We start from the raw sequence: 144,179 nt of genomic DNA, 5'->3' as shown, positions 1-144,179 counted from the left end.
TCTGAGCAGCGTAACTGGTACTCTACCTTGAAAAATGCCTTATGGGATTCCCGTGTAACACCCAAACCCTCTCTAAATACTTCACCATACTCCCTGGTCTATGGCAAAGAGGCCATCCTACCACTAAACATCTACTTTCTTGCACTTTAGTTGTCCCAAGAATCCCAAGGCAAGCCTTGTCTACTAGTTCAGTGTAGGATGGATACACTTCACAAACTACAGAAAGAAAGGATGAAAGCAAAAGAAAAATTTACACTCCACAAGAACCGTATCAAGATGGTTTGACAAGAAGTTTGTAGGAAATACTAACTTCGATGCTGGTGACTTAGCCTTGAAATGGGATAAACCCATGAAGACAAAGGCAAGCATATGAAGTTCCAGCCCCTGTGGATTGGTTCGTACATTGTACACGAGAAGCTTGGCCCACACACATACCATCTGCAATCACTTGACGGGAGTATTGATAATATTCCTGTCAACAACCAAGATCTCAAGCATTATTTTCAGTAAGTCGGGGCTGCGCCCCGCACTATGTACATAGCCTATTTACTTCTTATTGTTTTGATTTTTCACTTTGCTTGCTATTTCTGTTTTGTTTTGTTTTGTTTGTTTAGTATCCTCTTATTTTTGGTTTTTGTAAATAAGTGCTGTCCTTTACTAAGTTTTGGCTTTTGAATGACTATGTGGCTGAGATCTAAAGAGCCTTATGACACTGTAGCACTTGGTCTGTCCTGCATTCGTCTTCTTTGTTCTTGGTTGTAGGAATTCACAAGGTAAGTTCCTCAGATAGAACACCAAAGGACACCGCTCACAAATAAATCATAGATAAATACACCAATATTCTTGACGTGGTTACCTAACTCTACACTACACCAAGTTATACTTAACTATTTCCTATGTGTCGGAATATCCTAACATCCACCCTTAAGAACAACTTGCGATAGGATTGAAGGATGTACAAATATGACATAATAGGAGAAGGAAGGAGGCATTAGATCCTATCCCCCCTTAGTGACAACTTCCCGAACTCCAACCATAAATCGAAGTTTAGTAAACTTCACCTTTGTGAGAGCCTTTGTAAAGATGTCTGCAACTTGATCATCAGTTGAACAATATTACACTTTAAGAACATGGTCACGAATGAGCTTTCTGAGGAATTTCATGTGTAGTTCAATATGTTTGTTGCACTGACGTTGGATTGGATCTTTGCATAGTTGAATGTCACTTTGATTATCACACCAAAGTGTAGTCCGATGTTGCTTCTGAAAGCCAAACTCTAACAGGATCTGATGAAGCCGCAGGGCTTCCTTACTAGCTTTAATGACACCATGATACTCTACTTTTGCTGAAGAAAGAGAAATGGCACTTTGTTTCTTACAAGCCCATGTAATAGGTCCAGAACCAAGAGTGAACACATAACCAGAAATAGACTTCCGATCATCAGGGTCACCAACCCAATCGGAATCAGTGAAACCAACCAATAGAGGAGATGATTCTACACTGTAATGAATCCCTAACTGAATTGTACCTCAAACATAATGAAGTATTATTTTAGCTACTTTCCAATTAATTTCATGTGATTTTTTCATAAACCGAGCAATAAGGCCAACAACAAAGGAAAGTTCAGGACGGGTATGAGTCAGATACAAAAGTTTTCCTACAAGTTGATGGTATAAGGTAGCAACAACTCCAGGGGAAGTACAAGTGACTAAAAGTTTGACTCTAGACTAAAAGGGAGAAGGGGTTGGATTATAGTCTTCCATGTGAAAGTGGTGTAGAAGATCACAGGCATACTTGGACTGGGAAAGGGAAATACCTTCCTTGGATTGCAAGACTTGAAGACCAAGAAAATAATGCAAGTGTTCAAATTTTGTCATTTCAAAATGATTTTTAAGGTTGGACTTCACATGGTTTATAAGGATGGGATCACTACCATTAAGGATAAGATCATCAACATAAAGAACAAGAATGATAAGAGACTTACCCACTTTCTTGGTGTAGACAGTATTGTCAGAATGACACTTAGAAAATCCAGTATCTAAAAGAAAGCTATCCATTTTGGCATACCAAGCCTGAGGGGCTTGCTTGAGACCATAAAGGGATTTTTTAAGCTGACATACAAGGTTGGGGTCTGTTTGTATAAATCCAAGAGGCTGTTCCATATAGATTTATTCATGCAAGTCCCCATGCAAGAAGGCAGATTTAACATCCATCTGATGGACTTCCAATTTGAAAGAGGCAACAAGGGAAAGAACAAGGTGGATAGAGTTCATTTTGGCAATAGGGGAGAAGGTTTCAGTATAGTCAATGCCTTCAACTCGTGAAAAACCCTTAGCAATAAGATGAGCTTTATGTTTATCAACCTTTCCATCTGGTCCATACTTGGTTCTCTAAACCCATTTGCATCTAACAAGTTTTCATCCCTTTGGAAGAGGAACAATATCCCCTGTATCATTTGCCAATAATGAACGATATTCTTCATTCATAGTTGCGCCCAATCTGGATGACCTGAAGCTTTTGCAAAGGTATCAGGATCATAATTCATTGAAGCCTCAACCAGTAAAGAAGAGGCTCTATCGAACTAAGAACATGTACGTCGCTAATTTGTAGGATCACCTGCAAGAGCACCTGCTACATCCTGAGTAGCACAGACCCATTTTGGAAGCTAAGGAGTTGAAGGAGGATCCTGAGAAGGTGGGGGAGGATTTTCATCCTTGCTCTCATCATCTGAAGAACAAATATTTTCAGAAGTAGAAGGGATAAAGAGAGGTGGCACATCCGCTGAACTAGGCTTGTAGGCCGATATATTTTCAACAAACTTTACATCTCTTCTAATGATAACATTTTTGGACTTAAGTGGAATAAGTCTATATCCTTTGACATCTTCAGAATATACAACAAAGATACATTTCTCACTCTTAGGTTTTAAAGCTTTATGTTTCTCATCTGGAATATGGGCCCATGCTTCACTTCAAAAAACACGAAAGTGACTTACATCTTGTTTAATTGAGCTCCATGCTTCTCCTGAGTGATATTATTTAAAACCTTAGTAGGAGTGCGATTTACTATGTAATTTACGCAGTTAATTGCTTTTGCCCAAAAATTAAGACTAATTCCTTTAGATTGAAGCATACAATTAGCCATTTCCTTTAAGGTGCAATTCTTCCTTTCAATTACACCATTTTGTTGTGGAGTATATGGAACAATATGTTGCATTTGAATTCCATGCTCAGTGCAAAAGTTGATGAATTTGTTGTTAACATATTCTTCGCCATTATCAAATCTTAGCTTAAGAATTTGATGTCCAAATTGTTTCTTAACAAAGGCCTTAAAGGCCAAGACATTGTTAAATACTTCACTCTTGAGTTTTAAGAAGTATACCCAAGTGCGTCTAGAGAAATCATCAATGAAAGTTAAGAAATACTTGTAGCCAGAGAATGAAACAATTGGAAGTGGACCACATAAATCAATATGCACAAGTTGTAAAGGGGTTGAGGCGTGATAAGAGTTTTCAAAACTATCCTGATGATGTTTTCCAAGTACACATCTGGAACAAACACCATCTCTGCAAGATACCATAGGAAGACCTGTCACCATATTTTCTTTACATAGATTTTGAAGGGAGTGATAGTTTAAGTGACTAAATCGCTCATGCCAAAGTTTTCTCACTTCATCATTATGAGCAGCAAATATCGAGGGAAGAGTTGATGACCCAAAGTTGTTAAAATTATACAACCTTGTAGAATCATCAGCAATGCTAGTAGCTAAAATCTGTCTAGGATCTCTTAGGTCCTTAATTACAACATCATGAGGTAAAAATTCAACGGTTTTACCTTCACCTGAATGAGTTATCTGATATAGAGATAGAAGGTTGTAGGATAAGGTTGGAACACATAATACATCATTAAATTGACCATTGCCTAGATGAACAGTTCCAACCCATACAACACTAAGAGATCTATCATCACCAACATATATATTTTTGGTGTTACAATCATTTAAATAAGAAAACATGGCTTTGTTTTTGACCATGTGATAAGAAGCTTGAGAATCAATGAGCCACTCATGATAATGAGACGAAGAAGATACATTTAGTGCATAACCAGACTGAGATGCTTGACGACCACATGTAGAAAGTGTTATTCATGAAGATGAAGTTGAAGTTGAAGAGTGCTCCAAATGGATGTTATTCTTATTCATTGATGCTTCCAAGGCTTCCATCTTCTTAAGGAATTTGGATTCTAAGTGGCCATCTTGATTACAAAAGTTGCAATGTCTATCAATCTTATTCCCTTTGTTTTTATTTGCCTTATCATTTTGTTGAATTGATTTTTCATTTTGAGAATGAAATTGCGTAGGACCCTTGTTTGGTTTAGGAGCACTCTTTTTAGGATACCGCTTCTTAGGATTCTTTGAATTTGGTTGTTGCTGGGTGGCTAAGGCTTTCTTAGAAGAGTTTCCAAGATTAAGAAAACCAAGATGTAAGAGTTTTTCTTGTTCCCTTATTAAAGAATCACAAAAGGCATCAAAAGAGGGGGACTTGTAGTCTTGTCCTTGAGAAATGAAGGCTTCTCTAATAGAATGGAAGGTGGAAACAAACACAGAGTAGACTAGTCTCAACTTAGTAAGAATGGAATAGATAAGGCTACCATCTTCTTTCTTAACCTTAACACCTTCCAAAAGAAATCGAAGGGTCTTGATCATGGAAAAAAAATATTCAATGGAAGAAAAGTTATTGGAGTCCAACGTAAGCAACTCATTTTCGAGTTGATGGGATCTAATTTCATTTTTAATGCCAAAAACTTTAGTGAGCCGTTTCATTGCTTCATTAGGGGTATCAAGTTTTGCGATATGGAATCTAAGGTCTAGAGAAATAGACATCCCTATCAACCCACGTGCTTGATCTTTCCTATTTTCCCATTTGGCTACCTTATCTTCATCTTTGGGTTTAGTTTCTTAGCCTGAGGCTATTATGTAAATACGTTTGATTCTAAGTAAATCCAAAATGTAGTACCACCATTGGAAGTAGTTGGTGTTGTCAAGAATAACTTGGCATGAAATTTCCATATTAATAGGAACTGAAGCTATAGATGCTGAAAATAAGTATTCAAATGGAAATATCTCAAAAAATTAGGTCAATTAAAAAAAAATGGCTTTGAAAACGGCTTCCGGATGAATAAGTTATGGCTTTTTGAAGAAAAGTTGTTGAAGATGTCGACAAAGTGCATGAATGTGTGGAAGTGAATGATAATGTTATATTAAAAAAAAAAATTCCCCCCTTTCCAAAATTAATCTAATTAGCTCACTTTAAAAAAATATTTTATGTGACCCACTTTTATAAATAAGCGAACGTCACTTTTACAATGGTACTTTATGAGCTACCCACTAAATTGTAACTTAAATAAAAGATAAAGAGGCTTTAGAATTATAAGTGACTCACTTTATATAATGGGTGAGAACACTTTTACATAAAGTAACTTTAAAACATAAGTTACATGTGCTTTTTGAAAAAGTAACTCAACAAAAAGAAAGACTTGAGCTCAAGACCTCTATTCTCATAAAGCAACTTTGGACCAAGTAAGCTAGTTTAAAAGGTTAGTAATTTTTGGAAAAGAGGAAGGGGTTTCTTTTCTTTTTTAGTCATTGAAGCTTTGGGGTGCGTGCTTACTTGAAAAATCTCTTTTTTCCTACAAAACAAAAAACCACACAACCCAGTACGGACGTACAAAAAAAACCAAGCCTTATGGCTTGAAGTTAGATTTCACTAGAAACTAAATATTTTCCTCAATGTTTCTGATTTTCCTAGATCACACTAAGCCGTGGCGGAAAAGAGCATACGCATGAAACAGTAGATCTAGGAAATGATAGTCAGATGCAGTGGTACTGGCTTCCGATTTGGATCACCAACAGATGCGGCCCTCAAATAGCTATGATACCATGTAGGAATTTATAGGGTAAGTTCCTCAGATAGAACACCAAAGGACACCGCTCACAAACAAATCACAGATCAATACACTATTATTGTTGACGTGGTTAAAACCTTGAAAGAGGGAAACTGTCCATAGCCTGAGCCAACGCGACCACTTTAGGAAATTTATTAATGTAAAAGAAAGAAAATTTACAAAAGCTTCTCTCATGAATGGTCACCCTACAAATGATCCTCCATGCTTTTTAAATAGAGATCATGGACCAATTGGGTCTTAAGCCATGGATCAAGTGTCGGTAATACCAAGGACAGAATGAACCATCGGATCAATTAATGTCTAGAACATATCATGACCATCAGATTGTAAGTTACAAAAGTACATAGTAAAGAAACACACTTTACCTAACTCTACACTAGACCAAGTTATACTTAACTATTTCCTATGTGTCATAATATCTTAACATTGGTTGTAACCTTCGACCGATGAAGTCTTGGTAGAAAATATGAGCCAAGCCATTTGCAAGGGAAGCTTGGGTCCAACCATGAACCTGTGTTCACATTGGGAAACCCCATGTCTATACTCAACTTTATTCTCTGTGAGTTCAAGCTCATCCAACTAGTGGAAACGGAGAAGGGGAAATATAAACGAGCAAACCTATGTCAGAGGTCTTACATGCTTCTCTGAAGGAACAACCTCTTCTACTCTCAATAAGTCGAGATCCCTCTTCCACCCTAAAAATAAATAAGTGCATATTCACAGTCCTCTTAAAAAATACAAAGGCGAAAGAAGACAAAGGCTTCTTACACAGAGATATGAAGCATGCAACTCCATCAGGGTACTGACCAAGCTTGTTGGTAGTGGAGCAATGTGTGTGTTCCTGCTTGACTTTGCTGGGGTACTGTCCAGGCCTGCTGACATCAGAGCAACACCAAAGATGAAAACTTATACTCTGAATTTTTTTAACTCGCGAGCCAAACCACCCTTCCCGATTTCGAAACACTGTGATCAAAATGAAACTTGTTATTGTGTTTGACTGAGTTGGCAAAAGGTGAACTGTGTTTATCCATGGGGTAAGTGGGGAAGCCAAAGTAACCTGCACAACGATTCAATAATCCCTGAAAGAAGAATTCCCTGTGCTATTAATGGACCAAAACAAAGAATTTGGAGTTCAATCAATGTGTTGCCAAGTGTTGTAGCAATTGCAACACCCTCCAAAATTTTGGCCTGCATTCAATTTCAAAGCCTTCCTTGGGTTTTTCCTTGATATTTGCAAGCACTTGGGCTCATCCCATGAGCCCATGTTGAGCCTTTGCACCCTCCTCGCTTGACCATTCATCGAACATCTTTTTGCATGTTGATCACAATGTCATGCTTGTAGTCATGTTCTGGCCATGCACAAGGTCTGCCTTCATGTGTACAAGTTGTGTTTGCTATGTAAACATCCGTCACACTCACACACGAAGTTGTATGCACTGTTGTGCAAACGTCGTCGTGGTTGTTCAATGATCTATCACAAGTGTCGTGCTTGTCGCTCACACCGTCTGTCAGTCACAATAAGTATATGTTGTCTTGATGGGTTGAGTGTGTTTTCGTGAGGTCATGCATGTATGAAGTCACTTGTTCGACTAGTAGAAAACGATGAAATTAGTGACTAGGTGACTAAAAAAGTTGGTCACCGAAATAATTTCAAGTGAATTACAACTAAATTTGAGCAATTTTAAGCGACCAAACTAAAAATGACTAACTTAAATGACTAATTTAGTCTAGGGATAAAATATACGACTACATAATAAGTGACTAAAGTAAAAGTGACTAACTTAAATGACTACTTTAGTCTAGGATTAAAATATATGACTAGATAATAAGTGACAAAATTAATAATGATTAACGTAAATGACTATTATAGTACAAGAATAAAAATTTGACAAAATAACAAGTACAACAAGGATATCAATTAGTCATTTATGTTAGTAATTTTTAATATCACTCTAGAAATGAAAAATTGCAATTTTAATACTGAATTGTTACATTTCACTACAGGGGTCTCTGAATCCATATGCAGTGTCACAATTTAGAGACAAAGGAGTCTCTGAGTCCATTTGCAGTGTTAAAATTTAGAGACCCTCATCTACACTATTAAAATATTCAACGATCCCCTTAAAAGGTCCATGAATCCATCTATAATGCTAAGATTATAACACTTTTATACAATCACTTCTAACAAACGTAGAAATTTATATTAAAATAATTAACCATAGCACATATTAACACACTCAATATCTTTGTCATAAATAGAAAAAAGTAATATATATATATATATATATATATATATATATATATATATATATATATATATATTCTCAATGACTATCATGACCACCATATTTTCACTATAATTTAATTTTTAACAATTCAATATATAAATATATATAAAATGAGAAAATGTGTGTAGCAATGTGAAATAAACACTTGAATCTAAGAAATTGGTTATTTTTTACTATTAAACCTAAAAATTTGATTTTTTTTACTATTAACATATGGTATTAGTGAAACTATAACAAAACCTAACAATTCAATATATAAATATATATAAAATGAAAAAATGTGTGTAGCAATGTGAAATAAACACTTGAACCTAAGAAATTGGTTATTTTTTACTATTGAACCTAAAAATTTGGTTTTTTTTACTATTAACATATGGTATTAGTGAAACTATAACAAAACCTCTTTATTTCCCTCCCTCCATAATTTTTTTTATTTCCTTCCCTCCATAATTTTTTTTAGTAATCACAAATTTATTTTATTTCTCATTTTTAATTTCCCTCTGCACATTTACATTTATTTTTCATTTTAAATTTCCCTCTACACATGGGGGTTCACTGCCATCAAGCATTTGTTGGGTTGTTCGGACAATAGGGATAGACAAATATCTACACATGCTTTGTGGTACACATCGGAGGTCTACGCAGGTCACTGCCATCAAGTGTTTGTTGGGTTGGGATAGAAAAATATCTATACATGCTCTGTGGTACACATCAGAGGTCTGGGTAACGTGGCATTGAGATGGGAAACAAAGACCAGCAGGGCCGGACAGGGAAAGAAAGTAAACATAAGAACTGGAGGAGGACATAGACCATATGCTTTATCATATATTGTCATTGCAAAGATGCGTGTGTGTAAGGAGGTGTTACAGATCCATTTCGGCACATCACTCCCATCATCCAGATCAGTGTTTTGGGGCTCATCAAACCCTAATTTCAGTTATAACATGTCCTAAACAAGTCACCCTTTCGAATGCCTCCTTCCCAGACAGTTTCATGACTTGAAGACATCCTGAAATGACCTCTAAAGGGACTAGCGCAGGTAGGCCCATGTAAGGGTGCACTGCAGAGCAGTTGAGTCCATGCCAGGGTGCTCTGCAGAGCACTTAGGCCCTCTTTCACCTGCGCTAGGTGAGATTGAGCGAAATTCACATAGGGTTTGGGGAATATTCTTATCTCTTGGAGTCATCTAGAAGTTTCCCTCACTTATCAACTCCTATGAGCTCAAAAATGGATGAGGAATGAGTTAAGATGCATCCTATCCTCTCATCCCTTCCTCCATGGAACTAATTCTAAGTATGGAAGGCCATTCAATACCCCCATTTATGACATAACCTCCTTCATCTTCCTATAAATTGAACACTCATCTAAGTGATCAGGGGCTGGACTATGTTGAATTGTAAGGAGATAATGTTGCTATGAGAATTGACTTTGAGACAAGTATTGTTATGCTACAAGTTTTTCATGCTTTTGATGTGATGTGGATGGGATCCAAGCTGGAGGAGTGACTTCGAATCAGACTTGATGGTTGTAATTCCTTCTTCTATTCAATAAAGTATTTGAACCTTTTTCCCATATGCTTATCTTGTTATATGATGCTTATATGTGTGAATGTATCTGATTCCATTTACTTGTATTCAATAGATCTTTTGCTTTGATCGATTCTTTGTCTTCTGTTGATGTTTACAGGTACTTCTCAAGCATGTTAAGTACGGGAAGGAGCGACAGGATCGATACAAAGGAGACAAGAGGAAAGCAGAACTACAAGTAGGTCTTCTCATCTTCTTTGTCTTATCTATTTCTTATAGGAAAAGGCTAAAGTGCTTTAAACTGTTGTTCTAGATATGGCTACTTATCTAGGGAATTAATATTTATCCGTAGATACCAAATTCTCCAAAACAAATTGGCGACCATACTGGGGACAAATCATCCTTCCTAGTAGCTTATCCACCTCCTAGGACACTCTTGTAGACCCTACTTGTGTTCATTGATTGTATTTCAACTCTTTTGCATTGAATCTTGGTCAAACACTGTGTCAAATTGCCTCTTGAAATGGCTCACTGTCACCAGCGCAAGACTGTAAGGGACACAGTGTGCTGTAGAGCACCCTTGGCTTAGGGATAGTGCTTTGAAGTGCACTGTCTCCCATTCAAGGTTGCGTTGATCCTCCTAGGGTCAGTTTCCCACCTTTGGATTGAGTTTTTGCCAAATTTCCTCTATTTGATTGCTTGCTGATTGATCAATGAATGTCATGTATCATAAAACAAGTTTTTATCTCCTTTGCTAGCCCTACTTTGACTTGGTTGATCAATGTTTCTTAAATGTTTTCTTTTTCCTTATCCATCCATAGTTAAAGTTAGATTATAGTCGATTAATCTTTGTTCGAAATAAAGTGTCATAAAAGTATTATTTTCCTTCGAACAAAACTGTCATAAATTCTTCGTTCTTATTAAAGATTGATTGATTGTATGTGCATTAATTTCCTTTTGTTCATATTCACATTAAGGAAATTGAAAAGAAATACAAGCATTTTGCATTGAAAAGTTTGTGTGTGCTCATAGAAATAGTTTAGGGAAATTGCATTAGATTGTCTTCTTTACTCTCTGATTGAAATAAATTTGATTGCTCTATCCCTATTAGCTAAGATTTTCATTGTTAAATTGAATGGAAATAATGCTTATCATAATAGTTGCATTCCTAGGAATTTCAGAATACATCATGTGGTGAACTTGAAAGGAAAATTCCTAAGCAAGATCAACTTAAAATTAACATCAATTTACCTAATGGAGCATTGTCACCTAACGAAAAACATATAGTGGTTCTAGGCTGGAGACGTGTTCCAGCATCGTAAAACAAAGCAACTATCACTAACTTGTCTGCAATACATCCCGAGTGCGATACCTCATTCCACGTGCCTGAGTATATTGTAGATCGTCCACGTACCTTCGGGTATATAGGGCAGTGTTACAGTACGTAAAGTATATGGGAATGCTCTCACTGTAGGGTTTTGCATTAGACAATGCTTATATGAATTAGGCCTCCACGTACTTTCAGGGATATATGGGAGGACAAAACTAGGTTGCTATCCATCCTTAGGTAACCGAGTCAGCCGCCTTGTACACTGTGATACACTGAACACATCATTCGGGGAGATTGCCTGCCCATACTTCTTGGTTCGCTGGGAGATATTCTATAGTTCACAGTTGCTTGGTAAACCTTTTGCCTAGTTTACCCCTTTTTGTTTATTTCTTTTTTGTAATAAAATTAATTAACAATCATGGAGGAACATCAAACCTTACCCCGTAGTTCGCGGAGAACAGTGAGCAAACCGCATTTTCCACCCGAAGCTACACCTATTTGGTCAAAGCAGTCTCATTTAACTGAGTCAAGTACATCAAGAACTCCTGGTTCTTCATCTGAATTACTAGAATCATCCATTTCGGTAAGTACTGAGACTCCAGTTACTCCAACTATTTCTGGTACATCTGTTATTGAAGAAGAAGTTTCACAATTACCTGAGGACACTATAACTGATACTAGTGAAACAATAACTGAAGTTGTTCAACAACAAGTTGATCCTCAACTTGAAGTTGCTCAAAAAGAAGTTAATTCTGAATTTGAATAAGTTCAACCAGAAGTTAATCAAGAACCTATCATAGTTCAAACCGAAGATACTTCTGAACTTGAAGTTGTTCAGAAACCTTTCCTTGAAACTATTGTTCTTTTACCAAAACATCTGGACTTCAAATTTTAACATTTAGAAGTTGTTACTTTACCAAAAGACGATCAACCGATTAACCCTCAGAAATCATTAACTACTGAAACCTCCACTTCACCAACACCAAAAGTCTATTATGGACTTGACGGTGAAGTTCTTCCACCTGGTTTAATTGATGTTGAGGAAGAATTTGAAGAAGATACTACACCTAGAACCCCATTCCATTTTGGAACCAGGCTTTATCTTTACCCTTACACTCCTCTTTTTACTGCTCCTTTTGATCCTACTTCTTTTCAAGTACCCGTTGATTCTTTAGGACATCTATTGGGTCAGTTAACTATGGTTGAACAATCATCAACATCTCAGACCGTATCATCTGATGTAGCTGCAGTAGAATCTTCTGCCGCAACCTCTTTGATGTTTTCTACTACTCCTGAGTCACATCTGTATGGTGAATCCTCGGTCTTGGTTGGTTACCAATCTGTATCTGGATCCCACTCAGGGGTTGCTTCTACACCATGGTCATTGTTGTCACAAAACCAGACCCTGATAGGCTGCTGATCATGAAGACTTTGAGTAACTATTTCAAACCAAACTTTTGGCTGAGGCTTAGCCTCCTCAACCTGAGAGGGCTCTCTCACTGGGTTAAAGATTTTAATTTAAGGATTAGATGGCTAACTCTATGGAAAAATCAAACAAAAAGGTATAAATGGTTGAAATGTCAATCAACAAACATCCATTGGGCTATGGAGTCTGAGCATGTTTCAGTACAACAGAAAGATCAGCTTAACATGGAAGTCAGGGCATAAAGAGTCTTAATACATCAGCAAAACAGAGTCATAATGCAAGGAACACAGTTCATAAACACATGAAGGAAGTTAGAGAATTATCAATGAATTCTAAGTAACATGTGTTCATACCACTGCAAGTAGGTAGATAAAGAAATCCATGAGAAAATAAAACATTAAAACTCTCTCTGAATCCTGAGTAGTGAAGCCAATATCTCTGTATTAATATGAAAACATATAGTCTACTACAATAACACAATGTGCTTGTTTCTTTTGAAAATTTCCAACCCTGAGGCATTCCACCTCTTGTCCTTTATAGATTTTTTCATTACAATCTTGGATTCCCTGATCCAACATGAGAGGAATTCGAATTTCCTATCTTGACAACTATTCATTCCTAAAACAAACTATTAATTACAAGTAGCAGTTATCTAACAATTTTAGAGTCCTAATACAATTAGGAGTACAACTCCTTATTATGATGGTAACAACTTAAACTAGGAAATAAATTCGATTCTTGATAGCTGCTCCTCCTTAACTTCGACCTTGGTGATGTCCATAACCCTCCAGCTGGCCTTCAATAACTTCTCCTTCATCTGTCCTGAAAACTAGGAAACTGTCCCCTGCAGTGTAGTCTTGGTCTTCAATGGTGTTCTTCGAATCTCCTACTGACCAAACTAGCCCCTTTAATCATATAACACATGTTGAATTAGTCATAGAACCCTGCTCTTATACTTGTGCCAAAACTAAACTCCTTGAAGTTGCCTGAAGAAAGTCAAACTGGATGCGCTATGAAATAATTGTTGTTTTTGTAGCGCAAGGCTTAATTCTTGCATATATCCTTCATTCCTTGAGTTTTCTTTACTTAGGCTTTAAACATTTTCAAATGATATCCTTAAATTTCTGTAGTAGCATCCTTCTCCAAGAATAGCCCCTTCATTCCTTTGAAGATTAACCAAAAAGAACAAAACTGTACCTACAGCAGTTTCGTAGCGCGCTACGAAAATGCTGTGCATGTCACCTACAACGATTTCGTAGTGTGCTACAAAGCTACTGTGTGAATCAATTGACACAGTTTTTTCCCAAAAAATTTCCTTCTAAGGATTTTTCGTAGTTGTTTCCTTATGTAAATATGCCACATATACTTGAGATCACCCATCTATGAAACTACTTCAAAACGTAATATCTTTGTTTCAACCAAAATTGTACTAGGGTTTCATCACTTATTGCCCTTTTTATTTGTGTTGAGGCTAACCTCCAGACTTTTTTAGCTAAATTTCTAGGTCTTCCAGGTTTTCATCACCCTGATATTAGTTCTTAGTCTGTCATTTATCATTCTCATGTACCTTGCTTCCTTGATTGCAGGGATAGTGCAGGTGAAGTATTGAGCCTTTTCGCTAACTACTTCAGGTTTTGAAAATTTTCCATCTTCCCACATGGCCTTCATCCTTTTGAAATTGGCTTTTTCAATTGCATGTTTCCTTGCCCTTTTCTTAAGTTGGACAATCTCAAGATTGGCAAGCTTCAATTTCTTCTTGACTTCCTCAAAATTATTTTCTTCTTCTTGAGTATCAACTGCTCTGTTTCTATCATCTTCGTGCATGAGTGATGGTTGCACTACTGGAACTATGAGCTCTTCATAGAATCCTGATATCTCCCCTGTCTCACTTACCTCCGACTCTACCTCCTGTAACCTTTTGGACTGCCTAGTCATAGGCCTTCTGGGCTTAAACACAAATTCTGAAACCTGATCATCAAACTATAACTTTTTGGAGGATTTCATCTTTTTTGACTTGCTCTCACCTAATTCAATGAAGTCTGCTTGGATCAGAGGGGACTCCTCAATGTCAATAGCCTGAAGAAGATCATTCAAATTACCCTTTGAGGCTGGGCTTTCATCAATGACCACTATTTTACCCTTTTATTTGGCTATTTGACTTCTAGTTACCCTTCTCTGGACTGTTTCACCAATGGACTGCGTTTGTGCTGCTTCCTTAATTTGAGCTTTGTTCTTTTGTGAATGCTGAGGAGTATATTGAACAGTCAAAGGTGTTCTAGTTACTAGCTCCTTAAATTTCTTTCTGGCCTTTAGTTTAACAAACCTACTTGACCTTTCTTTTGCATGGTGACTAATCACTGGTGATGATATTTCCTTAGCCCTAGGGCTAAGTCCTGTTTCAGCTCTAAAACCAGACATAAAGAGAAATGAAGAGCACTCTCTATCTACCTTCTGAAGTTCATGCAAGACCATTAATTTAACTAAACCTGATGGAACAATGATGTTTCACATGCCTCTTTCTTCAACTGTATTTTATTAGACATCTTGCCTAAGCTCCGAAACAAAAGGAAAGGTAGATCTAGAGATAGTATGCCAGTGAAATGCAAAAGGAGTTTGAAATGGTAAGAATACACCTTGTGGTATCTTCCTTCACAGGTGAAATACCTTTGTATGCATGAGAGTAAGTTGGCAAATGAATCTTTGACATAACCCCTTGGCACTGCTTTAGTCAAATCTGTGTCTACAAACTCTGGCTTTAGGAATATCTTGCAGGGTGCCATTTCAAACTTGAAATTCTTAAACCACTTTTCCTAACCTCTAGGAATTTATGTGACTAAAGATATCACTTTAGGAGAAACTGGCAATTCTAACACCCCAATCTTTGTATGTAAACCTATGAAGTTAAGAGCAAATTCCTTAGTCACCTGGCTATGTCCTCCCTGTAGTTTTTCATAGAACCTCCAGCAACCTACTTTTTTGAAAGCTTCTTCCACTATTTTATCCTTTGTGAGAGCATCTAAGCCTTCAGGTTTAGTTCTCAAACATCAGCTTGACCTGTGATTCTTTCTTTCTTTCGACATTTCTCCTTTGAAATCCTTGCAAATAGAACAACCTGGAAGAAAATGCCTTGCTTAATTGAAGAGTTGCCTCGCTTGAAACCCGTGGAAGAATTCTAGTCTCTACTCACCCTGGGTTTGTTTACTTCGAACTTAAGAACAACAGCAAGTGTCTCTTGCATGAATATGACCAAGATCAACATAGATATGACTAGGATCAACTAACCCTTTCCTTTTTTGAAATTTGAAATGACTGCGGACAAATGACCCCTAACGAATCTAATGATGGATATGAATGGTTGCATGTGAGAGGTAAGGTTCATGGACTGACACCTGATGATGAAATTTTAATGGATTCTGGTGGATTTGACAGCTAGACATGATTGTTCATGAATCCCCAATTTCGTAGCACATCCAGTGTAATTTTGGGGTTTTGCGCTACGAAAATGCCTAACTATGAATCCCCGATTTCGTAGTGCATCCAGTGTAATTTCAAGACTTTGCGCTATGAAAACACCTAGATGGTTTTGGTAACGCGTTCAAATTTTTGAAATGACCAAACACATGAAACTTTAAACATGATATGGGATCCATAAGGGGCAAAACAAGGTCGTTGAACTTTATTTGATGATGGAAATGAGACTCTAACCCTATGACTTAGAATCTAAAAAAAACATAAAAATGACTTAACCCCTACCTATCACTATGACTTAGGAACAAATGTAAACTGTCCAAGTTTAGAGAACTTTTGCAGTGATAATAGTCATCACCCATGTCCTCAACCAGAATTTTACCTGGTTCTACATTTACGGGAACTCAATAGTTTGATCCTGCATATCAATATCAAACTAGAAAATCTAGTCAACAACGACCTATGTGTCCATTACATACTAGATTGCCACCATATGGAGAGAAATATGCTTGTTCACCTTATCCTCCATATTCTGGAGGACCATCATATGGTAGTATCCCATCGTATTCAGGTCAGCCTAGAATGTGAGTCTGTCAATGGCAACCAACAATGCCAGTTCAACCAAGGCTTGTGTATCCAACACAACCAATGCAAACTGTGTCATCTATTCCTACTACACCTATTGTTACCACTATACTGCAGTCACAAGTTCAAACGGTTGTATCTCAACTTGTACAAACTGGTCCTTCTACCCCGCAACCACAAGTTTTGAGTCAAGAAGTCCAAGTTTCTCAGGTCGTTGTACAACAACCGCTTGTGTCTGGGGTCTAACAACCTCAAGTTAGTGTACCTTTATCTGGAGTGACTTGGGCTTACACTGGTATAGTTTATTCACAACCTGGTCTACGTTACATTGCTGGGCAATAACAACTGTTGAATCAACAGTAGTTGTACCAACAATAACAACATTTGATTCAACAACCGTGGCAGCCATAATATCAATAGCCTCAATTCCAACAATTCCAACCCCAATTTGGACCTGCCCAACAAGCTTAACTTGGGTTTGGACAATATCAAGCCTACCAAGGTCTTGGTCAATAAGGCTTTGCTAGTTATGGACAACCGCAAATTCAACCTGGTTATCAACAACCACCTTATCAAGGATACCATATATAGATGCCCTATGTTGGTATGAAAAGACCTATTTCTCAGGCAATTCCATCATATCTTGGGTATGCTCAACCTGACTTGAATCGACAGTTTCCGTTTGTAGCAACTCTTTAATTACCATATTTGAACCAGCTCACTAATGATCCAATTTTATATGCACCTTGGTGGCCACTGATTTTGCATAAGTTACCTTCTGACATTCTGAAATTCAATGGAAATCCCGAAGAAGACCCATCAAATCATGTCATGAATTTTCATTTGTGGTGTTCATCAAACTCCTTAAATGATGACTCAGTTAGACTCCGTCTTTTCCAAAGAACACTTACTGGTCCGGCTACGAAGTGGTACATTGAGTTACCATGAGCTTCTTTCGACAACTTTATGACTTTATCCACCACATTTTTGACCCACTTCCAGTTACCTATCAAATACGAGACTGGAATGGAACTCCTAACCAACTTTAAACAGACTACTACTACTCATATATCAAATCATATTCATGAGCGGCAGCGTCGTCATCGAATGGTTAAGACTTATGTTCCTGATTATCTTTTGGCTGAGTGGTTTACAAAATCCTTGCTACCATCAATCACCAAGGATGTGGCGAAAGGTGGAGTTGTCACAGAAGAGCAAGTAATTGCTCATGCCCAATATTTGGATTTGATTTATACACAATTCGGCACGCTCTACGACAAGATTACGAATTCACCCCGACTAGCTTTCATTGTTCCTCCTCCACAATTGAGTAAGGACTCTCATGCCAACAATGGTGTGATTGGTTCTTTGAGCACGCAAATGGTAGGTAGACCATCTGGTCAGACACTTTCCATTTCCAATCAAACTTCCAATGCATCAGAAAACACTCTTGCTTCCGAAGTCAATATCGTGTCATCTGATAAAGGCAAGAATCAAAAGCAACCAGGAGTCAAGAAGAAGGGGAAAAACAAGAAGAAATAAGATAATCCCCCTCAAGGGAAATAATATAATTCCTCTACCTCGGTAAGGAAACCTTGTTATCCATGTCTAATCTGTAATGACGAGCATTTTACAAGAGATTGTCCACACCGCCCGGAATTCTCTAAGCTTTTAAAGACTTTTAACACATCTGCAGTGTTAACTGATCCGTTTCGAAACCCGGAGACACATTTGGTTGCAACAGACCATGCTTCCACATCCCAAGTACTTATGTTATACATTAAAAAGCCTTAAAACAAAGTTTTGGTGTCAAAACAAAATAAAGATTATGGAAATCCACTGTCATCATCGAATAATCAGGCCACTTATCAACCTAATACTTCGTCTTCGACTTCATCTGAAAATATTCCACTGCTTATTGCATCAGAATTGACAATAAAACCACCAAAGGGAGTTGTGCATAAATCGACATTTAACCCTTGATCTCGAGCAGCTCAGAATTATAACATAGTAGAAGACCCTTCTTAATCACCTTCTGCTATGTCGTGTTATGAAACCAGCTCAAGAAAAGATAGAAAAGATAGATCAACGCCTTAGAATTCAGCCTCTTCGAGGGGGAAACCTCCTTTACATTACATAAATGAACAATTCTTGGATGATTCAAATGACAAAACCTCCTTTCTATATATAGGAGTCTAAGGAGTCACAATATAACCCAGCCGACTTAACAATAATGTTATAAAGGCACAAAAATAACAATAGAGGGATTCTATGGGACACAATAATAACAATATGGGGGCAATAGGGGCACAACAATATTAATAAGGGGTATAACTACAATAGTAATGGGGTAATCACTAGTATTATAGGGACCCAACATGCCCCTCTCCTTCAAAAAAGTGTTGTCCTAAACGCTTGAGTAGTTCTGGATACTTCTGCATAAAATTCTCATCCTCCCATGTGGAATCTTCAGCGGATAAGTTCTTCCACTTGATAAGATACTCCGAAATTGATCGATTTCGTAGCTTTCGAGTTCTTGTTTCTATGATTGCTTCTGGTTCCAATATAATTTTTCCTTCGTCATCAAGTTCTGGAAATATTGTTTGAACTGGGAGCTTGTCGCCTATAACCTTCTTTAAACATGAAACATGGAAAACTAGGTGCAATCGAGAAGCTGCAGGAAGCTCCAATTTGTATGCCATAGTACCAATCTTTTGCAACACCTTGTATGGACCATAATACTTTAGTGATAATTTATTATCCTTCTTAGCTTGCTTGAGGGACATTTTCTTATATGGTTGTAGCCGTAGGAATACCTAATCACCTACATCAAAACTTCTTTCACTGCGATGTTTATCTGCCTGTTGTTTCATTCTATTCTATGCCAACATGAGGTTATCATTTAAGAGTTGGAGGACTTGTTGTTGATGTTCGATGTGATGTTCCACTGCCTGAAGCTTAGAATTTTCTCCTAAATATGATGTGATGGATGGTGGTTGATACCCATAAAGTGCCATAAATGGGGTCATTTTTGTTGTTGTATGGAAGGAAGTGTTATACCACCATTCAGCCAGAGGCAACCATTTGACCCATTGTGTCTGTTTATTAGATACAAAGCAACGAAGATATCCTTCCAAACATTTGTTTACTATCTCACTTTGCCCATCAGATTGAGGATGATAAGATGAGCTATGAGCTAACTGAGTACAAAGACAAGAAAATAATTCTGTCCAAAAATTTCCAGTGAAAATGGGATCTCTGTCACTTACAATAATCTTTGGGTTTCCATGTAGCTTTTGAATTGTTTCCATAAATGCAGTAGAGACTGTACTGGCTTTAAATGGATGTGATAATGCACAAAAGTGTGCATACTTGGTAAGTCTGTCAACTACCACCATGATGACACTCTTTCCCTCAGACTTGGGTAAACCTGTGATAAAATCCATTGATACCTCCTCCCAATGTTGGCTTGGAATGGATAAAGGTTGTAATAGACCCGGTGTCTTAATAGTTTCAACTTTATTTTGTTGGCAAACCAAACATTCTGCCACAAACTTTTGAATATCTGATTTAAGGCCATCCCAAAAAAATTCCTTCTTAACCCTGTGGTAAGTTTTTAAAAATCCTGAGTGCCCTCCTAAGGGAGAAGTGTGCAATTCCATAAGAATCTTTTGTTTTAGCTGGGAATTCTTACAGAGGTATAAGCAATCTTTGTACCATAACGAATCATTTTGCCAGCTAAATGTATCAGACATATTGGAATCTTGTTGTAACTTTCGAATAAGTGCCCACACTTCTTCATCATTCTTCCATTCCTCCCTTGCTTCGTTTATCCATTCTGGTTGGATAATAGAAATGGCACACAACAATGCTTCCACATCCTCATCCTTTCTTGAGAGTGCATCTGCCACCACTTTTTGCTTCCCTTTTTTTGTAGATGATTTCAAAGTCATAACCCAACATCTTTGTGACCCACTTTTGTTGCTCTTCAGAGGATAATCTTTGTTCTAAAAAGTATTTAAGGCTATCATGATCTGTTTTTACCTTGAAGTGTCTTCCCATTAGGTAGGGTCGCCATTTCTTACCAGCCTCTAGCATTTCGACAACCATATGTTCAATTTCACTCTTTTGGACATAGGGACATCTGTACGGCTTGATTTTTGGAGGAACACTTCCTGGAATCAGATGAATAGAATGATCATGATCACGCATAGGTGGGAGACCTTTGGGAGTCTCAAATACCTTGGAATGATTGTCTAGGACTTTTTGGAGATCTAGAGAAATAGATGATTCCAATGTGGAAACATCTAGCGAACATAATTGTGCAATTACACCTCTTTGCTCCTTTTTTAGAAGCTTTGTCATACCATTAGAGCTGATTATCTTTCCTGGCTTCCCTGCAATACCCCTTAATTCAACTTCCTTTCCTTCTGTAGAAAATTTGATGAAAAGTTCTTGAAAATTAAAAGTTATTGTACCCAAGGATTGTAGCCATTGGACTCCTAGTACAACATCAACACCTCCCATTGGAATGGAAAGCATTGGGCTAGTTAATACATATTCTCCCATGGATAGCTTGATATTATGGCACTTTCTAGAGCAATTTATTGTTCCTCCATTTGCAATCATCACTTGACACTCTGGTGCTGGATACAGGAAGCAATTCAATTCTTTTTCTACCTTACAAGGAATAAATTGTGGGTGCTTCCTGAATCAATCAACACTATTACCTTTTTCTTCTTGATTTTTCCTTCTATCTTGATGGTTTGAGGAGTGGTAATTCCCGCCAATGCATTACAATATATGGTCGGATTTATTTGTTCTTCATCTAGGCTATGTTCCTGGAGTATATACTCTTCTTTTGACTTTTCTTGCTCCTTTTCTTCTTCCTCTTCACAATCTATGTAGAATAATTTCTTCTCAGCACACTTATGACCTTTAGTGTATTTGCTATCACAACTGTAACAAAGCCCTTTTGCTCTTTTTTCTTCCAATTGTTGTGGTGTCAACCTTATAGGTTGTGGAAGACTAGGGGCAACAACACTTCCGTCTTTATAGTTGTGAGTGGTATGCTTCCTGGTTGCCATAATTTTGCTTTCCATTTTTCTTGCTAACCTGAATGCCTTCTCTAATGAATCAGGTTCCCAAAGGCGAACATCATGTTGGATATTATCCTTTAAAGACCCTATGAACACATCAATCCTATGCTCCTCTGGAATATCTTTTACCCTTATGTTCAATTTTTGGAACTCCTCAATGAGCTCCATTATTGAACCCTTTTGTTTGAGACTTATCAATTGACTAAAAAAAGTGTTTCTTTTTGTATCCTCATAATGTGCTATTAATTCTTCCGTAAAAATTGCCCAAGTGATAAATTGTTTACGAGAGCAAAGCCATTGATACCATACAAACTGATTTGGTTCCAAATATAAAGTTTCCATACGTACCTTTTGTGTGTTTTGCACATTATTGAGATTGAAGAATTGCTCCATCTGTAATATCCATGTGGCGGGATCCTTGCCATCAAAATTCCTCATATTGATTTTTGGAATATGGTGAGTCTTCAATCCAACATTAGAGTCTATGGAATCATGATTAACATTTCTTTTGTTCTCATCATGAGTTTCCTTTAGTACCCTTTCACCATTAGTGACCATTTCCTGTAGCAACTTATTCATATTTATCTTCAATTCTTCCATCTTATCATCCATGCCATCAATTTTAGCATCCATGCCATTCACCTTAGCTTCCATGCCATCCATCTTAGCTTCTACACCTTTCTTTAAACAATACATCTTAGCTTCTACACCTTTATTTAAAACATCCATCTTAGCTTCTACATCTTTCCTTAAACCATCCATATTAGATTCTGTTGCTTTTTGTGCAAGTGACACTTGTTACACTTGTTCTTGTTATTTTGATATATCATATAGCATTTCTTCTTCTTCTTCATGAGTCATGCCAGAGCTTTCATGTTCCTTACAAGGTGTTTTCATTTTCTTTCCTTGGGGCATCAGTTACCGATAATAATGCTCTACTAACCCTTTGAATTCCTTCAAAATAAATTTTCAAGCCACTCTTAAGCAAAAAATTTAAAAGAATCTACACACCTTTTTTTTCACTTTGTAGGAGCTCGATATTGCCTCTGATGTATCTCTGTATTTTCAGATCATCTAGTTCTGAAATTCAAACTTGTGGTAGCCCTCTGTGTCCTCTTTCCAATGCCACCAGTCTGATCCAATTTGGATTCTCCAAGGAAGAGTTATGTGAAATCTCCCACAGTGACCTGATTATAGACTAGTTCAGTAGAACAAACTTGTACGGCGTGCCATGAGTCACTGTTTCGTCCTTTGGCTCTGAAGAATATATATAAGAAACTACAATCCGTCCTCTTTCTGCACCTTCTTATGAAATTTCAATCCAATGCTCAGAGAAAAAGTTATTATGATTTTCCCCAGGTCACCTGTTTGGAATGTAATTCAGGAGTCTGCAAAAAGACCAACTTCCTCAGATCATATCTCCGCAAATATAGCACAAAAATATTTGAAATTTGGACCCGAGATTCAATGCGATGTCTTCTCAAATGGTTTTTTTAGCTTCTGAAATGTCGCAGAAAAAAAGTTATAGCAAAAATGCCACGATGACCTGTTTGGAGCAGCGAAACCCTAGAATCCAAAGCTCTGATACCAAATGTTATGAAACCAGCTCAAGAAAAGATAGAAAAGATAGATCAACGCCTTAGAATTCAGCCTCTTCGAGGGGGCAACCTCCTTTACATGACATAAATGAACAATTCTTGGATGATTCAAATGACAAAACCTCCTTTCTATATATAGGAGTCTAAGGAATCACAATATAACCCAGCCAACCTAACAATAATAATATAAAGACACAAAAATAACAATAGAGGGATTCTATGGGACACAGTAATAACAATATGGGGGCAATAGGGGCACAACAATATTAATAAGGGGTATAACTACAACAATATTAGTAATGGGGTAATTATTAGTATTATAGGGACCCAACATGTCGACACTCGAGGTGTTACAAAAACGTCCCTCCCAGAAGTAGGCTTTGTTGTCAGCAATTGGTGGAATAGACCCTACGGATTCCAATCTTGTGTTTTTTAACCATGTGGGATATACACCACAGTTACCGGCACAATTAGCTTTCCTAATTCAAGTTAAGGCTCTCAATAAAAATGTTAACCGAACTATTATTGACAAGGGGGAATCTACTTGCATTATGTCAATGAGATGTTGGAAAACACTTGGTTCTTCGCCATTGTCACAATCACCAACAACATTAAAATCTTTCGATGGACGAACATGTATGCCTTTTGGGATTTTGAGTAACTTGCGAATTGAGCTAGGGGGAAAAACAACTATTTTTGAAGTTGAGGTAATTGACGGACCCCTCGACTACAAAATTTTACTAGGAAGGCCATGGGTATATGCTATGGCTATTGTGGTTTCCACATACTTTCGTACGATTGCATTCCCTCATAAAGGTGGAATCACAGTTATCGATCAACTTGCCTTCTTTGCATCTAGTTCTCAGGCTACTAGAAGCATTCTGTTGGTACACGAACCCCCGCTATCACTTCAAAATGTTGGTGTAGGTCTCTTTAGAGATCCTTCCTTAATGGGTACTTTTATGCTACCGTCACCATCTGATTTGGTGGAAGTGGCAAGAGTAGAGATTTGCAACATGATTTCCTCCACCTCATCTGATTTAAGGAGGATTACCAACAATTCTGAAGTTGATAGTAATACTGAAGTTATGCCACTAAGCCCCATGCTTGCATAGCAATCCATTTTTCTGGCTTGTGCAAAAAACCCAAATCCATTTTCACCAATTGTCTGCAAAGACAGTTCGTTAGAATATGGTACTTCTTCAGATCCTTTTTTACGTATATTTTCTACGGATGAAGGAATCGTCCAATCAATGATGACAGGAGAAGAACCTTGGGAAGATTATCATCATTGTTCCCATCTTCCAGATGACATTGAAGATTATTCAAATGAACTTAACCACCCTTCAATTGTTGATTTCCTTTCGAATTCTATTTTCATAGATATGGTAGATTCCGAGAAAAACCTATCAAATATTGAAGAAACAATTTCTATTAATATTTCGACCAAACCTAATGTTGTAGAAAACATTCATGTCGGCAAATCTTGTTCTCCATCAGAACTTGATAATTACTGTACTCTCTTTGTGAATTTCAAGATATATTTGCATGGTCATACGAGGAGATGCCAGGTATAGACTCTAGTATTGTTGAACATGAAATCAAAATGTATCCTGATCTCAAACCAGTACAACAGCGGCTTCGACCTGTTCATCCAAAGAAAGCCACTACCATTAAAGTATAAGTTGAAAATATTTTTCATGCTAGTTTTATTTACCCTGTACCTATTACTGACTCGATTTCCAACATTGTTCCTGTCATGAAAAAAAAAGGGACAATTCGAGTGTGCATCGATTATAGGGATGTAAATTAGGCCTGTCCAAAAGATAATTATCCTACTCCTTTTATCGACCAGAGAATTGATGAATGTGCCAAATGTGAAATTTTCTCATTTATGGATGGTTTTTCCGGTTACAATCAAATCAATATCCGCCCATAGGACCAATATAAAACAACTTTTATTTGTCCATGGGGCACATTTGCTTATAGGAAACTCCCTTTCAATTCGAAAAACATAGGGGCTACATTCCAGAGGGCAATGAACTATGCCTTCCATGACATCAAGCACATTGTTCAACCTTACCTTGACGATTTACCTGCTCATTCACGAAAGCAGACTGATCACCCGCAACATTTGAGAGCAATATTTTTATGGTGACGACACTACAAGATACAAATCAATCCACACAAATGTGTGTTTTGTGTTGGTTCTAGTCAATTTCTTGGATTCGTAGTGTCTAGAGATGGAATTCAACTCAATCCATTAAAGGTTCAGGCAATTCTTGATTTGCCTCCACCTTCAAATCTTTTACAGTTACAGAGACTCCAAGGGAAGGCTAACTTTATAAGGAGGTTCATTCCCAATTACACTGAAATGGCTAAAGGTTTTACACGTATTTTGAAAAAGGGGATATGCTTCCATTAGCATCAGGTTGCGCAAGCTTCCTTTGATGCTCTTAAAGATATCTTGATTAGAGCGTCATAAATGTATTCTCCAAATTATCAAAACGACTATTACATGTATCTCGCCACTATAGATACAACTATTGGCATGGTTTTAGTCCAAGAAGAAGATGGGATTGAACATCTGATATATTATTTGAGCCGCAATATCAATGATTCCGAAAGTAAGTATTCTTATGTCGAAAAGTTAGCTTTGGTAGGTGTGCAAGTTGTTCAGAGATTTCGCCACTACATCCTGCTTCGAAGGACCACTATAGTTTCAGATTACAACCCTATGACATATATTTTGTCATGTCAATTTTTGGGGGGCAAATACTCAAAATGGATAGTCATTTTACAGGAATTTGATTTGGAATTTATCAAGTCAAAATCAAAGAAATCTCCCGTTTTTGCTGAGCTACTTTGTGACCTTCCCTCGACTTCCATTGATTCAACATCTGAACCATTGATTTTGGATGAGTCTCTGTTCCTAATATCATCAGCTGACCCATGCTATGGAGATATACTGATTTATCTCCAGATCCAAACTTTCCAGCCTGATACCTCTCACTCGCAACAACGACGTATTTGATACTAAGCCAAATATTATCTGATCATTGACGACATTCTTTACTGTCATGGTATCAATAAAATTTTACGGAGGTGCCTCACACACGAGGAAGCCGAGAAAGCATTGAATGATTTTGATTTAGGTGCTTGTGGTGGTCATTTATCTGGTTATGCTACTGTTCAGAGAATTCTTCGTGCTGGTTACTTCTGGCCTAGTATATTCAAAGATTGCATAATTGTCATTAGAAGTTGTCATGCATGCCAGATCTGTGACCATAAAGTTAGATTACCACCTGCACCATTGCATCCAGTCATTGCTGTTGGAACATTCACCAAATGGGGCATTGAATTCATGACATGTAATCCCACCTTGGCTGGGGAGCATGGGTATATTATAGTCAACGTTGACTATTTTACCAAATGGGTCGAGGTAATGCCAACATTAAACAACAGTGGCAAAATGACTGCTCTTTTATTTTTCAACCATGTGGTTGTCTAGTTTTGTGTACCATAGGCCATAGTTACAGATCATGGGTCACATTTTCACAATCACATGATGGTTGAGTTGACTGCTAAGTTAGGACTGTCACATGATAGTTCTACCCCTTATTACTTGTAAGCAAATGGACTAGTTGAGGCCATCAATAAAGTCCTTAAGTGAATGTTGCAAATAATGATAGTGGTTCATAAAAGAAATTGGCATTTAATCTTGTACTCTGCCTTGTGGGCATATCTAACCTCGGTGAAAAATGCAACTGGACTCACACCCTTTCTGTTGGTGTACGGTTTGGAAGTAATCTTACCAATACAATGTGAAATTTCATCTCTCAAACTCACGATTGACTTGTTACCTGACACTTCTGAAGAAGAAGCACATTTCTTGGAACTTATCCATGTGGATGAAACCCATCGTGATGCTGCATTGGCTAATGAAGCGCATAAGAAATGAATCGAGGTGCAATATGATAGAAATGTCAAGCCTTGTATCTTCTCAGAAGGACACCTGGTCTTGCTTTACGATCAGGAAGCTGATAAACTTGGAGCAGGGAAATTTGAACCGATGTGGATGGGTCCTTATATTTTCAAGCGTGTTTTCGAAAAAGGTGCCTATGAGTTAGTAGATTATGATGGGATTCCATTGTTGCAGCCCCAAAATGGGTTGTACCTCAAATGTTACTATGCTTAATTGAGTGTAGTAAAACTCACTGTATATATGCTTTCATTGCATATGTGTGTGTCAGTGTGTATCTTTTAGAGTTTTTTATCTAGTTAGTAATCCACTTTGCATTTGGTGTAGATGTCGGAATCTTCGGAACCATTTGTTGGTTATGCCAATGGTGCTAGTCATAGTACGCAGAACCTATCTTCTGTAGCATGGGCTATTTTCGCTCCAAGTGGCGAGTTAGTGAGTTTTCAAGGGATTTGTATTGGTTGTTCAATGAACAATATCGCTGAGTATAGCGCGTTGGTTGAAATTCTCTCTGATGCCATTTCACTTGTCATTCGCCATATCATCAATAGGCTCGATTCACAACTCATTGTACTACAACTTACAAGTGTGTATACTGTCCGAAATCCAACAATTCTTCATATGTTCATTAGACTTCGTATTTTGGAAAGGAATTTTGAATACATTCAATATCAACATATTTCTAGAAACTTTAACACATTAACTGATTCTCTAGCGAATTATGTCTTAAATAGACATTTGTGACACATGTAAAAGTAACGTTTTCAATTCACATCATTAGTTGAATAGGATTGCACATAACCATAGAAAACTTTGAAAGTAAAATAGATAGATGTTTTAAAAGTTTTTACAAAATTTATGTCCAAGACAAGTTTGGTCATTTGACCCAAAAACTCAAAATGCATGCAAAATATCCTAAGTAGACCTAGTGATGCTCATGATAACAGGTCACAACATGTGCTATCATGCGCAAAAGCCTCATCCAATGGCTAGGAACACCAATAGTGTGGTGCTGCAACCTCATAAGTAACTCCTTGATACAGACATCTAGAATACCAAGGGTTAATCCCTTTATGTGATCCTGAAACTCTGCCAAGCTCTCGGCCAAATGCAAGTCCTCGAGAACTGCTCTCCCAATGCTTCTCCGCGCTAGTCCACCTGCACCCTATTGGTGTCCCATAGGTCGAACAATACCCACATATGCATGCATGAGAATGATTTTATTCTAGTCTTGGAAACATTAAAAAACACAAAAACATGTAGAAACTTGAAAAATCAAAAACACTTTGGTCAAATAATTTACCTATAGCACCCCATTATGCTCCAACTGGTAGAATCAAGTCTGGATCTCCACGAAAATCCATCCCTGAATATGGATGCTCCTCGATGACAAGGTGTTGTCGATCGAGCCAACTGAAGAATGCAGTGGAAAAAATGAGTGTTTACTGACCCGCATGTCGAGCCTGTTAGTGTTAGTCTTTCCAGCCTTCCTCCAGTGATCAAACATGCTCTTACAAAGTGATTTTAAGGTGTCAAGGTCAAATTTTATCATTTCAGTGAGTCTTCAAGTAAAATTTGGTCACTAGGCATTAGGTCTAGGGTTTGCTTTCACTCCTTTCAAAGTTGTCCAAATGCCGGTCTATGTCACTATTCAGCTGAGTCTACCATCACTCAGAGGGTTGTCATCATCAAGTCAGGTTCCAATGGGTCATTTTACACCTTGTTCATGCTTCAGTTGTGCCTAGGCAAGGTTCATTTCCCTCTCCTAGGGTTTTGAAGGCAATTTCTCTTGGATGGTCAAATCATCGGAAAAACTTGTATCCTGATGTTCATACACATTCCCCTATCTATAATGTACCTTATTAAACACTTCCCATCACTGAGATCCCCCAAATTCCTCATTTTCGCTCAAACCCTAGTTTCTTGCTACAAACCCTATTTTATAGGCTAGGCCTGTGTTTTGCCCTTTTGGACCCCTTCCCCTCACTCAATTTCAGAGATTGCACTTTCCCCTAGTTCTTAACATCCCTCCCCACTTCAAAATTTTTTCTCAAGAATTTAGAAGCTCCCTATCCCCTTCATTTCATTTCATTTCGACAAATCTCTTGTTCCACACATCGGGGTAGGTTTTACTCAAATGATGTTTCTGAGCAATAAAAGATGAATTTGGAAAAATTGAGAGAGGCTTTTGTCCAAAATAAGCCAAGGAAGAAAAAAATCCTTCACTTTTTACACAGGTGTCATGGTTTTAGAGAAATGTCAAAAATACAATTGCCTCGGGAGAATTGATGCACCTCTGAAGTGACCTTGGGAAAATCAAGTTTTCTCCTAGATTGGTTGGCCAAATGACTTGCTTGATGAGTCACATGATAAGTAGACACAAATATATTTCCAATAAGCTATCATGAGCTCAATTTGGAGTTGAGGAAGGCATTCAAAAGTTGACTGTAACAACACTCTGCCTTTAGGCAGCCTCATTTGGCAAATTTTGACGAGTCTTGGGAGATTTGATTTTTGATAGGGAAAATGAACTCCAAATTGACAAATTATAGTTTTTTGGGAAAGTAGACTCAAATAAATTTCCAACAAGCTATCCGTCACCCAATTTGGACACCGGGAAGTCCTCCAAAATGCTCCTTCAAAAAGGCGCGACGCACTGGGGAGGCCGGCGCACTGGGAGACATTTTCCAGTGTAAATTTACACTGGCGCAACGCAATGGGCTAAAAGGCCTGAAATTCATTGAAATATTCCTCCAAATTGAAAATTATTCTTTCCACAAGTAGGTAGAGCCTCCATTTGTGTGTTTCATCCAAGTTTGTGCTAGGGTAGGGTGGTTGATGGATGGTAATGGTTAAAACAAAAACATCAAACCCTATCTTTTAAAATACCTCAAGGAAACTTGTTGCTAGGATTTCAAATCACTGTTTTGTCACCAAGTTCACTCCCTCATCTCATTTTTATTTTTATTTCATCATTCCCTAAGTTCCCCTATCTCCCTAAGTTCATCAATTCCTTCTCCTATATTTCCTTTGCCAAATTCTCAAACCCCACACCTCATACCCTATACAACAATTCCTAACCCTATTCATCAAATCCCTCAAAACCCTCCTACATTTCCCTAATTCTGATAGTCCCAATAGTCCCTAATCCCTCACTACTTTTCCCTCCCCTTCCTTATTTCATTATTTTTCCTTGGTGGCAGAGGTTGCACAATCATTAAGACAGTCCAACACAGTTTGACACATCAACGCCACAAGTTCAGGATAAATACAAAAGAGGCACAAAACACATGATCGGCTCCAAGTCTTGACCAAAGATTCTTTGACTGAGCATGTAACTTGATGGGGGACCTACAGCCCAAATTTCAAGAAATTTGGAGCAATTTTTGACATTTTGAATTTTTTTTGCACAAAAAACAGGGTTTTTCTCCCTGTGCGCTGCGCCACGTGGCGCGCGCTTTTGCTAGGGAGCTCCAAATTGTAAAAAGTTTACATCATTGGATTTGGAATGAAAAATAATGGCTGCTGGTTCATGGCCAAGAAGTTTTGGCAAGTTTTGAGTCCCCAGGAGGTCAAAAACACTCAAAAAATGACCTCACTGCCCCTATTTTGACACACAGGAATCAGTCTTGGGAGATTGAAGTTTTGGAGGGGAAAATGGGTACCAAATTCAAAAATTCCACTTGGGTTGGAAATTAGAGAGGTATGGATTTCCAACAAGTACACTTGGGCTCAATTTGGACTTCAGGAAGTGCCTCAAACTCAGCCTCAAAGTGGCGCAATGCACAGAGAAATTGGCGTGACGCACAGAGGAGTTTTGCTCAATGTTTCACCTTCCAGCTCAGAAATTCGGCCAGTTTTGACCAGTTTTTCTTCTTGGTGTTATTTCTAACCTTTCATGATGTAATTTGACAACCATGATGTAATATTGGCACATTTTTACTTGTTCTAGAAGATTCATTCAATAAAAAGTGAAAATTTAATGAATGAATTAGTTTCCTACCTTATAGAGGCAAGTTGTTTTGATTACCTAGATTTTAGTGCTTTGTTTAGAATTGGTTGAAAAAACTCCTAGAATGATGAGATTGACCCTTAGAGGCAAGGGAATGGGTTGGGCTAGTCTATATCATGCAATTCCTAAGTCATTTTCATGGTTGGACACTTGGGATTGCTTTGGCATATCATTGTACATTCTATCTCTGCATTTTTGGTGAAGGAAAGACCAGGGTTTTGCAGTACTGTTTGGGATCCATGTAGCTTTATGTTTTTATGGTGTGCTTCTCTAAGTAATTGTAAGTTCATTAGCGTTATGTGTATCATTTAAAGCATCAAAATGATTGCCTTCCTTGCCCCAATCAGAACTCTGTAGAAACTGTGCCTCATCCCCGAGCCCAATTTGCCTTTCCCTGTTTCCAACACAAAACCCCCAAAAAATCACAACAAACCCTTCTACTTAATACCTAGCCTAAGATTAGCTTTTATTACAGTAATCTCGAGCCCCATCGATTGTCTTTTGCTGAGATCGACCCGGAGAGAGCCCTCTCCTATCCTCATTGGGCTAGCTATGAGGCTGAGCGTGGTTTGATGTGGACCTAGAACCTTGTCTTTTCAGCCTGAGACAAATCTAGGCTCTAACATAGTGGCGACCATACTGGGGAAGAAAATGGTTTGCTTGTTGATGTCATTTGTTTTATAGCTACAGAGGGAGCCTGAATTTATACCAGGTAGCCTTTGAAACGCTTTTGCTTTGCATTAGCGGAAGTAGATAAACGCTGCTTCAGTCAATCTCCAGTCTAGCTTGTAAACGTGACATCTAACTTGTTAATTGCCCCAGTACATGAATCAAGTTCAGATTTGATTGTTGATGGTGGACAACGATCAAACACTGGAAAGGCTGAAATCATTCACCTGGCGATTCCAAATCATTTTTGAGATCAGATCCAAAGACTCCACTGGATGATGAACCTGGTGAGCAGAAACATGAAAGGACAATATGGACAGATCAGGTATTCAAGTTGGAGTTTCATCCAAGACATTTTGTTCTTTGTTCTAAATTATTTCTTCTCTTTTCCCGAGAATGTTAACAAGGCTTTGCAAAGTATACTGTATTTGAGAAGAGATCCTCGGCTTGCAGTTGATTCTTTCCCTTTGAAGATTGTGAATACCAAAGATTTTCATACATTTGAGCTTGATCAAGACCTTTCTTCTGAATCTTCTGATGACCCTCTTCAGAGTGATGAACCTAAAGAAAACAAAACTGATCCTGTAGCTCTTGTATATTCTCCTACACCTTTTATAGTCCCAAATAGGTATAAACCTCTTATTTTACCTTCTGTTCTTCATGCTTTCCCCAAAAGCTATGATCTATACTTGCCGAGGTTTGATGGTGAAAGTAAGAATGTCAACGTTGAGCAACATGTGCAGAATTTTGAGTCTTTTCTTGACCTTTTTGAAGTTGATGAAGAGGATGTTAGCATTAGGCTTTTTGCTCTTTCTTTGCAAGATAAAGTCAAGAGTTGGTTCAAAACCCTGCCTGATGCGAGCATCTCAGATTTCCAGCAGTTCATCAAAGTTTTTCTCAATATGTGGATGATTGGGCAGAACCTTTTCCTTATTATAAAAGAGTATAACTAGCTGAAAAGACTGCTAGGGGAGACAGTACAACAATTTTCTGCCATATTTAACCAAGTTTATTATTCGATGCTAGTTGATATAAGGCCTCCTCCTAGATCTGCTCTCTTGCACTATCCAGGTGCCTTTGATCCGGAAATGGAGTTTCAATTGAGAGAAAGTGACCTTGCAATGCTTGAAGTGATGCAGAACAGTGTAGTAAATGTAGAGGCTCACTTGCTGATCCAAAGGGCAAGGTTGAAGGAAGAAGAGATGAAAAACATAGATCTGGAGGAATCAACATCTCTATAGGTGAAGCTTGATATTTTGGTAAGTGCAGTGGAAAAGATGATGGACAAGATCAATGCAAGGAATGAGAATAGTGTTCAAGTCCATCGCTCGTTGATTGAAGAAGAACAAATGGCCGCTCCAAAACATTTTGTTTCTTATCCTAGTTTTCATAGATCTGATAATGATTGTTTTGTAGATCATCTTGGAGAAGAGATATCTGTTGATATGACATGTATGCTTGATGATTTGTTTTATACTGATGATTTGCCTCAGTTTGATCAGTATGATGATGATGATTATGTTCTCAAAATAGAAGCTAATCTTGCACACAAATCATTAGCTAGTTTGTGGGAGGAGGAAGTCCACTTTCAGCAGCTCGAATATAGTGATCAACCGATGCATATCACCTATGACAATGACGAGGAAAGTGCAGCAAATTTTGAAGTAAGTGAAGGATCTTTGCCTTTTTGTTTTGATTCATGTCAGTTCATCAGAGACAACTTCCATGCAATTAGAAATCAGCTATCAACAAGTCTTGATTTGGACCATCTTGAGGGCAATGAAAACCTTGTTCAAGAATTTTCATATCTAGATTTGTAGCCCCCGAATGCCATTGATTGTCAAGTTGCATATGAAGACTTGGAAGCTGGAAAATATGCTCAGATGATGCAAGATGATTCCATACCATTTTGTTTCGAATCATTTCAGTTTTTGAAGGGAAAATTACATAGTACATCTTCAGTGAAGAATGAGAAGCATGTAGGCAATCATGTAATCACATTGGAACCAATAGAAAATGGGTTGCAACAATCTTTTCAAGTTTTTCATGATCCACTAGCTGATATTTTGGATGAGGTTTGTAGTCAAAGTCCTTCTCCATTGACTACATGTGAGCCTGAAACGTATAAACTTGACCTGGCAGCTAGTTTCTTTGTCATTTTCAGTAGGAATCTCGTTATAGAGCTCAGATCAAATTTTGCATTCATGGTATGAGGAGAAGAGAAGTAATCCATTGGATGTGCTAAGTCCCAGTGTGCTTGAACTTCAAGATCCTTATGCAGTGCTTTTGGAGGTGGATAGAGAATCCATATCATTCAACGGATCTATTTCTAAGTTGTCATGGGAGTTGCCTTTCAGTAGTTCTCTCTTGTTGTTCATAAGTGAGCACTTGCGAAGAATTCAAACATCAGATGGAATACTTACTTGGTTGCATTGGTTGCTTCATTTCACTTGATCAGGTGATGAATGAAACTGTTAGAGTAGGTTGTGATGAATAAGCTCCACTTTGAGCATCATTTCCAGTTTGTCGGTTGTGTTTAATTATCGAGTCAGTTTTTAGTTGAGTGAGAGTCAGTTTGTGTTGTCAAGTCATCAGTTTTCAGTCATGCATGTCAGCTTGAGTTTTGACTCCATTGCCCAATGGATGAAGGAACTGGCCTGCTCTCCCAAAGATCTGCCATTCTTGGCACCTCCAAGGAGCTACCATCCCCATTGGAGCCAATGTTAATGTCAGTCTTTCTAGCCTTCCTCCAGTGATCAAACATGCTCTTAAAAAGTGATTTTAAGGTGTCAAGGTCAAATTTTATCATTTCAGTGAGTCGTCAAGTAAAATTTGGTCACTAGGCATTAGGTCTAGGGTTTGCTTTCACTCCTTTCAAAGTTGTCCAAATGTCAGTCTATGTCACTATTCAGCTGAGTCTACCATCATTCATAGGCTTTTCATCATCATGTTAGGTTCCAATGGGTCATTTTACACCTTGTTCATGCTTCAGTAGTGCCTAGGCTAGGTTCATTTCCCTCTCCTAGGGTTTTGAAGGCAATTTCTCTTGGATGGTCAAATCATCGTCAAAACTTGTATCCTAATGTTCATACACCTTCCCCTATCCATAATGTACCTTATTAAACACTTCCCATCACTGAGATCCCCCAAATTCCTCATTTTCACTCAAACCCTAGTTTCTTGCTACAAACCCTATTTTATAGGCTAGGCCTGTGTTTTGCCCTTTTGGACCCCTTCTCCTCACTCAATTTCAAAGATTAAACTTTCCCCTACTTCCTAACATTGCTCCAAACTTCCAAAAATTTTCTCAAGAATTTAGAAGCTCATTATCCCCTTCATTTCGCTTCATTTCGACAAATCTCTTGTTCCACACATTGGGGTAGGTTTTACTCAAATGATGTTTCTGAGCAATAAAAGATGAATTTGGAAAAATTGAGAGAGGTTTTTGTCCAAAACAAGCCAAGGAAGAAAAAAATCCTTCATTTTTTACACAGGTGTCATGGTTTTAGAGAAATGTCAAAAATACAATTGCCTCGGGAGAATTGATGCACCTCTGTAGTGACCTTGGGAAAATCAAGTTTTCTCCTAGATTGGTTGGCCAAATGACTTTCTTGATGAGTCACATAATAACTAGACATAAATATATTTCCAATAAGCTATCATGAGCTCAATTTGGATTTTAGGAAGGCATGAAAAAGCTGACTGTAACAGCACTCTACCTTTAGGCAGCCTCATTTGGCACATTTTGACGAGTCTTGGGAGATTTGAGTTTTGATAGGGAAAATGAACTCCAAATTGAAACATTCCCGTTGGGTTGGAAAGTAGACTCAAAGACCTTTCCAACGAGCTATCCTACACCCAATTTGGACACCGGGAAGGCCTCCAAAAGGCTCCTGAAAAAAGGCGCAACACACTGGGGAGGCGCGGCGCACTGGGAGAAATTTTCCAGTGTAAATTTACACTGGCGCGGCGCACTGGGGAGGCACGACGCACTGGGCTAAAAGGCCTAAAATTCATTGAAATATTCCTCCAAATTGAAAATTATTCTTTCCACAAGTAGGTAGAGCTTCCATTTGTGTGTTTCATCCAAGTTTGTGCTAGGGTAGGGTGGTTGATGGATGGTAATGGTTAAAACAAAAGCATCAAACCCTATCTTTTAAAATACCTCAAGGAAACTTGTTGCTAGGATTTCAAATCATTGTTTTGTCACCAAATTCACTCCCTCATCTCATTTTTGTTTTTATTTCATCATTCCCTAAGTTCCCCTATCTCCCTAAGTTCATCAATTCCTTCTCCTATATTCCCTTTCCCAAATTCTCAAACCCCACACCTCATACCCTACACAACAATTCCTAACCCTCTTCATCAAATCCCTCAAAACCCTCCTACATTTCCCTAATTCCGATAGTCCCAATAGTCCCTAATCCCTCACTACTTTTCCCTCCCCTTCCTTATTTCACTATTTTTCCTTGGTGGCAGAGGTTGCACAATCATTAAGACAGTCCAACACAGTTTGACACATCAACGCCACAGGTTCAGGATAAAGACAAAAGAGGCGCAAAACACATGATCAGCTCCAAGTCTTGACCAAAGCTTCTTTGATTGAGCATGGCACTTTATGGGGGGCCTACAGCCCAAATTTCAAGAAATTTGGAGCAATTTTTGACATTTTGAATTTTTTTGCACAAAAAACAGGGTTTTTCTCCCTGTGCATTGCACCACGTGGTGCACGTTTTTGCTAGGGAGCTCCAAATTGCAAAAAGTTTACATCATTATATTTTGCATGAAAAATCATGGCTTTTGGTGCATGGCCAAGAAGTTTGGGCACAAAAAATGACCTCACTGCCCCCATTTTGACACACAGGAAGCAGTCTTGGGAGATTGAAGTTTTGGAGGGGAAAATGGGCACAACATTCAAAAATTCCACTTGGGTTGGAAAGTAGACAGGAAGGGATTTCAAAAAATCACACTTGGGCTCAATTTGGACTTCAGAAAGTGCCTCAAACTCAGCTCAAAGTGGCACGACGCACATAGAAATTGGCGCGGCGCACAGAGGATTTTTGCTCAATTTTTCACCTTCCAGCTCAGAAATTCAGCCAGTTTTGACCATTTTTGCTTCTTGGTGTTATTTTTGACCTTTCATGATGTAATATTGGCACATTTTTACTTTTTCTAGAATATTTTTTCACTAAAAAGTGAAAATTTAATGAATGAATCAGTTTCCTACCTTATAGAGGCAAGTTGTTTTGATTACCTAGATTTTAGTGCTTTGTTTAGAATTGGTTGAAACAGCTCCTAGAATGATGAGCTCGACCCCTAGAGGCAAGGGAATGGGTTGGGCTAGTCTATATCATGTAATTCCTAAGTCATTTTCATGGTTGGACACTTGGGATTTCTTTGGCATATCATTGTACATTCTATCTCTGCATTTTTGGCTAAGGAAAGACCAAGGTTTTGCAGTACTGTTTGGGATCCATGTGGCTTGATGTTTTGATGGTGTGATTCTCTAAGTAATTGTAAGTTCATTAGTGTTATGTGTATCATTTTCCTCTCTTTTCTTCTGAATTTGAACAAATGAGTGATTAAGGTGGAATCCATTAACTGTTATTCTCTGCCTTTGAATTTGTTTAAATTTCCATGTTTTCATCTGTTTATGGAGAATTCTTGAGACTCTCTTGATATCCTTAGCTCCTCACCAGTCTGATCTATTCATTCACTCGATTTAAAGCATCAATATGATTGCCTTCCTTGCCCCAATCAGAACTCTGCAGAAACTGTGCCTCATCCCCGAGCCCAATTTGCCTTTCCTTTTTTCTAGCACAAAACCCCAAAAACTCACAACAAACCCTTGTACTTAATACCTAGCCTAAGATTAGCTTTTATTATAGTCATCTCGAGCCCCATCGATTTTATTTTGCTGAGATCGACCCAGAGAGAGCCCTCTCCTGTCCTCGTAGGGCTAGCTACAAGGCTGAGCGTGGTTTGATGTGGACCTAGAACCTTGTCTTTTCAGCCTGAGAAAAATCTAAGCTCTAATAAAGCCATCAATTTGACCCACCTCTGCATACATGGATACATGTTGCGGTTGCATCAATGGGATTCTCTCCAAGGTACAAGCAATTAAGATCGAACCATAGAAAAAATTCTTCATATTATGACTTTTTACCTTGGTCAATTGTTCTTTCAGTGAAGAAAGAACGACCTCACACTAGTTGAATACTTTTGGCTCTAGACACTCAAGTGCATACTGCATATATGATCTGTTCGCTAGATGAAGTGTCACACTGCCAGCCAATTTTGTGATTTTGAAGAAGATTATTCTCAAAGGAAAATCACCTACATCTTTGATGTTTATTTTCCCATCCTTTCTAGGCTGTGTACCTGGCCGACAAAATTTTCGAATGTAATCCCTCACCGATTCACCTCCACGGGAAAATCCAGAAAGTGAGATGGGGGCACCTCGCCTTAACAGTCTGGTAAGAAAGTAAATATCATCAATGGTAATAGGGACCACTTTGTCCCTTATGTGAAAAGTCTGATCTGTCAGATCCCATGCATGAACAAGGAACTGCAATAGTTCTATTTGTTGCCTTATTCCAGACAACTTGAAGTATTTTATTAACCCACAATTTTTGAGGGCCTCGACTGTACCCGGATTGTTTAGGGCAACCATGTATTTTTCTTCATGCTCTCTTTCTCGCCATGTAATCAACATTCTAATCCGATGAAAGCCTGAAATCCAATAATAAGATTAGTTAGGATCCTTTCCATGCAAAAAATAGGACAAATTTTGGAGCAAACAGCTAAACCTAGTTTGGGAAACTCGCCCAGCATAGCCTAGGCACAAAGATAGTGCACTGAAGAGTAGAAAGCCTTCTATTAGGGTGCTCTTTAGTGCAGTTTTCGATGTGAAATCTTGCGTTGATCCCAGGGCGAAAAAATCAAACCCCAGAGGCCCCAAAAAACCCTAAAACTTGCATGAAACAGTAAAAGAATGAGCTGAAAAGAAAGAGGAGGGGTAGATCTCCTACCTGGTCCAGATGGCACAAGAAATGGTCCAAAGAATCTCTCACAATCAACTGATGAAGTTCGAGGTAAAAAACTAGCCCAAATCACAAAACTGAATGGTAAGTATCAAATGGTAAAAATTTCTTGGTAAAAACTTGTTTATGTTTATTTCACGTTCATTAGTTGAGTAAACATTAGTATTTTCCTATTTTTACCTATGAAACAGGTATTTTTAATCCATTTGGTGGTGTTTTGAGTAGATTTTGCAGTTGACTTATAGAATTTGACATGCTCGATTGTAAATTGTACCTTTGACCACAGAGCATACTTTTATCTCTTTTTCGAGCTCTGTTAAATAACAAAAAAGGAACCCCCTTGGAGTCCTCTTTAAGCTCTTTTCAAACTCTCTAAACATGAAAATATTGCCGAGCGCTTATCCTTTTCAGCTCATTAACGGATTGGAAATGACATCTACTCAGTATAAGTTTAACCCTTTTTCAGGATGAGATAGATTAACTACAAAAAAGGAATACGTTGACGGAACATGGTCAATAGGTTCTCTCTCATATTTTTTATGCTTTTTCGGGCTTGAGAGACAAATTTATGAAAAAGAACTTGTGGAGTTTTCTCTTTGTCCATTTTCAAACTCTCTAAATATGAAAAGGACCGAGTTATCTTTGTCGTTAAACTCGTTAAAACATCAAATAGTGATACCGAGTTTCACCTTTGCTAGAATCATTAAAACATCACATAGCGATGGATTCACCTGAAGGGTGGAATTATACAACAAGCATATGTTATCCTCCTCAAGCTTGATAAAAAATAAAGAGGTACTGGTCAGAAATGACTGGGGAAAATGAGAGAAAGGGGAAAGCCACTTTATGGTAGGAGGTCTCTCTTAAACATGACACTTTCACTTCATCACCATGACTATTTGGGTTGGGTTATCAGCTTGATGGTTATCATACCATTGGTCTATCATACCATCCATCACTTTGTTTGGGTCAATGCTAACAATTCATTTTAGTGTCACCGACATGTTCAAGAGAAGTCATCCAGTTTAAATTCATCCTTTGTAATACCATAAACCTTCATTTTCATTACCACCATTCCTAAACCTTGCGTCCTTAGTCAAATTCCGTCTCCAAAATAATTACACCCATTTCGTGTCATTGATGTGGGATACATCAAGGCCCTCATGTGACAAATCGCTTCTTGTCGACATCAACACATTATCCAAGAAGTTGACTTAGAAACACCCTTCCAGTACCTTGAGGCTTACATACTTCAATGGCAAGTTTCTCACTTCCGATGATAAGTTGACATCAATGGCCTTTGACTGAAAGACTTTGTATGGTGTTTGACATCGAATCATCCATTCTCACCATGTAGAATGTACTGCAGTACCTTGAGGATCATTATCATTTTCGGTGATTTCTCTCGCGTCCGTTAACAACTTACATCATCGGCTGGTAATCAGACAGTGTCTTCCCACGTTCGACTTCAAATCACAAATTCACATAGTTATACTCATACTTGAGCAAGCGATTGAACAAGATAGAAGACCCCAGATCTAGTTTCATCCATCCGGGCTGCGATTTCAGGAGTACTAAATCATATGTAGAATGGCTTTACATTGATGGTCATTTCGATCATGGGTCTATATCTGTAGACGACTGTCTGTGTACATGTAATGAAAGTTTATATGCTGAGAATGGGTATGCCTTCCCTCAACAATTCATGAAAAAATAAAAAAATCATGATATATGTATTGTAATTGATGCAGGTCACCTTCCACTTCGAAACCTCCTCATCACATCGTAAAGCATTTCATTCAACATTAACATTTTTTCGACTTCATGGTTTAAGGGGAAGCTATTACAGATCCATTTGGGCACATCACTCCCATCATCTAGATTAGTGTTTTAGGTCTCATCAAACCCTAATTTCAGTTGCTACATGCCCTAAACAAGTCACCCTTTTGAATGTCTCCTTCCCAGACAATTTCATGACTTGAAGACATCCTGAAATGACCTCTAAAGGGACCAGCACAGGTAGGGCCATGTAAGGGTGCACTGCAGAGCAGTTGAGTCCATGCCAGGGTGCTCTACAGGGCACTTAGGCCCTCTTTCACCTATGTTGAGCGAGATTGAGTGAAATTCACATAGGTTTTGGGGAATATTATTATCTCTTGGAGTCATCTAGAATTTTCCCTCACTTATCAACTCCTATGAGCTCAAAAATGGATGAGGAATGAGTTAAGATGCATCCTATCCTCTCATCCATTCCTCCATGGAACTAATTCCAAGTTTGGAAGGCCATTCAATACCCCCATTTATGACATAACCTCCTTCATCTTCCTATAAATTGAACACTCATCTAAGTGATCAGGGGCCGGACTATGTTGAATTGTAAGGAGATAATGTTGCTATGAGAATTGACTTTGATACAAGTATTATTATGCTACAAGTTTTTCATGCTTTTTATGTGATGTGGATGGGATCCAAGCTGGAGGAGTGACTTCGAATCAGACTTGATGGTTGTAATTCCTTCTTCTATTCAATAAATTATTTGAACCTTTTTCCCATATTATTATCTTGCTATATGATGCTTATATGTGTGAATGTATCTGATTCCATTTACTTGTATTCAATAGATCTTTTTCTTTGATCGGTTCTTTGTCTTTTGTTGATGTTTACAGATACTTCTCAAGCGTGTTAAGTATGGGAAGGAGCGACAGGATCGATACAAAGGAGACAAGAGGAACATGGAACTACAAGTAGGTCTTCTCATCTTCTTTTTCTTATCTATTGCTTATAGGAAAAGGCCAAAGTGCTTTAAACTGATGTTCTAGATATGGCTACTTATCTAGGGTATTAGTATTTATCCGTAGATACCAAATTCTCCAAAACAGGAGGGGAGGGATTGGAAGGAGGGAAGGGACACTAGGTATCCCAAGCTTGGCCCACAAAGGTACAAGGGTGCTTAGACCTTGCCGCAGAGAGTTCCTTTGGAATTATACTAAATTTCTTACGCGTAGGTCGCACAATGTAGGAAAAAATAGTTTCAGTCATAGCAGTGGAAGAATTATATGAAGCGAGGTATTATAAGTCCGTGAACTCTTACATCTATAATCCCTCTATTAATTTTCTTCCACTATCGCTACTATATTTGATCACTGCTATATTTTTGACCTGTATAGTGTGATTTAAGTTTTTTTCCAATTTAAAATTTCTGCTCCTTGCTATTCTTAGAAACAGTAACTATAAATAGTGTGATTTAAGTTAGAAACAACAGCCAGACTCGAGACCATTATCAAAATTGGCAACTCATTGTTCAATTTCCTTGCAATAAGAAAACCTAATTGAAATCGTCTACATATTGTTACTAGGTCAACAATGTGACATATTTGATTCAGAACGATACGATGAAGAGCTAATGTCAATTCACGAAGCTTATGGACTATACAAAATCGGTGCAAATTTCACCTCAAAATGAAGTTTTGTTTTTAGAGCAATAAGCATAACTTGAAATATGAGCACAAATTGAAGATTAACTGAAATGAGTGACTTCTTTGGACCTTATACAAAATCGGTGTAAATTTCACCTGAAAATGAAGTTTTTTTTTTTAGAGTGGCAAGAATAACCTAAAATGTGAGCACAAATCAAAAGATTAACTGAAATGAGTGACTTCTTTGGGCCTTGAAATGATACTTTAGAAGACTACATGTAATTACGATTTTGGGGAAATTTTAAAATTTGTCATTTCAAGCACCAGAGAATCGAATCAGATGGAAATGCATTCAAACATGACATCGGGACAACAAATTTCAGAACCTATGGAAACAAATGATCTATGACAAGTGAAAATCGCTTCATCCTCCAAAGGTGGGAAGTGGGTTTGGGTCAATGCCAAATAGTATCAGGACATTTTAAAATGAAGACTAGCCCATCTAAAATGGGAGTAGACAAGGGAAAAAAGGTCCCAAAGGGTACCAATTAGAGAGCAAAACCACAATGAAACTAACATACGGGTTGTGGACCAAAAAAAGAAACAAAATGACATTATAATAGTCTCGATATGGGAACGAACTGTTGCGGGATCAAATGAATAAACTACACATCCTAGAGAGGTGGTCCTTTCCAGGCCCTGGTCTTCATGGATCCTACATTGATTCTAGATATTCATTCATGGACTTTGAGTTGTGGAAGGATCCTCCTAGACCAAGATGAGGGGTTGGGGTTCTATCGGTATGATGGAAGTTGAGAGTTTGTGGAAGTGAAGGAATTCTCTGTACCCGATGGCATGGTGCAGGGAAAACCTTTGCCTGGGAATTAGGTGCAAATACGTTATTATGAAAACTTTAACTGGAGCCTTCTTTGAGCTCTTCCCTTATGGCAGAAGTGTCCCTCCTCTTGTTGTGTCCCTTCCCTCTGGAGAGCTTCTCTTGGGCAAGGTACTCCCCTTTCAAATTCACTTTTCTTCTGCTCTCTAAAAGTTTTTCCATTTTATAATATCAACATGGATTCTCAACATGATTGGATGTAGATTATTTCCTAATAATTGAGGCGTACATATTCATCATAACTGCAAATTCCATAGCCACTGCCTGGTCCTGTATCCACATTGAAAATTCATTTCCTCATGCATGTAGGTGTTTAGTATGAAAAGGAACTTCTCTACTCATGTCCAAAGCTCCCACCACTACCTTACACACTAGGAATTTTACTTCTGTAGCTTCTTCGGTAGAGGAAAACAATGGCTTTAGACAACTTATATGCATAGTTGTACATAATGATTGCCTTCCATAATCAGGGTTAACGAATCTATCTACTAACCTAATTGTAGGTTTTAACCCTGTATAGAAATTACCTGCATACGAATTCTTAAACAAAGAAAATAAACAATGCGAGAGCATAACCCATAAAACACATATGCACAGAGATTTTTCCCTGGATCCCAAAACCGGGACTACCAGATTGATTTTTCATTATGTTCCTTTCAATGTTACAATACATATTTATACATGCCGAAGCATCCAATACCATGGACCGAAAACCATTGCGTCCAATACCATGGACCGAAAACCATCGCGTCCAAAAAACATGTGCGAAAATCATGCACAAAACCATAGGTGGGTCCGCCCAACCTAACATATGGTCCAAAACCAAAATTTTCCGGGGCGCTGCCCCGGAACCCATAAAGTGGGGTTACGGGTGCCCTTCAAACCCCCTATTAACTACGTGGAAAGAATATAACACAACCCAACAATCTCCCACTTGTTGTTTTCTTTCCACAGGGGGCCACAGGAGAGCTTAGTCATTTTTTCAGCCCTGAGATTCCCATTGCTTCTCTACACCAAGAGAACTTCTCAAAGCTCACAGATTTTGTTAATGCATCTGCAGTATTCTTCAAAGTGTCCACCTTTACCAGCAACACCTTTCTATCTTCTATCATATCCCTCACAAAGTGATACTGAACATCAATGTGCTTTGTCTTTGAATGATAAGCAGGGTTCTTTGCCAAGAAAATCGCACTTTGGCTATCACAGTCTATTCTTATAGCTCCCTGTACTAACCCCATACTTGAACACAATCTCTGCAACCAAACTGCTTCCTTGCTTGCATGAGTGGCTACCATGTATTCTACCTCTGTAGTTGATAGTGCCACTACAGATTGTTTCTTACTCATCCAACTGACTGCACCTCCAAATAGGTTAAACACATACCCACTTGTAGATCTTCTCTGATCCAGATCTCCAGCCCAGTCTACATCAACAAAGCCATGAATATCCAACACTCTGTCCAATCCTGGTCTTCCTTGGTAGCACAAACCATAATCACTAGTGCCACGCAAATACCTGAAAACCCGCTTCACTGTTGTCCAGTGCTCCTTCCCAGGTTTTGACATAAACCTGCTCAATACTCCCACTGCATGTGCAATGTCTGGTCTAGTACAAACCATTGCATACATCAGGCTACCCACTGCACTTGCATATGGAACACGGGACATGTCCTCTTCCTCTTCTTGTGTCTTGGGACACTGTTCAGCAGATAACCTCACACCTACAGGAATAGGAACCTTCACCGGTTTACTATCCTGCATATTAAACCTCTGGAGTATTGTCTCGACATACTTCCTCTGGTTTAACCAGAGCTTCCTCTTTGACCAATCTCTTTTAATTTCCATGCCCAAAATATAGTTTACAGCACCAAGATCTTTCATGTCGAATTTGGAGGACAATTGGGTCTTCAAATCCTGGATAATTTCTTTGTCATTTCCAACCAGCAACATATCATCCACATACAAGACCAGATAAATAACACGGTCACCAATTAATTTAAAATACACACAATGATCTGCTTTGCTTCTGGTGAAGCCAAGTCCCCGTATAAATGTATCAAATTTCTAATACCACATCCTTGGTGACTGTTTTAACCCATACAGAGACTTCTTTAACTTGCATACCAGTTCTTTCTTACCCTTCACCGCAAAGCCTTCAGGTTTCTTCATGTAGATTTCCTCTTCCAAATCCCCATGAAGAAATGCTGTCTTCACATCCATCTGTTCTACCTCAAAATCAAAAGCAGCAACAACAGATAAAAGTAATCTAATAGAAGTTACCTTGGCAACAGGAGAAAAAATATCACCAAAATCAATTCCTGGCACCTGGGAATAACCTTTTGCTACCAACCGAGCTTTGTATTTCTCCACCTTTCCTTCCACATTTGTCTTCTTCTTGAACACCCATTTGCTGCCAATGGGTTTCCTTCCAGCCGGTAATTCCACCAGATCCCAAGCCTCATTTTTGTGCAAAGATGCCATTTCATCAACCATGGCCTCCTTCCAGACTTTTCCATCCTCTGAATCCACTGCTTCCTTCACAGTTCTGGGATCATCATCAGTAATAGACAAAGCAAAAGCAGATGGACTATACCTTTCTGGTTGCCTTCTTTCTCGAACTGATCTTCTCACAGCCGGAGTTTGTGGCTCTTCATCTTCTAATTCCTCCTCTGCTGTAGAGTCTGATTCTTCCTCCTTTGGCTCAAACTCTATCTTCTCAGGTTCCTTTGGTTGGACTTCATGTTGAATAACATCTTTTACCTCTCTGAACAACACATCTCGGCTGTACACAACCTTCCGTGTGACTGGGTTCCAAAGCTTATAACCTTTTAAACCATCCTTATACCCAATAAAGATGCACTTTTTAGATTTACTATCCAACTTGGTTCGTTTCTCCTTTGGAACATGTACATATGCATCACATCCAAATACCCTTAGATGTGAAAGAGAGGGTTTCTTACCAGTCCATACTTCTTGTGGAGTCTTATCCTCCAACGCTGATGAAGGTGATCTGTTGATCAGGTAACATGTAGTATCCACCGCCTTTGCCCAGAATTCTTGTCCTAACCCGGCACCACTGAGCATGCTTCTTGCCCTTTCCATCAACGTCTTGTTCATTCTTTCTGCGACTCCATTTTGCTGAGGTGTATATGGAGTAGTCTTCTGCCGTGCTATAACACACTTCTTACAAAATTCTTCAAATTCCTTGCTGCAAAATTCTCCACCATTATCTATCCTCAGCACCTTTATCTTCTTCTCTATCTGATTTTCCACCAGAGCCTTAAATTCTTTAAACCTCTCAAAAACTTCAGATTTCTTCTTAAGAAAATATATCCATGTATTCCTTGAGAAGTCATCTATGAATGATACATAGTACACAGACTTACCCAGTGATGGAACCTTCACAGGTCCAAACACATCATTGTGCACAAGCTCTAATATCTGTTTCGTCCTCTTACCACCAGAGGGGAAACTCACCCGATTCTGCTTCCCATATACACAATTTTCACAAAAATCAAAATCCAGAGAGCTATTATTCATACCTTCTACCATACCTTTACCATGAAGTATTCGAAGGCCCTTCTCTCCAATATGTCCAAGCCTTTGATGCCACAACATGGTCTTCTCTCCAGAGACCATTAGATTCTCTACTCCATTTTCAGGAACCATAGAACTATTGCACCCATCAACAACAGTTCTACCTTGCAGCTTGTATAGAGTTCCAATCCAAACTCCCCTCATCAATATCAGTGCTCCTCGAACCATCTTGCAGGTATCTTTCTCGAACACCGTCTTTACACCTGCATCATCCAACTTGCTTACAGAAATCAGATTTCTAGCCAATGCAGGAATATGTAGAACACCCGGAAGTGTTCTAACCCTTCCACCTTGCAACTTCAACTTTACTTTTCCCCGACCAATGATTCTAGCCTTCCTATCATCTCCTAAGAAGACATCACCACCATCGTATTTCTCATACTCGCAAAACCACTCTCTATGGGGAGTGAAGTGAAAGGATGCACCTGAGTCAATCAACCATGCCTCATGATCTACATGTGTACTTGAAGAAGCCAAGTACACATCCCCACCTTCATCTGAGGTGGTTTTCGCCTCTGCAGAAGGAGCATCATCAGATCCCTTTCCTTTATCAGGAGCTTTAGATTTACAATCCCTTCTGAAGTGCCCTTCCTTTCCGCATTTCTAGCACACCACCTTTGTAGGTTTTCCTGGAGATTTAGATCTCCCTCTAGATTTAGATCTCCCACTCGATGACTTATTTTTGTTTCTGTTCTAGGACCGTCCTCGTACAGACAAGGCATCACCATTCTGGTTGTCCATATTTTTCCGTCTCATCTCCTCCATGAGCAAGGCTGAGACTATTTCATCAAACTGCAAAGCAGTTGCATTGCTACCTATTGCAATAACCAGACTATCCCACGAATATGGTAGAGAACAAAACAGACTGATGCACTTATCTTCATCTGAAATTTTAATATCAACAGATAATAACTGACTTACCACAGTATTAAACGCATTCAGATGCTCTGTCACCGAGTCTCCATCTTTCATCCTCAGGTTATACAGCTTTTTCCGCAGGAATAGTTTATTCACCAGAGACTTAGATTGGTACAAAGTCCCTAACTTGACCCACAAAGCCTTTGCCGTAGCTTCCCCTGATACATTCAGCAATACTGAATCTGAGACACACAATCGTATTGTGCTCTTTGCCTTCCGATCTAACTTCTTCCATTCTTCATCGGTCACTCCCGATGGTTTAGTACCCGGATCTACCGCGATCCACTGATCTTTATCCACCAACAGATCCTCCATCTTGAGTTTCCACAACTCAAAATTCTGACCATTGAACTTCTCAATCTCTATCTTTCCACTGCTCGCCATCTCCTTTCACCACCAGAATCGATCTCGCAGATCTCCCACTGAACATGGTCTACCACAGGCCCGAGCGAAACCCCTCAGCAACAAAGGCGTCCCCTTGAAGCCAAAACAGCTCTGATACCAAATGTAGGTTTTAACCCTGTACATAAATTACCTGCATACGAATTCTTAAACAAAGAAAATAAACAATGCGAGAGCATAACCCATAAAACACATATGCACAGAGATTTTTCCCTAGATCCCAAAACCGGGACTACCAGCTTGATTTTTCATTATGTTCCTTTCAATGTTACAATACATATTTATACATGCCGAAGCATCCAATACCATGGATCGAAAACCATCGAGTCCAAAAAACATGTGCGAAAATCATGCACAAAACCATAGGTGGGTCCGCCCAACCTAACATATGGTCCAAAACCAAAATTTTCTGGGGCGCTGCCCCGGACCCCATAAAGTGGGGTTACGGGTGCCCTTCAAACCCCCTATTAACTACGTGGAAAGAATATAACACAACCCAACACTAATACCAGTTACAACTTTTAAGTTTTGAGCCTTGGAACACCATTGTATACTAGTGCTTGTATTTAGTTTAATATAGAATGGGAGAGCATATAAGGAGCCTTGACATGTACACTACAAAAAATCAAGCCATAATATATCATGCAACTACCAAAAGGTCATTTTTATTAACACTATGTTCCTAAGATGGTGTTGCAATGATCATTGGCCTATTAAATTCATTCAATGTTAGTCTGTTGTTGTTATGACCAAAGGGTGGAAGGAGACTATCCCGTAAACAACATGGCTCAACATTATAGACAAGTATTTGTTGGCAAGTACTATCACAAAAAAGAAACAAAAAAACACATTGTACTCCCTGTTTTGCTCCCAGGAAATGGCATTTGGTTCTATGCAACATTTGGCACTAAAATTTTCAATGTTTTGTTTTATTTCATCCTAAAAGTGTGAATGGAATGGTAACAAGTACCGAGTGGTCATTTCCAATCTATAACACATGTTTTGTAAGACTCACAAGGTATCACTTTGGGTCAACTCAGGGTTGTTGGCACTGTCACCTTATCAACGAATCCTCTCACTTTGGATTACTTACTGAACCTTGGGGGTATCCCAAAGCACAAATTTATGGGGTCCTTTATGTGACTAGATCACTAGCACTGAAAACCATCTTTAAATTGGATGGTTCAACATCTTTATGATTGCTATGTTGAAAATGCAACAAGATGATGGAGCTTAGTGAAAAGAAGTCACCTTCACTAAGTAGGTCCGCAGGCTATTTTTGGCGCAAAGTCTATTTTTTAGACTATGTCTATTTTTAGACATATGGATCATGGTCTATGAGTTGCAGGATGCTATTTATGGATGATTGGTCATGTTGGTAAAAATAGATGGACCTCTATTTTTAGACATATGGGTGGAGTCTATTTTTAGACTGCCAGTCTAAAAATAGAACAGTCGAATATTATTAGCTCTTAATAATATTTGGACTATAAACATTATCTTATCCTCTTGCAGCACTTCAGTTCGAGCTATGGATGTGGCACATGCAACTGCCAAAAGGAAATATGCTTTTATTATGGGTTAGTTGAGCTATTGCATGATGGATTTCAGTTAGAACTCAAGTGATTTAGTTTGGTGGAGTTGATTGAGGAGTTGATGGAGTTATGTTCAGTTTGACTTAGTTGAACTAGTTGTATTTAGTCTAACTGCCAAATACACTAGTGATGAGTGATGTGAATTAATTATTAATTAATTCACTAATTATTAACTCATAAATCAACTAAAGAATACATCAGTTAACTCAGTGCATGGACAGTTCAGTGGAGACAAGTGTTAGAGGTGGGTGAAAGGGTGAGACTACTATCAGTTGTGACTATAGATGTGCATGAGATTTGCACAATCATTGATTGAGATTGCCAATGAGGATTGCGCAGTACAAGCCAAAGGAAAACGAACTTGGATCAGATCTATTCTCAACTTGGATTGCGTAGGAGAGGCAGGAAAACAGTGGAGGAGATTTGAACCTGTGACTTGTTCAGATCTGAGCTAGTTTGTGTGTAGCAGGTGGAGATAGTACTGAGTACTTTTGAGGAGTATTGTACTATGTATTGTTACATGTTCTCTATCATTATAATATACAGATAGTTTGGGGTTTTCAGCTGTATGCTTTCCCCATTACATACTGTGTTGATATGTGTGATTGATGTTTCAATGTGCGCATGCGATTGTTTTTAATTCCGCAAATTGATGATCAATGTCGAGGAGGTTATGTATTATTCATGCATTCCACAAATAGTGTATAATCAGGATAATCTCTGTGAATAAGTGTTATATTATTCAAAATTTCTACATGGTATCAGAGCTGGCTGATTTGTAGAAAAATTTCTACATGGTATCAGAGCGAAGTTGATCATCAAATCTATTATTTAGAAAGTGATTACATTTTATTTCTTCAGGTAGAGTCTATAATCGGGCCAGGTAGCCTTTGGATTCATCCTTCTTTTGGAAGGTGAGATATCTAGTAAATGCCCATACAATCAATCTCTGTATGAGAAATACTTTGTTCTCACGAATTTTAGATCAGAAGCGGTTGAGTTTTGAGCTGGTGGAATTCGAATTTGCAGCAGTGTTTTCTTGGTGTCGAAGCTGAAATGTCTTTCAACGGATTGCGATTGGAGTATGCCCTTGAAGGCAACTTGAGTTATATTGCATGGAAAGACAAGATGGAGGCGGTGTTATATGACAATGGGTTGAAGGAGTTCATAGAGGCTGAGGTCCCAAAGCCTACTGATGCTGCTCATGTTGAGGCTTGGCAAAAGAAGACAGCAAAGTGTCGAAGGATTCTGTTGGAGGGCGTGAAGGATCACATTGTATCTAGCCTGCATGGAAAGGCTTCTCCATACTTGATGTGGAAAGCGCTGACAGATTTATTCCAAAGCAAGAGCGACCAAAGGAAGTTGTCACTCAAGGATAAACTCAGAAACATTAAGTGTGAGAATGGAGACAGTATGCCCAAGTATCTCACGAAGTTCACCCAATGTCGGGATGAGCTGGGAAGTGTGGGGGTGACTGTCGATGATGAGGACTTGGTGAGCTTGGCTCTCCTTGGTCTTCTGAAGAGTTGGCATTCCTATCAGGACTCTATCAATGGTCGGGAGAAATTGCCAGGATGGGAGAGACTTTGGTCTGATCTTGTGCAAGAGGAGATCAGGCGGAATACCAGGGATGGATCTTCATCAAAGGCATCTAATGAAGAAAATTGCACTTTGGCTGCCAAAGCAAAGAAGGGGAAGAACAAGAAAGCTTCTCATTCTAGTGCGAAAGGCAAGAAGTAGGACATGTCTAAGGTGAAGTGCTTTCACTGTCACCAACACAGACATTATGCCACAAATTGTCCGCAGAAGAAGAAAAATAAGCAAGCTGCTGGATCTGCAGCGGGAGAGGCCTTAGCCTCACAGTTTGAGCTGGATTTTTCACTGATCACATGCTTGGTATCAAGTGTGATGGGATCGGTATGGTTCTTGGACAGTGGTGCATATTTTCACATGACAGGAGATCGAGATTTGTTTTCTGATCTGGATGAGAAAGATCTTGGAGTGCACATTGAGATGGGCAATGATGGTAGATACGGTGCAACCGGTATCAATTGCATGTAGATGGCTGCGCAACAATGGCATGCAAGGCAGAAGGATTGATGAGCCGGGATGATGGCGAGCTGTGGCACAGGAGATTGGGCCACCTTCACCATGGAGCATTGAAGATACTGCAACAGATTTCTACTGGGCTTCCTAAAGGCACTCTTGCGCAGTCAGATCAGTGCAAGGGGTGTACTTTGGTAAAATTTGTGAAAGCCACCTTTCACGAGAAGGATAGTCAGGCCACGACGATACTTGAGAGAATTCACATAGACGTGTGTGGACCTTTCTCAGTAGCTTCGACAGCAAAGCACAAGTACTATGTTATCTTTGTTGATGATTTCTCTTGAAAGTGTTGGATCTTCTTCATGTAGAAGAAGAGCGAGACATACTCAAAGTTCTATGAGTTCAAAGCACTGGTCGAGAAGGAATTGGGAAAGAAGGTGAAGGCTCTTAGGAGCGATAATGGTGGTGAATTCATCTCTGGGGAGTTTAAGGACTTCTACAGTGCAAAAGGGATTCGAAAAGAGCTCATAGCTCCCCATAACCCATAGCAGAACAGGGTTGCTGAGCGGAAGAACAGAACGATCGTGGGTGCTGCACGGGCGATGTTGCATGATCAGGGCCTACCCCTTCACTTGTGGGTGGAGTCATGCAATACTGCAGTATATGTGCAAAACCATTGTCCTCACAAGATACTTGGCATGAGTACACCCTAGGAGGCTTATTCTGGTAAGAGGCCTGATATTTCCCATTTGAGGATTTTTGGTTCTCCTGTTTACATGCATGTGACGAAGGATGCTAGGAAGAAGCTGGAGCTGACCGTAGAGGTTGGGATATTTGTGGGGTACACTGATACACCCCACAAATATCGTGTGTATTTTCCAGACAGTCGCAAGACTGTTGTGCGACGGGATATCAAATTTCAGGAGGAGAAAGCCATGAAGTGTTCGCTTGAGAGGGAGCCACACTTGCAAGCAGATGAGGAGTTATTAGTTCCTAAGGATGAGCTTCAGGATGTGGATCAGCCACAAGATGAAGTTAATGGAGTGGAAGAGACCACTCATGTAGCGCCAACCATCAGAGGGCGAAAGTGCACTACAGAAGCTGAGCGACTGGCTCAAGATGCAGAGAAGGTTGTAGGACCACCTATAGCATAGCGCAGACAGAGACAATCACCTGATCAGTACACTGGATACATGGCTCTTGTGAGCAAATGTGTCATGACTGAGCAATCCTCTTTCGAGGAAGCTGTGGAGGATCCCACATGGGTAGATGCCATGGTGGAAGAGTATGATTCGATTGTCAGAAACAGTGCATGGTAGATTGTCCCAAGACCGGAGAGGAAATCAGTGGTGGGTTCAAGATGGATCTACAAAGTGAAGCAAGCAGTTGACAGGAGTGTGGAGAAGTACAAGGCAAGATTTTCCCGAGGCTTCTCACAGATAGAGGGGATCGATTATGAGGAGACCTTTGCACCTGTCGCAAGGTATTCTTCCATACAGATGATTCTTGCTCTCTCAGCGCAGATGGGGTGGCACATCCATCAGATGGATGTGAAGACTGCATTCCTCAATGGAGTCATTGAGGAGGAGGTGTACATAGAGCATCCCGAAGGTTTCGAGATCTTCAGCAGCGAGTCACATGTGTGCAGGCTCAAGAGAGCACTGTATGGGTTGAAACAAGCACCTCGTGCTTGGTACACACGGATAGACAGTTATTTCACCAGACTTGGATTCTCCAAGAGTGAGGTGGATCCTAACCTATACTAGATTGTGGTGGAGGGTAAGTTGTTGATCATTGTACTTTATGTAGATGATTTGATTTTGACAGGAGATGAGCTGTTGATACTTTCATGCAAGGAGGATCTTGCTAGAGAGTTTGAGATGAAGGACTTGGGCCTCCTTCATTATTTCCTGGGATTGGAAATTTGGCAGTGCAGTGATGGACTATTTGTTTCTCAGGGTAAGTATGCCCAGGAGATACTGGAGAAGTTCAACATGCATGGCTGCAAGCCTGTTGATACTCCTCTTCCTGGAGGTTGGAGGAAGGAGGATGCTACTTCAGCGGAGGTAGTGGATGCCACTGTTTATCAATAGTTGGTGGGGTCGCTTATGTATCTGGTCAATACACGACCCGATATATGCTATGCTGTTAACCAACTTTCACAAGCTATGGTTAAGCCAACCAAGCTCTTCTGGAAGGTAGGCAAGCATGTATTGCATTATCTCAGAGGCACATTGGGATATGGATTGTGGTATAGACAGGAGGATGAGGTGAAGCTATGTGGCTTCACGGATGCAGATTGGGTAGGGAGCCCAACAGACAGAAACAAGTACCATCATATCAGAGATTGTGTGCAGCAGAGAATCATGTTACTTTCATACATTCCCATGGAGGATCAGGATGTTGATATCTTGACGAAGGTGCTCACCAGGAGCAAATTCGAATACCACAGAGGTAGGATAAGGGTTGCAGATAATCCATATCTTGTTGAGAGGGAGTGTTGAAAATGCAACAAGATGATGGAGCTTAGTGAAAAGAAGTTGCCTTCACTAAGTAGGCCCACAGGCTATTTTTGGCACAAAGTCTATTTTTTAGACTATGTCTATTTTTAGACATATGGATCATGGTCTATGAGTTGCAGGATGCTATTTATGGTTGATTGGTCATGTTGGTAAAAATAGATGGACCTCTATTTTTAGACATATGGACGGAGTCTATTTTTAGAGTGGCAATCTAAAAATAGAACAATCGAATATTATTAGCTCTTAATAATATTTGGACTATAAACATTATCTTATCCTCTTGCAGCACTTCAGTTCGAGCTACGGATGTGGCACATGCAACTGCCAGAAGGAAATATGATTTTCTTATGGGTTAGTTGAGCTATTGCATGATGGAATTCAGTTAGAACTCAAGTGATTGAGTTTGGTGGAGTTGATTGAGGAGTTGATGGAGTTGTGTTCAGTTTGACTTAGTTGAACTAGTTGTATTTAGTCTAACTGCCAAATACACTAGTGATGAGTGATGTGAATTAATTACTAATTAATTAACTAATTATTAACTCATAAATCAACTAAAGAATACATCAGTTAACTCAGTGCATGGACAGTTCAGTGGAGACATGTGTTAGAGGTGGGTGAAAGGGTGAGACTACTATCAGTTGTGACTATAGCTGTGCATGAGATTTGCACAATCATTGATTAAGATTGCCAATGAGGATTGTGCAGTACAAGCCAAGGGAAAACAAACTTGGATTAGATCTATTCTCAACTTGGATTGTGCAGGAGAGGCAGGCAAACAGTGGAGGATATTTGAACCCGTGACTTGTTCAGATCTGAGCTAGTTTGTGTGTAGCAGGTGGAGATAGTACTGAGTACTTGGGAGGAGTATTGTACTATGTATTGTTAGATGTTCTCTATCATTATAATATACAGATAGTTCGGGGTTTTCAGCTGTATGCTTTCCCCATTACATACTGTGTTGATATGTGTGATTGATGTTTCAATGTGCGAATGCAATTGTTTTTAATTCCGCAAATTGATGATCAACGTAGAGGAGGTTATGTATTATGCATGCATTCCGAAAATAGTGTATAATTAGGACAATATCTGTGAATAAGTGTTATATTATTCAAAATTTCTACATGTTATCCTACTGACCAAAACTTTTTCATTCATTATTGCTTTAATTGCAACACCTCTAGTAGATATTGGTGGTGTTCATGAGCCTATTTCTTCTTATCTTCTTTATGGAAACAATATTATCTCCAATGCCATTATTCCTACCTTTGCAACTATTGATTTTCACTTCTACCCCATTGGGGAAGTAGCTTTCGTCGATGAATGGGTTTCATAGATACCCAACCTATGACAATGAGCTACATTCTATTTCTGAAGCCTGTAAGTAGTGGAAGAATTATATTCTACCAAAGGAAATGGCCATCCACACTAGTTGTAGGCCTTTGCCTACTCTAGATAATCCTTGGGAGTTAGTGCCCTTGGATTTTATATCATGTTTTCCCTCAACCAAGCATGGTAACAGATGTGTTTTTGTTGTTGTTGATTGCTTCCTTAGGATGGGAATTTTGGCACCTTGTAAGAATATTGTTGCAACAAAATCCACTCATATGTTCTTCTTCGAGCATATTTTGGTTCATTTTGGGTTTCCAAAGGCCATATTTCTTGATAGGGATAGTAGGTTCCTTAGTATTTTTTGGTTTAACCTTTGGTCCATGATGGACATCAAGCTTGACCAAATCCACTACCTTCCATCCCTAGATTGATGAATAAAAAGTAGTCAATAGGATTATTATAGATGTCTTTAGAGTATACAATTGTGAGCATCCACATACACGTGTTGAAAGCTTTCCATATTTTCAATAGAAATTTGACATAGCTCTTCATATTTCTATTGGCCACAAGCCTTTTCAGGTGTGCTTGGGGTCCCAACAATTGGCACAAATTGATGTAGCTATATTCATGGTATAACACATGAAGATACCTCCTATACTTGGAACGAGGTAAGTAAAGCAACCAATTTTGAGGAACGTATCCGACAAATTCAACAATGAGTTCATGATATTTTGTAGAAAGTTGCCAACTCCAAGTACAAGTAAATACACAATCCATTTGGTTCCACATAAGTTTCAGGTTGGTGACAAGTTATGGTTGGACTTGCATAAAGGGAAATTAACAAACTCCTATAAAAAGCTCATACCACTTCGACACGAGCCTTACACCATTACTAAGACTATGAGTGATAATTCTTTTGAGGATAGCCATAGGATGATTTATATTACTTCAAAGGTATATGTTAATATGTTTTATGCTTGATGGGATGCATGCCATAAGATAGCCATAGGAAGAAGTTCTTTAAAAAAAAAAATCATCACACCATTACTAACATAAATTATTGTGATATTCTACTTGAATAACATAAGTTATTGTGATATTCTACTTGAATGACATTAGATAAGTACACCATAGATTTTAAGAATTGACATTTTTAGAATTTATTTTATATCAAAATATGTGGATCATTGTGACTAAATTTTTTAAATATTACCCGCTCTAATATTATTTCTCTTATGACTATTTTTTTTAAATATTACCCCGCTCTAATATTATTTCTCTTATGACTAATTTTTTAAATATTATCACCTCTAATATTATTTCTGTTACATGCTCCAGGTTCGAGAGCTTGAGAAGACAATTGCAGGTAGGCCATATCTCTACCTTGCTTGTTTTACAGTCCTCTCTACCTCAGATTTCCATAACCCAAAACGTTTTTCTATCCATTTGGGGGATGAAATTGCCTTCGCCAATGTGAGGGGAGGGTAGGGTAGGGGGAGACGCGAGGTTGAACCTACGACTCTTGCAATCGAGCTCAATCTCAGACCATACCCAGATGCAAGCACAGATGAATACGAGGATGCCCACGTTGACAACAGTGCAGGATCAGATTCGTACCCGATCATCGTGCTTTTGTGACAGTGTTGTTGCAAGAGTTAGGGTGAAAATGTGAGCCGAGATGGATTGAAGAAAACTCCACTGCATGTTGCCAAGGCGTTCAAGGATGGAACAAGAGGTATCCATTCAATATGCCTGTTTCTTTGTACTTTTCTACATGCTTTTTGGGTGGTTATATATAATACCATTTCTATCCCTGTTGTTGAAGATTTGATGTAGGTACAAAAGGGGTGTGTTTTATCATTGTAAACACTATACCCATTGAATTTGGTATGATGTTGTAAAATTTTTCAGAGTGACAAGTCCTTTTCCCTTTTGGGGACATAATGACTCATTCATCAGGATAGTTGATCATACATCAAGTGTAAAACTTTCGATTCAATTCATATTTTTCGATCTGGATGTTCATCTGATTGAAAGTGAGATCAACTCCATGTTCCTCAAATGTTGAAACAAACTTTGGAATAAGCTTAGCTAACATAATCCAGAAATCAAACAAGCTTGTGTTTTGAGGATTAGCTCTGCCATGCATTTCTATTATTGCCTCTAGATGTTCACCTTGTTTGATAGGAAATGGATTTTCATCGTCCTTTTTAAAGGCATCTTCAATTACAGGTTTCTGAGTATCTTCATCAATTTTTAAACTCCACATCAATTCCAAATTTATTTTAAAATAAAAGTTGGTCTGATTTTTGTTAGCTGAATTTTCATTGAACTGATCTGTCAAACCAAGACTAGAGGTATTATTGCACATATGTTCCTCATGCCAGCCAGTGAAAACATCATTTATGAAATCTGGATTGTACTTCTGTAATTGAGCAGAGACTTTCTCTTTTGTATAGCTAGGTTGCTCATCAATGTTCTTGGTGTATCTGTCATTTTCAAAGGCCAAAATTGTATTATCATACAATGAGTTTTGCAGGGAGGCTTCTTTTTCAGAACACATTTCCTTGTCATAATGATTATGATTGTCATACAGGGGATAACCTTCAAAATGCAACATATATGACTTGAATATGTTGTTTTCCAATTTCAAGTAATGGTTTCAATGCCTTCATCATCAAGGGAGTGAGTGTAGGAACCATATTATTTAATACATAATCAAGCTCAGTCAATTCTATTAATGAGAGAGACCTAACACTCCTCAACACTCTTGGCACACCTTAACATGCTTTGGCACACACTAACATTCCTTGGCACCTCACATGTCTTGGAACATCTTGCCATGATTATGATGCCCAAGCACATGTTGGCATGCCTTAGCACAACATAACACTCCCCTAGCATGTGTTGGCATGCCTTGCAGTCCCTAGCATGCCCTGGAACACCTTGCCATGCATTGAAATACATTAGTATTTGGCACACATTGGCACTTAACATGTATTGGAACCTATTGTTAGTGTGCCTAGCATACCCCTTTTGAAAAAGGTAAATTATTTACTTATTAACCCTCTTATGCATTCATTTCCTTGCATTTTAGCTTGGTTCTCCCTTTTGTTGCCTTGAAACTCCTTGACACATGTTGGCACACCCTGGCATTCTAACAAAGCTGCAAATCTAGCATTCTATGCAAGCTCCAAACGACTGGTGACTTCTTTTCAATTATGGTATGATTGGCTAGGGTATAAACACAGTCTATTACAACCCCTATTCACTGCCTTCTAGACCTTCTATTGATTGTGACTTCCCTTCAGACTGTCTCTCTAGATACAACCCAAGAACCCGTGTCAAGTCGTCGCACAAACCGGGCGCCCATGCCTTTGTTCACCGTTGGCTGCTCCTTCGCATAACCCGGGCGCCACACACCCATGCACACCCTTCTCTTCGTTCGGCGGGTGACCTCTTCCCGCACCCTCACCCAAAACCAAGAAGTGATCTACCTCCATGTGGCCTCGCCCAAGAATGGGCGCATCACCAAATCTGCGCCTTCTTTCTTTGTGTCCACGCATTTAGACCTGCGCCTTCTTTACATGAGTGAGTTTGTTGTGATAAGTGATTGTCAAATGAACTCATCGCAAGTCTTTTTTATACGGGTGGCAGGGCGAGTTAGCCTACCCGGCTGACTCATCCTCCACGCCTTACGCACCCACACTTCTCCACAATTCACCTGTCGGCTTTGTCTCCAAGTGTGGTCGGCCCGTGGGTTGAGCCAATTGCTCCCCACACTTATAAACTCAGCTTGCCCTCCTTTCTTATGCGCATAACACTTCGCATATCCAAGTCAAGCTAACACTTCGTTCAAGCCGGTTGTTCTTTCAACCTCCAGCCACACTCGCACTTCGGCGGAACGCGTTCAAGACTGCAGGTCCTTACATCCTCCTCCACCTGAAGTCGTTGTCATCCTCGACAACATACCATCCTGGTAGCCATCCACCAAGATCAATATCAATATCTGTCTCATCCATGATGTCAAATCCTCCACATACTACAAACATCCCTGCAACATATGTAGAACCACTGTCTCCATCATGTCTCATCCCGACAACCATCTGTCACCAAGATCACCATACCCCATTGGTATGTCATACATTGGAAATCATCTCAATCCATGACCATCGACCATCCTGTCACAATCTCCACATGTTACTCCCCATCATGGAAGGCTGGTCCCTCCATCTCAAGCTACATGCTTCCTGCAACCTCTCGTGTTGACTTCATCATGTGTCATCCTCGTGTGAACTGTTTCCATGATACTCCAACAAATGCTAACACATCTCTGTACACGCTGCAACCCCATGTTTGAACTAGTTGGGTAGCTAATCCAACCGTCATGCCCAAACCATGAGAATGTACATCCTCATGCCATCACCAGTCATTTCTCAGAACACCCTGTCACATCCTCAACTCGATCAAGAATCCATCTCCATATAAGTAAGCCATGCTCAGGTCCATGAAGTAGTCCTCATTTCATCTGCAACATGCTGTCCATGATGTCTGGTACTAATGTGCTGCATGAAATCATCCACATCTACCCCAACATCATCATCCATATGTGTGCCTCCTCAACATGAAGAGACCACCTCATCAAACTCCAACTCTTGATGTGCCACATCCAGGTCCATGAAGCAACCTCCATCATATCTGTATGTGCCATCCCTCAATTCTACCAAAGAAACAAGTATATATGACGCAGGGCTAGCCTGCAATACCCAAGATCTTCAAATCACCACGCATATAAGAATGCATTTCATCTATTTCCCCAATAAACTAAATCTGGCAATCTCAACTTTTCAAATCAGAAGCTCATAGGATTTAAAAATCTGAATCCATAATCAAATTCTTTTATTGTCTCTCAATTCCCATTCAATTTAAAATATTCACATATGGCTATATTTAAAACCAATGTAACCATGCTTTAAGTCTCATCTTGACCACATATGAATTAATCTCCTCATAAAATCGGATTCCATATAATATTCTGTTTGCATAATATCATTGCAAATATTTATTATATCTGCACTTAACAATTTCCACATATCACAATTTATTCAACTGTGCAAGAGATCAATCCATTCATTTCAACAATAAAACCTCCATACGCTACAAGGTGCTTACCTCAACAAACGCCTCTGCAAATTCATAATTTGCCCCAAAGAATCCAAACTCACACCTTCGTGGTTAAGATGGAGTGCGCCTGATCTTGTAATCTCTGTAATTCGACCAGAACTTCATAATTCTTCTGCTACATCTGCTCCAAGCACTTTCATCTTCTCTAAACCGATTTTCATCAGTTGCGTTCTATTCACAAATGCCCTACAATTTCAATTGGCCTCCTCGCTTTGTTGTGTTCATTACAGAACTCGACATTTATAACTCAACGCTGCAATTTAAATTGTATGAATCCCTGCACAGTTTTCTATACGCAAATTCAATTAAATTCAGAACATATTCCAATAAAAAAATGCTCTGCGCCCTTATGAAGCTCTGCGTTTCATATTACTGTGCGTTTTATTTGTTTTTAAAACACCACAACTTAACTCAATTCAACATCTGATCGAAGTTACTGTGAGCTCACCTCACCGCTCACGATTCTCCAACAATCGATTTCTATCTGCAAACTTAATAAACATTCAAAACACAGTAAATTACCTCTGTTCCCATTGCAACTCACCTTTGAATCGAGTCACTGTATTCAGATTCAGACCTGCGCCCTTCCACATCGACCATTTATCGCTTGCCCATTATCTCTCAACGATTTTCTAGTTGTTAAAATCCCTTCAACGTCTACAGGCCCACGAGCATGTATTCCGTTTATTCCAACCTTCCACTTGCAAATTCTTTACAAGTACTCCAGAAAATTGCGTCTTCCACCTTCTGTCCACGCTGTCAATTCCACCTTTTCTCAAATTCAATACTTTTCTGTAAATTGACTTCCAAAAGTCAATACCAATTTGGATTGAATTTGATTCGATCCACTTCCAGGCTGATCGATCTAGTTTGCAATCTGGGTTTTAAACTTACTCCATTTTCAATCTTGAAGACTCTCTCATCGAATGCTCCTTTATGTTCTATTCTCTTGATTCATTCAGGACTCGACCATTTTAATGGAATTGCATTCCAGTTCCACGCTTTGCTATATTTCCTGCAACTTCTTCAGTCTATGATTATCGACCTTCCATGTCATATCCTATCATATCGAATTCTATTACATAGTAGTTTAATCAACGGATTTCACACACAGAATTCGATTTCAATATGAGCTTCAGAATTCGATTTCACACAAAATTAGTTATATTAAATAACCACCAGTCTTCAAGCTAGATAATGAATTCCAAAAGGTCGCGCTACACAAGCTTTAATCCATACTGAACTGTGGATTCATTCAAATTAGGAACAACCAATCTAGCACCTATTCCACACATTCCACATTCAATAGTTTTACATTTTGGGTTTTAATAATATCCATGCCAAGTATTCAAGCCGAACTGCCAATCCCTTGCAAAGTTGATTCATTCAACTCATAAACAATGATTTCACAAACAAATTATACAAAGCGTGCATTCTCTGTTTTAAACCCAGTTATATAAAAATATACACCACTCCATAAATCGAACCATATAGTTTCTGAAATCACTTTTCACCTTAACATTAAAAATACTTACAAATTTTATTCATGGCCAGATATTCAACAGTTGTGGCCCTTACAATTTGCTGAAGGCTTACAGCCCTGTTGTTCAAGCCTCCTCTCAATCTCACACTCTCCAACTATCTCAATGTGTTTTCCTCTCAAACCCCTTCCTATTTATACAATTTTAAAAAATGATCTAATTAAAGGCTCAATCCCCTTAATATCTCAACAAATCCCTAAATCTCTCAACATCCCTAAAAGATAGATTCTCATCCCTAAAACTTAGAAACTAATTCCAACTTAGGCTCCCTCATTAATTCTAAATAATCTAGAAACTAATTTCTCTCACATTTACAATTTCTCACAAATAATTAATTAATCACTCAAAATAATATTAATATTTACATGAAATTTTAATATTTCTTCGAAACACGAAACCCCCTAGCTTAGGTAAAATACAAGGTGTTTTTCAGAGATGATGCTCCTGCATCAGACTCCCCATGTAAGAAAATTCATGACCACCTGGTCATAAGTCTGGATATTTCCTCCTGGATCCAAATTTTTTTTTTGTAATCTTTCTTTGCTTGTCAATTGCTTTACTGTTGTTGTTACCTGTTGTTGTCCTCCTGGATTCCATATTTTGTGTTGTAGTGCTCCACTTGCTCTGCTCTTGCAATCTTTCGCTGTCTTTCTCTTGTTGTCTTTCCTTTTCTTTTTTGCTGCTGTTGGTCTCTTCCGGGATTCTTTTGTCATCAGTCTTCTGATACTTTCAATCTCTCGGTCCAAATAATCTCCCGACTATTGATTTCTTGCTGCCTGCTGAGCTAAGACGGCTTGCTCAGTTTTTACTTTCTCTATCTGTACTGTCACTTGCTGACTTCTTGCTTCTATGCTTGTTTCTGTTCTGACTGCCACCCGATCATCCATGCCCTCTTGTCTTCTGGAACAAAAAACTTCTTCTTCCTTCATTTGACTGCTCAACTGAGTCAAATGTTCTGCAACAATACCTGCATTCACAAAACACTTATTAGAATAAAAATCAGAAGGCATCAATGCCTTGTCCTCCTTTGCCAGCACTTCAGTATGTTGTTCCGAATTCTCCTCCACTATCAGCACATCAGTATGCTGATTCTCTTTGCCCAAAGAATCCTCTGAAGAATTCTCAAGACTGTCAACCAGTCTTTCTCTCACATCATCTGCTTCCATGATATCTTTCTGCACTCGTTCACTGTACTAAACTCTTTCTTCTGCCATCTCCCTGCCATACTCCGAATTTTTCAACAAATATTCTAGCAATGCAATTTCTCTGTGACATTGCTGAAGCATAACATCACCATCACTTACAGCCCCTGCGTTCATACACAACTTGTCAGTTTGAAAACTACAAGTCTCAACAACTTTAATCGTCGATTCATATACCAACTCTTCCAGCTGATCATCTTCTTCATTCACATGAACTTCCTCTTGTACTGTAACAGCAAAAGCATCATTGCTTTCTTCTTTAAAGTACTTATCTCCTGAGAGATTCTTTTCCATGCTTATGATAGTTTCACAAGATTGCGCATCCTCTTCAACAAAACCTGTAATCACATCACAACTGTCAGCTATAAAAACACAAGAGTTCACATTATCCAGCTGATCTGGATCTGCCCAGTAATTCAAGAAATCATTAATGATCTCCTCCTCTATTTGATCAATGGAAACCTCCTCTTCCAACTCAGCTACTCTGAGTTGCGTACACTTCAACTGTACATCCATCATCTGCTCGAGATTCTTCAACTCTTCCATTAACTGCATGTTTATCTGTCGATCTCTTTTCTGTTGTAGCTTCTGCCACTTCACTTTCTTTCCCTTCAGTGGAAAGATCCATCCTCTATTCTGGTTTTCCTGCTCTTGCAACCATTCTTCTAGTACCTGCAATTGTACCTTTATTACTGCAATCTCTCTTTCTCGAACTTCTGCAGTCATCTCATCTCTGTGGCATTCCTCTGAACCTCTTCTCTGATCCTCCATGATCATCTTCTCCATGAGTTTCTCACTCACCATGAGTTGTACTAGCCTTTACGACAACAATCTCTTCTGCTGTCACTTACCTCACCAAGCTCTCCTCACTCAGTCTTTTGGTAAGTACTTGGTTCACTGCCTCTGGAACCTTTTGAGCACTTTCCTCTGCTCTCTCTCTGGGCTATCTCTTCAACTCACCTTCTTCTTCAGGACACTGCAATTGTCCTCCTTATCCAGCCTTTAGCTGAATGCCAGGTTCACTGCCATCATCTTCTCAGCAACTATAAACTCTCATCACAATTTTCAAATCAGAAAAATCATCTCACCTCTTAAGATCTTGCATGATCTTTTCCTCCCTACAATCCTGTTCACTTGTGTAGTTTGCATATCAAATTTAAAACTCTGATCTTCCTTTCATCATTCATCATACAGTCAAAAATATATTTCAGTTTTCAATAAAACCTTCTCATCCTCATTCAGAAAATAAACATTTTTAAATTCAACAGAGCCAGGCTCTGATACCAAAAATTGACGCAGGGCTAGCCTGCAATACCCAAGATCTTCAAATCACCATGCATATAAGAATGCATTTCATCTATCTCCCCAATAAACTAAATCTGGCAATCTCAACTTTTCAAATCAGAAGCTCATAGGATTTAAAAATCTGAATCCATAATCAAATTCTTTTATTGTCTCTCAATTCCCATTCAATTTAAAATATTCACATATGGCTATATTTAAAACCAATGTAACCATGCTTTAAGTCTCATCTTGACCACATATGAATTAATCTCCTCATAAAATCGGATTCCATATAATATTCTGTTTGCATAATATCATTGCAAATATTTATTATATCTGCACTTAACAATTTCCACATATCACAATTTATTCAACTGTGCAAGAGATCAATCCATTCATTTCAACAATAAAACCTCCATACGCTACAAGGTGCTTACCTCAACAAACGCCTCTGCAAATTCATAATTTGCCCCAAAGAATCCAAACTCACACCTTCGTGGTTAAGATGGAGTGCGCCTGATCTTGTAATCTCTGTAATTCAACCAGAACTTCATAATTCTTCTGCTACATCTGCTTCAAGCACTTTCATCTTCTCTAGACCGATTTTCATCAGTTGTGTTCTATTCACAAACACCCTTCAATTTCAATTGGCCTCCTTGCTTTGCTGTGTTCATTACAGAACTCGACATTTACAACTCAACGCTGCAATTTAAATTGTATGAATCCCTGCACAGTTTTCTATACGCAAATTCAATTAAATTCAGAACATATTCCAATAAAAAAATGCTCTGCGCCCTTATGAAGCTCTGTGTTTCATATTACTGTGCGTTTTATTCATTTTTAAAACACCACAGCATAACTCAATTCAACATCTGATCGAAGTTACTGTGAGCTCACCTCACCGCTCACGATTCTCCAACAATCGATTTCTATCTGCAAACTTAATAAACATTCAAAACACATTAAATTACCTCTGTTCCCATTGCAACTCACCTTTGAATTGAGTCACTGTATTCAGTTTCAGACCTGCGCCCTTCCACATCGACCATTTATTGCTTGCCATTATCTCTCAACAATTTTCTAGTTGTTAAAAGCCCTTCAACGTCTACAGGCCCACGAGCATGTATTCTGTTTTTTCCAACCTTCCACTTGCAACTTCTTTACAAGTACTCTGGCAAATTGCATCTTCCACCTTCTGTCCACGCTGTCAATTCCACCTTTTCTCAATTTCAATAATTTTCTGTAAATCGACTTCCAAAAGTCAATACCAATTTGGATTGAATTTGATTCAATCCACTTCTGGGCTGATCGATCCAGTTTGCTATCTGGGTTTTAAACTTACTCCATTTTCAATCTTGAAGACTCTCTCATCGAACGCTCCTTTATGTTCTATTCTCTTGATTCATTCAGGACTCGACCATTTTAATGGAATTGCATTCCGGTTCCACGCTTTGCTATATTTCCTGCAACTTCTTCAGTCTATGATTATCGACCTTCCATGTCATATCCTATCATATCGAATTCTATTACATAGTAGTTTAATCAATGGATTTCACACATAGAATTCGACTTCAATATGAGGTTCAGAATTTGATTTCACACAAAATTAGTTATATTAAATAACCACCAGTCTTCAAGCTAGATAATGAATTCCAAAAGGTAGCGCTACACAAGCTTTAATCCATACTGAACTGTGGATTCATTCAAATTAGGAACAACCAATCTAGCACCTATTCCACGCATTCCACATTCAATAGTTTTACATTTTGGGTTTTAATAATATCCATGCCAAGTATTCAAGCCGAACTGCCAATCCCTTGCAAAGTTGATTCATTCAATTGTTCTTAAACTCATAAACAACGATTTCACAAACAAATTATACAAAGCGTGCATTCTCTGTTTTAAACCCAGTTATAGAAAAATATACACCACTCCATAAATCGAACCATATAGTTTCTTAAATCACTTTTCACCTTAATATTAAAAATACTTACAAATTTTCTTCGTGGCTAGATATTCAACAGTTGTGGCCCTTACAATTTGCTGAAGGCTTACAGCCCTGCTGTTCAAGCCTTCTCTCAATCTCACACTCTCCAACTATCTCAATGTGTTTTCCTCTCAAACCCCTTCCTATTTGTTATGGAGGTAAATCCCCTCTACAGAAAAAGGCGATCCCTACTAGTCCAAACAAGGTCTAGCAACAATCAAACAATGCTAACACATAGGTTCCTAATTATAAATGAAAGACCAATGATGAAGGCCTACCTGGATTCCAATGCTAGTACTTGTAGAAGAATTGATGCTCCCGTTCCTTTTCCCCGGCTGGTCACAATCCTCACGATCCTCATGCATGGACACCTGCACATGCAAAGAACGATACAAACACAAGCATAAAATCCAGTAGATGCAACTATATATCAGTTAGAAAGGATATAATTCAAATACCATCATAAAGAAAATAAGAGTGGAACCATAATGATAGTCTTCTATTATTGATAAACAAAGAAGAATACAACCATAGTTCTAACGTCAAATCCTTCTCAAGAGGGTCCAGCCAGCAAGTCCCCCAAGCATTCACCCTTGAAGGTAGATCTCCCAAGAAAAAACTCTCTCTCACACAAGTTTACACAAGAAAGAAACACCTCACAACCTTCCTTAAGCTCTCTAGCAATCCCACACTTGTCACACCAGCTACCTGTCAAGCTCACACACTATCAACAATACTTCAAACACTATGAATTCCAAACTAGCAGCTCATGGCAATGGTGGAGGCTTAAATAGGAGAAGGAGTCTCCATGAATGGTGGGAGGATGAGCTTATATCCAAGGAAGGTGGCTCAAATGATGAAACAGGCATGCCAGAGAAGGGAGGGTGACATTTACAAGGCCAACAACCAGGTCTGGAGTGATCTGGAAGGCCGGCTGTTAGAACAAACTCACCCAGACTGGATCATCGCGGGTGAATAACTGCACTGGAGCGCTGACATCGCTGCTGAATAACGAAGAAAGTCATATCAGCATGATCAGATATAAGTAACAGACGCGCTGTCTCATGAAATTCGACCAGCGCGGGAATCACGTGTACTTCCGCGCTGGCAGCGCATTAGGTCTGTTTTGGAGTGCTCATCAGCATGTTTATTTTTACAACAGTCACGATGATAGCAAAAATTTGGCAAAGTGGGTCATTTGGCAACATTAGAGAGCATGAGCATGATTAATTTTGTCTCATGACACAGTAGGAAGACTGACAGGAAGACAGTGACAAATTACTATGTAACAGATGCCCCGTAAAGCATGAAGCCTAAGAGAGTGGGAGGGGTGAAATGCTTTATGAAAATGACTGGACTGGAACACCACCAGGAAGAATCGGCACCCCGAGTGGTGATGTGGATGGGAATCGTCCCAGCCATAAATACTTGAGAGCCAAATGAAGAAGAGGGTTGTGATGGATCTGCCACCATTTCAGTTTGCTGTGAGGGGAAAGGTTCTTTAAGCATAGCAGGAGTCCCAGGAGCACCTTTCAACAATCGACTAACTTCGGACCACCTGGGGCAGTCTTTAGTATAGTGATCCTCGTCACAGATAAGACAAGGATACTTAGGTTTACGTTTGGCTCCTTCCTCGGGTGGAGGTTTATGGGAGTCCTGTCTGGGATGCTCAGATTTATTCTTGGCTTTCCCCTTCTTCTTTCCTTTCGAGGATTTATCTGCTGTGGTGGACTGGATGACGTTAACCTCGAAAGTGTTTCCAGAATTAGATTGACCCTAAGAAGTGTTTTTGTTAGGAGCATTCAGTTTTTGCTTCCCAGGGTTCGCGGATGATTTCTTTGAAGATGCGTTCACAAAGCCAATAACACCGTCAACAAATGGCTTTGGCAGAGCTTTGGATGTTCCGGGTCTCGGGGCATCTGGCAAATAATCATATAAGGTACCTGACTGAGAATAAACTAAGTCGAGGTACTGAGCACGCGCGATAGCTTGCTCTTCAGTCACACAAGCTCCCATAGCAATGTCTCGCGCAATTGCAGGGACAAAGGAGGTTGTAAACCAATCGGTTAGGAGCTGATCAGGAATACAGAACTTGATCAAACAACGACGCTGTCTCCATTCATGTATATGATCGGATATATGCGTGGCCGTGTCCTGTTTGAGAGACGTAAGGAGATGCGTCCCTGTCTCATACCGAATGGGAAACTGAAAGTGAGTCAAAAATGCTATTGCCAACAAGTTGAAATCTTGAAAGGATCCACGATTCAACTCAATATACCACTTAGCAGCTGAGCAGGCAAGGGTCTCGAAAGATAAAGGAACTGACTAGTAGAATCGTAGTAATAAAATGGACCTTGCGTGTTCGGATCCTTGACAGCTTGCATATACTGATCATATGGCCCCCCTCCTGGAACGGGACCAGAAGAGGGTGGTGCGCTTTGTGCAGGATGAACAACTCTGGGTGTATGTGCCGGCTGGCCACTACTCACTTGGCCGTGAGGTAGACCAGCACCAGTAGTCACAGCTGAAGATGCCGTAACGACACTAACAACCGGTGTTGAATGTGCTACACAAACAGTCGGATTAGTTGGAACTGAAGTGACGGGTGTACTGTGAACTTGTGAAACAAAATATCCCGTAGTGGGAGTGATGCAGAGGTCCCACATGGTACTTGAAGCAGGGATCCTAGTACCCGCATTATCCCTCGACGACTTATAGCGTGAAGGTACTGGAGATGTGGCCGGGATAGGAGTTTTGATACTCGACAAAATGGGTGTCTCACTCACTCTGGGAGATGTCTCATCCATGTGAGAGGTAGATATTGGGGTTGAAACACCAGGAGGGGTAAAAGGAATATCGTCTTCGTCAGGCTCCCAAATGGGGTTCCAATGAATTTCGTAATCCTCGTCGTCTGGAGCACAATAGTTAATCGGTTGGATACTCGGGATAACAGGAAGAGTATCACTCACAACCGGTACCTCAGGAGCAACAAAAGACAGAGACCCTTGATCACTTGGAACGGGAGACGGGATCGATGATTAAGCCAGGATGACAAACTTCAAAACAAAACCTAGGGAAACTAACGAGAAAGGACCCTACTCAAACTAACACACACAAGATCTAACCGGGTAATGTTAATCGCGGACAAATAAATTTTAAGACGCAAGGACACAACTTGACCTTTTCATTTTTTAAGAGTCGAGAAAAGGACAAAAAGATGACTCTAGTCTCCTTCGAATGTTTAATGAGCCCGAAGTGACAAATGCTCAGATGAGCCTTTTCGTTTAAGGAGTCTGAAAAGGATCAAAAGTGACTACTCTGGAGAGCTAGGCAAAAGGGTTTACCAAACAAATCCGTAAAACTGCATATACACCTTGGCAGTCATATGAAAACCAAGGACTTCCCGTATGGCAGTCAATCTTCCAGAATGCTGTGTTCAGTGCGTTACGGCTTGTAAGGCGGCAGACACGGCTTCCTTTGGATAAAGGATGATAACCTAGTGGGGCCTCCCCATATACTCGACGGTACGTGGGAGCTCAAGTCCGTGCTAGACCACTTGTTCCGTCACGGAAGGAGGAATCACCCAACCTTAAGTGAAACAAAAGTGACTAGGTTTAACGACGCCGGAGCACGTCTCTAGCCTAGACCTCTAAATAGTGAGCGTTATGTTCCAATGCGTTTTTAAGTTCATTCAGTTCATTTTAAGGTTGATCTTGAATTAGGTTTCAGTTTTTAGGCCTTATCGTATGAAATCTCTCAAAATTGCCTAAATGCAAACTATATGCCAAAATATGTCATTCCATTCGATGAATGCTAATTACAAGAGAGTTAGAGGGCTTTCACACAAACGAAATGATCACAAAACAACAAATAGCTTCCCTAATGCAGCTAATGGAAATTCACAAACTTTTCTTTGAGATCACTAATCATTAATCAAAACGAAAAGCTTCTAGTTCTCATTAACTAATACAAAGCAAAAGAGATTTTTCTTTTTGTTGATGGCAAAGTGCATTAAACAAACTTTTGAGAAATAGTAACAAACAAATGTGAAAAGAACCGGTTGACCCCAAACAACTGTGATCCGTGTCCGGGTAGTGAGAAGTAATCGAAACAATGTGAAGACTGGTTCAACAACAATCACTTAAACAACCAAGTAAAAGCAAGCAAAGAGGAAGGTTTCACCAAACCACAAGCAAGCAGCAAACGAACCTTTGCAAACGAGTAACCAAGCAAAGCTGATCCAACAAAATTGGAATGATAAAACTAGGTCACAAGACAAAAGGCAAGATTCGCTCAACAAGACTCACAAGAAAGTGCTTCAATATTCAGACAATGAAAATCAAGTCATAAACCAAGTGAAAACAGCAGGGGATAGCAAGACCAATAGGCTCAGGAGGCAGAATTGAAGAAATTCAATTCTACAGGAATCAGCGCGGGTGATACACAACAACAATGCGCTGATCAAAAACCACGCGTAGCAATAATGCGATGTCAGCGCGGAAGTACACGACTTACCTGCGATGGTCGGAATTTCAGAACCGTCACGACTGTTTGGTGTATTAACGCGATGATCAGGAAAGCACAGAAAGGGTTGCGCGATGACAACGCGACTGTTTAATTATAAACCACGATGATGCTAAAAAACGGCCACAATCAAGCCAAAAACTCCGAAACCAAGGCAATCAGTCTTTAAACAAACAAGGTACTTCCCAGACCGAACCAGGAAACAAAAAAAAGAGAGAACTAATCCCCAAACTTCGAAAAGAGAACAAAACAAATTCAAGGAAAAAATGAACAAAAAGGACAAAAGCCAGCTCCAAGCTGTTCAGTTTGTATACCAAACCGGAGATTGACTGAAGTGGCGTTGATCTACTTCGCTAATGCAGAGCAATAGCGTTTCGAAGGCTATCTAGCCGTGCTTCAGGCTCCGTCTAAATTTTAAAAATCAAACAACAAGGTAAAACGTCCCCAGTATGGTCGCCAAATTGTTGTGGAGGTAAATCCCCTCTGCGGACAGAGGCGATCCCTACTAGTCCAAACAAGGTCTAGCAACAATCAAACAACGCTAACACGCAGGTTCCTGATTATAAATGAAAGACCAATGATGAAGGCCTACCTGGATTCCAACGCTAGTACTTGTAGAAGAATTGATGCTCCCATTCCTTTGCCCCGGCTGGTCACAATCCTCACGAGCCTCGTGCACGGACACCTGCACATGCAAAGAACGATACAAACACAAGCATAAAATCCAGTAGATGCAACTATATATCAGTCAGAAAGGATATAACTAAAATACCATCACAAAGACAATAAGAGTGGAACCATAATGATAGTCGTCTATTATTGATAAACAAAGAAGAATACAACCATAGTTCTGATGTCAAATCCTTCTCAAGAGGGTCCAGCCAGCAAGTCCCCCAAGCATTCACCCTTGAAGGTAGATCTCCCAAGACAAAACTCTCTCTCACACAAGTTTACACAAGAAAGAAACACCTCACAACCTTCCTTAAGCTCTCTAGCAATCCCACACTTGTCACACCAGCTACCTATCAAGCTCACACACTATCAGCAACACTTCAAACACTATGAATTCCAAACTAGCAACTCATGGCAATGGTGGAGGCTTAAATAGGAGAAGGAGTCTCCATGAATGGTGGGAGGATGAGCTTATCTCCAAGGAAGGTGGCTCAAATGGCGAAACAGACATGCCAGAGAAGGGAGGGCGACATTTACAAGGCCAACAACCAGGTCTGGAGTCATCTGGAAGGCCGACTATTAGAACAAACTCGCCCAGACTGGATCATCGCGGGTGAATAACTGCACTGGAGCGCTGACATCGCTGCTGAATAACGAAGAAAGTCATATCAGCGTGATCAGATATAAGTAACAGATGCGCTGTCTCATGAAATTCGACCAGCGCGGGAATCACGTGTACTTCTGCGCTGGCAGCGCATTAGGTCTGTTTTGGAGCGCTCATCAGCGCGTTTATTTTTACAACAGTTGCGATGATAGCAAAACTTTGGCAAAGTGGGTCATTTGGAAACATTAGAGAGCATGAGCATGATTAATTTGGTCTCATGACACAGTAGGAAGACTGACAGGAAGACAGTGACAAATTACTGTGTAACACTATTTATACAATTTTAAAAAATGATCTAATTAAATGCTCAATCCCCTTAATATCTCAACAAATCCCTAAATCTCTCAACATCCCTAAAAGATAGATTCTCATCCCTAAAACTTAGAAACTAATTCCAACTTAGGCTCCCTCATTAATTCTAAATAATCTAGAAACTAATTTCTCTCACATTTACAATTTCTCACAAATAATTAATTAATCACTCAAAATAATATTAATATTTACATGAAATTTTAATATTTCTTCAAAACATGAAACCCCCTAGCTTAGGTAAAATACAAGGTGTTTTTCGGAGATGATGCTCCTGCATCAATATACCTGTCTCATCTATCCATGTGCTGCCCATGATCGTAGATCAATCAGCTCCCATGTGTCAAAAGTGGTTAAGCCTCGGCTCAACCCATGCCCAAGTGTTGTCACCAAGGCATCATCATTGTTGTAAATCCATCACTCCAAAGTGTCTCCTATCGATCCTCCACATCAAGTCACTCTTTCAAGCCATTCCCATACATGTACTCGGAAGTATGCACCCCATCCTGCATCAAAGTCTCTGACCTCAGCTCCTCAATGCATCAGATCCTCTAAGTCCACCATATATGAAGTCCCTAAAAGTCACAACCTCATGTCATCATGAGCTCCATGAGTCATCTCCAATCAACATCTTAGCAAGCATACAAGTCTCGACCCAAAGGTCTCTACAAGATGCCTCAGCTCTCCATGTAGTAGGAATGCTCCATAGTCTGCTCACAACTCCATCCAAGTCCATGGCCTTGTTGTACATAGGTGCACAACCTCTCCATCGGTTCATAAGTAATAAGTCTCCATGTCACATCAGCAAATACACCTGCACAACATCCCTACCTTGGCACTCCTTATTGGATGCCCATAAATGACACCTCTATAAGTGCTCCTGCATAAGACTGCCATGCTCCATGTCTCCAGCCTGATGTCCATGACTAAGTTGCCCATGTAGTCCAACCAAGTAAACCCATCACATCAATCGGTCATCCTCATCCAAGTCTACAATCTTTGGTCTAGTGAACTCAGTCACCCAACCATATCATCATCATCACGAGTCCCTTCCATCATAGCTCCCCCACTAAAGGTTCCACCAAGACTTTCTCTTGGTCTCGCCACGAGAAGTCCACCCAAGTAACATCATACCCAAGTGTGTGCCCTTTAATCTGTCCATGAGTCATGCCGGGCACTTAGCCAATTCTCCATGTGGCTAAAGCATGACCCAATCCTCCACAACGATCATCATGTTCCTCCCTTGTCACGGGCCTTTGCACCTTCTACCATAAGGTCACAAACAACCCCAACAAGTCCTGCAACAATCAACAATCCTTGCTTCTCCATACAAGGTCTCATCGTAGACATCCATGGTAAGATCCTCCCCAACATCAGCAAACTGATTTTGCTCTTCCCTGCATACAGCCCATCTACAAAATGCTCAAGTGAAACACAAGTATCAATACTTACTTCATCATCATCATGAGGTTCCTCCATGTGAGTACCCTCATCCATCCATGTCTGCAAACTACACGATCCTGGTCCAACTTGATCAATCTCAAGTTCATCCTCCATCGTTGTCACATCTGCAACATCCTTGGTCATCACGGCTTCCCCTTCCTTGTCAGCACAATCTGCAACTTCATCTTGCTCCATTGTCCAGCCAAGTTGAAGAAGCTCGTCTTCAACATTCTTTTCCAAGACTTCAAGTTCCTTCTGAATACGGGGGTTCTCTTCTTTCATCCGCTTCAACCTGTATAAGGTAAGCAAGAGATTCCCTTCGAATTCTTACAAACCTGCCATGCCTTGTCATTCAGCTTGGTCCAAGCATGATGCTTCACCTCTGCTAAACCTGTTTCACCATTCACCTGAATCACCTTGATATTCCACCTGTCACCTGCAAAACTTGAACTCCCTTTCAAGTCTTCGGTCTTCATAGAATTAGCTCCTTGATTTAGTTCACCAGCTCTGATAACACTTGTCACGAAGTGCAAGTGTGTATTAGCTTCAATGCTTCAACACCAGCTCTCCAGCACTAGCTCTGATACCACCTGTCACGCCCCTACACCTGTGGTAGTCTTTCAACTGCTTATAGCGAGGTGCGGCACTACCAATCATTTTCTTTTCACCAATACTTACGATTGTAGACTACGCCTAACATTCCATACTTAGTTTTATTTTCGTTACCAAGTATTATTAATGTGTTCATTTATACAAGTGAAATCCCATAACATTCACATAAACAACATTATACAAGAGAAATGCACAACAGTATAAAGGGAGGGGCAACTCCCTGCAATATGAGTCTGCCCAAATCAATATATTACAATCTTCACTTTTACAAAGTACAAGTTAAATCTTAGGAAACCCCAAATTTACACTTAGTCAATTTTCAACTTCGGCAAACTCGGTTGCCCAGCTCGTCGACGCCTCCCAATGGTCGCCGCACGACTCACCAACCCTTTGTTCACCTTGTCGCACGATCGTGTTGTTTGCCCAACTTGGGTGTGCCTCCAAGTCACCACACACGGGTAAATTTTCCTGAGACACACCTTTGTTCACAATCTCAACACTTCACTAAGTCACACCATGCACACTTGCATGACGGGCGGGCGCTCACCCGAGTCACCCAAGAACCCGTGTCAAGTCGTCGCATAAACCAGGTGCCCATGCCTTCATTCACCATCGGACGCTCCTTCGCACAACCCGGGTGCCACCTGTGCATGCCCTTCTCTTCGTTCGATGGGTGACCTCTGCCCGCGCCCTCACCCAAAACCAAGAAGTGATCTACCTCCATGCGGCCTCGCCTAAGAATGGGTGCATCACCAAATCTGCACCTTCCTTCTTTGCGTCCACGCACTTAGACCTACGCCTTCTTTACATGAGCGAGTTTGTTGTGATAAGCGATTGTCAAATGAACTCATCACAACTCTTGTTTATAAGGGTGGCAGGGTGAGTTAGCCTACCTAGTCGACTCGTCCTCCACGCCTTACACACCCACACTTCTCCACAATTCACCCGTCAGCTTTGTCTCCAAGTGTGGTCGGTTCGTGGGTTGGGCCAACCGCTCCCCACACCTATAAACTCAGCTCGCCCTCCTTTCTTATGCACATAACACTTCGCATATCCAAGTCAAGCTCGCTCTTCGTTCAAGCCAGCTATTCGTTCAACCTCAAACCACGGTCTCACTTCAGCGGAACGCGTTCAGGACTGCAGGTCCTTACAAGGACCCTCTTAATAGGGCCTATCCATGACTCCCAACCTCTCTTTGAAGGAAGATAATTTTGTCCTTACCAAGAGGTTATGCACAGATGACGGTAACCTTCACATTCAACCAGAAATAATAGAGATTGATTGATTTCCTCTGTACCATATCAAAATAGAGGTATCCAATATAAGGAGTTGTCGTGGGTTCTTTAAAAGATGAATCACAATATACAACAGTATTTACCAGCATGTGCTCAAATGGATTATTGAAGAGCTTCCTCAACCAACTAGCTTCATAATCATGCATGTTGTTTTATATATTCAACCTCAATGGTGCTCTTAGAGCAACAATCTTTAGTCTTTGATTCATCCATGAGATAAAGGTGGCTTCCAGGAGATCCAACATTTAGATGTGCTATTTCCATTCTTCACACAAACAACTCAAATTCTAGGTAAAGTACATCAGGGCATAGATAGATAGGCAACCCTAAATTATAGCAAGCTATATATGATCAGGTGTTTAATCAAAACACCAAAATCCCCACAAATCATCTATGTTAAGGAAGAAGTGCATCAAGTCTAGGACTTTGACTTTAAAAATCATCTCCCTCTCATTTTGATAAATGAGAGGATCATCATCTGTTAATGGTTGCATCTGTGACCATGGCTTCCTCTAAGTATTGAGTTGTCTGCAACCAACTATCTTTCCTGCCATTATTCCTATGGTCCATTTGCCAAGATTGTTCTTTTAGTTAATGAATCATAATGCAGCTTTGGAGATATAGCTAGACATTCTGCCAGGGATTTCTTAGCTCCCTCTGAAGTCTTTTTTTAGCTGGACATCAAGCCTTCATTAATCTGCCCCTCAATTTTAATATGAAGATTTATCATACAACAACTGCATTTGTAAATCTCTTTACTCCAAATCAGAGAGAAAATTAGTATCATGGTCCTTCTTAACCCAGGGTGAAGAAGTCCTCCCATGAGATCATCCAATCAACGAGATGATTCATGACGGCTACCAATCCATCATACGAAGGTCCTTCTCATCTAGGCATTTGAATCCATGCCACCATTCTTAATGAAGTCAATGATCCTCCCATTGTTCTTTATGATTATAGAGGCTATTGCAAGGGACTGGTCCATGTCCTTAAAAAAGGAAGAAACTTCCAAGGTTGCAACCTTCATTACAATATTTGATTGTTTCAAGACTTCCTTCTGATTAGACTGCAAATAGAGATCTCATAGATCTTTCCAGATTCTTGATAGGAAATACTGATATAGACAACTTCAAATCTTATTATGGCAGGGTTTTTTATCCAGAGTCCTAATCTAACATATTCAGCCATACTCTAGAATTTGATATTGGATGATGAACACTTATAGTTGCCAAGAATCAGAGATATGGAGATAGTACAATCGTTGACTTATTTCTCAAGTCAATGGAGGATCTGAACTGATTTATTTAGTTTATTAAGAGAAGTATTTTGTATCATTATTGGCATCATAAGCTCATAATTAGCAATTTAACTAGATGTGAGGACTTGATGATGTACTCTTGTAATCCCTGAAGATGTCTACTCATGAGGAATGTACCACTGAAGATACCTGCCAAGAATAGTGTCCACAAGACTGTTGATTCATACTTCACTGTCAACATATACACATCTTTGCCACATCTATACAAGCCTAAGATGATCTTTCAGGATTGCTTCTTTCAATGAGGTTGATATAGGGCTTCAAGATGAATTTAAAAAATGATTCCAGTGTCTGAAGCTTTCCTTTTTTCCAACGTAAACAAATATTCACTGATGTGAACAACCTAGGGTTTTGGTAGAAGCTCTTACTTAATCACAGTATTGTCATTGTAAATCAAAATTCTCCACAACCTCAAGTAGATCAGACTGTGTGTGTGTGTGTGTGTGTCTATATATATATATATATATATATATATATATATATATATATCTAGATATATATATATATATGTTGAAGTCATTGTTCTTATTTCATTGAGACAGTGAGACTCATACTCTCTCCACAGGTCAGCAAATACTCTTCATACTGTAGGAGACTGAGAGCAAGGTGATGAGATTTTTGTTGTGAGATGATAAGCCTTATTTCATAAACCTGAGATAGCATAAAATAGGACAACAATGATATCCTTTACTGCTGATTCCATTGAAATATTTTGAAATGCTAGAGTCAGATTTGCCACAGAATTTCCATGCAAACAAATCTTGGCACATCATATTAGCAATAGAAAGTTGTGTTCTTCAGGAGGGTAGAATGACCTTTTTCAAGACAGTATCTCAAATGAGTGTTTTTTACTTCACCCCTCTATTCAGAGCCACCATGTTTCAAACATGCTTTTGATGAGCGCCAATATTGCAGCAAGGATGCTACAACTCTTGGGCTACCAGCTTTACTTATCAAACCGAGGTTCGTACAAACTTGGAGGTGACAGTGCTATATGCACAAGTAAAAGTGAAGGTCCTACCTGTTGTCAATGTTCATTTGGTGAGAGACCCCAGGAGTCCGAAGACAGACTTCTATAGAGTCAAAAGAATCTTGATTCTTTGATGGAAGAAGAGCAAGTCTATTCTAAGAGAGCTACTCTACTACAATAATGAAGAAAACAACATGTAATGCTAAATCACACCATATCTTAATTAACCAATTAAACAACTATGTTAAGTAGAATTGCTAAATCAACAATAAACAAATGCTACTATCTAAGTTGCAGAAGTGAAGAGCATCAAGCCATACTAGTATGTAAGCAAAAAGCTAAACTAAATCTGTTTTCACTTTTTTGGGTTTTAGGCAAAATCAAGTACACAAATTAATTGTTCTTGTAACAATGTAAACTTTGAAAGGGGAACTATAAACTCAAAACAAGAACTTTGGCCAAAAAACCCCAAAAAAACATCAAAAATATTGCTAAAAACGAAAAGTGTGTATACTGGAACAATGGTTTTTTTTTTTTAGGCTAAATTTTGAACATGTTTTAAAAATGGTTGTGAAAACAAAATTTTCGTGCAAAACACACCTTGAAAATGAAAAGTGCTGATCCTGGAACAATGGTTTTTTTAGGGTCAATTTTCAACATTTTTAAAAAATGTTAGTAAAACCGAATTTTTATGTGCAAAAAAAAATTGTTTATGAGGAAAAAAACACACTAATGTTTTTGGTAGAATAACATTTTTCTTTCCTAAGTATAAATTCAACAATGACAAGAAAGATAAAATAATGGGATCTGAAATACATTAAAATTCTATGACAACAGAATCACCCCGCCACCCACGCGGGCCGTTGGGACACCAGGATGGGGCAGAGGGTTGTCTGGAATCACCTCACCACCCCCAACCTCCGCCCTACCCTAGCAGCCCAACGACCTGCAGGGGTGGGATGGTGATTCCGGGAATCACCCCATCCTCCGCCCCACCTCAGCGTCCAAAGGCCCGTAGGGGTGGCGGGGTGATTCTGAGAATCACCCCACCCTCCGCCCCACCTCGATGACCCAACGACTCGCAGGGTGGCGTGGTGATTCTGGGAATCACCCCGCCCTCCACCCCATGCTAGTGAACCAATAACCTATGGGGGTGACGAGGTGATTCTGAGAATCACCTTGCCCTAGGCCCCACCATAGCGGCTCGTGGCGGGGTGATTCTAGGAATCACCCTACCCTTAACCCCACCCCATCGACCCAACGGCTTGCGGGGGTGAGGGGGTGATTCCGAGAATCACCCTGCCCTCCACCTCACCCCAGCGGCCCAAAACTCGCGAGGGTGGCGGGTTGATTCCGGGAATCAACCCACCCTTCGCCCCATCTTGATGACCCAATGACTCGCAGGGGTGGCGGGATGATTCTGGGAATCACCCCGCCCTCCGCCCCACCCCGACTGCCCAACGGCCCACGGCGGTGGCGGGGTGATTCCCGAAATCACGCTACCCTCCGCCCCACCAAGGTGGCCCAACGACCTGTGGGGGTGGTGGGGCGATTCCGGGAATCACCCCGCCCTTCGCCCCACCCCGACGGTCGGACAACACACATTGCTCCACCCAGGCAGCCCAATGGCTTGCGGGGGTGGTGCGGTGATTCTAGGAATCACCCCGCCCTCTGCCCCACCCCGACAGCCCAATGGCCCGCGGGGGTGCTGGGATGATTCTACGAATCACCCCGTAACCCCGCGAGCCGTTGGATTGACGGGGTGGGGCAGAAGGCTATCCGTAGCCCTCTGCCCCACCCTGGCGACCCAACGGCTCGCAGGGGGTGAAGGTGTGATTCCAGGAACCACACCGTCACCCTTGCGGGCCGTTGGGTCACTTGGGACAGGCAGAGGGCTGCAGACAGCCTCTGCCCCACCCCGATGGCCCAATGGCCTACAGGGGTGGCAGGGTGATTCCGGGAATCACCTTGACACCCCCGCGAGCTGTTATGCCGCCGGGGTGTGGTAGAGGCTGGGGGTGGTGGGGTGATTCCTGGAATCACCCCCCCACCCCTACGAGCCATTGGGCCACTGGGATGCGCAACCCCACCCCAGTGACCCAACGGCCCATGGGGGTGGCGGGGTGATTCTTGGAATCACCTCGCCCTCTGCCCCACCCTGGCGGCTAAATGGCTCGCGGGGGTGGTAGGGTGATTCGGGGAATCACCTCGCCCTCCGCCCCACCCCAATGGCCTAAAAACTCACAAGGGTGGCGAGGTGATTCCGGGAATCACCCCTCCCTCTGCCCCACCCCAGTTGTCATGACCCTACACTGGCAGTACTCTTCCAACCACACTATAGTGAGGTGTGGCACCACCGACCCTTTTCTTTTCACCAATAATCACGGTCATGGACTATGCCTAACATTCGTACTTAGTTTATTTCTTCTTTACCAAGTATTAAGTTATCCTTTATACATAGTGAAACCATTAACATTCACCATAAAAAACATTAACATGTATAAATGCACAATAGTATAAAAGGAGGGGCAACGCCCTGCAATATGAGTCTGCTCGTATCAATATATATATATATATATATATATATATATATATATATAAGTTAAATCTTGAGGAAACCCCAAATTTACACTTAGCCAATTTTACAACTTCGGCAAACTTGGTTTCCCAGCTCGTCGCCACACCTGAATGGTCGCTGCACGTTCTGTGCAACTCTCCGTTTACCCCTAAATGCATTCGTTCAGCTCGTTGAACAAATTGTGTCGTTTGCCCAACTTGGGCACGCTCCTCATGTCCGTGTCGCCCAACTTGGGTGCCCTCCGTACGCTTGTCGCACCTCCCGTTAACAAACCCAAACACCCGTCGCTCACCAACCGACTCATTCACTGTTCGTTCAGTGGGCGCCCTCATCGTGTTACCCTACCGGACATTATCGTTTAGCCAACTGTGCCTTCGTTGGCAGGCACACATGCACCCGTGTCGCCTCTCACCCGAACTCCCATTCATGAACTTGACCTCCCTTCGTTCCGTGGGTCGCACTTAGTACTGCCAGCATGAACTCCCATTCATGCCCTCTGGTTCAACCACTCTTCATTCGACAGATGCCCTCACCATGTCTCTTTGCCTGAACTTTTCGTTTGGCGGACGCTTTCACCAGGTCGCCCTGCATGAACCTCCCAAATGACCCCTGAATGGCGCCCTCGCATGCCCTATTCGGTCCGCCCATCATGTGGGGACATTCGTTTTGACCTGCTCCTCAACTGCAGGCTCTACAAATGCCTTGCTCGCACTTTGCACTTCGACTCACTTCGCGGGTCATCCAAGTTTGAATGATCCATCTCCAACTCGCCTCTGCGTTATGTATACACATTGCACATTGTGTGCGAGTGCCCAGGCCAACCCACCAACTTGTCCACAATGCGTCCGCCCGCCCACTTAACTCATCGGCCCGTTCACTTGTCCAAGCTCGCCCGCTTGTCATTAAGTCGGCTCGCCCTTTGGATCATCTGCCCATTGGCCTGCCTGTCGGTTCACCTGCCCGTTGGCTTGCCCGAGACTGCCCAAGGGTTATAAACACTCCAACACCCAAACACTTTGCATTTCACCCGTTTCACTTCGTGTGACCTGTGGCTCATCTCGCTCATCCGCGCCCTCGCCCGGTGCATCCTTGCTTGTCCACCAACCGCAGCTCGTGGGCATTACATTCTCCCCCACTTGAAATCATTGTCATCCTTGACAATCTCCCATCTCAGCAACCATCTGTCACCAAGATATCCATACCAAGGCATATACCCCATCAGTATGTCATACATCAGAAAGTCTCCTTAATCCATGATCTTCAACCACATCTGTTGCAATCTCCACATACTGCTCCCACCATGGAAGGCTGGCCGCTCCATCTCAAGCTACATGCTTCCTGCAACATATCGTGTCGACCTCATCATGTATCGTCATTGTGTGAACTGCTACCATGATACTCCAAAATAATGCTAACACATCTCTGCACACTACTCGAGCCCCATAATCTGAGCTAGTTGGGTAGCTAATCCAACTATCACACTCAAACCATGAGAATGCACATCCTCATGCCATCATCAGTCGTTTCTCAGAACATCTTGCCACATCATCAACTCGATCAAGAATCCATCTCCATATAAGCCATGTCCAGGTCCATGAAGTATTCCTCATCTCCTCTACAACACCTTGTCCATGATGTTTGGTACCAATGTGCTACATGAAATCAGCCACATCTATCCCAACATCATCATCCATCTGTAAAACATCCATCCATGTGCTACCCATGATCATAGACCAATCAGCTCCCATGTGTCAAAAGTGGTTAAGTCTCAGCTCAACCCATGCCCAACTGTTGCCACCAAGGCATCATCATCGTTGTAACTCCATCACCCCAAAGTGTCTCATATCGATCCTCCACATCAAGTCACTCTTTCAAGCACACCCATACATGCACTCGAAAGTATGCAACCCATCCTGCATCAAAGTCCCTGACCTCAACTCCTCAATGCATCAAATCTTCTAAGTCCACCATATATGAAGTCCCCAAAAGTCACAACCTCATGTCATCATGAGCTCCATGAATCATCTCCAACCAACATCCAGCAAGCATACATGTCTCGGCCCAAAGGTCTCTACAAGATGCCTCAACTCTCCATGTAGTAGGAATGCTCCACAGTCTGCTCACAAGTCCAACCAGTCCATGGCCTTGTTGTATAAGAGCGCACAACCTCTCCATCAGCTCATAAGTAAAACATCTCCATGTCACACCAGCAAATCCGCCTGCACAACATCCCTGCCTTAGCACTCCTCATTGAATGCCCATAAATGACACCTCTACAAGTGCTCCTGCATAATGTCCCTGCATAAGACTGCCATGCTCCATGTCTCCAACCTGATGTCCATGAATCAAGTTCCCCATGTTGTCCAACCAAGTAGACCCATCACAACAATCGGTCATTCTCATCCAAGCCTACAATCTGGTCTAGTGAACTCGGTCACCAAACCATATCATCATAACATCATATGAGTCTCTTCCATTATAGCTCCCCCACTAAAGTTTCCACCAAGACTTCCTCTTAGTCTTGGCCATGTGAAGTCTTCATGTGGCTAAAGAATGACCCATTCCTCTAAAATGATCATCATGTTCCTCCCTTGTCACAGGCCTTTGTAACTTCTACCATAAGGTCACAAACAAACCCAACAAGTCCTGCAACAGTCAATGGTCCTTGCCTCTCCATACACGGTCTCATCATAGACATCCATGGTAAGATCCTCCCTTGCATTGGCAAACTGACTTTTCTCTTCCTTGCATACGGTTCATCTACCAAATGCTCAATTGAAACACAAGTGTCAATAATACTTACTTCATCATGAGGCTCCTCCATGTGAGTTTCCTCATCCTCGTATTGGTCCTTGAGTTTTTCAAGTTCTTCTTTTATCTTTGCACAGCCCTCCCGAATCTTCATATTCTCGACCTTCATCGAATTCCATTCAGAACTCCATCTACTCATTTGTTCCAATACCTTGTATCGGAAAGCTTCACCTGCATCATGGCTAGATTCACCTACCATAGGTCCTTCCACCATCTCTGTTATCCACCTTCCTTGCAAACCTGAATCAACTTTCAGATTTCTTCACCAGCTTTGATACCACCTATTGTTATAGACATTTTTTTGCCTTACAGCTCTAAGCATGTGTCAGGCCAGGGTAACTCCAGAATGAGCGGGAGAGAAAATTGATATTATTATTCATTAGCTAACTCATATTTATATACATAAATACAATGGATCAGTTCATCTTCCTGATGACTGTCCAGTTCACCCATCCGTTTCGGATTAGGTGTCAACATTCCCCCCCTTAATCTGAAGGGATGTTGGTGAGTCCAAGCATCATTCTGAATCTTTCAAGCTTTTCTCTTCCAAGCGCTTTGGTGAAGATGTCTGCAATTTGCTCGTTTGTGGAACAATGACGGAGATGGATTGTTTTGGCCTCAACATGATGTCGGATCAGATGATATTTAGTATTGATGTGCTTAGTACGATCATGGAACTTTGGGTTCTTGGCCAACTTTATTGCAGATGTGTTATCAATCATGAGTGGAGTTGATTGTATTTGTTTTACCTGCAAATCTTCAAAAATTTTCCTGAGCCACACAATTTCTTTCGTTGCTTCAGCTGCTGCCACATATTCTGCTTCTGTTGTGGAATCTGCTGGTACTGATTGTTTGCGTGATCTCCAGGAGACAGCTCCTGATCCAAGACTCATAACATATCCTGAAGTAGATACCCCAGTTTCTTTGTCTCCATCAAAGTCTGAATCAGAGTATCCAATCAAGTTGAAGTCGTCCACCTGTGTATACTTGATTCCAAGGTCTTTAGTTCCCTTCAAGTACCTTAGAACTCTTTTTGCAGCAGACCAATGTCCCTCACAAGGCTTTTGCATAAACCTGGAGAGGATTCCAACAACAAATGAAATGTCTGGTCTGGTAGTAGTGAGGTAGATGAGACTTCCTACAAGCTGTCTATACTTTGTTGCATCCTCAAATTCCTTTCCTTCAATAGATGTGAGCTTCAAGTTTTGTTCCATTGGAGTACAAAGGGGATTGCACTCTGTCATGCCAAATCTGTTTAACAAATCTCCAATGTATTTCTTTTGAGAAAGAAATATGGACTTTGGATGTTGGGTTACTTCAATGCCAAGATAGTAATGAACATAGCCCAAATCAGTCATTTCAAAATTTTTTCCTAATTCTTTCTTTATGGATGTAATATAGCTTTCATTGTTCCCTGTCATTAAAAAATCATCTACATATACCACAAGATATACAACTGTTTTGCCAACTTTCTTGATAAATAAAGTTGCATCATCAAGATCAAAATGATTGAAGTTGAGTTTCAGAAGATGCTCAGTTAGTTTTTCATACCAGGCTCGTGGTGCTTGTTTGAGGCCATACAAGGACTTCACAAGTTTGCATACTTTGTGTTCATGTCCTTTCATAGCAAATCCTTCAGGCTGGGACATAAAAACATTCTCTTTTAGATCTCCATTCAAGAATGCAGTTTTTACATCCATTTGATGGACTTTCCAACCGTTCTGAGCAGCTAGTGCAAAGAGTGTCCAGATGGTGGCCCATTTTGCTGTGGGGGCAAAAGTTTCCTCATAATCGACCCCTTCCTTCTGTGCAAAACCTTTTGCCACAAGCCTAGCTTTGTGCTTGTCAAGTGAGCCATCAACTTTGTACTTGTTCTTGTAGACCCACTTGCAGCCAATTGGTTTGGTTCCAAATGGAGGATCAACCAGCTTCCAAGTGCCATTCTTTATGAGGACATCATACTCCTTCTGCATCGCTTCTTTCCATTCATCATGAGAAGCAGCTTTTTTGAAGGAAGTTGGTTCAAAATCTGTAGACAAGTTCAATTCACAATCATAAGTAACATCCATATCAACAGGTGAATTAGAGTTATCTACATCACCTCCATCTTGTCGGTTTGTATTTCTGGTTCCTGTTTTTCCAATTTCATCAGGATGAACACTTTCAAGTGTCTTTGTCAGCCACTTTGGGGGACCTTTCTGAGATGGTCCAGGCTTCTCTGTTGATTGAGTTGGTTCTGAATCAAGATTAAGTCTCCTAATTCTATCAATTACATCACTTAAAGCATCATCCGTTGTTGGAGTGTCATGCAGGGGAGATTGTTCTTCAGAAGAAGAAGATTCCACATGTTGATCTAGTATAGGAATCCCCCCTTCAAGATGTGGAATCTGATTATCAAACTCTTGAAATGATTTCGGTTTTGTGAATCTATCCAAGCGATCAAGTTGCCGCTCAACAACACTTTCAGATTTGGATGATTCAAGAAAAATGACATCTCTAGATAAAACAAACTTTTTATTTACTTCATCATAGAGGCGGTATGCTTTAGATGTGTTTGAATACCCCAGGAAGATACACTTACGACTTCTAGCACCAAGTTTGTTTCTATGTACCTTTGGTATTAAAGCATAACAGGTGGAACCAAAGATCCTGAGATGTTTTACCGAAGGAACATGTCCATACCACAATTCATAAGGAGTTTTGTTTCTTATAGCACTAGATGGACATCTATTCTTTATATATGCAGCACATAGAACAGCATCAGCCCAAAACATTGTCTTTACATTTTTGAAGAAAAGCATGGATCGTACCATATTCAAAATTGTTCTGTTCATTCTTTCAGCTACACCATTCTGTTGAGGATTATAAGGCACAGTTGTTTGATGTTTGATCCCATGTTGGCGAAGATAGTTTTCAAATTCATTTGATGTATATTCTTTTCCATTATCAGTGCGAATAGACCCAATATGAGATTGTGCATCATTTTCAATCCACTTATGAAAATTCTTGAATGTTTGAAAAGCATCAGATTTGTTCTTCAATAAATAAACCCAACACATTCTGGTGTAATCATCAATAAATGTCATGATATATTTATTTCCATTTGCAGAAGGAACAGGCATTGGACCACATAAATCTGAATGAATGAGTTCAAGCTTCCTATGTGCTCTTGAATGTGAATCATGAAAAGACTGTTTGCTATGCTTTCCTAGAATGCAAGCATCACATTGCTTATGTTTTCTAGGAATTGTGGGCAAACCAGCAACACCATTTTTCTTTAATAAGCGAAGACTGTCATAGTTTAAATGTCCAAATCTAGCATGCCATAATAAACTTGATGGAAGTGTACCTTCTTCATGATGAGAAATATATGACAAATATTGTGCATGAGCAGAAGTTCCTTGCAGTTTAAGAAGTCTTTCTTCTTCTATACCCCTCATGACAAGTGAGTGGTCAGATGCCTTTCTTACCTCAAGCTTGCCATCAAACATATGAATGGAGTGACCTTGCTGGCGGATGTGGACTAGGGACAGCAAGTTTCTCTTGAGCTGTGGGAGATATAGAACATGGTCCAGAAGAAAGTCTGGAAGACCAGGCAGTTTAAGCCTGACTGTGCCAAGCCCTGATGGCTTGATTTTTGACTGATCTGCAAAGTATACTGCTCCATCAACATTGTCAGTGAAATCTTCAAAAAAATCTTTCCTATGAGTCATATGACAAGTTGCTCCTGAATCAAGCAACCAGTCATTTTTCAAAGAAGCAAGTGAAGCATTAAACAAGTCTTCATTTACTCCAATGTTACATTGTGCCTCAATATAGTGAGCAGATTCAGGTGCTTTACCTTTGTCTGTGTCATCAGTTTTACCTTTCTGCTGATTTCTTTTCTGCTCAATCTTTTCCCATGGTAGCTTGCATGTAGAAGCATCATGTGATCCATTTCGTTTGCAGCGAATGCAATGCAGATCTGCTTTTTCTGCTTGAGAATGTCTGCCCCCCTGCCTCTGAAATATCTTTCTCTTTCTCTTGAATGCATACTGTAACAAAAATTATTTCTGCTGATAGAAAAATAATTTTGCTGATAAAAATTACTTCTGCTAAAAAATCCTCACTTTACAGCCTTTAAATCCCTCTAATATGTGACAGAAGGCATCAGAATTTCATTGAAATATTATATCACTTTATGCTTCAATACAGCATTACCAAAAATAAAAAACTGTGCAATATCACTATATCACCTCTCACAACTGCTTTGATATATAAAATGCTCTGACTGATATGACTTTGAATGCTTTTGAAAACTGCTTATATAAACGCCTTGAATGATATATATAAGCTGCTCAATACAATTTGAACTACTATACGCAGCAATGTTCACTCTACCATTCAAGTATCAATCATTGATAATAAAACAAATAGCTGCATTTTCCAGTTCAAAACCTTATCAAGAAACACAAGCAACAACACAAAATCGTGTTTCCATTGGAGACACTGCCTTCTGAAGGGGCCAGTACAACTCACTGCCCTTCACGGTCATTTACTTCTGTGGACAAAAAAAAACATTCACAGCGGGAAGGCTGTTACACATGCTATAACTTTAGTTCCCGCCTCACAATTAAAAGAAGAGTGTATATCCCTAGCCAATAGTAGCAAAAATAGATCTTCTACCGCCAAATTATGGCCCGGCTCCACTCATAGAGAGTCTACGGATAAATAGTTCATTCAGTACCTCACATTACAGTAGAGAACCATACAAACATAACTAAGCCGTAAAATATTTAAGCCAGACATACCCAAAACCGGAGCAGGCTTACAAAAGCCACAAACCACGAAATCTTGGGGAAGGCATAAGTAGCAGCAACAGGCACATCATTCAAAACGCTGAAGTAGAACGAGAAGATAGGAAGGGCAGGCTTCCGATATGCCTTATCTCAAAATTTCTCACGGTTGGTGATTCCAGATAGCTCGTTTCACGGCAGAATGGCAAAAGTCGGAAAGTTTGGTGCCCTCATTCCAATGTCTGGTGGCCATAATAATGCATTGGATACATTGCCTTCAGACGTGAGGGATCAGCTATTTCAAGCTGCCATTAATTCCCCAAGGAGAGGCGGGGATGATCATACGTCCCTATCACTGAACAACATTCTGGCTGACTAGAAGGAGACACCCGAAGCACACATTTTCATGGTGGAACTTCCAGGTCTGAGCAAGGAGGAGATAATGATACAGGTGGAAGATGACTGGCTTTTGAAGATAAGCGGAGAACGCAATAAACTGGAACGTGAGGGTGAGAAATGGCACGGGTATCAAGGGTATATGGCGCGAGATGAAAAGCGGCTATGGCGCAACGCTCGGTGATCTTCCTCTGAGAGGGTCTCCGGCTTTTCAACAAAAAACAATGTATATACGCAGATGTCAAGCCAAAAGACGAGAGTCACCAAAAAACGCTTCTATGCATTCAATAACAAAAAACGACTCGTCACCAAAAAACGAGTGTCAGGTATTCCTGCGCGGAGGCACCAAAAAACGCTTCTATGCATTCAATAACAAAAAACACACATTCAGTATCAATTACTCATGATCTGAGAGGGCGCAGTCTCTGGCAGTCAGAGGCATTCAATATCAATTCAAAAATCAGAAACGCATCAACGCTTATAGTGCAGTAGCGTTCAAGATGTCAGAGCAGAGCAGCGCTCAGGTATGAGCAGCTCTCAGAACAGCAGGAGTTACAACTATTTCAGGGACTGGGACTTGTGCTCTGATACCATGTCAGGCCAGGGTAACTCCAGAATGAGCGGGAGAGAAAACTGATATTATTATTCATTAGCTAACTCATATTTATATACATAAATACAACGGATCAGTTCATCTTCCTGATGACTGTCCAGTTCACCCATCCGTTTCGGATTAGGTGTCAACAGCATGAAATGTCCATAATCCAAGGGCTCCTAAGTCCTTAAAAGTGTTGTTCTAACTCCTAAAGGAACAAGGTCAACAAATTACAGCTTCTCCCAGAAGTTCTCCACCAGAAACTGCTCAGAATCAGTCAAATCAGGATCATTTCAGCTGCTCCACTAACTAGTTGCGTTGCAAAGCACCTAAATACACTAGCTAGGTGCGTTGCAACACACTTAAATGCACTACCAGGGTGCGTTGAGTGGGAAATGACAAGTGGCAGAGTCATTCCATGAGGTGGAGAGACAATGGAAGCTTCCAGAATCTTCTCCAATGACACTTGCCTCACTGAATTCGACCAAGGATGAGTAAGAGGCTCTCAGTCTCCAAGTGGAAGCAAGAACTGACAGAGAGAAGCCACTAGTCAAATCATAAGCTGACTCATCCTCCTTGCATACATCTATATATGGATCCCTCATCCAAGAGATCCAGAGGCTGGAATATTGTACATTGCAAAGAATTGCTGTTGGTTTTGAGATTGATATCAGAGTATTGGGTGATTTATGCTTTGTTGGAGGTGAAGAGGGGCTTCTCTGTTGGGAGGTTGATGCTGGATCAGGAATCATTGGTTGTAACTCCTCCTGTATCTTCTTGTTATATCAATAAAACTATTTGAGTTTCTCCTACATGCTTGTGTATCATTGATGTTTGTTACATTTGTATGTTTAGCTTAAATCTGATCCTAAGCTTTTTATGAGTATGAACCCATGTCTTTGTATAGTTTCCTTCTTCTGTGATCTTACAGGTACTTGGTGAAGCTGGGCAAGTAAGGGAGCAGGTAGCTGGAAGCTATCAAAGAGGAGAGAGATTGGATCAAAGGACTAGCGCAAGACACTGGTTGGTTCATCCTATTTCTCTTTGTTTATAGTTCATAAAGAAGAATACAAAAGTAGTTTTCTCTGTTAGTTTCTAAGGTCACTGTCACACCTTAGTGGGATAGGGTCGTTCTGAATAGACACTTTTCCCGTTAACAAAACGGCGACTCCACTGGGGACGATCGTCTAGTTAGTTTGTTTGTGTTTCTCTTACTGTTTGTTTCATAAACTTAGAAGTAGCAAATCGAACTGCATTTGCCATTAACAAATGCAAAGTAGACATCTGCTGCTTCAATCCATTCACTAGATCTGTTTATGATTTGAACAGCTGATTCACAAATGATCTGATTTCCCTCTGTGATAGCTCTTAGACCTCCTTTAAATCTACCCTTTGATTGTGCATTACTAATTTCTTTTACTAGGCCAAAAACCATAGATTAAACTGCAAACCGTGACCCAGAACCCGGATAGAATTCTCGTTTCTGCACCAGCGCAGGTACTGTGAAGAGTTCCTGCATTTCAGCGTAGTTCCTGAGAGGGCAACCTGCGTTGCAATCTAGTTTCTCTATGTAGCAGGTGTGTTGATCAGCCTAGCCTTGTGCAGCTGAGGTTCTTCGCTCAATTTTTTCAGTTTTGTCTCTGATTTTTGCAGCCTGTGATCAGTGTGTGTGTGTCTATTTAAAAACCCCTTTTCTTTGCTGATATTCCGCCTCAGTTGTATAAAAGAAGCTGTAGGTGTTTTTGTGTGTTTGTTACGTCATTTACAGTTTTCCATTGCAAAAGTAGAATAGTCATACTGTCGTCCTTTGATTTAGATCTGTCGCAAGTGTCGATTTTGATCATAGGAGAAAGTTTATTTGCTGTTGACAGTTGATTATACTTTTACTTTTGCCTTTGGTCTGAATTTGTGACTTTCTAGTGTCGAAACGAGTGTTTATTTCAAAATCATAAAGTGTCGTAATCGTCTCTACCTTTTGATTTCGAAAAGAACTTGTTTGTGTTTTTCACTTGAAAGCGAATTCAGATTTGTACAACAACTTTCTTTTTAGGCATCAATATTAAGAAAGTGAAAAACAAAACTCATGCATGTGCATTTGCATATTGACAGTCTGTTTGGCTTGATTTAGGAAAAGTGCATTTACAGTGTGCTCTTTGCTCTTTGCGAAAAGATTGTGTCTTTCTTTTCCCTTGTAGCTAGGATTTTCATTGCTGAAAAGAGATAAAAGTTTGTTTATCATCTTTAGACTGCATTTTAGGAATTACATCTACATCTCGTGGTGATCCCAAAACGAAAACTTCATAAGAAAGATCAACCTAAAATAAATTCAATGAACTTAACAACGCTTTGTAACTTAACGCACAACATTTATAGGTCTAGGCTAGAGACGTATTCCGGCGTCGTAAAGCCTGGTAACTGTTGTCCTCACTGATGGTTGGGTGATTCCTCCACTTTGAGACAATAAGTGCCAGTATGGACTTGTGCTCCCACGTACCGTCGAGTATATATTGGGATACCCCTATAGGCATAAAACCTTTTATCCATAGGAAGCCGTGTCGGCCGCCCTACTGATCGCAATGCACCGAACACAACATTCGAGAAGATTGAATGCCGTACCGTAAAAAGTATTCTGCAGTTTTGCGATTGGTTTGGTACTCCCTCTACCTAGACCTCCAGAGCAGTCCCTTTCGTTTCTTTTCAGACTCCTTAATGGAAAAGGTCCATCTGAGCACTTGTCACTTCAGGCTCATTAAAAATCGAAGGAGACTAGAGTCATCTTTTGTTTTTTCTCGACTCTTTAAAACTGAAGAAACAAGTTGTGTCAAAGCATGTTAAAATTTATTTTAAACGAAATATTCATCCCCTTTTCCTACGTTGATCTTTGGGTTGAGAAAATGGAACCTACCAACCAAGGAATTCCCCTTGGTGGAAATCCTAGTCCCTTCTCCTCTTGGGGAGATGTTGGTGCACCCCATATGGCCACATTGTTGCTTCCAGGACTGACAATTGGCTTGCCAGTATGCCTCTTCTCAACCGATATCGTTCAGAACACCACTATTCCTGAACAATCGAATCAGCAATTAGACGAGTCCAGAGTTACCCACCAGCCTTCTACTTCCTCTAATTCTTCCTCTCCTCCTTCCTCTTCGCTTGATGGAACTGGTAAAGCTAAAAGCCAAGTTCCTAAGGAGAAGAAGGGAAATAAGAAGAAAGAGAAAAAGAAGAAGGAGCCAAAGGCGAATGTGGGAAAACGAGTGTCGTCTAACGAAAATCCACACACAGCACCGACCAAGCCTAAATCGCCATGTGTCATTTGCAAAGGAGACCACTTTCACAGAGATTGTCCTTGCATCCCCCGGATACTAAGGGATTGGTCTCCTCGTTTGCACAATCCGGTGTCATCAACCTCTGGTGATCATGTTGAAAGCACACCGTCAACTAGTGAAAGTGAAGCCCCAGGACAAAAAGGGAAAGCTAGATTTCCTTGTAAACTGTGCGAAGGCGACCATGCCCTCCACCGTTGTCCCTTCTTAGACGAAGCTAAAAGAGTTTTGGATGATCGTCCGGTTTCACCGTTACGACTTCCTCCTGGATATAAAAAACTCTTGCCGAGTCCGTCACTAGTTGAGAATCCAGCTGGCCCGCTCAAGTGGTCGGCTGAAGCGTCTATCATTGAAGATAAACCAACTGAATCCATACCAGACGAAAGTCAAAAGGTCGAGGCGGCAGTTGACCCGGTCTTGCCTTCAGAGGTTTTATCTTTGGATGATACAGTCACTGAAGAGAACAAGGATGACACCGTCCAAATTCTCTTCATCAACACAGACTCCGACGAACATGGGGGCAATCTACCCATTCCTTTACCGCAGGAAGGAAGTTCGTCAGAGCCATACCCGGCCATCTACTCGGTCCCACCTCCAAGCAACCTAGTTGTCTCCTTCGACTGGAATCAACTAGGCATACCCCGTTTACCAGCAAGCATACCATTTCGAATTATTGTTCAAATATATAGAATGGTCATGGCTGGTAACATCATAGATGAGGGGGCTTCTGTGAGTATCCTTTCCTCTATTGCTTGGAAAGCGCTTGGTTCGCCATTGCTTTTGCCTGAGATGAGAAATCTGACAGGCTTTGATAAAGGAACCAGTCGACCTTTAGGGATCCTTCCCGATGTGCCCATAACATTGAGAAGGAAGACAGTTCGCATGAACGTCATGGTAGTTCAAGGACCCTTGGATTATAACCTACTCCTTGGACAAGACTATATTTATTGCATGGGAGACATCATCTCCTCACTCTTTAGAGTAATGTGTTTTCTGCACGAAGGAAGAGTGGTCAAGCTCGTGGACCAGCTTTCATTTCCCGGATCACGCATAGCAAATAGTCATATACCATCCCTAAATGGTCTCTTCACGCAAGAAATGTCTCAATCCCCAGTCCGTCCTCCCGATGAGAAACCCAGGGGGCATGCGTCCTGGTCTACTTCGGCAGGAAAACTTCAGGTATAGGGTAGGTTTCCACGGGAGAATATGACTAGTCTGTACCCCGTTCGTCGGTGGAAGAGGGGTTAGTCTAGAATAAGATTCTCTTGTCAAAGTTATGTGAGTTGGCAGACGGAGTCACTCGCCTTTGTTTATCTCGGTAGACATCGCCGAAGAAGTGTTTTGTTTGCACCGCAAATAGAGCAATCTTTGGGTAACCTGTAAGAGGTAGGCCTCTCCTGATAGAACAAATGTTTTGTCTGCAAATTGAGGGGTAACCTTGAAACCATATTTTATACCTGGGGGCATGCAAACCTTTTGGAGTGCAAGCGAAGGGCGACTATTTATTTTTTAAATTTTTAGGTCCTCCCTTTAAACCCGTAGGCTAACCCTTTAAACTCGTAGGATTAGTCGTCACCTAACTTGCATAAAGAAAGGCTGTGGGGCAAAAATCTAAAAGTTGCCGTTTTTACATGAGACATTCTTATCATATGACTGGATTATCGAGCACTTTTAGCACATAGTTCAAGCTCGTTAAAAAATAAACATAAGACTGAGCAAGTGTTTCAATCCGCGTTTAAGCTTGTTAAAAAATGAACTATTCCCCGGTAAATAATCACCGTGAATGAAGCATTTTCAGCCATTAAAGCCTTGGTCGTATTTGCACCGTCACCTCCACTTTTCCATTGGCCGATCATTCACCTCCATTTGATTGTTTACCCATTTTGAGGAACAGCTGCGAAGAGTGATTTCACTAGCCATCCTTGTGACACTGCCATGATTGGAAAATTCCAACCCTTACCTGGAATCAGCTGCTACCCATTTTATCACTCGTTCCTCAAAAGACGAGTCTTCTTTAAGCTCTTTTCAACTGACTCGTAAAATATGAAAAGATTGCCAAGTTTTGGCCTTCCAGCTCGTTAAAGCGACAGGAAGTGCTATCCATCCTCTAGATTTTAATCTTTTTGGACCTGAGGGATTATTGCACAAAAAGATCGAGCACTTGTTTTGTTCGGCTCGTTAAAACTATAAAAAATTCATCCCTTCTGTATTGTTTTATACTTTTTCGGACCTAAGGGATTAGATGACGAAAAAGGAATTTCGGAGTTACCTTTACGTACCTTTTCAGACTCTCTAAAAATGAAAAGGACCGAGTTATCTTTGTCGTTAGACTCGTTAAAAAGATTAAATAGCGACAAACTTGTCTTTAGGCGAGAACGAGTTTCACTATCGCTAGGCTCGTTAAAACATAGCGATGGGTTTGCCCGAAGGGAAAATTATAGAACAAGCATATGTTATCCTCCTCAAGCTTGACAAAAATAAAGAGGTACTGGTCAGCAATGACTGGGGAAAAATTGGGAAGAAAACTCAAAGAAACTTTGTGGGTAGCAAGTCGCTCTTGAACATGACACTTCCACCCCGTGCCTGAGTCGGGTTGGGTTGTTTCATTCACCGGTCACATCACCATTGTCATGCCATACCAACCACTTTTGGGGTAAATGCTACCAATCCATCACATAAGTGTCGCCGACATGTTCAAGAGAAGTCATCCAGAGAAGTCACCTGTGTCCCATCCACTACCATACATTATACTTCATTCCTTCATGACCGCCATCCTGAACCATATATCATCAGATCGTTTTCACCTCCATCAAAATCATTTGCTCCGTTCCGTGTCATTGATGTGGGATTCATTAAGGCCCTCCTTTGATGGATCGCTTCTTGTTGACATCAGCTCATTATCCAAGAAGTTGATCTAGGAACACCCCATTCAGTACTTTGAAGCTTGCATGCCTCAATGGCAAGTTTCTCACTTTCGGCGACAGGTATACATCAATGACCTTCGACCAAAAGATTTTGCGTGGTGTTCGACGCCAAGTCCTCTATTCACACCACGTGAATTGTATTACAGTACCTTGAGGGTCATTATCATTATCGGTGATTCCTCTCGCGCTTGTTAACAGTTTACATCATTGACTGGTAATCAAGCGATGTCCTTCCATGTTCGACTTCAAAACATTTCTCACATGGATCGACTTGTACTTCGAGTGAATATTGGACAAGATTGAAGACCCCGGATCTAGTTTCATCCATCCGGGCTGCGATATATATTCAGGAAAATAAAGACATTGAAATGTACAACATTGCAGCACAGATAATCATCCTACCAAAAGGATGATGACTCTATCAGAATCATCAGTCTACCATCAGACGATTGTCTGTCATATGTACATGAAAATGAATTTATAAAGCTGAGCATGGGAATGTCCACCTCAGTTAGATCATGAAACCAGTATGAAGATAATGTATTGTATTGTATCTTATTACAGGTCTCCTCCCAGCATTGAAAGAACTTCGGATCCTCCTAATAAAGCATTTCACCCGATAAACGGCCTCATACTTTAGGGGGCAACTGTTATAGACATTTTTGTGCCTTACAGCTCTAAGCATGAAATGTCCATAAACCAAGGGCTCCTAAGTCCTTAAAAGTGTTGTTCTAACTCCTAAAGGAACAAGGTCAACAAATTACAGCTTCTCCCAGAAGTTCTCCACCAGAAACTGCTCAGAATCAGTCAAATCAGGATCATTTCAGCTGCTCCACTAGCTAGCTGCGTTGCAAAGCACCCAAATACACTAGCTAGGTGCGTTGCAACGCACTTAAATGCACTACCAGGGTGCGTTGAGCGGGAAATGACAAGTGGCAGAGTCATTCCACGAGGTGGAGAGACAATGGAAGCTTCCAGAATCTTCTCCAATGACACTTGCCTCACTGAATTCAGCCAAGGATGAGTAAGACACTCTCAGTCTCCAAGTGGAAGCAAGAACTGACAGAGAGAAGCCACTAGTCAAATCATAAGCTGACTCATCCTCCCTGCATACATCTATATATGGATCCCTCATCCAAGAGATCTAGAGGCTAGAATATTGTACATTGCAAAGAATTGCTGTTGGTTTTGAGATTGATATCAGAGTATTGGGTGATTTATGCTTTGTTGGAGGTGAAGAGGGGATTCTCTGCTGGGAGGTTGATGCTGGATCAGGAATCATCGGTTGTAACTCCTCCTGGATCTTCTTGTTATATCAATAAAACTATTTGAGTTTCTCCTACATGCTTGTGTATCATTGATGTTTGTTACATTTGTATGTTTAGCTTAAATCTGATCCTAAGCTTTTTATGAGTATGAACCCATGTCTTTGTATAGTTTCCTTCTTCTGTGATCTTGCAGGTACTTGGTGAAGCTGGGCAAGTAAGGGAGCAGGTAGCTGGAAGCTGTCAAAGAGGAGAGAGATTGGATCAAAGGACTAGCGCAAGACACCGGTTGGTTCATCCTATTTCTCTTTGTTTATAGTTCATAAAGAAGAATACAAAAGTAGTTTTCTCTATTTGTTTCTAAGGTCACTATCACACCTTAGTGGGATAGGGTCGTTCTGAATAGACACTTTTCCCGTTAACACCTATCACGATAGTGCAGTGGGATTAGCTCTTTGTCACAATTCACCAGCTCTGATACCACCTGTCAGAATAGTGCAGTGGGATCAATTGTCCAACACGATCTTCAAAATCAGCTCTGATATCAACTATCACGCCCTTACACTGGTAGTACTCTTCCAACCGCACTATAGTGAGGTGTGGCACCACCGACCCTTTTCTTTTCACCAATACTCACGGTTATGGACTATGCCTAACATTCGTACTTAGTTTATTTCTTCTTTACCAAGTATTAAGTTATCCTTTATACACAGTGAAACCATTAACATTCACCATAAACAACATTAACATGTATAAATGCACAATAGTATAAAGGGAGGGGAAACTCCCTGCAATATGAGTCTGCCCATATCAATATATATATAAGTTAAATCTTGAGGAAACCCCAAATTTACGCTTAGCCAATTTTAGAACTTCAGCAAACTTGGTTGCTGAGCTTGTTGGCATGCCCGGACAGTTGCTGCACGTTCTCCCAACTCTCCGTTTACCCTTGAACACATTCATTTAGCTCGTCGAACGAACCGTGTCGTTTGCCCAACTTGGGAGCGCTCCTCCTGTCCGTGTCACCCAACTTGGGCACCCTCCACACGCCCGTCGCACCTCCCGTTCACAAACCCAAACACCCGTCGTTCACCAACCAACTCATTCACCATTCATTCAGCAAGTGCCCCACCGTGTTACCCTGCCAGACATTATCTTTTAGTGAATCGTGCCTTCGTTCGGCAGACACACACACCCATGTCGCCTCTCGTGTGAACTCCTGTTCACGGACTTGACCTCCCTTCGTTCGGTGGGCCGCACGTAGTACCGCCTACATGAACTCCCATTCATGCCCTCTGGTTCAACCACTCTTCGTTCAGTGAACGCCCTCACTGTGTTGCCCTTCCTAAACTCTTCGTTTGGCGGACACCCTCACTGGGTCACCCTGCACGAACCTCCCAAACGACCACTGAACGACGACCTTGCACACCCTGTTCGGTTCACCCATCGTGCGAGCACATTTGTTTTGACCTACTCCTCAACCGTAGGCTCTACGAATGCCTTGCTCGCACTTCACACTTCGACTTCACTTCACACCTCGTCCAAGTTCGAATGATCCATCTCCAACTCGCCTCCGCGTTGTGTATACACATCGCATGTTGTGTGGGGGTGCCCAGGCCGACCCACCAGCTCATCGACAACGCATATGCCTACCCACTTAACTCGTTGACCTGTTCACTTTTCCAAGCTCACCCACCCATCATTAAGTTGACTTGCCTGTTGGCTCATTCGCTTGTCAGTTCACCCCACCCGTTAGCTCGTGCGAGACTGCCCACGTGTTATAAACACTCCAATGCCTAAACACTTCGCATTTTACCTATTTCAGTTTGTGCAACTTGTGGCTCGTCTCACTCATCTTGGCCCTCGCCTGGTGTGTCCTATCTCATCCACCAACCGCAGCTTGTGGGCATAACATCGGCAGCTGAACGGCCCGCGGGTGTGGTGGGGTGATTCCGGGAATCACGCCACCCGGGCAGTCTAATGTCTCGTGGGGGTGGTGAGGTGATTCCAGGAATCACCCCGCCCTCTGCCCCACCCCAGCAGGCCAACGGCCCGCGAGGGTGGTGGGGTGATTCCGGGAATCACCCCACCCTTAGCCCCACCCCGGTTGTCACGCCCCCAGGCCTACGGTAGTCTTTCAACCACTCTTGGCGAGGTGCGGCACCACCGAACACTTTATTTTCACCAATACTTATGTTCATGGACTATGCCTAACAACTTGTTCTACTTAGTTTGTGTTTCTCAACCAAGTAATTATTATGTTTCCTTTATACCAATGAACACCCATACACATTCACTATCATTAGCAATTATACAAGAAGAACAGAATTGCACAGTATAAATGGAGGGGCAACTCCCTGAACAATGAGTCTACCCGATATCAATATATTATTCAACTTTACAATGTTTACAAAGCTTTACAAGTATACTTGGGAAACACCAAGTTTATACTTAGCCAATTTTACATCAAGGCAACACCTCCGTGTGCTACCCAAAGTTCCTTGCCCAAGCTGGGCGGGCGTGCCCTCACACAAGCTGCCAACCACTCCTCAACCGAACTTCGTTTACTGCTGCACGACGAGTGGGCGACCTACCCATGTTACCCTTCACACTTTCACACAGTGGGTAGGCGACCTCACCCGAGTCCCCGTTCACCACCGTGTTTCATTTGCACACCGGGTGTTAACGGTGTTATAGACATTTTTGTGCCTTATAGCATTGAGCATGAAATGTCCATAATCAAGGGATCCAAAGTCCCTAAACATGTTGTTCCTACCCCTAGAGGAACAAGGCCAGCAAACCACAGCACTTAACAAAAGTTCTCCACTTGAAAACACTCAAAACAAGGCAATTCCGGATCATGTCAACTGCTCCACTGAGCATCTGCGCTGAATGTCAAATGCTCCACTGTCTACCTGCGTTGAATGTCAACTGCAAAGAAGGCTACCTGCGTTGAGTTTGGACAAGTGGCAGAGTCATTTCTCAAGGTGTCAATGCCCAGGAAGCTTCGAAAATGACATTTGGATCAGGGAATTCGACTAGTGATGAGTAAGAGGTTCCAAATCTCCAAGTGGAAGAAAGAACCTCCAAGTGGACTCAAGAACTGAAGTGGGAGAGGACACTAGTCAGTCTCAGACCAGCCTCAAGCTGACTCATCCTCTCTCCAATATCCCTATATATAGATCTCTCCTCTATGAGATCAGGGAGGCTGGAATTTGGTATTTGCAAAGAATTGTTGTTGGTTTGTGGCTAGAAACATTGGGTGTGTTATGCTTTGAAAGGAGCTGAAGAAGGAATTCCATTCTGCTGGGAAGGAGATGCTGGGTTAGAGCCCTATGGGTTGTATCTCTTCCTGAACCCTGTTACTTTCAATAAAGCTATCTTGATTCTTTCCTATATGCTGGTGTATTTTGTATGATTGCATTAGTATATTTGATTTACTTCTAATCCTGAATCATTTATGAATATGTATATTTGCCTTTGTATTGTGTTCTTCTCTTGTTGCAAGTAGTTGTTCTCTTGTCACAGGTAGTTGTTCTCTTGTGATCTCGTGGGATTGAAGTAGCTGTTCTCTTGATCAAGCGAGGAGGCAAGTAGCTGTGGACACACAAAGAGAAGAGGATCTAGTTCGAGGGACAACCGGAAGACAACGGTAAGTCTGCCGATCTCCTCTCTTTCATATTTCATAAAGGAAGAAATCATAATAGCTGTATTCGTTTGTTGCTAAGGTGCTGTCACACCTTAGGTGGATAGGATCGTCCTGCATAGGCATTTTTCCCCACAACAAATTGGCGACTCCGCTGGGGAAGAACTTGTTTATTCATTTTATTTGTGTTTCCATCATTTGTTTATTTCGTAGACTTGACAGCTACTATTGAACTGCATCTTTCCCGGATGCGAAGTAAAAGTTGCTGCTTTGATCCAGTGTATTGGACTCGTCTATGATCTAAACTAGATCCACAAATGATTTGATTGATCCTTGTGATAGTCTTTAGTACCCTATCAAAGTATCCCTCTGTTTATACCTTGCTTGTGTTTCTGATTTGGCCTGAAACAGTTGATTTTTGAGCATTTTGTGACCCAGAAACCAAGAGAAACGAGAGTTTTCTCTTTCAGCGCAGACACTGTGAAGGCAGTCTGCATTTCAACGCAGTTCCCGAAGGGGCTACCTGCGCTGAATGTCAAAATGACAGTGTTAGACCTGCGCTGAACCAGTGTGGCCTTGTGCAGCTGGGGTTCTTTGTCCTTTTTTGCCCTGTTTTGATCTCTGTTTTTGCAGCCTTTAACCAAGCATAGGTGCCAGTCTGATAACCCTTTTCTTTGCTTTAATTCCGCCTCATTTTTGTACAAAAAGATTGTGAATGTTTTTATGTGTTTGTGGCGTCATTTACAGTCTTCCTTTGCATGAGTAAAGTAATCATCCTGTAGCCTTTGATTCAGATTTGATTATAATCTTAGAAGAGAGTTCGTGGGCTCTTTTCAGATTGATCATAGTTTTACTTTTGCTTATTGGTTTGAATTTGTCACTTTTAAGTGTCGAAACAAGTATTTCTTTCGAAAAATTGCAAAGTGATTGTAATCTCTTCTACCCTTGCTGATTTGGGAAAAAGTAAACTTGTTTATTTTCAGTCATTTAAAAGCAAATTCGAAGTTGTGCAAAAAGCTTTCTTTGTAGGCATTTATACTAAGAAAGTGAAAACAAACACCTGCATTGTGCATTTTTCATTTGATAGTTTGCATGTTGGATTTAAGGAAAGTGCATTAGAGTGTGCTGATTTCTCTTTGAGAAAAGATAGTCGCTCTCTTTTCCCTTAGTAGCTAGGATTTTCAAAGTTGAAAGATTATAAAGCTTGCTTATCATCTTAGACTGCATTTAGGAATTTGTACCAATACATCTCGTGGTGATCCTGAAAGACAAACTTTAAAAAGATCAACTTAAAATATATTCAATGAACCTAACAACGCTTTGCAACATAACGCTCATCATAGAGGTCTAGGTAGAGACGTGTTCCAGCGTCGTTAAACATAGTGACTGTCGATCTCTAAGAAGGTGGGTGATTCCTCCTGAGGGACGATAGGACTAATACGGACTTGTGCTCCCACGTACCGTCGCGTATATATTGGGAGACCCCTATAGGCATATATCTTTTATCCTTAGGAAGCCGTGTCGGCTGCCCTACTGATTGCAATGCAGTGAACACAGCATTCACGAAGATCGACCACCCGTACCGTAAAAAGTATTCTGTGGTTTTGCGAAAAATTTGGCACACCCTCTGCCTAGATCTCTAGAGCAGTTTCTTTTGGCCTTTTTCAGACTCTATAACAGAAAAAGTCCATCCGAGCATTTGTCACTTCGGGCTCGTTAAAACATCGAAGGAGACTAGAGTCATCTTTAGCTTTTTCTCGACTCTTTAAAACTGAAAAAGCAAGTTGTGTCTAAAGCGTCGTTAACAATTTATTTTAAACGGAACAATCACCCTTTAATCCTGTGTTGATCTTTAGGTTGAAAAGATGGAGCACACCAACCAAGGAGTTCCCTTGGGTGGAAATCCTAGTCCTTTCCCCACATGGCCACATTGTCGCTTCCAAGACTGACAATTGGCCTACCAGTTTGGCTCTTTTCAACCAATGTTGTTCAGAATACCACCATTCCTGAACAGTCAAGTCAACAGTTAGATCAGACAAGAGTTGCCTCCCAGCCTTCAACTTCATCTTCCTCCCCTCCTTCCTCTTCGCTTAACGAAACTGGTCGAATTAAAAACCAGGTTCCTAAGGAGAAGAAGGAGAAGAAGAAGAAAGAGAAGAAGAAGAAGGAGCCTAAGGCGACTGGGGGCAAACAAGTGTCATCTAACAAAAATCCACACACCGCACTCATAAGGCCTAAATCGCCATGCATCATATGCCAGGGAGACCACTTCCATAGAGATTGTCCCTGTATCCCGTGGATACTAAGAGACTGGTCCCCCCGTTTGCACAATTCGGTAGCATCGACCTCTGATAGCCATGCCGATTGCTCACCGTCAACTAGTGGGAGTGAAGCCCCAGGACAGAACGGGAAAGCTAAATTTCCCTGCAGACTGTGTGAAGGCGATCACGCCATCCACCGTTGTCCCTTCTTAGACGAGGCAAAAAGAGTTCTGGAAGATCGCCCGATTTTACGAGCGCATCTCCCTCCTGGATATCAAAGACTCCTGCTAAGTCCCTCACTAGTTGAAAATCCGGCTGACCCGCCCAGGTGGTCAGTCGAAGCACCTGTCATTGAAGATGAACCGTCTGGATCCATGCCTGACGAAAGTCAAAAGGTTGATACGACAGTTGACCTGGTTTTGCCTTCAGAGGCTCCATCTTCGAATGACACCATCACAGAGGAGAATCAAGACGACACCGTCGAGATTCTCTTCATCAGCACTGACTCTGATGATCAAGGGGGCAATGCCACCATTCCTTTATCGCAGGAAGGAAGTTCATCAGAGCGCTATCCGGCTGTATATTCGGTCCCACCACCAAGCAACCTGGTTGTGTCCTTTGATTGGAACCAACTAGGCAGACCCCGGTTGCCAGCCAGTATACCATTCAGAATTATTTGTCAAATATACAGAATGGTAATGGCTGGCACTATCATTGATGAGGGGGCATCTGTGAGTATCCTTTCCTCTATTGCTTGGAAAGCGCTTGGTTCGCCAGCGCTTTTACCTGAGATGAGAAGTCTATCAGGTTTTGATAAAGGAACCAGTCAACCGTTAGGGATCCTCCCCAATGTGCCTATAACATTGAAAGGGAAGACCGTTCAAATGAACGTGATGGTCGTTCAAGGACCCTTGGATTATAACCTACTCCTTGGACGAGACTATATATATTGCATGGGAGCTGTAGTCTCCTCACTCTTTAGAGTAATGTGTTTTCCGCATGAAGGAAGAATGGTCAAGCTCGTGGACCAACTTTCGTTTCCCGGATCACACATCGCAAATAGTCATGTACCATCCCTAAATGGTCTATTCATGCAAGAAGTGTCTCAACCCACGGTCTGTCCTCCTGATGAGCACGAGTAATCCGGGAGGATATGACTGGAACCCAGGGGGCATGCATCCTAGCCTGCTTCGGCAGGGAAACTTTGGGTATAGGGTAGGTTTCCGCGGGAGAATATGACTAGTCCATACCCCGTCCGTGGATGGAAGAGGGGTTGTTCTAGAATAGGATTCTTTTGTCAAAGTTATGTGTTTGGCGCCAGAGTCATTCACCCTTGTCTATTTCGGTAGACATTGCTGAGGAAGTGTTTTGTTGAAAGAATAACGAGACAATCTTTCGGTAACCTGAAAGAGGTAGGCCTCTCCCGGTAAAACAAATGTTTTACCTGCAAATTGAGGGGTAACCTTGAAATCGTACTTTATACCTGGGGGCATGCAAACCTTTTGGAGTGCAAGCAAGGGGCGACTATTTATTTTTAAAATTTTTAGGTCCTCCCTTTAAACCTGTAGGTCTAACCCTTTAAACTCTTAGGATTAGCCGTTTCCGAACTTGCATAAAGAAAGGAGAGGGAGCATAGCTTTGGTAAGGCGCAAGCTCGATAAAAAATGGGATCTTTCATGAGACACTCTTATCAAATGACTGGGTAATCGAGCAGTTTTAGCATAAAGTTCATGCTCGTTAAAAAATAAACGCAAGATCCGAGCAGTTTTAACGCGGAATTCATGCTCGTTAAAAAATAAACATAAGCTTGAGCAGTGTTTTGGCGCATTCAAGCTCTTTAAAAAATGAACCCAGTACCGGTAAAATAACCATTGTGTACGTAACCTTATCAGCCATAAAAGCCTTGGTCGTGTTTGCACCGTCACCTCCACTTTTCATTTGGCCGATCGTTTACCTCCATATGATTGTTTACCCATTTTGAGGAACAGCTGCGAAGAGTGATTTCACCTAGCCACCCTTGTAACTCTGCCGTGATTGGAAAATTCCAACCTGTACCTGGAATCAGCTGCTAACCCTGTTCATCACTCGTTCCTCAAAAGACGAGTCTTCTTTAAGCTCTTTTCAACTGACTCGTAAAATATGAAAAGATTGCTGAGTTTTGGCCTTCCAGCTCGTTAAAGGACAGGAAGAGCTATCCCTCCTCTAGATTTTAATCTTTTTGGACCTGAGGGATTATTGCACAAAAAGATCGAGCGCTTGTTTTATTCGACTCGTTAAATATTATCGAAAACTCATCCCTTTTGTATTGTTTTATACTTTTTCGGACTTAAGGGATTAGATGACGAAAAAGGAATTTTGGAGTTAACTTTATGTAGCTTTTCAGAATCTCTAAAAATGAAAAGGACCGAGTTATCCTTGTCGTTAGACTGTTAAAATTATTAAATAGCGACAAACTTGTCTTTAGACGAGAACAAGTTTCACTATCGCTAAGCTCGTTAAAACATAGCGATGGGCTTGCCCGAAGGGCAGGTTATAGAACAAGCATATGTTATCCTCCTCAAGCTTGACAAAAATAAAGAGGTATTGGTCAGCAATGACTGGGGAAAAATTGGGAAAAATCAAGAAAAATTTGATGGTAGCAGGTCGCTCTTGAACATGACACTTTTCCTCCGTACCACATTCGGGTTGGGTTGTTTCATTCACTGGTCACATCACCATGGTCTCGCCATACCATCCATATTTGGGGTAATGCTACCAATCCATCGCATCAGTGTCGCCATATGTTCAAGAGAAGTCGTTCAAAAAGAGTCAACCGGGTCCCATCCACTGCCATACATTATCCTTCATCCATTCATGACCGCCACCCTGAATCATATGTCACAGATCATTTTCACCTCCATTAAAATCATTATCTCCGTTCTGTGTCACTGATGTGGGATTCATTAAGGCCCTCCTTTGACGGATCGCTCCTTGTCGACGTCAGCTCATTATCCAAGGAGTTGATCTAGGGACAACCCCTTCAGTACTTTGAAGCTTGCATGCCTCAATGGCAAGTTTCTCACTTCCGGTGATAGGTATACATCAATGACCTTCGACCAGAAGATTTTGCGTGGTGTTCGACGCCAAGTCCTTTATTCACACCACGTGAATTGTACTGCAGTACCTTGAGGGTCATTATCATTATTGGTGATTCCTCTCGCGCTTGTTAACGGTTTACATCATCGACCGGTAATCAAGCAATGTCTTTCCATGTTCGACTTCAGCGCAATTCTCACATGGATCGACTTGTACTTAGAGTGAAGATCGAACGAGTTTGAAGACCCCGGATCTAGTTTCATCCATCCGGGCTGCGTTATATATTCAGGAAAAATAAAGACATTTGACATGTACATCATTACAGCAGATGATCATCCTACTCACAGGATGATAATTTCGCCAAAATTATCAGTCTATCATCATACGATCGCCTGTTCTATGTACCAAAATGTATTTATAAAGCTGAGCATGGGAATGCCCACCTCAGCTAGATCATGAAAGTAGTATGAATCATAATGTATTGTATTGTATTTTATTACAAGTCTCCTCCCAGCAGATGGATGAACTTCGGACCCTCCTGGATAAAGCATTTCACCCGATAAACGGCCTCATACTTTAGGGGGCAACTGTTATAGACATTTTTGTGCCTTACAACATTGAGCATGAAATGTCCATAATCAAGGGATCCAAAGTCCCTAAACATGTTGTTCCTACCCCTAGAGGAACAAGGCCAGAAAACCACAGCACTTAACAAAAGTTCTCCACCTGAAAACACTCAAAACAAGGCAATTCTGGATCATGTCAACTGCTCCACTGAGCATCTGCGCTGAATGTCAAATGCTCCACTGTCTACCTGTGTTGAATGTCAACTGCAAAGAAGGCTACCTCCGCTGAGCGAGTTTGGACAAGTGGCAGAGTCATTCCTCAAGGTGTCAATGCCCAGGAAGCTTCCAAAATGACACTTGGATCAGGGAATTCGACTAGTGATGAGTAAGAGGTTCCAAATCTCCAAGTGGAAGCAAGAACCTCCAAGTGGACTCAAGAACTGAAGTGGGAGAGGACACTAGTTAGTCTCAAACCAGCCTCAAGCTGAATCATCCTCTCTCCAATATCCCTATATATAGATCTCTCCTCTATGAGATCAGGGAGGCTGGAATTTGGTATTTGCAAAGAATTGTTGTTGGTTTGTGGCTAGAAACATTGGGTGTGTTATGCTTTGAAGGGAGCTGAAGAAGGAATTCCATTCTGCTGGGAAGGAGATGCTGGGTTGGAGCCCTATGGGTTGTATCTCTTCCTGAACCCTGTTACTTTCAATAAAGCTATCTTGATTCTTTCCTATATGCTGGTGTATTTTGTATGATTGCATTAGAATATTTGATTTACTTCTAATCCTGAATCATTTATGAATATGTATATTTGCCTTTGTATTGTGTTCTTCTCTTGTTGCAAGTAGTTGTTCTCTTGTCACAGGTAGCTGTTCTCTTGTGATCTCGTGGGATTCAAGTAGTTGTTCTCTTGATCAAGCGAGGAGGCAAGTAGCTGTGGACACATAAAGAGAAGAGGATCTAGTTCGAGGGACAACCGGAAGACAACGGTAAGTCTGCCGATCTCCTCTCTTTCATATTTCATAAAGGAAGAAATCATAATAGCTGTATTCGTTTGTTGCTAAGGCGCTGTCACACCTTAGGTGGATAGGATCATCCTGCATAGTCATTTTTCCCCACAACAAACGGGAAAAGTGTCTATTCAGAACAACCCTATCCCACTGAGGTGTGACAGTGACCTCAGAAACAAACAGGGAAAACTACTTTCGTATTCTCCTTTATGAACTATAAACGAAGAGGAATAGGATGAACCAACCTGTGTCTTGCGCTAGTCCTTTGATCCAATCTCTCTCCTCTTTGACAACTTCCAACTACCTGCTCCCTTACTTGCCCAGCTTCACCAAGTCCCTGTAAGATCACAGAATAAGGAAACTACACAAAGACATGGATTTATATTCATAAATAGCTTAGGATCAGATTTAAGCTAAACATACAAATGTAAACAACATCAATGATATACAAGCATGTAGGAGAAACTCAAATAGTTTTATTGATAAAACAAGAAGATCCAGGAGGACTTAGAACCGATGATTCCTGATCCAGCATCAACCTCCCAGCATAGAATCCCCTCTTCACCTCCAACAAAGCATAAATCACCCAATACTCTAATATCTATCTCAAAACCAACAGCAATTCTCTGCAATGTACAAAATTCCAGCCTCTGGATCTCTTGGATGAGAGATCCATATATAGATGTATGCAAAGAGGATGAGTCAGCTCATGAATTGATTAGTGGATTCTCTCTGTCAGTTCTTTCTTCCACTTGGAGACTGAGAGCCTCTTACTCATCACTGGTCGAATTCAGTGAGGCAAGTGTCATTGGGGAAGATTCTGGAAGCTTCCATTGTCTCTCCACCTCGTGGAATGACTCTGCCACTTGTCATTTCCCGCTCAACGCACCCTGGTAGTGCATTTAGGTGCATTGCAACGCACCTAGCTAGTGTATTTGGGTGCTTTGCAACGCAGCTAGCTAGTGGAGCAGCTGAAATGATCCTGATTTGACTAGTTCTGAGCAGTTTCTGGTGGAGAACTTCTGGGAGAAGCTGTAATTTGTTGACCTTGTTCCTTTAGGGGCCGGAACAACACTTTTAGGGACTTAGGATCCCTTGATTTATGGACATTTCATGCTTAGAGCTGTAAGGCACAAAAATGTCTATAACAGTTGCCCCCTAAAGTATGAGGCCGTTTATCGGGTGAAATGCTTTATTAGGAGGATCCGAAGTTCTTTCAATGCTGGGAGGAGACCTGTAATAAGATACAATACAATACATTATCTTCATACTGTTTTCATGATCTAGCTGAGGCGGGCATTCCCATGCTCAAATTTATAAATTCATTTTCATGTACATAGGACAGACAATCGTCTGATGGTAGACTGATGATTCTGATGGAGTCATCATCCTTTTGGTAGGATGATTATCTGTGCTGCAATGCTGTACATTTCAATGTCTTTATTTTTCCTGAATATATATCGCAACCCGGATGGATGAAACTAGATCCGGGGTCTTCAATCTCATCCGATCTTCACTCGAAGTACAAGTCGATCCATGTGAGAAATGTTTTGAAGTCGAACATGGAAAGACATCGCTTGATTACCAGTCAATGATGTAAACTGTTAACAAGCGCGAGAGGAATCACCGATAATGATAATGACCCTCAAGGTACTGCAGTACAATTCACGTGGTGTGAATAAAGGACTTGGCGTCGAACACCATGCAAAATCTTTCGGTTGAAGGTCATTGATGTATACCTGTCGCCGGAAGTGAGAAACTTGCCATTGAGGCATGCAAGCTTCAAAGTACTGAAGAGGTTGTTCCTAGATCAACTTCTTGGATAATGAGCTGATGTCGACAAGAAGCGATCTGTCACAGGAGGGCCTTAATGAATCCCACATCAATGACACGGAACGGAACAAATGATTTTGATGGAGGTGAAAACGATCTGATGATATATGGTTCAGGGTGGCGGTCATGAAGGAATGAAGTATAACGTATGGTAGTGGATGGGACACGGGTGACTTCTTTGGATGACTTCTCTTGAACATGTCGGCGACACTTATGTGATGGATTGGTAGCATTTACCCCAAATGTGGATGGTATGGCGTGACCATGGTGATGTGACCGGTGAATGAAACAACCCAACCCGACTTAGGCACGGAGTGGAAGTGTCATGTTCAAGAGCGACTTGCTACCAATAAAGTTTCTTTGAGTTTTCTTCCCAATTTTTCCCCAGTCATTGTTGACCAGTACCTCTTTATTTTTGTCAAGCTTGAGGAGGATAACATATGCTTGTTCTATAATTTGCCCTTCGGGAAAACCCATCGCTATGTTTTAACGAGCCTAGCGATAGTGAAACTCGTTCTCGCCTAAAGACAAGTTTGTCACTATTAATATTTTTAACAAGTCTAATGACAAAGATAACTCGGTCCTTTTCATTTTTAGAGAGTCTGAAAAGGTACGTAAAGGTAACTCCGAAGTTCCTTTTTCGTCATCTAATCCCTTAAGTCCGAAAAAGTATAAAACAATACAGAAGGGATGAATTTTCGATAGTTTTAACGAGCCGAACAAAACAAGCGCTCGATCGTTTTGTGCAATAATCCCTCAGGTCCAAAAAGATTAAAATCTAGAGGAGGGATAGCACTTCCTGTCGCTTTAACGAGCTGGAAGGCCAAAACTCGGCAATCTTTTCATATTTTACGAGTCAGTTGAAAAGAGCTTAAAGAAGACTCGTCTTTTGAGGAACGAGTGATAAAATGGGTAGCAGCTGATTCCAGGTAAGGTTTGGAATTTTCCAATCACGGCAGTGTCACAAGGATGGCTAGTGAAATCACTCTTCGCAGCTGTTCCTCAAAATGGGTAAACAATCAAATGGAGGTGAATGATCGGCCAATGGAAAAGTGGAGGTGACGGTGCAAACACGACCAAGGCTTTAATGGCTGAAAATGCTTCATTCACGGTGGTTATTTACTGGGGGATAGTTCATTTTTTAACGAGCTTAAACGCGGGTGGAAACATTTGCTCGGTCTTATGTTTATTTTTTAACGAGCTTGAACTATGTGCTAAAACTGCTCGATTAATCCAGTCATATGATAAGAATGTCTCATATAAAAATGGCAACTTTTAGATTTTTGCCCCACATCATTTCTTTATGCAAGTTAGGAAACAACCAATCTAAAAAAACAGATAAATAATCACTCTCTGCTTGCACTCCAAAAGGTTTGCATGCCCCCAGGTATAAAACAGAGTTTCAAGGTCACCCTCTATTCGAGCTGACAAAACATTCATTTTATCAGGAAGGGTCACCCTTTATTCGAGCTGACAAAACATTCGTTTTATCAGGAAGGGTACGACCTCTTACAAGTTACCCAAAGATTGTTCTATTCACACAGCAAAGAAAACACTTCTTCGGCGATGTCTACCGAGATAAACAAAGGTGAGCGAAGATGCCCGCCAACTCACATAACTTTGTCAAGAGAATCTTATTCTAGAATAACCCCTCTTCCAATCACGGACAAGGTACAGACTAGTCATATTCTCCCGCGGAAACCTACCCTATACCCGAAGTTTTCCTGCCGAAGCAGACCAGGACGCATGCCCCCTGGGTTTCAGTCATATCCCTCCGAATTACTCGCACTCATCGGGAGGACGGACTGGGGATTGAGACATTTCTTGCGTGAAGAGACCATTTAGGGATGGTATATGACTATTTGCTATGCGTGATCCGGGAAATGAAAGCTGGTCCACGAGCTTGACCACTCTTCCTTCGTGCGGAAAACAAATTACTCTAAAGAGTGAGGAGACGATGGCTCCCATGCAATAAATATAGTCTCGTCCAAGGAGTAGGTTATAATCCAAGGGTCCTTGAACTACCATGATGTTCATGCGAACTGTCTTCCCTCTCAATGTTATGGTCACATCGGGAAGGATCCCTAAAGGTCGACTGGTTCCTTTATCAAAGCCTGTCAGATTTCTCATTTCAGGCAACAACGACGGTGAACCAAGCGCTTTCCAAGAAATAGAGGAAAGGATACTCACAGAAGCCCCCTCATCTATGATGGTACCAGCCATGACCATTCTATATATTTGAACGGTAATTCGAAATGGTACACTTGCTGGTAGGCGGGGTCTGCCTAGTTGATTCCAATCGAAGGAGACAACTAGGTTGCTTGGAGGTGGGACCGAGTAGACGGCCGGGTATGGCTCTGAAGAACTTCCTTCCTGCGGTAAAGGAATGGCTGGATCGCCCCCATGTTCGTCGGAGTCTGTGTTGATGAAGAGAATTTGGACGGTGTCATCCTTGTTCTCTTCAGTGACTGTATCATCCGAAGATAAAACCTCTGAAGGCAAGACCGGGTCAACTTCCACCTCGACCTTTTGACTTTCGTTTGGTATGGATTCAGTTGGTTTATCTTCAATGATAGGCGCTTCAGCCGACCACTTGAGCGGGCCAGCTGGGTTCTCAACTAGTGACGGACTCGGCAAGAGTTTTTTATATCCAGGAGGAAGTCGTAATGGTGAAACCGGACGATCATCCAAAACTCTTTTAGCCTTGTCTAAGAAGGGACAACAGTGGAGGGCATGGTCGCCTTCGCACAATTTACAAAGAAATCTAGCATTCCTTCTTTGTCCTGGGGCTTCACTTTCACTAGTTGACAGTGTTCTTTCAACATGATCTCCAGAGATTGATGACACCGAATTGTGCAAACGAGGAGACCAGTCCCTTAGTATCCGGGGGATGCAAGGACAATCTCTGTGAAAGTGGTCTCCTTTGCAAATGACACATGGCGATTTAGGCTTGGTCCATGCTGTGTGTGGATTTTCGTTAGACGACACTCATTTTCCCCCATCCGTCTTTGGCTCCTTCCTTTTCTCTTTCTTCTTCTTTCCCTTCTTCTCCTTAGGAACTTGGCTTTTAGCTTTACCAGTTCCATCAAGCGAAGAGGAAGGAGGAGAGGAAGAATTAGAGGAAGTAGAAGGCTGGTGGGTAACTCTGGACTCGTCTAATTGCTGATTCGATTGTTCAGGAATAGTGGTGTTCTGAACGACATTGGTTGAGAAGAGCCATACTGGCAAGCCAATTGTCAGTCCTGGAAGCGACAATGTGGCCATATGGGGCGCACCAACATCTCCCCAAGAGGAGAAGGGACTAGGATTTCCACCAAGGGGAATTCCTTGGTTGGTAGGCTCCATTTTCTCAACCCAAAGATCAATGTAGGAAAAGGGTATGAATATTCCGTTTAAAATAAATTTTAACACGCTTTGACACAACTTGTTTTTTCAGTTTTTAAGAGTCGAGAAAAAACAAAAGATGACTCTAGTCTCCTTCGATTTTTAATGAGCCTGAAGTGACAAGTGCTCAGATGGATCTTTTCCGTTAAGGAGTCTGAAAAGGAACGAAAGGGACTGCTCTGGAGGTCTAGGTAGAGGGAGTACCAAACCAATCGCAAAACTACAGAATACTTTTTACGGTACGGCAGTCAATCTTCCCGAATGCTGTGTTCGGTGCATTGCGATCAGTAGGGCGGCCGACACGGCTTCCTATGGATAAAGGTTTTATGCCTATAGGGGTCTCCCAATATATACTCGACGGTACGTGGGAGCACAAGTCCGTACTGGCACTTATCGTCTCAAAGTGGAGGAATCACCCAACCATCAGTGAGGACAACAGTTACCAGGCTTTACGACGCCGGAATACGTCTCTAGCCTAGACCTCTAAATGTTGTGCGTTAAGTTACAAAGCGTTGTTAAGTTCATTGAATTTATTTTAGGTTGATCTTTCTTATGAAGTTTGCCTTTTGGGTTCACCACGAGATGTAGATGTAATTCCTAAAATGCAATCTAAAGATGATAAGCAAGCTTTTATGTCTTTTCAACAATGAAAATCCTAGCTACAAGGGGAAAAGAAAGACACAATCTTTTCTCAAAGAGCAAAGAGCACACTGTAAATGAACTTTTCCTAAATCAAGCCAAACAGACTGTCAATATGAAAATGCACATGTGCATGTATTTTTTTTTCACTTTCTTAATATTGATGCCTAAAAAGAAAGTTGTTGTACAAATTTGAATTCGTTTTCAAGTGAAAAACACAAACAAGCTTCTTTTCGAAATCAAAAGGTAGAGACGATTACGACACTTTATGATTTTGAAATAAACACTTGTTTCGACACTAGAAATTCACAAATTCAAGCCAAAGGCAAAAGTAAAAGCATAATCAACTGTCAACAGCAAATAAACTTTCTCCTAAGATCAAAATCGACACTTACGACAGATCTAAATCAAAGGACGACAGTATGACTATTCTACTTTTGCAATGGGAAACTGTAAATGACATAACAAACACACAAAAACATATACAGTTTCTTTTATACAACTGAGGTGGAATTAAGGCAAAGAAAAGGGGTTTTTAAACAGACACACACACTGATCACAGGCTGCAAAAATCAGAGACAAAACTGAAAAAATTGAGCAAAGAACCTCAGCTGCACAAGGCTAGGCTGATCAACGCACCTGCTACACAGAGAAACTGGATTGCAACACAGGTTGCCCTCTCGGGAACTGCGCTGAAATGCAGAATCTCTTCACAGAGCCTGCGCTAGGGCAGAAACGAGAATTCTATCCGGGTTCTGGGTCACGGTTTGCAGTTTAATCTATGGTTTTTTGGTCGAGTGAAAGCAATCAGTAATGCACAATCAGAGGGTAGATTTAAAAGAGGTTTAAGAGCTATCACAAAGGGTAATCAGATCATTTTTGAATCAGCTGTTCAAATCATAAACAGATCCAGTGAATGGATTGAAGCAGCAGATGTCTACTTTGCATTTGTTAATGGCAAATTCAGTTCGATTCGCTACTTCTAAGTTTATGAAACAAACAACAATAGAAACACAAACAAACTAACTAGACACGATCGTCCCCAGTGGAGTTGCCATTTTGTTAACGGGAAAAGTGTCTATTCAAAATGACCCTATCCCACTGAGGTGTGACAGTGACCTCAGAAACAAACAGGGAAAACTACTTTCATATTCTCCTTTATGAACTATAAACGAAGAGGAATAGGATGAACCAACCTGTGTCTTGCGCTAGTCCTTTGATCCAATCTCTCTCCTCTTTGACAACTTCCAACTACCTGCTCCCTTACTTTCCCAGCTTCACCAAGTCCCTGTAAGATCACAGAAGAAGGAAACTACACAAAGACATGGATTTATATTCATAAATAGCTTAGGATCAGATTTAAGCTAAACATACAAATGTAAACAACATCAATGATATACAAGCATGTAGGAGAAACTCAAATAGTTTTATTGATAAAACAAGAAGATCCAGGAGGACTTACAACCGATGATTCCTGATCCAGCATCAACCTCCCAGCATAGAATCCCCTCTTCACCTCCAACAAAGCATAAATCACCCAATACTCTGATATCTATCTCAAAACCAACAGCAATTCTCTGCAATGTACAAAATTCCAGCCTCTGGATCTCTTGGATGAGGGATCCATATATAGATGTATGCAAAGAGGATGAGTCAGCTCATGAATTGATTAGTGGCTTCTCTCTGTCAGTTCTTGCTTCCACTTGGAGACTGAGAGCCTCTTACTCATCACTGGTCGAATTCAGTGAGGCAAGTGTCATTGGGGAAGATTCTGGAAGCTTCCATTGTCTCTCCACCTCGTGGAATGACTCTGCCACTTGTCATTTCCCGCTCAACGCACCCTGGTAGTGCATTTAGGTGCGTTGCAACACACCTAGCTAGTGTATTTGGGTGCTTTGCAACGCAGCTAGCTAGTGGAGCAGCTGAAATGATCCTAATTTGACTAGTTCTGAGCAGTTTCTGGTGGAGAACTTCTGGGAGAAGCTGTAATTTGTTGACCTTGTTCCTTTAGGGGCCGGAACAACACTTTTAGGGACTTAGGATCCCTTGATTTATGGACATTTCATGCTTAGAGCTGTAAGGCACAAAGATGTTTATAACACCGGGGGGGGGGGGGGGCGCGACTCACCCGAGGCACCACTCGCGCCTTTACCCGAATGCCTGGTGCCTTCACCCACACCCTTCACCCTTCACCAAACCTGCATGCTATTCTATGTAGTCTTGCCCGTGAGTTGGGCGCATAGAGCTGCGCCTTAACTTTACCTTCTTTACACTTCTTCACACCTTCCTTTGATGTCAAGCGAATGACCAAGTTCAAATTGCCCTTCCAAAGCTCCAACGCCTTGTTATATATATGCATCCATGCATGGTCATGCCATCCATGGCCAACTTGGGTTTCTGTCCAAACGATGCCCTTCGTTTACCTATTTGGTTGGTTGGCTCATCAATCAATGCCCCAAATTACACTCCTTTCCATCGTCAGCCCATTTGAGTGAATGCTCAGCTTGTTCACTATAAGTATGTGACTGCCTTACCACTTTCGCATGCGCTCAAGTGTTCGCTTGGCCTTCCTCCAACTCGTGCACTCAAAACATGTCGCACTTCGCATATGAGCAGTGATGACTTAGACCGCAGGTCCTTACATCCTCCCCCACTTGAAATCATTGTCATCCTCAACAATATCTCTTCCTAACAACCATCTGTTACCAAGATATCCATACCAAGGCATACACCCCATCGGTATGTCATACATCGGAAACCATCTCAATCCATGATCACCAACCACCTTGTCACAATCTCCACATGCTGCTCCCCATCGTGGAAGGCTAGTCCCCCCCCATCCCAAGCTACATGTTTCCTGCAACATATCATGTTGACCTCATCATGTATCATCATCGTGTGAACTACTGCCATGATACTCCAACGTAATGCTAACACATCTTTGTACACTGACGTCCCCCATGTTTGAACTAGCCGGGTGATCAGTCCAACTGTCCGCTCAAACCATGAGAATGCACATCCTCATGCCACCATTAATCATTTCTCAGAACATCCTATCACATCCTTAACTCGATCAAGAATCCATCTCCATACAAGTGTAAGCCATGCTTGGGTCCATGAAGTACTCCTCATCTCATCTGCAACATGCTATCCATGATGTTTGGTGTCAATGTGCTGCATGAAATCAACTGCATCTATCCGAACATCATCCATCTACAAAACATCCATCTCCTCAAAGTGAAGAGATCTCCTCATCAAACTCCAACTCTCGATGTGCCACATCCAGGTCCATGAAGAAATCTCCATCATATCTGTATGTGCCATTCCTCAAGTCTGCCATAGAAACAAGTATACACCTGTCTCATCTCCCATGTGCTACCCATGATCATAGATCAATCAGCCCCATGTGTCAAAAGTGGTTAAGTCCCGGCTCAACCCATGCCTAGTGTTGCCACCAAGGCATCATCAGTGTTGTAATTCCATCACTCCAAAGTGTCTCATATCGATCCTCCACATCAAGTCACTCTTCCAAGCTACACCCATACATGTACTTGAAAGTGTGCATCCCATTCTGCATCAAAGTCTCTGACCTCAGCTCCTCAATGCATTAGATCCTCCAAGTCCACCATATATGAAGTCTCCAAAAGTAACAACCTCATGTCATCATGAGCTCCATGAATCATCTCCAACCAACATCTTGGCAAGCATAAAAGTCTCGGCCCAAAGGCATCTGCAAGATGCCTAAGCTCTCCATGTAGTAGGAATGCTCCATAGTTTGCTCACAACTCCATCCAAGTCCATGGCCCTGTTGTACAAGAGTGCACAACCTCTCCATCAGCTCATAAATAATAATTATCCATGTCACACCAGCAAATCCACCTGCACAACATCCCTGGCTTGGCACTCCTCATTGGATGTCCATAAGTGACATCTCTACAAGTGCTCCTACACAATGTCCCTGCATGAGACTTCCATGCTCCATGTCTCCAACCTGATGTCCATGTGTCCAACCAAGTAGACCCATCACAACAATCGATCATCCCCATCCAAGTCTGCAATCTTCAGTCTAGTGAACTTGGTCACCCAACCATATCATCATCACATGAGTCTCTCCATCATAGCTCCCCCACTAAAGGTTCCACCAAGACTTGCTCTCAGTCTCGTCCATGAGAAGTCCACCCAAGTATCATCATCATACCTCAAGTGTGTGCCCTCCAATCTGTCCATGAGTCATGTCGGGCACTTAGCCAATTCTTCATGTGGCTAAAGCATGACCCAATCTTCTACAATGATCATCGTGTTCCTCCCTTGTCACGGGCATTTGTACCTTCTACCATAAGGTCACAAACAACCCCAACAAGTCTTGCAACAGTCAACAATCCTTGCTTCTCCATACAAGGTCTCATCATAGACATCCATGGTAAGATCCTCCTTAGCATCAACAACCTGATTTTTCCCTTCCCTACATATGGTTCATCTCCCAAAAGCTCAAATGAAACACAAGTATCAATAATACTTACATCATTATCATGAGGCTCCTCTATGTGAGTATCCTCATCCATCCATGTCTACAAACTGCACGATCCTGGCCCAACTTCATCAACCTCAAGTTCATCTTCCATCGTTGTCACATCTGCAACATCCTCAAACATCACGACTTCCTCTTCCTTGTCAGCACAATCTGCAACTTCATCCTGCTCCATTGTCCAACCAAGTTGAAGAAGTTTGTCTTCAACATTCTTTTCCAAGACTTCAAGTTCCTTTCGAATCCGGGGGTTCTCTTCTTTCAACTACTTCAACCTATATAAGGTAAGCACGAGCTTCCCTTCACATTCTTCCAAACCTTCCATGCCTTGTCGTTTAGCTTGGCCCAAGCACAAAGCTTCTCCTCTGCTAAACCTGTTTCACCATTCACCTAAATCACCCTGATATTCCACCTGTCACCTGCAAAACTTGAACTCCCTTTCAAGTCTTCGGTCTTCGTAGAATCAACTCCTTGATTCAGTTCACCAGCTCTAATACCACCTGTCACGATAGTGCAGTGGGATCATCACTTCATCGTCAACCTGATCAACTTCCTGATCATCAACTCTGATGCCATCTGTCATGCCCCGAGGCCTATGGTAGTCTTTCAACCGCTCTTGGTGAGGTGTGGCACCACCGAACACTTTCTTTTCACCAATACTTATGTTCATGGACTACGCCTAACCACTTGTTCTACTTAGTTTGTCTTTCTCAACCAAGTAATTATTATGTTTCCTTTATACCAATGAACACCCATACACATTCATTATCATCAACAATTATACAAGAAGAACACAATTGCACAGTATAAAGGGAGGGGCAACTCCATGAACAATGAGTCTGCCCGATATCAATATATTATTCAACTTTACAATGTTTACAAAGCTTTACAAGTATACTTGGGAAACACCAAGTTTCATACTTAGCCAATTTTACATCAAGGCAACACCTCCGTGTGCTACCCAGATTTCCTTGCCCGAGCTAGGCAGGTGCACCCTCACACGAGCTATCAACTACTCCTCAACCAAAATTCGTTTACCGCTGCATGACGGGTGGGTGACCTAACCCGAGTCACCTCGCATTTCCTCTTGCAATACGGGCGGGCGACCTACCCAAGTTACCCTTCACACTTTCGCACGGCGGGCGGGCGACCTCACCCAAGTCCCCATTCACCACCGCATTTTGTTTGCACGTCGGGCGGGCGACTCGGGTCACGCCTTTACTCGAATGCCGGGCGCCTTCACCCACACCCTTCACCCTTCACCAAACCTGCGTTCTATTCTGTGTAGTCTTGCCCGTGAGTCAGCCGCATAGAGTTGTGCCTTAACTCTGCCTTCTTTACACTTCTTCGCACCTTCCTTTGATGTCAAGCGAATGACCAAGTTCGAATTTCCCTTCCAAAGCTCCAACGCCTTGTTATATATACGCCTCCATGCATGGTCATGCCATCCATGGCCGACTTGTGCTTCTGTCCAACCGACACCCTTCGTTTGCCTATTTGGTTGGTCGGCTCATTAACCAATGCCCCAAATTACACTCCTTGCCATTGTCGGTCCGTTTGAGTGAACGCTCAGCCCGTTCACTATAAGTATGAGATCGTCTTACCACTTTCGCACGCGCTCAAGCATTCACTTGGCCTTCCTCTAACTCGTGCACTCAAAACATCTCGCACTTTGCATCTCGGCAGTGATGACTTGGACCGCAGGTCCTTACACCGGTGGCCTAACAGCTCGCGGGGGTGGAGGGAGGATCCAGGGAATCACCCCCCCCCCCACCCCACCCTAGTGACCAAACATGTAAGGACCTGCGGTTCGTGCAATGGTCAAGGTGACTCCACCAAGCAGACGAGTTGAAGAAATGACCGAGTGAGACACTTAGGCGTGCGTGAGAAGTGTGGGAGCGGTCGTATGTTTATATGTGGGTGAGCTAGGCACTCATCTAATGAGCCGAACGATGGAAACTTGTGAAGGGCGAGTGTTCAGGGGGTGATCCACAACCTGGGTGGACCGACCCACCTCATAGGCAAAGACATGGTGAAGTGAGGAGTCGGCTGGGCGTTGGAACATAGGTCGGCCAAGGGTGGCATGACCGCCCACCAAGCGTATGTATAGGCAGGTGGATGGACGAGCAAAGGCATCATTCAACTAATAAGCTACTTAGATGTAGAGCGAAGGCAGAGGCGAGAAGTGTGATGTTGGGGAAGCCGCAGTGTGCAGGGCTGCACCACGGGTGACCCGAGTTGGGCGTCCCTGCCGGGCTGCATGATGGGCGACCTGAGTTGGGCGTCCGTGCTGGGCTACACGACGGGCGACCTGAGTCGGGCATCCGTGCAGGCATGCACGACAGGTGACCTGAGTAGGGCGTCCACTGAACGACCAACTGAAGTGATGAATGAGTGACTCGAGTAGGGCGCGCCGTGCATGGAGGTGAAGTCGCTTGACATAGTGAGGGCGTGCATTTGGGCAACCCGGGTAGGGTGCGCTGTGCACGACGAAATGGTGGAAACGAAGGGAAATGGAACCGGAGATCGTAAATAGAGGTCGAGTGGGCAGTACTACATGTGGCCCACCGAATGGAGGAGAGTTGGGTAGGGTAGCATGGTTTGGGCATTTGCAAGACAAACGAAGGGCGAGCCGAGTGAAGAAGTGCGATGGGTTGTGAACAAAGGCGACCGATGTGCGGACGTGCCGGGTGAGTGCATGGTGACATGGGTGGGTGCCCAAGTTGGGCAACCGGCACGATGAGCTGAATGAATGCATTCAGGAGTGAACAAAGAGTTGGGCAGAACGTGTGGCGACCGTTCAGGGAGGCCGACGAGCTGGGAAACCGAGTTTGCCGAAGTTGGAAATTTGGCTAAGTGTAAATTTAGGGTTTCCCAAGATTTAACTTGTATTTATAAAAGAATATTATATATATTGATATTGGGTAGACTCATATTGCAGGGAGTTGCCCCTCCCTTTATACTGTTGTGCAATTGTATATGTGTTAATCGTTGTTGATGATGAATATGTATGGGTTTTCATCTATATAAAGGATAAATATAATACTTGGTAATGAAAAATAAACTAAGTATGAATGTTAGGTGTAGTCTAAAATCGTAAGTATTGGTGAAAAGAAAATGGTTGGTAGTGCCACACTTCGCTATAGTGTGGTTGGAAGATTACTGCCAGTGTAGGGGCATGACAGTTGGTATTAGAGTTGGTCCAAGTTTTGTAGGAAACTTGGTGAACTGAATCAAGGGGTTGATTCTACAAAGACTGAAGACTTGAAGGAAGTTTAAGTTTTGCAAGTGACAGGTGGAATATCAGGGTGATTCAGGTGATTGGTGAAACAGGTTTAGCAGAGGTGAAGCCTTGTGCTTGGGCCAAGCTGAACGACAAGGCATGGCAGGTTTGGGAGAATGCGAAGGGAAGCTCTTGCTTACCTTATACAGGTTGAAGTGGTTGAAAGAAGATAACCCACGGATTCGAGATAAACTTGTAGTCTTGGAAGAGAATGTTGAAGGTGAACTTCTTCAACTTGGTTGGACAATGGAGCAGGATGAAGTTGCAGATTGTGCTAACCAAGAAGAGGAAGTCGTGATGATTGAGGATGTTCCAGATGTGACAACAATGGAGGATGAACTTGAGGGTGATCAAGTTGGACCAAGATCGTGTAGTTTGCAGACATGGGTGGATGCTGGGTCCCTATAATACTAGTGATTACCCCATTACTATTGTAGTTGTACCCCTTATTTATATTTTTGTGCCCCTATTACCCCCATGTTGTTATTTATGTGCCCCATAGAATCCCTCTATTGTTATTTTTGTGGCTTTATATTATTATTGTTAGGTTGGCTAGATTATATTGTGACTCCTTAGACTCCTATATATAGAAAGGAGGTTTTTTCATTTGTATCATCGAAGAATTGTTCATTTATGTAATGTAAAGGACGTTGCCCCCTCGAAGAGGCTGAATTCTAAGGCGTTGATCTATCTTTTCTATCTTTTCTTGAGCTGGTTTCATAACATTTGGTATCAGAGCTTTGGATTCTGGGGTTTCGCTGCGCCAAACAGGTCATCGTAGAATTTTCGCTATAAATTTTTTTCTATGATGTTTCAGAAATCGAAACAAAAACCCATTTGAGAAGAAATATCGCTGAACCGTGGGTCCGAATTTCCGAGCTTTTCGCTCGATATGTGCGGAGATATGATCTGAGGAAGTTGGTCTTTTTGCAGACTCCTGAATTACATTCAAAACAGGTGACCTGAGGAAAATCGTCATAACTTTCTCTCTGGGGATTGGATTGAAATTTCGTAAGAAGTTACAGAAAGAGGACGGAATGTAGTTTCTTGTATACATGTTTCAGATCCAAAGGTTGAAACAGTGACTCGTGGCACGTCGTACAAGTTCACTCTACTGAAATAGTCTAAAAGCAAGTCACTGTGGGAGATTTCACATAACTCTTCCTTGGAGAATCCAATTTGGGTCAGACTTGTGGCATTGGAAAGAGGAAGCAGAAGGATACTACAGGTTGCAATTTTAGAACTTGATGATCCGAAATTACAGAGATACATCAGATTCAATATCAGGCTTCTATAAAGTGAAAAAAGGTGTGTAGTTTTTTTTTTTAAATTTTTGTGTAAGATTGGTTTAACGGAATTCAAAGGGCATAGTAAAGAATTATTATCTGTAACTGATTCCCTGAGGAAATAAAATGCAAACACCTAGTAAGGAACCTGAAAGCTCTAGCATGACTCATGAAGAAGAGGAAGAAATGCTACATGATATATCAAAATTACAAGAACAAGTGCAACAAATGTCACGCTCACAAAAGCTAACAGAAGCTAAGATAAAAGGTGTGGAATCTAAGATAAAGGGCATGGAAGCTAAAATGGATGATTCAAAGATAGATTTGAAGAGAGACATGGCAGATTTGAAGACAGATTTGAAGACAAACATGGCAGATTTGAAGATAGATTTGACAAATTTTCCATAAGAAATACTTACTAATCGTGAAAAGGTTGTAAAGGAAACTCATGATGTGAACAAAAGTAATGTTAATTATGATTCCATAGACTCTAATGTTGGATTAAAGACCCACCATATTCCAAAAATTGATATGAGGAAGTTTGATGGCAAGGATCCCGCCACATGGATATTACAGATGGAGCAATTCTTCGATCTCAATAATGTGCAAAACACACAAAAGGTACGTATGGAAACTGTATATTTGGAACCAAATCAGTTTGTATGGTATCAATGGCTTTGCTCTCGTAAACAATTTATCACTTGGGCAATTTTTACGGAAGAATTGATAGCACATTATGAAGATACAAAAAGCAACACTTTTTTTAGCCAATTGATAAGTCTCAAACAAAAGGGTTCAGTAATGGAGCACATTGAGGAGTTCCAAAAATTGAACATAAGGGTAAAAGATATTCCAGAGGAGCATAGGATTGATGTGTTCATAGGGTCTTTAAAGGATAATATCCAACATGATGTTCGCCTTTGGGAACCTGATTCATTAGAGAAGGCATTCAGGTTAGCAAGAAAAATGGAAAGCAAAATTATGGCAACCAGGAAGCATACCACTCACAACTATAAAGACGGAAGTGTTGTTGCCCCTAGTCTTCCACAACCTATAAGGTTGACACCACAACAATTGGAAGAAAAAAGAGCAAAAGGGCTTTGTTACAGTTGTGATAGCAAATACACTAAAGGTCATAAGTGTGCTGAGAAGAAATTATTCTACATAGATTGTGAAGAGGAAGAAGAAAAGGAGCAAGAAAGGTCAAAAGAAGAAGATATACTCCAGGAACAAAGCCTAGATGAAGAACAAATAAATCCGACCATATCTTGTAATGCATTGGCGGGAATTACCACTCCTCAAACCATCAAGATAGAAGGACAAATCAAGAAGAAAAAGGTAATAGTGTTGATTGATTCAGGAAGCACCCACAATTTTATTCATTGTAGGGTAGCAAAAGAATTGAATTGCTTCCTATATCCAGCACCAGAGTGTCAAGTGATGATTGCAAATGGAGGAACAATAAATTGCTCTGGAAAGTGCCATAATATCAAGCTATCCATGGGAGAATATGTATTGACTAGCCCAATGCTTTCCATTCCAATGGGAGGTGCTGATGTTGTACTAGGAGTCCAATGGCTACAATCCTTGGGTACAATAGCTTTTAATTTTCAAGAACTTTTCATCAAATTTTCTACAGAAGGAAAGGAAGTTGAATTAAGGGGTATTGCAGGGAAACCAGGAAAGATAATCAGCTCTAATGGTATGACAAAGCTTCTAAAAAAGGAGCAAAGAGGTGTAATTGCACAATTATGTTCGCTAGATGTTTCCACATCGGAATCATCTATTTCTCCAGATCTCCAAAAAGTCCTGGACAATCATTCCAAGGTATTTGAGACTCCCAAAGGTCTCCCACCTATGCGTGATCATGATCATGCTATTCATCTGATTCCAGGAAGTGTTCCTCCAAACATCAGGCCGTACAGATATCCCTATGTCCAAAAAAGTGAAATTGAACGTATGGTTGCAGAAATGCTAGAGGCTGGTATAATTCAACCAAGTCAAAGTTCTTTCTCTGCTCCAGTAGTATTGGTGCACAAGAAGGATGGATCATGGTGCATGTGTCCGGATTATAGGGAGCTCAACAAGCTCACTATTAAAGATAAGTTCCCCATTCCTGTCATTGATGAATTACTGGATGAATTGCATGGATCAATTTACTTCACCAAGTTGGATCTTCGTTCGGGATATCATCAAATCAGAATGAAGATTGAAGACATTCCGAAAACAACATTTAGAACTCATGAGGGTCATTATGAATTTTTGGTCATGCCTTTTGGCCTTACCAATGCACCTTCAACATTTCAAGGTTTGATGAATTCAATTTTCAAACCATTCCTTAGAAAATTTGTGTTAGTATTTTTTGATGATATACTAATCTACAGCAAGTCTTGGAAGGATCATGTTGAACATGTTGACAGGGTGCTACAACTATTGGAGGAGAAACAATTATATGCAAAAAGATCCAAATGTTTCTTTGGAGTCCAGGAGGTGGAATATTTGGGTCATATTGTATCTCATGAAGGAGTTAAGGTAGACCCTAGCAAAATTAAAGCCATTAAGGAATGGAAAATCCCCACATCCATAAAGCATCTGCGAGGATTTCTTGGGTTGACAGGGTATTATCGCAAGTTTGTTAAGAATTATGGGAGAATAGCAGCACCTCTAACAACATTATTGAAGAAAGATGCATTTTCATGGACTCCAGAAGCAACAAAGGCCTTTGAACATCTTAAAGAGGCAATGTGCCAAGCACCGGTCTTAGCTACACCGGACTTCACAAAAACCTTTATTGTGGAATGTGATGCTTCAGGAAATGGAATTGGTGTTGTTCTAATGCAAGATGAAAGACCCATTGCTTTTGAAAGTCGTCCAATCAAGGGAAAGTTTTTAAGCAAAGCTATTTATGAGAAGGAAATGTTGGCAATACTCCATGCACTTAAGAAATGGCGACCCTACCTAATGGGAAGACACTTCAAGGTAAAAACAGATCATGATAGCCTTAAATACTTTTTAGAACAAAGATTATCCTCTGAAGAGCAACAAAAGTGGGTCACAAAGATGTTGGGTTATGACTTTGAAATCATCTACAAAAAAGGGAAGCAAAATGTGGTGGCAGATGCACTCTCAAGAAAGGATGAGGATGTGGAAGCATTGTTGTGCGCCATTTCTATTATCCAACCAGATTGGATAAACGAAGCAAGGGAGGAATGGAAGAATGATGAAGAAGTGTGGGCACTTATTCGAAAGCTACAACAAGATTCCAGTACGTCTGATACATTTAGCTGGCAAAATGATTCGTTATGGTACAAAGATCGCTTATACCTCTGTAAGAATTCCCAGCTAAAACAAAAGATTCTTATGGAATTGCACACTTCTCCCTTAGGAGGGCACTCAGGATTTTTAAAAACTTACCACAGGGTTAAGAAGGAATTTTTTTGGGATGGCCTTAAATCAGATATTCAAAAGTTTTTGGCGGAATGTTTGGTTTGCCAACAAAATAAAGTTGAAACAATTAAGACACCGGGTCTATTACAACCTTTATCCATTCCAAGCCAACGTTGGGAGGAGGTTTCAATGGATTTTATCACAGGTTTACCCAAGTCTGAGGGAAAGAGTGTCATCATGGTGGTAGTTGACAGACTTACCAAGTATGCACACTTTTGTGCATTATCACATCCATTTAAAGCCAGTACAGTTTCTACTGCATTTATGGAAACAATTCAAAAGCTACATGGAAACCCAAAGATTATTGTAAGTGACAGAGATCCCATTTTCACTGGAAATTTTTGGACAAAATTATTTTCTTGTCTTGGTACTCAGTTAGCTCATAGCTCATCTTATCATCCTCAATCTGATGGGAAAACTGAGATAGTAAACAAATGTTTGGAAGGATATCTTCGTTGCTTTGTATCTGATAAACAGACACAATGGGTCAAATGGTTGCCTCTGGCTGAATGGTGGTATAACACTTCCTTCCATACAAAAAAAAATGACCCCATTTATGGCACTTTATGGGTATCAACCACCATCCATCACATCATATTTAAGAGAAAATTCTAAGGTTCAGGCAGTGGAACATCACATCGAACATCAACAACAAGTCCTCCAACTCTTAAAGGATAACCTCGTGTTGGCACAAAATAGAATGAAACAACAGGCAGATCAACATCGCAGTGAAAGAAGTTTTGATGTAGGTGATTGGGTATTCCTACGGCTACAACCATATAAGCAAATGTCCCTAAAGCAAGCTAAGAAGGATAATAAATTATCACCAAAGTATTATGGTCCGTACAAGGTGTTGCAAAAGATTGGTACTATGGCATACAAATTGGAGCTTCCTGCAGCTTCTCGATTGCACCCAGTTTTCCATGTTTCATGTTTAAAGAAGGTTATAGGCGACAAGCTCCCAGTTCAAACAATATTGCCAAAACTTGATGAGGAAGGAAAAATTATATTGGAACCGGAAGCAGTCACAGAAACAAGAACTCGACAGCTACGAAATCGATCAATTTCAGAGTATCTTATCAAGTGGAAGAACTTATCCGCTGAAGATTCCACATGGGAGGATGAGAATTTTATGCAGAAGTATCCAGAACTACTCAAGCGTTGAGGACAACACTTTTTTCAAGGAGAGGGGCATGTTGGGTCCCTATAATACTAGTGATTACCCCATTACTATTGTAGTTATACCCCTTATTTATATTGTTGTGCCCCTATTACCCCCATGTTGTTATTTTTGTGCCCCATAGAATCCCTCTATTGTTATTTTTGTGGCTTTATATTATTATTGTTAGGTAGGTTAGATTATATTGTGACTCATTAGACTCCTATATGTAGAAAGGAGGTTTTTTCATTTGTATCATCGAAGAATTGTTCATTTATGTAATGTAAAGGAGGTTGCCCCCTTGAAGAGGCTGAATTCTAAGGCGCTGATCTATCTTTTCTTGAGCTGGTTTCATAACAGTGGATGAGGATACTCACATGGAGGAGCCTCATGATGATGAAGTAAGTATTATTGATACTTGTGTTTCATTTGAGTGTTTGGTAGATGGACCATATGTAGAGAAGAGAAAAGTCAGTTTGCCAATGCAAGGGAGCATCTTACCATGAATGTATATGATGAGACCTTGTATGGAGAAGCAAGGATTTTTTATTGTTGCAAGACTTGTTGGGGTTGTTTGTGACCTTATGGTAGAAGGTACAAAGGCCCGTGACAAGGGAGGAACATGATGATGATTGTGGAGGATTGGATCATGCTTTAGCCACATGGAGAATTGGCTAAGTGCTTGGCATGACTCATGGACAGATTGGAGGAGGGTACACACTTGAGGTATGATGATACTTGGGTGGACTTCTCATGGCCGAGACCAAGAGATAGTCTTGGTGGAACCTTTAGTGGGGGAGCTATGATGGAGAGACTCATGTGATGATGATATGGTTGGGTGACTGAATTCACTAGACCAGATTTGCAGGCTTAGATGGGGATGACCGATTGTTGTGATGGGTCTACTTAGTTGGACACATGGGAAACTTAGTCATGGACATCAGGTTGGAGACACGGAACATGGAAATCTTATGTAGGGACATTATGTAGGAGCACTTGTAGAGGTGTCACTTATGGGCATCCAAGGAGGAGTTCCAATGCAGGGATGTTGTGCAGGTGGATTTGCTGGTGTGACATGAAGGTGTTTTACTTATGAGCCGATGGAGAGGTTGTGCACTCTTGTACAATAAGGCCATGGACTTGTATGGAGTTGTGAGTAGACTATGTATCATTCCTACTACATGGAGAGCTGAGGCATCTTGCAGAGACCTTTGGGCCGAGACATGTATGCTTGTTGAGAAGTTGGATGGAGATGACACATAGAGCTCATGATGACATGAGATTGTTGTGACTTTTGGAGACTTCATATATGGTGGGCTTGGGGGATCTGATGCATTGAGGAGCTGAGGTCAGAGACTTTGATGCAGAATGGGATGCATACTTTCGAGTACATGTATGGGTGTAGCTTGGAAGAGTGACTTGATGTGGAGGACCTATAGGAGACACTTTGGGGTGATAGAGTTGAAGCGATGATGATGCCTTGGTGGCAACACTTGGGCATGGGTTGAGACGAGACTTAACCACTTTTGACACATGGGAGCTGATCGATCTATGATCATGGGTAGCACATGGGAGATGAGACAGGTGTGTACTTGTTTCTATGGCAGACTTGAGGGATGGCACATTACAGATATGATGGAGGTTGCTTCATGGACCTGGATGTGGCACATCAAGAGTCGGGAGATGATCTCTTCACTTTGAGGAGATGGATGTTTTACAGATGGATGATGATGTTGGGATAGATATGGCTGATTTCATGTAGCACATTGACACCAAACATCATGGAAAACATGTTGCAGATGAGATGGAGACTACTTCATGGACCTGATCATGGCTTACACTTATATGGAGATGGATTCTTGATCGAGATCAGGATGTGACAGGAAGTTCTGAGAAACGACTGACGATGGCATGAGGATGTGCATTCTCATGGTTTGAGCGTGACAGTTGGACTGATCACCTGACTAGTTCAAACATGGGGACTATAGCATGTACAGAGATGTGTTAGCATTATGTTGGAGTATCATGGCAGCAGTTCACACAATGACGATACATGACGAGGTCGACATGATATGTTGTAGTAGGCATGTAGCTTGAGATGGAGGGGCCAACCTTCCACAATGGGGAGCAGCATGTGGAGATTGTGACAGGGTGGTTGATGATCATGGATTGAGATGATTTTCTGATATATGACATATTGATGGAGTATATGCCTTGGTATTGATATCTTGGTGACAGATGGTTGCCGGGATGAGATATTGTCGAGGACGACAATGATTTCAGTTGGGGGAGGATGTAAGGACTTGCGGTCCGTGCAACGGGCGAGGTGAATCCACCGAGCGGACGAGTTGATGAAATGACCGAGCAAGACACTTAGGCATGCATGCAAAGTGTGGGAGTGGTCGTATGTTTATATGTGGGCGAGCTGGGTGCTCGTCCGATGAGCCGACTGATGGAAACTTACGATGGTCAAGCATTGAAGGGGTGGTCCCACGAGCTGGGTAGGTCAAACCACCTCATAGGCAAAGACATGGTGAAGTGAGGAGTCGGCTGGGCATTGGAACATAGGTCGACCAAGGGTGGCACGACCACCCACCAAGCGTATGTATAGGCGGGTGGATGGAAAAGTAAAGGCATCATTCGACCAACGAGCTACTTGGATGCAAAGAAAACACAGTGGTGAGAAGTGCAAAGTTGGGGAAGCCGCAGCGTGCAAGGTTGCACGACAGGCGACCCAAGTTGGGCATCCATGCTGGGTTACACGACGGGTGACCCGAGTTGGGCGTCCATGCAAGCGTGCATGATGGGCGACCCAAGTAGGGCGTCCACTGAACGACCAACCGAAGTGTTGAACGGGTGACCCGGGTAGGGGAAGCCATGCATGGAGGTGAAGTTGTTTGACACAATGAGGGTGTGCAAATGGGCGACCCGGGTAGGACGTGCCATGCATGATGAAATGGTGGAAATGAAGGGCAGTGGAATTGGAGATCGTAAATAGACGTCGAGCGGGTGGTGCTACGTGTGGCCCACCGAACAGAGGAGAGTCGGGTAGGGTAGCACGGTTTCGGCGTTTGTGAGATGAACAAAGGGCGTGTTAGGTGAAGAAGTGCGACGAGTTGTGAAAGAAGGCAACTGATGTGTTGACATGCTGGGTGTGTGCACGGTGACACGGGTGGGCGCCCAAGTTGGGCAAACGGCACGATGAGCTGAACGAACACGTTCAGGGGTGAATGAAGAGTTGGGCAGAACGTGCAACGACCATTCAGGTAAGCCAACGAGCTGGCAACCGAGTTTTCCGAAGATGGAAATTTGGCTAAGTGTAAATTTAGGGTTTCCCAAGATTTAACTTGTATTTATAAAAGAAGATTATATATATTGATATTGGGCAGACTCATATTCTAGGGAGTTTCCCCTCCCTTTATACTATTGTGCAATTGTATATGTGTTAATTACTATTGATGATGAATATGTATGGGTTTTCATCTATATAAAGGGACACCAGTAGCCCAACGACTCTAGGAATCACCCCGCTCTCCGCCCTACCCCAACGGCCCAACGATCTGCGGGGTGGCGGGTTGATTTTGGGAATCACCCCACCCGTGTTGTTGGGAAAAGTATCCAATTCGGAATGCCCCTATCCCACTCTAAGGTGTGATAGTGCCTTAGCAACAAACAAGGAAAACTATCTTCGTATTCTTCTTTATGAAATGTAAATGGAGAAGAAGGATGTAACTAACCGGTGTCTTCTGCTAGTTTGTCGATCCAATCGCTCTCTCCTTTGTTCGCTTCCCACTGCTTGCTCCTTCACTGGTCCAGCTTACACCGAGTTCCTGCAAGATCACAAGAGAGGAAAACTACACAAAAGACATAGATTTACATTCATAACTAGTTTAGGATCAGATATAAACTAAATATGCAAATATAACAAAACATCATTGATATACAAGCATATAGGAGAAAGTCAAATAGCTTTATTGATATGATAAGAAAGTCCAAGAGGAGATACAACCAAGTGAGTTCCGATCCAGCATCTACCTCCCAGCAAAGGAATCCCTTCCTCTCCTCCAACAAAGCATAAATCACCCAATGTACTAATCTCAATCTCAAACCAACAACAATTCTCTGCAAAGTACAAAATTCCAGCCTCCTGAACCTCTGGGTGAGAGATCCATATATAGATGTAAGCAGAGAGGATGAGTCAGCTTATGTTTTGACTTGTGGCTTCTCTCTGTCAGTTCTTGCTTCCACTTGGAGGTTGAGAGCCTCTTACTCATCACTAGTCGAATTCATTGAAGCAAGTGTCATTGGAGAAGATTCTGGAAGCTTCCATGGTCTTTCCACCTCGTTGAATGAGCTTGCCATTTGTCATTTCCCGCTCAGCGCACCCTGGTAGTGCTTCCACCTGCGTTTCAGTGCACCTAGCCAGTGTAGCCTCTGCATTTCAACGCAAGCAGCTAGTGGAGCCTCTGAATTGATCCTGAATTGACTGTTTCTGAGTGGTTTTTGGTGGAGAACTTCTGGGAGAAGCTGTCATTGGTTGACCTTGTTCCTTTAGGGGCAGGAACAACTCTTTTAGGGACTTTGGATCCCTTGGATTATGGATATTTCATGCTCAATGTTGTAAGGCACAAAAATGTCTATAACAACCCAGGCGGCCAAAAGTCCCACGGGAGCCTCCGCCTCACCCTGGTGGCGCAAAATCCCGCGGGAGTGGCGAGGTGTTTCTAGGAATCACCTCGCCCTCTGCCCCACCGTGGCGGCCCAACAGCTCACGTGAGTGGCGGGGTGATTCCAAGAATCACCCCGTCCTTTGCCCCACCCTAGTGGTCCAACAGCTCAGGGGGGGTGGCAGGGTGATTCAGGGAATCACACCTCCCTCCACCCCACCCCGGCAACCCAATGGCCCGAGGGAGTGGCGGGGTCATTCCGGGAATCACCCCACACTCTGCCCCACTTGGGCAACCCAACAGCCCACGGGGGTGGCGGGGCGATTTCATGAATCACCTCGCCCTTCACCCCACCCCGGCGGCCCAACAACTTACAAGGGTGGCAGGGTGATTCCGGGAATTAGCCCACCCTCTGCCCCATCCCGCCAGCCCGACGGCTCGCAGGGGTGGCGAAGTGATTTCGGGAATCACCCTGCCCTCCACCCCACCCTGTCGGCCCAACGGCCCACGGGGCTAGCGTGTTGATTCCGGGAGTCACCCCACCTTCTGCCCCACCTCGTCGGCCTTACAGCTCGCGGGAGTGGTGAGATGATTCAAGGAATCACCCCACCCTCCGCCCCACCCCGACAGCTCAATGACTTGCAGGGGTGGAAGGGTGATTCCGGGAATCACCCCGCCCTCCGCCCCACTCGGGTGGTCCAACGCCTTGCAGGGGTGTTAGGGTGATTCTGGGAATCACCCCATCCACTATCCCACCCTAGTGACCCAATGGCCTGCGGGGGTGGTCGGGTGATTCCAGGAATCACCCCACCCTCTGTCCTACCCTGGTGATCCAACGGCCTGCGGGGGTGGTCGGGTGATTCTGGGAATCACCAGGCCTTCTGCCCCACCCCAACGGCCCGCGAGGGTGGCGGGGCGATTCCGGGAATTACCCCACCCTCCGCCCCACCTCAGTGAGCCAACGACTCACGGGGGTGGCGGGGTGATTTCGTGAATCAGTCCACCCTCTCCCTTGCCCAGTAGTGCAATGTCTCGCAGGGGTGGTGGGGTGATTCCGAGAATCACCCAACCCTTTGTCCCACCTCGATGGCCCAATGGCCTGCAGGGGTGGCGGGGTGATTCCAGGAATCACCCCGTCCTCCGCCCCACATCGGTGGCAGGCTGATTCCACGAATCACCCTGCCCTCCGCCCCACCCAAGCAGCCCAATGTCTCGCGGGGGTGGTGGGGTGATTCCCATGATTCTGGGAATCACCCCACCCTCCACCCAACCTCAGTGGCCCTACGGCTCGCGGGGTTTGCGCGGTGATTTCGAGAATCACCCCACCCTTTTCCCCACCTCGGTAGCCCAATGGCTTGCAAGGGTTGCGGGGCGATTCTGGGAATCATCTCACCCTCCACCCCACCTTGGTAGCCCAAATGTTTGCAGGGGTGGCGGGGTGATTCTGGTAATCACCCCACCCTCTGCCCCACCCCGGCGGCCCAACGACATGCAGGGGTGGCAGGGTGATTCTGGGAATCACCCTGCCCTCCACCCCACCCCAGTGGCCCAACGACCCGCGACAGTTACGGTGTGATTCCGAGAGCCACCGCGCCCTCCACCCCACCCCAGCGGTCCAACGATTCTAGGGTGGCGGGGTTATTCCGAGAATCTGCCCTCCCTGCGTCCCACCCTGGTGGCCCAACGGCCTGCGAGGGTGGCGTGGTGATTCCGGGAATCATCCCGTCCTCCATCCCACCCAGGTGGCCCAATGACTCATGGAGGTGGTGGGGTGATCCCAAGAATCACCCCGCCCTCCGCCCCACCTGGGCTGCCCAATGGCCCATGGGAGTGGTGGGGTGATTTTGGGAATAACCCTGCCCTTCACCACATCCCAGTGGCCTGCCGGCCTGCAGGGGTTCCAGGGTGATTTTGGGAATCACCCCACCCTCCGCTCCACCTCGGCAGCCTAACGTCCCATAGGAGTGGCTAGGTGATTCTGGGAATCACCCTACCACCCCCATGGGCCATTGGGTTGCCGGGGTGGGGCAGAGGGTTGCAAACAACCTCCACCCCACCCCGACAGCCCAATAGCCCGCGAGGGTCGTAGGTTGAGAACGAGAATCACCTCACCCTTTTCCCCACCCCAGTGGCCCAACGGCCCATGGGGGTGGCAGGGAGATTCTAGAAATCACCCTGCCACCCCACGGGCCGTTGGGCCGCTGGGGTGGGGCGGAGGGCTACGGACAACATCTACCCCATCTCAACGGTCCAATGGCCCATGGGGTGGTGGGGTGATTCTAGGAATCAGCCAGCCACCCTTTCGAGCCCTTGGGCCATCGGGGTGGGGCAAAGGGCTGCAGACAGCCTCTGCCCCACACCGGTGGTGAGTCCAGGAATCACCCTACCCTCCACCTCATTATAGCAGCCCAACGACCCGCAGGGGTGGCAAGGTGATTCCGGGAATCACCCCGCCACCCCCGCGAGCTGTTGGGTTGTTAGGGTGGGGCGAAGGGTTGCGGACAGCCTCTGCCCCACCCTGGCGGCCCAATGGCCCACAGAGGTGGCAGGGTGATTCTAGGATTCACCTCGCCACCCTCGCGAGCCGTTGGACCGGTAGGGTGGGGTGGAGGGCTGCAGACAACCTCTGCCCCACTCCGGCAGCTCAACAGCCTGCGGGGGTGGTCGGGTGATTCTAGGAATCACCCCATCCTCCGCCCAACCCAAGCGGCCCAACAACCCATAGGGGTAGCATTATGATTCTAGGAATCACACTGACCTCCGGCCCACCACGGCAGCCCAATGGCCCGCAGGGGTGGCGGGGTGATTCCGGGAATCACGCCACCCTCTGCCCCACCTCGGTGACCCAACAGCTCGCAAGGGTGGTTGGGGTGATTCCACGAATCACCCCACCCTCCGCCCTACCCCGGCGGCCCAATGACCTGGAGGGGTGACGAGGTGATTCCGGGAATCACCTAGCAACCTCGCAGGCCGTTGGGCTGCTAGGGTGGGGCAGAGGCTGTCCGCAGCCCTCTACCCCACTCTAGCATCCCAACGGCCCGTGAGGGTGGCGGGGTGATTCCCGTAATCACCTCGCCACCCCCACGGGCCGATGGGCCGCCGGGGTGGGGCGGAGGTTGCAAATTACCCCGCCACCCCCGTGGGCCGTTGGGCCGCCGGGGTGGGGCAGAAGGCTGCAGACACAATCCGCCCCCCCCCGGCGGCCCAACAGCCCACGGGGGTGGCAGGTTAATTCTGGGAATCACCCTGCCCTCTACCCCACCCCGGCGGCCCAATGGCCCGTTGGTGTGGTGGGGTGATTCCTGGGGTGACAGGGTGATTCCGGTAATCACCCCACCCTCTGCCCCACCCTGGTGGCCTAACGACATGCGGGGGTGGTGGGGTGATTATGAGAATCACCCCACCCTCTGCCCCACCCTGGTGGCCTAACGACATGCAGGGAAGGTGGGGTGATTACAGGAATCACCCCACCACATCCAGCCTTTTCCCCACCTAAGCAGCTCAATGGCTCGGCATGGGTGGCATGATGATTCCCCAACCTCCGCCCCACCCCTATGGCCCAATGACCTGCTAGGGTGGCAGGGTGATTCTGAGAATCACCTCGTCCTCCGCCCCACCTCGATGGCCCAATGGCTTGTGGGGGTGGCAGGGTGATTCTAGGAATCACCCCACGCTCCACCCCACCCTGGTTACCCAACGGCTTACGGAGGTGGTAGGGTGATTCTAGCAATCACCCCGCCCTTCACCCCATCCCAACGGCCCGCATGGGTGGCAAGGTGATTCCGGGAAACAACCCGCCCTCCGCCTCACCCTGGCAGCCCAACGGCCCACAAGGGTGGCAGGGTGATTTCGAGAATCACCTCGACCTCTACCCCACCTAGGGGGCCCAACGGCCCACGATGATGGTGGGGTGATTCTAGGAATCACCCAGCCCTCCGCCCCACCCAAGTGGCCCAATGGCATGCTGGGGTGGTGAGGCGATTCCGGGAATCACTTCGCCACCCCCATGGGTCGTTGGGCCACCGAGGTGGGGCTGACTACTACGGATAGCGTCTGCCCCACTTCGGCGGCCCTACGACCCACTGTGGTGGCAGGGTGATTCTAGAAATCACTCGGCCACCCCCACGAGCCGTTGGGTCACCGGGGTGTGGTGGAGGGCTACGGACCAGGGTGACTCTAGGAATCACCCCACCCTCCACCTCACCTTGGTAGCCCACTGGAACGCAGGGATGGTAGGGCGATTTCAAGAATCACCCAGCCACCCCCGTGGGCCATTGGGTCGCCGGGGTGGGGCAGAGGGCTACGAACAACCCTCCACCCCACCCCGGTGGCCCAATGGTCTGTAGGGGTGCGGGGCGATTCTCGCCACTGCCGCAAGCCGTTGGGCAAACAGGGTGGGGTGGAGGTTGTGCTACCCCGGCGGCCCAATGGCCTGCGGGGGTGCGGGGTGATTCCCGGGAATCACCCCGCCACCGCCGTGATCCGTTCAAAAAACAAGATGGGGCAGAGGGATGTGAACAGCCTCCGCCCCACCCCAGCATCCCAACAACCCGTGGGGGTGGCGGGGTGATTCCAGGAATCACCCCACCCTATACACCACCGCTGCAGCCCAACAGCCCACAGGGGTGCCAGGGTGATTCCGGGAATCACCTTGCCCTCCACCCCACCCTGGTGGCCCAACAGCCCGCGGGGGTGGTGGGGTGATTCCGGGAATCACGCCGCTATTATCAGGAAAACTAGTGTCCATTCAGAGCTGCTACTACCACTAAGAGGTAGCGATCTTAGAAACAAACAAACCAAAGTTACTTGTGTTTTCCTTTATGAGAGATAGATGAGAGAGAAGCAGAGAGTACCAACCTCAATCTTTCACTAGTCTCCTTGCTTGTTTCCTCTCTCCATTGATAGAGCTTTCGCCGCTCCTTTATCACTTGTCCCGCTTCAAAGAACACCTGTAGAGTCAAAGAAGCAAAATACCATCAAAGCATAGAGATCTATAACAATAAACAATATAGGATCAGATGTACATTAACCATACAAATGCATATATAAATACAAGATTTAGAGATATACAAGTATATGGAGGAAAAATCAAATAGCTTTATTGATAGAAGTAGTAGAATAGAGGATCACAACCAAGCTGTCTGATCCAGCATCATCCTCCCAGCATGAAAACCCTCTTCACCTCATAAAAAGCAAGATCACCCAACAATACAATGTCTCAAAGAGAAACCAACAACACTTCATTACAAATTACAAAATTCCAGCCCTCTGGATCTCTAGGATGAGGGATCCATATATAGATGTTTGTAGGGCAGTGAGTGAGCTTCTGGGATTTTTATTAGTGTCATTTCATTGATAGTTCTTGGTTCCACTTGGAGATTTCATGATCTCTTACTCATCCCTGGGCAAATTCAGAGAGCCAAGTGTCATATGAGCAGTTTCTAGAAGATTCTTTGAGTTTCCACCTAGCAAACTGCCTCTGCCATTTGTCTACTCTCACTCATCACACCCTACAGAAGGGCTTTTTAGTATGCATCGCTCCCTTTGTGTGTAGCAGGTGATATGCATCGCACCCTCAACATGGAGCAGTTTGTATGGTCCAGTTTTGACCAGTTCTGAGCAGTTTTTCAGGGAGAACTTCTGGGAAATGATGTAATCGGTTGACCTTGATCCTTTGGGGTATGAAACAACACTTTTAGGGGTTTGAGATCCCTTGCTTTGTTGACATATATGATTGGGGTTGCAGTGCCCAAATATGTCTATAACAGTTGCCCCCTAAAGCATGAGGTTGTAAATATTCTGATATCGGGTGAAGTGCTTTATCATGAGGATCCGAGGTTTTTTGAACTGGAAGGTGACCTGTAATAAGATAAAATACAATACATTATCTTCATGATATTTTCATGATCTAGCTGAGGCGGGCATTCCCATGCTCAAATTTATAAATTCATTTTCATGTACATAGGATAGACAATCGTCTGTGTGGCAAACTGATGATTCTGGTAGAGAAATCATCCCTTAGCTTGGATGATTATTTGTGCAGCTATGATGTACATTTGATGTCTTTATTTTCTTGAATATATCGCAGCCTGGATTGATGAAACTAGATCCGGGATCTTCAAACTCATTCAATCTTCCCCTGAAGTACAAGTCGGTCCATGTGAAAGGATGTTCTGATGTCGAACATGGAAAGGCATCACCTGATTACCAGCCAATGATGTAAGTTGTTAACAGGTGCAAGAGGAATCACCGATATTAATGATGACCCTCAAGGTATTGCAATGAAATTCATGTGGTGAATACATGAGTTGATGTCGAACACCACGCAAAATCTTTCGGTCGAAGGCCATTGATGTAAACCTGTCGCCGGAAGTGAGAAACTTGCCATTGAGGCATGCAAGCTTCAAAGTACTGAAAGGGTTGTTCCTAGTTCAACTTTTTGGATAATTAGCTGATGTCGACAAGAAGTGACTCGTCATAGGAGGGCCTTAATGAATCCCACATCTACAACACAGAATGGAGCAAATGATTTTCTGGAGGTGAAAACGATCCAATGATACAAGGTTCAGGGTGGCAGTCATGAAAGAATGTAGCGTTAAGTTATTGTAGCAGATGAGACGTTAGTTGGGTTGGTGAATTCTCTGAGCGACTTCTCTTGAACATATTGGCGACATTGGAATGGATTGGTAGTGTTAACCCCAAAATCAATGGTACGGAGGACCAATGGTGATATGACCGATGAACGAAATAACCCAACCCGACTCAAGCATGGTGATGGAGTGAAAGTGTCATGTTCAAGACCGACCTGCTACCAATGAAGTTCTTCAAGTTTTATTCCCTTTTTCCCCAGTCATTGTTGACCAGTACCTCTTTATTTTTGTCAAGCTTGAGGAGGATAACATATGCTTGTTCTATAATTTTCCCTTTGGGCAAACCTGTCGCTATGTTTTAGCACGCCTAGTGACAGTGAAACTCGCTCTTGTCTGCATGGACAAGTTTGTCACTATTGTTTTAACGCGTTTAATGACAAAGATAACTCGGTCCTTTTCAATTTTAGAGAGTCTGAAAAGAAACGGAAAGGAAACTCTAGTAGTCCTTTTTCGTAGTATAATCCCTTAAGTCCGAAAAAGTATAAAATAATATGAAAGGGATCACTTTTCGATATTTTTAACGAGCCGAACAAGACAAGCGCTCAATATTTTTGTGTAAGGATCCCTCAGGTCCAAAAAGATTAAAATATAGAGGAGGGATGGCACTTCCAATCACTTTAACGAGCTGGAGAGGCCAATTGCTTGGCAATATTTTCATATTTTACGAGTCTAAAAAGAGCTTAAAGGAGACTCGTTTTTTTAGGAACAAGTGATGTTTTTGGATAGCAACTGGTTCCAGGTAAGGTTTGGAACTTTTCAATCACGACAGTGTAAAGAAGGTGGCTAATAGAATCACTCATCGCAGTTGTTCCTAAAAAGGGTAAACAATCAAATGGAGGCATATGATTGGCTAAAAAAGAGTGGAGGTGATGGTAAGAACACGACCAAGGTTCAAAAGTTGATAGCTATGCGATCGCAAAGGTTATTTACCGAAGGTGGGTTCATTTTTTAATGAGCTTGAACTCTGGGGGAACATATGCTCATTGCTAGGTTTATTTTTTAACAAGCTTGAACTTTGCGTAAATCTGCTTTTGCCAGTCGTATAATAAGGATGTCTCTCATTAGTAGGTTCATTTTTTAGGGAGCTTGCCCCATTCGCAACTTTGCTCCGGAGCATTTTATATGTAAGCTAGGAATGACCAACTACTGTCCTATGGGTTAAAGAACTACTAAGGTTAGGTAGGATAGTCTCTCGGTGGGAAAAATTCTCCTTTACTTTTCTGGTGCCATTTGGCCCTTGCAAAGGTGAATGGTTGATCAAAACAATCACCTAACTTAAGCAGTTGAAGTTAGTAAAAACTACGGGGTTAGAGTTACGCTAGTCACTTTTCACTTGCATACAAAAAGGTTTGCATGCCCCTAGGTATAAAGAAGAGTAAAGTTTCCAAGTTACCATATGGAAGTTCTTGCATTAGCAAGATTATTCCATCTGTGTAGTAGACAAAATACTTCCTTGGCTCTATCCATCTAAATGGACAAAGGTGAATGTTGTCAGTTCCAATCACATAACCTTCGACTAGGAAATGATATTTCCAGACTGATCCCATTTTCCTAAATGGATGGGTGTGTCATATTGGTCATATATCCTAAGAGGAAACACATCTTATATCTAGGGTTTTCCTGCCGAAGTAGGCCAGGGCGCATGCCCCATGGATTTAGTCATATTCACCGAATCACTCGCGCTCATCAAGTGGACAAACTGGAGGTTGATGAGACATTCCTTGTGCAAATAGACTAGTTAGGGATGGTATTTGACTAGTAGTCATGTTTGAACTAGGGAATGAAAGCCGGTCAATGAGCTGGACCATTCTGCCTTCATACAGGAAACAAATCACCGAAAGAGTGAGGAAACAATAGCTCCCATGTTGTAAATGTAGTCACACCCAAGGAGTAGATTGTAATCTAGAGGTCCTTGGACTATCATCACATTTAGATGAATGGTTTTCCTTCTCAAAGTTATAGACAAATTTGGAAGGATCCCTAAAGGTCGACTGGTTCCTTTGTTGAAGCCTGACAGGTTTCGAATCTCAGGTAGAAGCGGTGGCGAACCAAGCGATTTCCAAGCAATTGAGGAAAGGATACTCACAGAAGCCCCTTCATCTATGATAGTACCAACCATGATCATTCTGAAATCTTGTACTATGATTCAGAATGGTACATTAGATGGTAGGTGGGGTCTCCCTAGTAGATTCCAATTGAAGGAAATGACTAGATTGCTTGGAGGAGGGACCAAATAAATGATCGGATGAATCTTTGATGAACTTCCTTCCTGTAGTAAAGGAATGGGTAGATTTCCCCCATGTTCATTGGATTCTATGTTAACAAAAAGAATTTGAATGGTGTCGTTCTCATTCTCTTTGGTGACTATATCATCTGAAGGTGGACCTTCTGAAGACAAGACTGGGTCGACTACTGTCTTGACCTATTGACTTTGGTCCGGTGTGGACTCAGAGGGTTTATCTTTAATGATAGGTGCTTTGACTGACAACAAAGGTGTGTCAGTCAGATTTTCAACTAGCGATGGACTTGGCAAGAGTTTCTTGTATCCAGGAGGAAGTCGCTGTGGTGAAGCAGGACGGTTATCCAAGACTCTTTTAGCTTCATCCAGGAAAGGACAACAGTGGAGGGCATGATCGCCTTCACACAGTCTACAAGGAAATTTAGATCTTCCTTTCTTTCCATTGACTTCGTTTTCACTAGTTGATGGTGTGCTCTCAACATGATCATCAGAGGTTGAAGACACCGGATTGTGCAAGAGGAGAGACTAGTCCCTCAGGATCTGTGGGATGCAGTGACAATCTCGATGATAGTGGTCTCCCTTGCAAATGACACATGGAGATTTAGGTTTGTATGGTGCAGTGTGTGGATTTTCACCAGACGATGCATGGTTGCCCACTTTCGCTGTTGGCTTCTTCTTCTTTTTCTCCTTCCCTTTCTTCTTCTTCTCAGTTACTTGGTTTCTAGCGTTACTAGCTTCATCAAGCAAAGAGGAAGAAGGAGAGGGAGAAACAAATGAATTAGAAGGTGGGGGAGTGACTTTAGTATCATCTAGTTGCTGATTTGATTGCTAAGGAATTATGGTGTTTTGAACGACAGAGGTCGAGAAAAGCCATACTGGCAGGCCAATCGTGAGTCCTGGAAGGGATAATGTAGCCATGTGTGGAGCACCAACATCTCCCCAAGAAGAGAAAGGACTAGGATTTCCCCCAAGGGGAAATCCTTGATTGGTGGGCTCCATTTTCTCAACCTAAGACCAACGAGGGAATAGTGATGTTATTTCGATTAAAATAAATTTTATGACACTTTGACACAACCTACTTTTTCAATTTTTAAGAGTCGAGAAAAAGCTAAAGATGACTCTAGTCGCCTTCGATTTTTAATGAGCCTAAAGTGACAAGTGCTCAGATGGACCTTTTCTTTTAAGGAGTCTAAAAAGGAATGAAAGTGACTACTCTGGAAATCTAGACAGAGGGATTACCAAACCAATCGCAAAAATGCAGAATACCTTTAAGGTATGGTAGTCAATCTTCCTGAATGTTGTGTTCAGTGCATTGCAATCGATAGGGCGGCAGACACAGCTTCCTAAGGATAAATGATATAACCTATTGAGGTCTCCCAATATATACTCAATGGTACATGGGAGCAAAAGTTTGTACTGGCACTTGTCGTATCAAAGAGGAGGAATCACCCAACCTACAATGAAAACGATAGTTACTAGGCTTTACGATGCCGGAATACGTCTCTAGCCCAGACTTCTAGATCTTGTGCACTAGGTTCCAAAGTGTTTTTATGTTAATTGAAGTTTATTTTATAGTTGATCTTTCTTAAGAAGTTTTCCTTTAAGGTTCACCATGTGATGTAGATATACAATTCCTAAATATGCAATCTAAGATGATAAACAGTCGTTTACTTTCTTTTAGCAATGAAAATCCTAGCTACTAAGGAAAGAGAAATAAAATTCTTTCAACATAGAGCAAAGAGCACACACTAGATGCACTTTTCCTAAATCAATTTCCGCATGCAGTCTAAATGCAAATGCACATGCATGTATTTGTTTTTCAGTTCCCTTAATGTGACAATGATAAAAAGAAAACTAAGTACAGATCTGAACTATTTTCTTTCAAAACAACAATACTAACAATTTTCTCTTTTCGAAATGAAAGGAAGACTAAGACGACACTTTGTGATTTCGAATTTAACACTGTTTTTGACACTTGAAATACTAATAATTTCAAAATCATGTATAATGGCAAAAGTGTAATCGACTATCTAAAAGAGGAAGACTTTACGACACCCTTTTTCTTGACTGAAAATGATAGTTGCGACACTTTCAAATCAAAAGACGATAGTTCGATTAAGCTACTATTTGCAAAGGACTATAAATGATGAAAAATACATAAAAATCATTCACAATTCCTTATCAATGGAAGCTGAATAATGTAAAGGAAGAAGGTTTCAACAGTGATATACTGATCATAGACAGCAAAACTACTGAATAAAGCTGAAGACAATGAAGAAAAAACCAAAATCTGGAGACAAAAACAGTCTCACTCAATCATCGCACCTGTAACACAGGGAAATAGGGATGCATCTCACCTGCAAGACATGGGAGGTGTGATGCATCCTGTTTGCCAATGAGAGATAGTGTGATGGTCTAGAGACAAGACTGAGCTTGGTTTTCACTCACAATTTGTAGCTAAGTTCAGGGGTTTAGACTGAGCTTTTGATATGCAGTAAACACAAAGTATAGGGGCTGATATAATGAGGTTATTTGAGCTACCACCAGGGCACTTAGGATGTTTGCAAGTCAAATTTTCAGTTCATAAACTACCTGGAGATTGATTGAAGCAGTGTTGATCTACTTTGCAGTTGCATAGCAAAACCAGGCCAAAGGCTAGCTAGCTTAACTTCAGGCTCCGTCTATAGTTTATAAAGCAAACAACAGTAACAAAAAAAACAAACTATTCTCTCCCTAGTGGAGTCGCCAACATCTCCCTAGTGGAGTTGCCATTTTGTTATCGGGAAAATTAGTGTCCATTTAGAGTTGCTAGTCCCACTAAGACGGGTAGCTATCTTAGAAACAAACAAACCAAAGTTACTTGTGTTTTCCTTTATGAGATATAGATGAGAGAGAAGCAGAGAGTACGAACCTCAGTCTTTCACTAGTCTCCTTGCTTATTTCCTCTCTCCCTTGATAGAGCTTTCGCCAGTCCTTTTTCACTTGTCCCACTTCAAAGAACACCTGTAGAGTCAAAGAAGCAAAATACCATCAAAGCATAGAGATATATAACCATAAACAATATAGGATTAGATGTACATTAACCATACAAATGCATATATAAATACAAGATTTAGAGATATACAAGTA

The sequence above is a fragment of the Pinus tabuliformis genome, chromosome Q (genome assembly GCF_031772625.1).
Source record: "Pinus tabuliformis cultivar Carrire ecotype Pingquan chromosome Q, CPIR1, whole genome shotgun sequence".
Taxonomy (NCBI): Eukaryota; Viridiplantae; Streptophyta; class Pinopsida; order Pinales; family Pinaceae; genus Pinus; species Pinus tabuliformis.
This window is presented reverse-complemented; position numbering follows the sequence as displayed.